Genomic DNA, 109,357 nt, shown 5'->3' on the forward strand with positions numbered 1-109,357 from the left:
ATATATATATATATATATATATATATATATAAATTATACATATATTGTTCACGTACAAACAATATATAAACCTATCATATATCATATTGGAAAATATTCATATTTTATATATTTATAAAATAAAATATAAAATATTGTTTTGGTTGTTGTTCTTATCAAGCATAATCTATAATAAGTTACTGAGTAAACGATTAACCCTTAATTATTATTATTATTATTGTTATTCCGGGCATCAACCGTGACCATGTTTTTCTTTTAGATGCGCGCACTATTTAACTGGTCGTGTTTATTCCGCCCGTGCGGATGAATTCACGTATGTGAGGAGGCTCTACTTGTCAGTCAGACTTTGAACAGGCACTGGCGCTCATCACCGCTAATCTCTGGCTGCAGCTTGTCATCAATGACGCTGCTGCTGACAGTTATCACCGACCAGCTGAGAAATATTTAGATTAGGATGAACAGTTGCTAAAATAGGCAGGAAAGTCGAAGACAACGGAGTAGGGACCGAGCGGAGATTTAACGTTAGCTACGCCTTGAAACGCTCACGTTACTCAGGATTTGCGATGGTCCAGTTAAGGGATATTTTCCTAGCCTCGCTTCTCGTGGGCTGTACAGGTAAGAGTCCTCTTCTTGTGCACTCGCACATGCTTTTTGAACGGCATCCCTTTGTTTTCGCGCTGAGTATTTTATTCCTAACCTTTACTAGTGGTCAGGACCGAAGGCATCCACTCCCCCCTCAGGTCGTCCCTCTCCATCCGCCCGCAGGCGCTCCGTTTCTAGCAGATGCAGCGGTAACAGCGCGGTGACTGCTGCTAATTAGCTTCCTGGCAGCAGGGTGGTGTGTGTTTGAAGTGAAGACGGGTTTTCTGCTCGTTGCGTTGAAGGAACCATTTTCCTCCGGACACACAGACACAGTCAGTGTGGGGGGTGTATGACGATAATAACGGTGGTCTTTGCGTGACCAGCCTGTGCGCTGACAAAGCCTTATTGTGCATTGAGTAAGACGCGATGCTCAACGAGGACAGGTTTTTTTAAAAATTGCTCAGCAATGAGTGGAGATGTTTTATGAGTGGAAATGTGACATATGTATTTATTTATTTATATTCATTTTAGTTGTCTTGTGTACTGGTCTTGTCCTGGATGGGACATGTTTGTTGTTGATGGAGAGTGACGCTGGGTTCCCTGTATTTACACACACACGCACACACGCACGCATCTTTGTGGGTTGAGTCACGTTCTCTCAGTTAAAGATATGTTGTGCAAAATAAAATGTACAAATAAATAAAACATTTTTTTTTCAAATACAGCCGTCAGTGCGTCCAGGTGTGATGGGAATGGAGGACAGGTATTGATAATAGATGTCCCCATGCAGACAGGGCAGCGAGGGTCCTTCAGGGGATGCATTGGTTCATCTGCGCTCTGGCACACTCATGCAGAGCAAGAGCAACTTCTACCCTGAATCATGTGTTATGTAATCTGATGCTACAATAAAAGGCTTTGAAATGAGATCCACTGACTTGGTAAAATGTGTTATGTAAGTCCAATTTTGTGTGAAATGATATGGTTAATAGCCTTTGCATTTTTAAAATTGAATTCAGTAATGTGATGGGTTGCAGTGGTACTTCCAACTCCACTCAGGATCAGTGTTTACGTGGGATCGCCTTTTAATCCTTTATGTGCAATCCAGTGTATGCAGGGGGCGTTCCTCATGGAGTGAATGAAACCACAGAGAGAGTGGAGCCCTTGTTGCATGATTTTTTTCTTTTTTAATTGAAAATTTTAATGTAGAAATTAAAATTTATAATCAAATTCAGTTATTGCTCATGCATGCTGAAATAAATTTCACAAATTTGACACTAGTAAGTTTACAACTGGTGAACCTTTTCACAAAATCCATTTTTGAAAGCAATAAACGAGATCTGAGGGGGAAAAAATTGAGCAGCCATGGCCTGCATCTTAAAGATCCTCTGCTCTGTTGGAGGGACATGTTTTGCATAATTGTAATCTTTTCAGAGCATTCCAAGCTGTAAAAGCAAAGGTGGACCTCAATGATCCTGTTATGACGGTTGTTAACAGGTTCTATTATGGATTATATATCTGCTGGGCTGGATATAGTTGTTAAATATTTCAAAGAAAAGCCTGTTTGTCCCCAACCCCCAATCATCTGCATGACCACATGCAATTAATTTACAGTGTACACAATTACAAGCTCAGACCTCTACAGTGAATGCCCAGCCTAATGAGATCATTGTCTCATTTCATAATAATCATGACTTGCAGGGAGGCTGCTATGGAAATACACAGTTGTTTAGTGCTGGTTGTAAAGTTTGGTGGTTGGTATTTTTGTTTTGTTTTTTTAGCTCCTAAAAAACAAAAACACAATGTCCATTTACACCAGTCAAGTTCTCCGAATAGCTTTTTTCGCAGCTAGCAACCAAACAGCTTTTCAGTGTAAAATTATACAATATTAAACACAGATAAGAAATCTGCACCTTACTTTTTTTGTCATGGAATGAAGGATGTATGTAATTGTCGTATTATTGTCATCAGTTGTATTCTTGTCGTATCATTACTTCACTTCATGCGATCATGGGATGGGATACAAAAGTACTTTGAAATGTCTTGATGTGTTTAAACGCTTTATAAATAAAAGTTGATTGATTGGTGCTCCTAAAGGAGATAATACACAGCAAATAGAATCTGACATTTGATTATAACCATCATATAAGGGAAGGGTTTTGTTGTATCATTAAAGTTAAAGTAGCAGTAGCGGTAAGTCGGCCATGTTCATTTGCAAACTTAAGACTCAGGGGTCAGTAACACAACAACGGTTGTTGCATGTAATTTTCGACATTTTTGTCTTTTTGTTTACGTGACAACAGCATTTTGAGGCCTTGAAAATAAAAACTTTTGGAAACAGGTTCCTTATTACAGTGGGCATCTTTGGATTATGATGATTCTCACTTTGATTCGGGTTCTGCTTTATGGTTCCTGTGTTTTGTAATTCAGTTCTTGTTGTTTGTAGGGAAGAATAAAAGCATAACAAAATCTTATATCACTGGAGAAAAAGATAATACATACTATTCAGTAAATATAATGTACAGTTGTGTTCAAAATAATAGCAGTCCAACATGAATAACCTGTTTTTGGTAGAAATTATATTACTGCATGGCAAATAATTTACCAGGTGCTGTAGTAGGGTCATAGAAAACCAACAGAGCCAATATTCATGATATGTATGCTCCCGAGTCTGTGTAATTAAATAATGAATTGAAGGGGCGTGTTCAAAAAATAGCAGTGTGGAGTTCAGTTAGTGAAGTCATTCAATCTGTGAAAAAACAGGTGTCAATCAGGTGGCCCTTATTTAAGGTTGAAGCCAGCACATGTTGCTCATGCATTTCTCTCAGAAAATCTGAGAAAAATGGATTGTTCAAGACATTGTTCAGAAGAAAAACGTACTTTGACTAAAATGTTGATTAATGAAGGGAAAATGTATAAAGAAGTGCAGAAAATGATGGGCTGCTCGGCTAAAATGATGATCTCCAGTGCTTTAAAATGGAAAGCAAAACCAAAGAGACGTGGAAGAAAATGGAAGACTACCATTCGAATGGATCGAAGAATAGCCAGAATGGTGAAAATTCAGCCAATGATCAGCTCCAGGATGATCAAAGACAGTCTGAAGTTACCTGTGAGTACTGTGACAATTAGAAAATGCCGGTGTGAAGCTAATCTATCAGCAAGAAGCCCCCGCAAAGTCCCACTGTTAAAAAAAGACGTGCTGAAGAGGATACAATTTGCCAAAGAACACATTGGCTGGCCAAAAGGGAAATGGAGAAACATTTTGTGGACAGTTGAGAGTAAGATTGTTCTCTTTGGGTCTAAAGGCCGCAGACAGTTTGTCAGACGAACCCCAAACACTGAATTCAAGCCACAGTACACTCTGAAGACAGTGAAGCATGGTGGTGCAAGCATCATGATATGGGGATGTTTCTCTTACTATGGTGTTGGGCCTATTTATCGCATACCAGGGATCATGGATCAGTTTGGATACATCAAAATACTTGAAGAGGTCATGGTGCCTTATGCTGAAGAGGAAATGCCCTTGAAATGGGTGTTTCAACAAGACAACGACCCCAAACACACCAGTAAGCGAGCAGCTTCTTGGTTCCAGACCAGCAAAATGAAAATCATGGAGTGGCCAGCCAATCCCCGGACCTTAATCCGATAGAAAACTTGTGGGGTGACATTAAAAATGCTGTTTCTGAGGCAAAACCAAGAAATGCAGAGGCAATATGGAACATTGTCAAATCATCCTGGGCTGGAATACCTGTTCACAGATGTCAGAAGTTGGTCGACTCCATGCAACACAGATGTGAAGAGGTTCTCAGAAACAGTGGCTATACAACTAAATATTAGTCTTGTGATTCATAGGAATGCTGAATCCTGGATATTTTTCAGTTTATACAGTAAATATTTGAGTTTGTAAAGTAAATTTCAGACACTGCTATTTTTTTGAGCAGCCCAATGTTCATTTTTCTTCATTTTCTGTAAAGTAATTAAAGAATTTCTCCTTTTTTCTTCATGTTTTGATTTAGAATATAATGTGCAGTGTTCCCAATACATGGAAATAAAAACTATTATAAGGACTTTGGGCTTTACTCAATTTTTTAAACATTTATAATGAACGTCTTAGGTATATGATCTCATCCACTCATGGGGTCACTGCCACTGGGTTAGCAGCAGTAAACTGGGTGCTAGGATTAGAAATCTGCTTTTTAAATCTTGGTTTTAGCTAAACCTGCAAACTAAACAGAGCCTTGGTCTGTCAAGCAGTGCTCTGCCAGTCGGCCTTAAAGCCAGATAGACAAGCGCATGAATCATTTCACATCCATTTCCTGTTTTTTTCCCCCTCATCTACTACAGGCCACTGCACAGCTTTAGAGTATTTTTTTTATACTTTATCAGAATGTGTTTCAGAATGGAGCTGATGATTGAAAATGACAACCGCTGGCTTGCGAGTCAATTTCTGGGAAGTCATAGCCATGCATGTTTGGGTTATTGTATTGATTCAGACCAGTAATTTCAGCAGATTCATGTTATTTTAACCATGAAACTAGCAGTGAAATACTCTTTTGCTATGAATCAGACTGTGGACTTGGTGGAGTTTTAAAGTATATCTTGCACATCATATAACTTAAATCTGACGGATGTCAGAGTTTTTATCCAGTAATGGCAGAAGCAGGGGAGAGGTTGTGATTTGGTTCCAGTTAGGATGTGACTCTTAAGTGATGAGGAGTAGATCCGACAGATCCAGGTCTGGATGAGATGAGAGGATATACGTTGCCTAAGACAAAAAACGATGACATTGCACTTGCATGTGACCCCATGAAATGCTGTGGGAGGAAAGTAAGCATCCTCTCCAAAGGGTTGCTGACAGAGGAGGCACAGATCTGGGTTAGGAGTTTTTTGGTTTTTTTTCAGTGCGTAGCCTCCATGTGGGAGAAATCTTATGTCTTTCCTTTGAGTTTTGAATGTGTGTATTAGGGATTAATATTAATATGGTTTAATTGAAGAGAACCAAAATAGTTAGATGCAGCACTGAACAAAGATGCCTGGGAGACAAGACTAGTTTTGTAACCTGTTTCATGGACATATTTTTATAGCTAAATACTGCAGTCCTGCTGACCTAATACCACAAGGTAAACAGGCTAAGGTCTTAGTGTAATCATGAAATTAAAACAGTGTTGACTTGTCATTCATCAATTTGAATGTACAGGCCCACACTGTGAGGAATTCTGGATTATTTACTATTCATGGTCTCCTATCTGAATCATTTTCTCTATGAGACAAAGTCAATGCCTGACTAGATTTTCTACTATAAATTAAATGCTAGATGTCAGGGAGACTGCTCTACACACTGCTTGTACTTCACACAGGGATAGTTCATCAGGAAATCAAAAATGCACTTTTTTTCCTCTACAGTTGTGGAGATATCAAAGTACTTTCTCTATAATGGAAGAGAACTAGATGCCAAAAGAAAAAAAAAATCAGTGCTATCTCTTTCAGAAATCATGACCCTGTTGCTCAAGATAATCCATAGCTCTTGTCATTGACTTGCATGAACTATTTTTTTGTTTGTTTCAAAGAAAAAAAAGGTTGTCTACTAATGAATGAGATGATTACAGAATGGGTAGATTTAAGTGATGGGGCGTGATGGGTGCAAAAGTACAATCACATTTTAGTCGTCGTTGGGTTTGTTTGACTGGGGAAACAATGAATGTGTTTATTTGTGATAAACTCTATCTTGATGTACATTTTCTACCTTATGAGTTGTCAGTGAAAGGACGTAGGGATCTGAATACCAGGGTTGTGTTTGAAAAGTCTTCAGGGCTGGAAATCATTTGACCAGGACTGGCAGCCCAGATAGGTGTCTTTTTATCATGCCTCTGGGGGTATATAATGTTACCCTTGACAATCTGTTCTTAACAGGGAATTGTCTACTCACATATCCTTCTCCAAAAACTGCTGGACACATTTCAACTGAATGTCATGCTTTGAAGGGGCCTTAAAGGTGTGCATCTCATAATTGCTTTTTAAGCACATTTTCCTTTCAGTTTTCTCACGTACACCTATAAGGCCAGTTTGGTCTATCCATATCAAACATATTTTTTTTCTAGCAGCGGAGTCATCAGTGTCCTTTGTCACTACCTGTAGTGTATAAATGAGGATTAGGCCTCAAACACAATGCTTATTTCATGATTTGATATATAGTAGTCCCAATCTCCAGATGTCTTTTTGATCCATTATCGTTTCCAAACCCAGACAAGGACACTAGTTTCATCCTCACTCTACTGAAATACAATATAATAGCATGCCTGGCAGATGAGATTAACAATCTGTTTTTTTTCTTTTTTTTTTACAGTTAACTGTATTGATCAATTAATTATGTTGAAAGCCTGTTTTAGAATAACAAATGAGGGAAGGGAGAATGCTCTGTTGTGTCATTAATGTGACATCTTCAGGCGTGGAGAGCAGCTTCTCTGCCCCTGTTTGCTCCGGGGAAATTTGTCGTTGTCCAAGGTGCTGAATGGGCACAGACCCAGACTGAACACTGGTGTATTCTCCTCCATAAAGAGTTAGTTTAACTTGTGTATTGGTCAGTCATTCCTGTTTATTGCTGCTCCATTAATGTTATTCTGTGGGGATTGCTGTAGAAGGTTCCCCTACAGTATATTGTTACTTCTTTTGCATCTCTTGAAGCACTTTTAAATATTAATTTTATGATGACATGCTTTGGATTGTTCAGGAGATCCTTTACCTTCATCGAACAACAATCAGTGTCAATTTAATTAACTTTTAGAAAATGTATCTTTCTAGAATGTATGATTCTTAGCCCCAGGGAATGATGGAAGTGAAGTCGCAGCTTGCTTGAGACAGAATGATGACTTGACATGTGTTAATATGTGAAGCAATTTGTAGTAGCACTTCTAGATTTGTAGATATAGGAGGAAATTGAGTACCATCCATTCATAAACCGAAACCAGGCAAACACATTGCTCATGGTATTTGGTTTACTTGGTTTTGAATCGGACTTGAATGAATAGTAGTGTTGAGAGAGTGGAAGTTGCTGCCAAATTACCGAAAGGCAATAGACATACATATAACCAGAACAGAGACTGAAATTCAGAGTTGTCCAATCAGAACAAAGTAAAAGTGGTGGAGCAAATACTTCTGACAAAGGCTAGGATTTTGTCCATTTTTTGTAAATACTATTTCGTACTAACTTAGTTGTTGCGAACATTTCCATGTTGAAATAAAGTTGATTATGACAGGACAGCAAGGCAAACACTAAATAAATTCTAATAGCAGGGCATTATTTCAGAGTTACATCACCATAGTGTACACAACACAAGAACAAATGGACTGATCGATTAATTACAAATGGGAAATGCAAATTCCGGCTCATGGACTAATTCTGTGTATTATTTGTGCCATAATGATCTAAATAGAGTAGTAGATTAATAAATGTTAATTTGAATGTTAATGGATTTGCTCTTGACCTTAGCTTTTGGATGGACATGAAGGTACCCTCCATCTGACATTGTGTAATCATCTGACAAGAAAAATAAGCAATTGACTGTACAGAGGACATCAATACAAAACACAGCAGTGTCCACTGTTCTGCTTTGGGAGGATAGTTACAGGCTGCAGGGAGTATTGCTGGAGGGGAAGGGTGACATGGGCTTTCCATGGGATAATGGGGTCATAGGGAGCATTTGACACTTTCTCTTCATGTTGGAGCAGACTGGGAAAAGTGTGAATCTGTAACCACTAGCTTAGTTAGCGTCTCAAGTGGAGCAAAGTAATTTGAAAGTCGGACAGAGTCGTCATCTCTGTCTAGAGAGAACAGAGAAAGAGAAATTCTTCGGCCTGTCCTCACTCTGGGCTTGCACCAGGAGCTAGCATGACTAAGCCACTGTGGCTCAGTGTAAAAGAATTGAGTAAGCCACAAAAAGCCACATTCTGTGTCCAAGACAGCGGCTTGCTGTAATAGCAAGTAAAACTTACAAGTAAACATTGACTAATACCAAGAATCAAATTTATTATAATCACAGTGTCTAAGTCAAAGTTAAAATGTCTTCTAGTTCAAGTAAAACTTACAGTCATACAAAATATGACTCAATGTTTACTTGTGTCTTCACATATTAATCCCGGAGGAAATTGTATATATCCACTGCTCAGGCATTACATAACGAATAATACTGGATAAACACCAGGAGAAAAAGAAACACTGACATCACAGGACATACCACAAGACATACACTACACTGACAGACACATGCAGCACTAACAGGACTTATATACTAAACTATAACTAAAATATAAACAGTATAAAATTAAAATATAAACAGTATAAAATTTAAAAAATATAACATTATTAAAATATAAACAGTATAAAATTTAAATATAAACAGTATAAAATTTAAATATAAACAGTATAAAATTTAATTAACATATAAAACAGTATTAAAAAAAACAGTATAAAATTAAATTTAAATTAAATTAAATTAAATCCATTCATCCATAAACCCATTAAATCCGTATATACGGTACTTGTATTTGTAATGTATTTATTCTTATTCTTTCTACTGTTACATTATTGCACTGTGAGGAGTTGCCCAAATCTCATTATACCATGTATAGTGACAATAAAGGCTTTGTTTTATCTTCTATATGGGTAAGGTTGGCAGAGGTATGCAAAGAGAAAATAATCAGTAGACAGCCAGTGCAGACTTTTAAGTACGAGCAATGTAATTCTAGCAAGTTCTTATTAACAAGGAACTAACTGGGGCAGAGCAGTCAGTCTCAGTGGACATGGGCACACTTTGATTGAGAATCTGGTCGACTTGACTTGATTTTTTTTTTTGATGGCTTGAAAACCCAGATGACAAACATTCATAGGTATGATCACTTTAAATATGATTGTTTACCTCAGTCTTGGCAGAGCTGGCTGTATGTACTGTAAACAACAGAGTTTGAAATACAGTCATTCATTGTTACTCGCGGTTAATGCGTTCCAGGACCACCCGTGAAAAATGAAATTCAATGATATAGCGACAAACAATTTTTTACTTTATGGTAATTTAGACGTTTTTGAACCCTCCCCACACTAATATTAAACCCCCTTATATCTGTATTACGTTTTCCCACATTCTTATAGACTGTTTAAAGCACTTGTGTGTTTCACGAAAGTGCGCTGAAGTGCGGTCGTGCTGCAGCCCACATGTACCAATTAATAGAAATACTAGCAATTATTCTTGACTCAAACAGTACAGCAGGCTGACAGCAAGGTGACAATAAGTCTGATTTTAGAACATAAGTCCATGTCTCAACTTACTAGGCTAAAGCAATATGCTGCTGGCTGTAATTTAGCTCACCGCTTCTTTCACATGGTGTAAAAAAAAAAGAAGCATTGTGTGTGTTCATCCATGCTCATCATGGTGCATTCATTATTGAAATGCTATAGGATACATCATCACAGAGAAGAAACACTTAAGATTGCTAGGCCATAGGATTTCTTTTAATACATTCACTCTCTTATTATTTCTTGTTCTTCTATATAGAGTGGAAATTTTGACAGCCTATAAAAAGTCAGGACACGTTATTCTAAAAAAGAAAAAGAAAAATCAAAGTAGTCAAGTGACACTTCGTTCTGCAAAAAAGCTTATTTTAATCTCTAATTAGATCACAGTAGGAAGGCACAGCTCCTAGGGAGTGATAGCAGATATAGTCGTTTTAGATCAATCCAATGTACGGGATCTACTTTGAAATGGTGTCAGTGACTCACAATGACAGGATGTACTTTAGCAGCTTACAGGAGCATTTTAACAGCCCCTTAAGTATATTTTAACCCTTTCAACAACCGTACATATATCCGCTTTGTTATATGTTCACCACAGTGAAATCACTCTTTAATATTCAGTGAGGAATCTTTCACAGAAGCTGCAAACTCTTTAGAAGCGACAAAAGCACTCTATCCATAGAAAACTTGCTTGCTCATGAAAATATTTAGTATAATTAAAGCCCTTTAAGGGTGGTACGGTGGCGCAGTGAGTATCGCTGTCGCCTCACAGCTAGAAGGCACTGGGTTTGAGTCCTGGCCTGTGCAGAGTTTCCATGTTCTCACCATGTCCGCCTGAGCTCTCTGCAGGTTCTTCAGCTTCATCTCACCTCCTCCTCTGTGTGTGCATGAGTGATTGTCTTTTATGTGACTCCGCAGTTCACCGGCATTACACTTGAGTGTCCCCCACCTCTCACCCATAAGTCAGCTAGGATGGAATGGAGCAAACCAGTGTGACCTGTCAAAAGTGGAAGAAGCAAATCAGAAGATGGATGGATGGATGGAAAAAACCCTTTAAATTAATTTAGTAGCCTATAGCTCCATGGATCACTCAGAATTTGATTATATTTAATGGATGCATGTTTCAGTATTAGGATTTTTACATACTACAAGGATAAGAACAAGGGAGATGTGCAGAGTTGTGGCAACTACAGAGGAATAAAGCTGATGAGCCATACAATGAAGTTATGGGAGAGAGTAGTGGAAGCTAGACTAAGGGCAGAAGTGAACATTTGTGAGCAGCAGTATGGTTTCATGCCAAAAAAGAGTACTACAGATGCAGTATTTGCTTTGAGGATGTTGATAGAGAAATACAGAGAAGGCCAGAGGGAGCTGCATTGTGTTTTTGTAGATCTGGAGAAAGCTTATGACAGGGTGCCCAGAGAGGAACTGTGGTATTGTATGAGGAAGTCTGGAGTGGCAGAGAAGTATGTTAGAGCAGTGCAGGACATGTATGAGGACTGTAAGACAGTGGTGAGGTGTGCTGTAGGTGTGACAGAGGAGTTCAAGGTGGAGGTGGGACTGCATCAGGGATCAGCTCTGAGCCCCTTCTTGTTTGCTATGGTGATGGACAGGCTGACAGACGAGGTTAGACAGGAATCTCCATGGACTATGATGTTTGCAGATGACATTGTGATCTGTAGTGAGAGCAGGGAACAGGTGGAAGAGAAGCTAGAGAGGTGGAGGTTTGTCCTGGAAAGGAGAGGAATGAAGGTTAGCCGCAGTAAGACAGAGTACATGTGTGTGAATCAGAGGGACCCAAGTGGAAGAGTGAGGTTACAGGGAGAAAAGATCAAGAAGGTGGAGGATTTTAAGTACTTAGGCTCAACAGTCCAGAGCAATGGAGAGTGTGGAAAAGAGGTGAAAAAGCGTGTACAGGCAGGATGGAACGGGTGGAGGAAAGTGTCAGGTGTGATGTGTGATAGAAGAGTTTCAGCTAAAATGAGAGGAAAGGTGTACAAAACTGTGGTGAGACCAGCGATGTTGTTTGGTCTAGAGACAGTGTCACTGAGGAAAAGACAGGAGGCAGAGCTGGAGGTAGCAGAGATGAAGATGCTGAGGTTCTCTCTGGGAGTGACCAGGAAGGATAGGATCAGGAATGAGTACATCAGAGGGACAGCACATGTTAGAGGTTTTGTAGATAAAGTCAGAGATTCCAGACTGAGATGGTTTGGACATGTCCAGAGGAGAGATAGTGAATATATTGGTAGAAGGATGCTGAGTTTTGAACTGCCAGGCAGGAGGCCTAGAGGAAGACCAAAGAGGAGGTTTATGGATGTAATGAGGGAAGACATGAAGGTAGTTGGTGTGAGAGAAGAGGATTCAAAGGGCAGGGCTAGATGGAGGAAATGGATTCGCTGTGGCGACCCCTGAAGAGAAAAGCCGAAAGGAAAAGAAGAAGACATACTACAAGGATAAGGAATACTTAGAAAGTCATAACACTGGGGAAGGGAATGAGACTCATTTCATTTTCAGTCATGCAGTCTAATCTAAAATTATGTAATAGGCATTTCCAAAAATAGAGACCAACATGGCACGTCTTGTAATAATATGGCAGCACTAACTATGTCCATTGAATACAGGGGCTTGGGCCAATGTATGTGTTATGTGAGATGAGTAGAAATAGTTTCAATCAATCAATTAGCTTTTAATTTATAAAGCGCTTACTCAAATCAAGACATTTCAAAGCGCTTTTACAGGCAGACAAACCCAACAGAACCCTTCAGAGCAAGTGATCATTTGTTTTATTGTTGCTAGTTAGTGAGTCAAAATCGACCAGTTGCATTTGATTTTGTCTAAGCTGTGGTTTTTTAAAACTACTGTTGTCAAATTCAAAGAAATGTTCACGAAACTTTGAGAAAGTTTTGTGAACGTTTCATCTCTCATCCAAGAGGCTTTGTCAGCTCTGAAGGTTGCTGATTGTAAATGGGCGAAAGGTGATGTCAAAGACCAATCCCCCTGTTAAGAGATGGCTTCTCCACTTTGACATGCCTAGTTTACCCTGTATTTCAAGCCAGGCAACACCCTCAGACAAAGACTGGTCCACCCGAAAGACCCCACACCACACAGTCAGAAAAGCAATCTGGTATATCAAATTCAGCGAGGAAAGCTCAAATGTCTACATAGGGAAAACCAAATAACCACTACACAAGCACATGGCTCAACACAAAAGAGCCAATTCATCAGGTCCAAACTCGGCAGTCTTCCTTCACCCCCAGGAAGAGAGACACTCATTTCAGGATACTGATGTTCAGATCTTGAACAGGAAGGACAGATTGTTTGAGAGAGGAGTGAAAGAAGCTATCCATGTCAAAGTGGAGAAGCCATCTCTGAAAAGGGGGGGTGGTCTGTGACATCACCTTTCACCCATTTACAATCAGGTCCTTTCAAAACTTCCAAAAAGAATGTCTCAGCAAATTAACCCAGGTGATGTGTCTCATGCTAATGACCCTCATTAGTATATTAAGGTTCGGTGAAACTCGCATTTCAACGACCCCCTTTGACACCCCCTGGCACCACCATCAACCATCATTGAGGAGCCAGACAGGTTTCAACTATACGGTTGTTGAAATGTGAATAGCACTGACCACACCCTACAGGGTTAATAAACTGGGGCTAGACCAGCCACCTTCAGAACTGACGAAGTCTCTTGGATGAGAGGTGAAATGTTTTCAAGAAACTTTCTCAAAGTCCAGTGGATTGATTGAAACAACTTTGGATAACCCTGACCTGGATGACTAAGAACCTACACAGAAATATTGTTGTCAAAACTAGTCAGTTATAATATTGAGGTATTCACTTTCTTTTTCATCAAAATCCATTCAATTTTGAACATCATTCAAAGGTGATCATTGGGGCATGTTGCAATTTGAGAGCTTAACAACTACATTGACCTTTATTTTTATTTATTTTACAGCACATGCAGAGCTGTGGTGATTGATCCCAATCAATAATGAATGAATAACTGAAGGCATTATGCCATATTGTAGCAACTTTGCCTCTTCAGTATGAGAGTAAATACCGCTTTTGTTAATGAATAGATGGCACTGTTAAATTAATTTTTCTGTAATTGTATGTACAAGATCATGAGAATATGTATTTAGTCATGTATTTCCTCGAAAACGTGTTATCTGGGCATTTGTTTCAGTAGAGTAGTTCAAATAAAGTGTCACACATCACACAACCTCCACTGATTGCCACAATCAGCCAGATGTAACTGCCGAAGCCTGGATGTGGAAGATATTTATTGGCGGGCTATGAAAGATAATTTGAAGGTATTTTCATTGAATGGAGCAGATTGTCATCACTAACAGGTAATTTTATCATGAGTTAACCGGAGTGCGTAGCACAATTGCAGAACCCAAGCAGACAGGAGGTGCCTCTGCAGGATTGGAGCGGATTAGAGTCCATCTCTGAGTCAGAGGTCACTTGACTACTGTAGTTATCTCCTCAGTAGAAGAGCGCTGGCGGTAGACAAGATTGGTTCTGAAACGCTCAAGGCTGTTTGAATGTTTTGCTTGTTAACAGACCTTGGAGTGGAACACAACCCCCCCCCCCCTTTTGCTGTGTTTTCTGACCAGCATGTATTTACTAATTTACTGTGAATATGCTTTTGCCTATCTTCGTGCGCCGTATATTTTCTATTTTGGACATAAACCTGTGCTGGTATTGGTTTATCTGGCATGGGCTGACTTGTCACCTTTTCTCTGTGTGATATCGTGAATAAACAGAATGGCTTAGCTTTGAATGACAGATCGTCAAGACTGCCACCCCGCACGGTAAACACATTACACAATTAGCTACAGTAACCAACAGATGTGACCACTGAAAAGCATTCCCGAGGCCAAATTTTGGGCAGTATGTTTTCTGATCAATATGATTTTTTCAAACATTTATCTTGATTGCTATCAATGCACTTCTTTTAAATTTTAATTTGTTAGTTGACCCTGCTTCTCTGAGAATATCTGGATTGGAATGTTTGATCTATTAAAGGTGTCACCAAATTCATCCTGGCTAGAAATGATTCAGGGTGTGTATTGTGGAAATTTTGCCTCTATTTCACACCTATTTTTCATCCCTGTGTTTTTACTCCCGTCATCCATGCCACATTGCATGCATGATTGTTTGATCGCAATCTAAATAGCTTAACAGGTGGAGACCTCACACTGAACATGACTTAGTATTATTTATTTTTAGCTCATGCAGTGGACAAAGTATTAATCAAGTTCTCAAAATAAAATTGACTCTCCATAGTAATTTCAAAAGTCAAATGACATGTGTGATGAATAATATAATGGTTATATTTACTAACGCAGCGTAGAACGTCCTCTATCTTCATCTTCCCAGGGAGTGGATCATTGTCATTTTATTGATGATGGTAAGGACAATGACCTTCTTCTTCCTCTATCTATATGTACATGGACACAATGCAGCCCAAGAGCTTCAACCTGCCATTTACCATTTTAGTCTGGCACCCAATGACCCCCCCCCCCCCCCCCAAAAAAAAAAACTGGTATTAAAGTAATGAATCTTGAGGCGGTTGACTTCAGACTATCTGGATTTTGTTACATTTGATTCCAACAGCAGGCTGAAGCTAGACTAAAAGCCTCATGTCAGACATTATTGTGTTGATTGTGAATACATGACAGGAAGGATGAATGCGTCAGTGTAGAAGAAAGTTAGTATTGTTGTTAACCAAGAGTGGACGTCCAGCTATTAGTCCATAATGTGTGTTGCTAAGATGATGCAATGTGTTTCATCAGTGGCGTATGCAGTGGTGAATCAGACGGCTGGCAAGATGCAGGCTCAATTTAATGGGAATTAAGTGGATTGTGTTACGTAATCAATCATTTCATTACAACCGCAGAGTTGCGATAGTGTGACGCAAAGGGTTAGATGGATGTTAAACAGTAAATGTTTTCATCTGAAAGCAGAAAGTTGTTCTCTGAACCGAGGATCTGAGGATCCTGAAGCTCTGAGCTGGCAGAGTCAGTTAAGAGTTTTTGAGCTTGTCAGGTCATGACTATGAAATTCATTCAATCTTTACCATAATGCATTGCTATGTGTTTGTGTTTTGATGGAGTTGCTAAATTTTAAATAATTTGAAATTTTTTTCATTACTGTAGTGGCAGTATAGCCTAAAACAAATTACTACAGCTTTGCCAGAGAAAAACCGACTCATCTTTAAAATCTAATGTGAAATTCACTAATAGAACTGGCAGGGAAAAGGTTTGTCAGAATTATTTGCATGCTTTTGTGACAATCACTTTAATACAATGAATGTTCATCAAGTACTGTTATTTATAATCATGCTTTTAAGTATTGACCACTAGCCATCCATCGGGAGTTAACATGTTTTGGAGAATGAGATGATAAAAGGGGAGGAAGGACAAGAGAACAACTTAATGGATAATGGTATTTATTCTCGGTTTGTCTTTGCATAAAGTATTGTGCCATCTTTTTGAAACTTGTTTTTGTGTACACTTTTTGTTTGGGATATTTCCTGCCCTTGTCCTTTTTAGCATGTTGCTCACGCTCCTCCCTGGAGCCTCTGCTCCATATAACACACTGACTTCCACCGCCTGAAAGCTCTCTGCCAGCGGAGGCCGGATGTGTCATGAACCCCATTGTACATCTTTTCCATGCGTGTCAGAGTCGAAGCTGGATGACAGCCTCCCTGAAGCAAATGGAAATTACAAATTCATTGCCAGTAATAGTGATAAGAAGGTGCAGAGATGATGGCGTATCTGAGCACCCTGAAAATGTTTGATATGGTAACACAACATCTGGAGGACCTGCCTTTGGGAAAAGCTGCAATTACATTCATTGATACTTCATTATTTAGTCATTACTGTAACGCTTTGTGTTTTCTCAGCCTGTAGTGGTTGTGCCTAAAACCATATATTTTACAGCTTGACTTGACTATGTTTTCTGTTTTGAAACTGCAGAAGTAGGGAGGTGTTGTGAAAGTAAAACATTTTCTAAACTATTATGGGCATTCTGGAAGTCGTGTCAGAAATATTTTTGAGGTATTGTTGACATGTTGATGCTCAAATGTTGCTGTTACACTGTATATTTGTCAATTTATTACATTCATTATTCAGACTGGGAAATCTGTCAAACTGAATGGCCTGTGAGGGAAAGTGAAGTTACGTGAATCCCAAATCCTTCTGATGTGAAAAGAAAAGTGTTGTTTGCTGTTAGTAAACAATAATTATTAGCCTTTCTAACAATGGGATACAGGAGACTTCTTATCGCCCAGAGGCAATGGCTTGACATCGATCACTTTAAGAGAAGGAATAGACTTTGAAAGTCTGTTTTCTGCCTCATGACGGCTCAGTGCTACTTCTTCTGCCTGAATGGTTCGGGTAACATGCGCTTTAAACATAGTCTGAATGAAAAGGTATACCTCGGCTCATGTCGTTAGTTGGTTCCAAGTCAAATTGACTTGTCTCCAGGTTTACCTGAAAATTTCCATTACTGTACTTTACTTTATTGATGAATACGTTTTCAATAATATTTGGTTAATATGAATTGATTTTGAGTTTACAATCAAATCTTATTTCTTAATATAGTACAGAAAAAAGTCGCCATCCCATCTTCAGCTGCTTCTTCCATATTGCGGCTAATGGGTCGCTTCAGGGTAATATATAAAATTATATGTTTATATTGTTATTTATCACAAAGTAACATAAAATTATGTGCTTTTAATAGTTTAATAGGGATTTTACAATTCCAGTGTTTGTGGCGGACAGACATAAAGTACAGAAAAATGTTGCTGGCTCATTTTCAGCCTCTTCTTCCATATTGCAAGTTATGGGGGCTGCTACGTGCTCTAATGATATGATATTCTATGCTGTTATTCTCATTTACTAGTGATTTACAATTCTGAAATTTGTGGCAGACAGATGTAAAGTGGAGTAAAATGATGTGTAAAGTTAATTTTAATTCTTCAGTGTATTTTTATTTTAAAACGATGTACAGTCGAGATTGATGTAACTCGAAATGACGTAAGCTGGAGTATAACTGCACTTGGGTTTGACCGGAGATGGAAGCCGTAACATGTAGTATCCTCCTGTCATCTCTCTGTCTCGGTTTTAGGTGAGAGTGTTTATTCAATTATTAAGTTATCCAGAATTATTTTCATGTAATTTCTGTCTGTGACGCTCTTGGTGATCTCAGTTTTATTGATTATCTGGACACATTTCTGCACGTTCTGACGAAACATATCTTATGATCGATTCATCCGTACTAATTGACAACTCAACATTGAGTGTCATCCAATACTGATTGCTAATGATGTGTTTCTATTGGCCAGTACCAGTAAGACCACCAATAATTCCCAATAAGTAGAGGGGATTTGATGATACAACAATGACAATTTGGATCAAGAAATATCAGACTAACGGCAAATAGCTGGTTGTTCCTATCTGTTGGTTGTGCCATTATTAAAACAGGACCAGGTAGTTTTTCTGCTGTTCTTCTTTTTAAAGGCATTTTTAAGCAGCTGCATCCGCAGTGATGATGCTCTCTGTGATCAAGCCTTGAAGGAGCACCCTCATACTATCAGAGACTTGCCTTTTGGTATTAATTTGTCTTCTTAAACAATAGCACAAGGCCAGATCTAGCAGCTCTATCATGGCACACCTGTTGTACAAAATACACATTTTAATTTCAGCTGGGCTGTTTTATTTTTAGCACATCTAAATCACAGCGTCATGACATGCTGCGTAAAATACACAAGCCTGTTTTCAAGCTGATCTTGCAACAAGAGACATCGTCATTGGAGGGCTTCATCTTGGAGCGGCTGTTTTGTCTCAGTTTATGAACATTTAACCACTATTTGGGTACTTATTTTTCCACCAGTATCAATATGCTGTCATCCAAAACAACCACTGTTTATATGCTAGTATCTAAGAGATATGTGGTTTAAATTACCAGAACAAACTTGCTGTTCTAAACAAGTGACATGAGCATGGAGGTGAGACCCTTGCTGTTTTTACACAACAAATAATTGGGAGTGAAGTGTTTATTTGCACCTCTGACACCTCTATTCAGAAAGATGAAAAAGTCTACAGCCAACAGTGAAAATGTGTCGGCTCTCGGAGTATTAGCGTAGTTTTTGACAACAGTAAAATTTAACGTCAAAACATGAATTAGCCCTGTATTTATCATAAACTACTCGATCAGTTGACTGACACTTTTTTCCTTTTTAAATTTGCTTATTTCCACTACACCAAGCTTCTTTTATAAGAAACAAACATCCTTTCTTTTATTTAGTTGACAGAACTGTAGTGTACAACATTTTATACAGACGGTAATTAGTGTATCCCCTCCAGCATTGATTACGGCAGTAATCCTCCTCCCCAGCCCACTCCTTCGTCAGAGTTGCTCAGAGCTGCAGCTGAGTCGGTGGAGGACGTTGACGCTGATGATGGTCACCCCACAGGGTTCAGTTGGGTTTTGTCTGGAGCTCGATGTCAGTCCAGAGCAGTGATCACGCCATGGTGTTCCAGCACATTTAAGTTTCCTTTAAATCTTCATTCATTTTTTTTTCTCATTTGGAGCTGCTCAACAAGTTTTTTTGGGAAACAAGCCGTTCCACTGCCTATATTTTTCTTTGACATATGAGCAAAATCCGAGATACGACTTTTGCTTCGGACAATGCATTAAGTTGGCGGATGGATACAACATCAGCTGAGACTGGATCTCATTCTAAAGACCTCATGTGTTTTTGTTCATACTTTGATTCTTTACATAGATTATATATAATCAATTATGCACAGGCAATGTATGGATGTCTATTGGTTGATAAATTGTTTTTCTGTTTTTAAGTAACTATATGATTAAAATCATATCTCGAGGTACTAGTGTACTAACATCATAAATGTTAATGCTGGCTTTAGGAAGGTTTTATATCATACACTATTTTGTATGCTCTCCCATCCTTTCACCCCTTGCCTTTTTTTTTCCTGAAGAGGAGGACAGAGGAAATCCACAAATACTTGTACATTACACTTAAATCCAATAACCTGGCAAGAATAGGGAGTTGTATCAATTTAAAACTTTTCTTTTATCACATATTTTATTTCATTTAAAGATTTATTTTTCTATAAACATTAAAGGTTATCTAACGTAAACTATGCTGTGGTTTAAATAAAGAAAGCCTTTATCTACACCGAAATTCCCACTTACATTTGTTACATTTGTTAACATGAGATAAGAGATGATCAATGTAATTGGTGCACCTGAATTGAGCGCACCAGTGGCACCATTGTGCACTGGAGCCTTGTTATGAAAATGCAGCACATGTTGTAGACCTCCTGGTGCTGATAAGGATGTTTTCTTTTAGAGCAACACTGAAAATCTTCATGGGTGTTCATGGGTTTTTAATATCATTTACTATCTACTATTTACTACAATTACTTTCACTAGTACTACATATAATATGTCTGAATATTTGTGTTTTAGTGGTGTACAGTATTTTCAAAATTTCTGATATTTTGGTATCTAGTATTTCTTCTTCTGGTTGTTTTGTTTTAAATAACAATTATTAGACACTATTTTGGGTGGCATGGTGGCACAGTGGGTAGCGCTGTCGCTGCACAACATGGCGGGTCCGGGTTCGAGTCCCTCTCTGTGCGGAGTTTGTCTGTTCTCCCCGTGTCTGCGTAGGTTCCCTCCGGGTTCTCCGGCTTCCTCCCACCTCCAAACATATGCGCTTCAGGTTAATTGGCCGGTCCCAAATTGCCTGTAGGAGTGAGTGTGTGTGCATGGTTGTCTGTCTTTGTGTGTGGCTCCGCGGCGCACTGGCGTCGTGCCCGGAGTGTCCCCCACCTCAAGCCCTATGCCAGCTGAGATAGCTCCCTGTGACCCTCTGCGGCGGATACAGCGGAAATGGATGGAAATGGAGACAGTATTTGACATTTTTCGTACCTTCATATTTTTCAAGTTTATACCAGCTAACTCTTTGTGACTCCTTTGAAATAACAACAGCCCTCACTTTTAACAGGTTGATATGAACTCATGGTGTCTTTATATTGGTGACAGTGCTGCCATTACCGTTCCTTCTATAATTATTGATACTAGCCTGATGGCTACTTACATTACCATTCATCACAGTCACAATATTATTTCATGAGCTCATTGTGCGACACATTTTTCAGCCGTTGGAAAGTTTCAACATATGGTTAGAATTTATCGTCATCATATGCACTGGGCTTACAAAGTTCATTTTCAAAAGGTTCTTGACTTCTCTATGATGGGAGCTCAAACATTGTTTGAACAGTCATTGAGGTATCGTCACAGACACTATGTATCCCAAGCCCTTATTTTCTGTCATCCTCTGCTTCAAACTGTTGTGAAGCAGAAGAAAGTAGTTGTAATGCTACATGCATTGCGACTGGAAACTGGTTTGTCAAAACAGTTTTATTAATATCAACATGCATATAATAAAGTTCACTGTACTGAAACAAGGAGGTTGCTGTTAGGCTGGCAGCCAACTCTTAAGGAAAGCACTTGTTTTACAGTCAGCGTCTCCATAGCAATTAGTAAAGTGAAACCTGTAAACTGTCTGAAACCTTTATATGCAGACTCCGCAAATGGAACATGATGGCTATAAATCAAAGCAATTTAAACATTATAATTGCAGTTGTGTTAATGGATGATAGAAGATAGATGTTGGTCAGTGACGTTCTGTCATGTAAAGGTGAAACAGAGGATTACATCAGACATTTTACTAAGTTGCAATGACTTTTCAGGGCTTCCTTTAGTAGAGGTTCCTGTCACCCTCTGAGAAATTTGAATGTGGTGAAACAAAAGTCCTGAATTTAAATGGAAAATGTCACTTATCGTGCTGCTCACTAAAACGGCAGAAGAAAATCCAGATTGCGAGCGAGAGGTGAGTAGCCAGAAATTCAGGCAGTGTTTTCTGAAAAGATGTTATCGTCCCCATTGCAGACATGCAGTTTACACTACCTGTAACCAGCCTTTACAGAATGTAAATTTATAATTATAGACTGACCTGACCGCTAACTATTACCTGACCTGAGATCAGTCAGATATGAGTATTTGAAAGCCACTAAAACGAAATATAACCTTCCAATCCATGTGAGTCCACATGTAATGAAAGTATCACCAGCCTCTGAGCTGAAAGCGGTATGCCCCATGACATGTATGACAAGCAGCCATAAAATCAGATAAAAAGGCATAATGTCCCTCAAATTCACCTCAACCCTATTTTAAGTGTCTGGTTTAATGTGAGGGGCTCTGCTCACCAGAGATTCTTAATCCTGAGGAATACAGTAGCCAAGTCTTAGCAGGTTGTCCACATCCCACTGTTTATTTTTGTAGTCCAGCCTCTGATTGGCCCACTTTGTGTGTGTGTGTGTGTGTGTGTGTGTGTGTGTGTGTGTGAGTGTGTGTGTGTGTGTGTGTGTGTGTGTGTGTGTGTGTGTGCGTGCACGTGTGTGCGCGCATGTGGAATCTCATTTGGTGTCATGAGGTACCTCTATGCCATCTGTCGCCCTCAGTGGAGCCGTTGTGAAGACAGAACACGCCTCGTTGATCCGTCTCAGAGAATGAAAAACACAACCTTGGGCTTTCCTTGCTCTTTTGTTTTTAACCAGAAGCTTTATGAAGAAAATGAGAGGACTTGTCCTCCCCATTCCTCCAGCTTCAAAATGAGTCCTTTTAATTACCTTGTATGAAGTCTTTCCAAATAAACCAGACCTTTCAGGTTGCTGTTTCAAGGAGATAACTGTCAGTGATATGATCTAGTGCAATGGATTTTAATGACGGATGTGGCCTGAATTTACAATCAATTTGTGGATAAAGAAATATTTGGCATTAAACATGAAAACATTAACATTACCAGGGTTAGAAACAGTTGGTCCATGAGTCAGGGCTTGGCTGCTCACAATATGAACCTGTTATATTACTAAAATTGTGAAAATGATTGAATCACAACATTCAGCTGAATTAAGGATGAAATAGTCCTAGTTTTACCTTAACTGCTTTCCATGTATACCTTCTTAAAGCATCATGTCTGTTGCATTCAATTCTTTAGAGTCAGACATGTAACAACCCACTCACTGAGATTTTGCGGTTTCTTGCTTTACAATTCAGAACCTCTGAATTGGAAATGTGCGTGGTTGAGTACACATCTGACTGTGGTAACTCACTGACAGACTGGAACCAGACCTTTCTTTGCTTTTAATGATGGAAAGACGTAGTGAAGACTGAACAATGCTGGTCATTCTTATGAACGTTGGATAACTCAAGCACTTTATGTCAACAATAATGACTTTTTTGCACACATCACAGGTTTGTGTAGAAGCTATAGTGTTACCACCTTCATTGAGCATGCAAATATATCGCAAGGTGTACAGTGTTGTTAGTGTAACCCTTAAGAACGGCCTGCTGTTATGGATTAGCACAATTAGATCTGGCATGGATTAATGGTGACATTATCGGTGGCCTAGAATAAGAAACATGCTACCTGAGTAAGAATGATGCCTCAACCATTGAATGTTTTTTGAGTCCTCATTTATTAGAAAAAAGAATGTTTTGATCTCAATTTATTTCAGGGCTTTAAACCGGTTCATGGAACGAAAACGAAAACCAGAAACGTTTGGTATTTTGGCAGGAACGAAAACAAAACCGAAAACTTGATATCTTTTAATGTTCCGGAACAGAAAATAATTGTAAACCGGTTAATACCGGGTTTTTTTCGTCCTTGAAAAAAATATTTGACATCATATTTCATCTATAATTATAGTCTATAGTAGATAACCTAATTGTTTTAATTGCCAATTTAAAAGTCCTTAAAGTTACCGTATTTTGCGCACCATTCGGCGTATTGTATAAAGAGGTGCCATCTAAATAACAGAGTTTATTTCTGTACTTTAACTGGACACACGGCGCACCTTATTGTTTGGTGCATGCTTGCTAACGGAAGAAAAAGGTGACTGTGGTTGAACTGTGCTGTACTACATATTTAAAAAATACACCAACATTATTTTTAAATATATTTTTATTTCTTTATTTTTTGATAAATCTGTGCTAAATCCTTCGAATCCTTTACCTTCGATCTGCATTGAATAGCTCGGCAGTTTCACTATCGCTGACTGTCTGGTTTCCGGGTAGCTGTCCGGTAATGATGCTGGCTTTTGCGAAACATCGGACAAAAGTCGAAGCTGATCCGTTAGTCCAGACATCTCATAATCCACCACATATTGTGGTGTAACTCGCTCGGCACTGCCTCCCATTCCTTGTAAACGTGTCTTCACCATCTCTCATCCATCGCTCCTATCACACCAATGTCCAGGGGTTGGAGTTCTTCCGTCAATCCTCCTGGGATGTTGTACGTGTTTCTTCCCTGGCGCCATTGTTGGGCATCTTTAGCCAAACAGATGTGGTTAACAGCGTACTGTGGTACAGTAACGGCATGTACTGTATACCGGTACTTACTGGAGGTGTGCCTGAAGTAGCCTTTCGTCATGTTCTCTAATGGTCCATCGCTGCCGTCCTACGTAGTGACGTATTACGTCCTATGTCAGAAAAGGACCGTTCTGTCGGTACTTACATATTTATATTTACAAGGAATGTTATTAACCGGTTCAGGAACTATATATTTTTTTTCTAACTGGTTCAGGAACGTCAGTTTATAACGTCAGTTTATAAAACCGGAAACGTTACAATTCCGTTTCTGTTCGGAACGAACCGCTTGGCAAAAAATTCCAGTTTAACGCCCTGATTTATTTGTACTATCAATGCTATTTGGTCTTTTCTTTCAGTGGATGTTAGCATTTCTGTGTCAACTCTGCAGAATTTTCATGTTCTCTTTGTGTTTGCATTTGGATCTCCTGAGGCTGCTCTGGGTTTCCAACACCACAGACATGCACATTAGTCATTAAGATTGACCCACTCTTGCACCGCCAGTAGCCTCAGAATTGCAGCTGGTCCCCCGACACCAGAATGTGGCTACCTCTTAAATATATAAAAAGAAAAGATAGGAGGATTGGAGGACTCTAAGATCACATGCAGGCACAGGAGGGCAGCTGAGAGCTGCACAGGGAAGATAATATAGTCTTTTACTGTCCTCGGTGACGACCATACTTGTTATCCATTAATGTAATAAAATGGCGACTGCATGATTGAAGCGCCTTTGAACAAGCCAGAATCACAACTGCAAAGATGCAATCCTTGAGCTGCTCATCCTGCAGTAACTTGCTGCCTGTCTTAATCTAGATCTGGACCAAAATGTTCAAAGTAAACTGGTGTTGTCGTCCAACACTGAGAATACTGTTGACAAAAAGCACGACACAACTTTCGAAGGTAATGAACAAATGTTACCATATGTCTTCTTTTTGCCTTATTTTATCCAAAAGCTGTCGATCCACTGGACGTTAAGAAAGTTTTTGAAAACGTTTCATCTCTCATCCAAGAGACTTCTTCATTTCAGAGAGTGGCTGATAATGTCCCAGTTTATAAACCCTGTGGGGTGTGGTCAGTGCTTTTCACTGACCACACTATCGTTAAACCCGTCTGGCTCCTCAACGATTGTTGGTGGGGGTGTCAAAGGGGGTCGTTGAGATGTGAGTTACACCTTTGTATGCTAATGAGGGTCATTAGCATGAGACACATCACCTGGGTCAATCCGCTGCGACAATCTTTTTGAGAGTTTCGAAAGGACATGATTATAGATGGGAGAAAGGTGTCGCAGACCACCCCCTCTATTCAGAGATGGCTTCTCCACTTTGACATGGATGGCCTCTTTCACTCCTCTCTCAAACCATTTATCTTCCCTGTCCAAGATCTGAACATCTGTGTCCTGAAATGAGTGTCCCTCTTCCTTGAGGAGAAGGAAGACAGCTGAGTCCTGTCCTGATGTTTTGGCTCTTCTGTGTTGAGCCATGCGCCTGTGTAGTGGTTGTTTGGTTTCCCCTATGTAGACATCTGAGCATTCCTCGCTGCATTTAACTGCATACACCAGATTGCTCTTATGACTGTGTGGTGTGGGGTCTTTTGGGTGGACCAGTCTTTGTCGGAGAGTGTTGCCCGGCTTAAAATACACAGGGACCTTGTGTTTGTTAAAGATCCTCCTCAGGTTTTCAGACACTCCAGACACATACGGGATCACTATACCATTGTGCTTGTTCCCTTCCGTCCTCACTGGGTTGTTCTCCTTTCTGGATCTTGTGTGGGCTTTCACGAAGGTCCAGTCAGGATATCCACACATTTTCAGTGCCCCTTTCAGGTGTTGGCGTTCTTTCACCTGGTCTTGGGCATTGGTTGGTAGCTTATCTGCCCTGTCTTGCAGGGTCCTGATGATGCCCAGCTTGTGCTCCAGTGGGTGGTGAGATACGTGCTTTTTGACTCTTGGATAACCATGACCTGGATGACTGAGAACCTACACAGACATCTTGCCTTATTTTAGTAAATATGTGCTGAATTGCACTTAAGAACCTCCATCCGTCCATCCAATTTCTTTTATATGAGACAATTACGATCATCTTGACTTCAGCTGCATGTCCACCTTGCTGGACATGGGTCTGCTGGGTCCTATCCCAGCTGACTAGGGACAAAAGGCAGGGTACACCCTAGATGAAATGCCAGCTCATTGTGTGGTGCTGCTTAAAGACTTGATGAGGTTATTTCTCAAATAGACATAATTATCAAGTTATTTATCATTGCAAACATCACAATTGATCAATTTGGTTATGCAACAATTAAGTACTTGTAAAAACCTTATGTTTGGTGCATTTCCTTGATCAAAAAAGTGTGCGCTCACCTTTACTGCGCTTTAATCATTCAGCAGGTTTTCAAATGTCATTCAAGTTTCATGTTGTATGTCACTGTTGCACTCACTGTTATGGAGAAAAAGACTGAACATGCTGCTTTTATATCTATAATTTCAATCAATAATTGAGTGGATAAGGGTATTGTCCAAGGCCAGAGTTTTCAGCTGTTTTTCATGGTCTGGGCTTGCACTAGGAGCTACTATGACTAAGCCACTGTGGCTCAGTGTAAAAGAATTGAGTAAGCCACAAAAAGTCACACTCTGTGTCCAAGACAGTGGTGCACGCACACAACCTACACTCGTCACGCGCGTGGGGGGGGGGGTCCGGGGGGCCTCCCCCAGGAAATTTTTTAGAAAATGGGGTTGTTTTCCTGCCTTCTGAGGGCAAAATCTTCTGTTCAGTTTACCTACAAAAATACACTAAAGTCAACAGTTCAAGCTGAACTATATTTCTGTCCTACTTTATGCAGGTATAAATATGAGATTCAACAATTGAAAACCATTCACTATGTGAAGATACAGTCATACAAGATATTACTCAATGTTTACGTGTAAGTTTTACTTAGACTAGAAGACATTTTAACTTTGACCACCATCAACACCATTGGTATACTATAGTTTATTTTATTTTATTTTTTTAAATTCAATAACAGGATTTTTCATTTCAATTTAAGATGGCATGAAAAATAGCAAGCGAGGTGAATACACATTTACATGCATCGCTGGTTATTGCTGCTGGTCATAGGGAACAAAAGTCTAAGACTACAAACAAGTATTGATAATGTCTTTCATTTACCTTCTGATCGGTCTGTCACCATTCCTCCCCCCTCTCAGCATTCACCATTTGTTCATTAATGAGGACTTTAACACAAACTCTACTATAAAACACTGGATTCTTTTGATCGATCGTCCTCGCCTTGTCACCAATTTGCGGGTTCAGCTTGTAAAAAAACAATATTTTTGTTTTTCATTGGACGAGATGGGGTCATGACCTGAGTACAAATTTAATGACTGGGAGCGTTCTGGTCACTTCGGCTATTTCCGTCCGCATGCTTCTGCTAAATTCCGTCGGCATGCGGAAATAGTGACGCTATTTTTGCTAGCGCCGTTCGCTAGCAGAAGTAGCGGAGCTAGCGCAGCTCGCTAGCGGAAATAGCCTAGCAGAAATAGCGAGCGCCACTAGCGAGCGAAAAGTTATAAGTTTTAGCCTTTTTTCCATAAAAATAAGAACGCCACTGTGGCTACACAGTCTAAAGACCTTGTAGCCAATCTGGAATTTACTTCGCCTATGTCGAAGTGGCGAATGGTTAGCGCAAGCCCAGATGGTATGCTGTGAGGTTGATATCTTTTGTTTCCATTTCCCATCCAGTCAACAATGAACATGAATTATGATGGACTAATTTATGGGATCATTTATGAGGAAATTATAGAACTTTACGATTATATCACAATAGCATGACATTGCTTGTAATAGCTCTAAACTTGTGCTAATTGAAGGACTGATTGAAGTGATGAGCAGTAGTTGGTTTTGCATACATCAATTTTCACTAACCCAACTAACGTGTTGTCCATACATTCAGCACGCACACACACACACACTAAAACAAATATACACAAACACACACACATCTCTTTTTGTAGAAAGTTTGATGAAAGCTGAAATTGTGACTGCCTACATTTCCCAAGAGGCCATGCTGGATTGAGAATTTTAAATAAGAAAAACAAAACAAAAGCAATACAGTAAGTTTTGCTTTGGTTTGATCGACTTGTGTGTTGTGTGTCTACTCGTCAGCAGGGACATTATCTGTGGGCAGGAAAAGACCAGCTGAGGCATCATCATCATCTCTGCCACTGCGGGCAACCCTCATTTATCTGCTGGCAAAATTTCCCGGTATTTGTTGCTTGACAGTTGGTCATTTCAGACTCTGTCAGCATGGCAGTTTGGGGCATCGGTATGTGATTGACTGCTTGTGGATGATTTCCAAATGCTTTTCTGCACCCAACTGCCTCCGTACCAGTGAGCAAAAGGAAAAGGGATAGCTATGGTGAACACAGTTGAACTTTTTTTCCATGAGATTTTGTTTGTTCACCTGGCGGCCAATTTCCTTACCCGCTATCAGCCTTCGTGCAATTATCCATCAGCTCTCTAGCCCTGAATTAGCGAGGCTCATTTTCCCGTCTTTATTTTCATTAGTACTTCAATCCAATTACTGTGTGGTCTGCAGTAATCTCTAATGGGTCTGTCATCTTCCTCCATTCATAGATGGCTCCAGAAGTGGTTGTGCACACTGTGACATCCCACACAACGTAATGAATACTCCGGTGCTTCTCTGCCCCCTGGCTCTGTCTGGCTGTACCTGAAATGGTGCATTCCCTCTTATTGATCCTCTTCCTGGTGGAGTCACAGGCTTATCCGGCTCCTCCCATCTTGCATGCTGTCTGAATGGACACACAGAGAGCTGTGGACGTGTGCCAGGCTTTGGGGTTCAGTGTGGTCCAAGGCAGATTGTGGCTGAGTGGTCATTGTGGCTCTTTCCCTTCTGCCCTCCCACCCCACAGGGATGAGCAACCAAGCAAAATATTAATAAAATTATAACCCAAGTGCAATATAAAGAGTTCAGAAGCAAAATGAAGGAGTCTGTTGAGGGAGGACAACAGCTTTCCCCCCTTTGGCTGTCACCTTTCTTTACAACTGCAATACATTTGCTCATCATTCTTACTTTCTGTTCTCCCTGCATCCCCCTTTTTTGCCTCTTGGTCATTACAGTAATAATTAGATGAGCATGAAATTCTACACAGCGGAGTATTATATCCTCCTGAACCTTAATGGCTGTCTCAGCGTTGGCGAGGAGGCAGGTGCTTTGTGGACTTTTTCACGGAGTGTGTCGTGACTAGCACTAACAGGGAAGCCACTTGAGAACCACTGTCAGGATTTAATCTGGAAGAAACAGCGTTATTTTGTGACAGTCTGCGGTGATTCATTGTGGTCTCAGTCATTGTTCATGCCACACAGACTTGTTCTTGTACTTAGTTGCCACACAAGATTCAAATAGAAAATCAAAATTGCTGCTTTCTTTCCAGAATTCAGTCGCAGAGAATCTGTCCGTGCACAGGATGCACAGCTCTATTAGATTTCTGAGCTGGAACAATTCCAAACTGGGATTTTCAACATAATTATTATTATTTCACAGTAACAAATATATGTTTCTTGCCTTTGATGAAACATATTTATCTAGGGCTGTGATCATTTTGGCTTGTGTTCAAATAAATTATCATAATTATTAAAAGGGTAAAAAAATTTTTTTTGTTCTATTCAGAAGCTTTTTTTCCTCCCCTGTTTGGAGACATTGCCAGGATATTGTCTTCATTTTCATCCGTCTAAACACTGACTCATTACAGGAGTGCACAGCGTGGCCTGATAGGCCAACACACCCAGCACCCCGCCTCCGCGCCTCCCCAGGCTTCTGGTGTGTGGTGCACAGCTGAGGCAGACGCTGAAGGGGCACTCACACTAAATAGCATGAATGAGGGTGAATTCTGTTGCCCACTGAAGTGGAGTGCACCGTAACTCATTTAGTTCCAGATGATCATCAGTATGGAGGAGGAATGCAGTTCAGAGAAGCGTATCCATCAGGGAGAGTTCACTCTGACTCCTATTTTAGTTTGAGTCATCATGTTGCCGCAAAGGCGATATGGTACAATGGCAGTGTTTTTCAAAGGAGAGGCTCTACCAGAACACTTAATACAGGGCAAATTTTGATTTATTTATATATATTTCCTCTTCAAATCCTCTCTTGCCCTACTCCGACTTGTTAAAGAAAATACAGAACTGTAGAAGTCTCTTTGATGAGAGATGAAATGTCTTTAACCAACCTTAAGCAAGCCCAGTTGATACTTTATTGCTCGTCTTTATGTATTCTCTTAATGCTGATTCACCTAATTATTTTACTGTTAATCAAGCTGTTCCTTAGTCTGCAGAATGGCAGTGAGCAGTAGGAAAACATTCTCAATGATTTTCCACTGGCAATAATCACCTACTGAAAATTCGGTCTGGTATTCAAAAGATAGACGGGATCTATCCTTGGACTGTTGGTTGGTTGGGTCTTAGAGGAAAAAAAAACTGTGCTAACCTTCTGACCTGCCACCAGATGACTGTATGTTCAAAATTAAATGTGCTGCTATTTTTAGCATTTCAGTACTTAGACAGGATCTATCCTTGCTTGCTTGGTTGCTTTATTTTTGTTTTGTTTTGTTTTTGTAACTAACCCAGCCAACCTTCTAACCCTACCACCGTGGCACGCTTTGAGAAGGCTTTCCTTATACATGGTTAACGTACAGCAGGTTTGATGAACAATTGAAAAAAGCCGATATTTTTACATAACGTGGTTAAGCAGCACTTCAAAATGAGGTTATGATTAAGCCAAATGAACATTTCTTAACATAGTATTTAAATCATTATGTTATAAATAATACAGAAAATTATTACACAGGCTGGAATTTGCAGTTATCATTTGTGATTAATCATTCAATTCATTTGTGTTGCTGTTGTGTTGCTATGGTGACGTTGTGAGGACCACCATGTTGGTTGTAATTCTAGCATTTCGTGTAAGCTACTCCTGCAAGAAGTCGCTTCACAGTATGTTCAAAATTAAATGTGCTGCTATTTTTTCTTTATTAACAAGAAAAGCGTCATATCTGACATATGTTTAATTTTCATTTAACGATTCTGAATGTATACGCAGATAGCACTGTTTATTTAGAGTTCTGACTGGCTTGCAGTCCTGGCATAATCAGTATTTTTTGAAAGTGCAACCTGTTCTGAACGTATAAGTTTGTACTGAACATTACTTTCATGACCTGACCGAAATGACAACTTTTTTAGAAGCACTTGTTTTTCTTCTCTGTCTGACAAGGTATTCAATGCGAAATGTTTTATGAAACTTAATATCCAAGCCTGGCCATTCTTCAAAAGCTGATATATGTGTGACTCATCAGCAGCTCAGCTTGTGCTGCCTCGGCCTCTTTTCCTAATGTGCGCTGCCCTGTTATATAACTGATAAATATGGCCATTACGTCAGTATTTCAAGTGATATTTTAGACTCCTGTCTCCTGGGGTTGGGGGATTGGGCGGGATGTGGGTGTGGCGGATGGGGGTGGGGGGTTGGGGGGCCTCCCTGCCCCATCCGGTGTGCCCTGGCGGTGACGGTCGTTGCCTCCTTTGGGTCCCTGGGTCTACGTGGTTTTCGGTGCCCCCGGTGGCTCTTCGGATGATGACTTCTGGATGCTCCTTGCTGCCGGGGTTGGGAGTGCTCGACTGGCATGGCCCTGTTGAGTTCTGGTAGCCTATCTGGGTGTTGGTTTCATCACACATGCATGTTGGGTCAGGGTTTACCAGCTCCTGTCGAGTCCAATTATTGAGAACCATTGGGTCCCGTCAGAATGTGATGAGTCTCACTTCAGTCATCACAATATTATGCCCTCTATCTTCCTCCTACACTGGTTTCCTCTGGTGGCCTATTCTATATTATCAGGACCTCCACTAATCTGATGTTTTGTAACATTGGTGTTGAAATATCAGTTCTTCATCCATCCATCCATCCATCCATCCATCCATCTTCCACCGCTTATCCGTAGTCGGGTCGCAGGGGCAGTAGCTTCAACAGGGAGCCCCAAACTTCCCTTTCCCCTGCCACATCCACCAGCTCTGACTGGGAGATCCCAAGGCGGTCCCAGGCCAGTGTTGAGATATAATCCCTCCACCTGGTCCTGGGTCTGCCCCGAGGTCTCCTCTCAGCTGGACGTGCCAGAAACACCTCCCTAGGGAGGATAAAATATTAATAAAATAAAAATTAATAAAATGAAATATTTTATTTATATTATATTATTATATTTATATTTACATTTATTTTATTTATTTTATTAATGAAATAAAATATTTTATTCTAAGATAAAATAAAACAGCCTAAAACTTTTTCACTCCAACAGCACTGCCTGTCTATCCACTACCTTGTTTGTGTTTTCTCTCCCTGTCTCCTTTTGCTTTCCCCCTTAACTCACAGGGGTGCAGCACTTCCCTCTCTGGCTCACAATAGGACATTCTAATAAAGACTGACAATTTAGTTCCCAGAGAGGAGTGGTGACTGTCACATGCACGCATTAAAATATATAAAAGATTTTGCTGCAAGACTAAAATAAGCATTGATCTCATAAAAGGTTGACCCCCTTTTATGAGGTTAAAATTATGAGGTCTGCATGTATTCCATGAGAATACATGCAGACAAGGGGAAAAATAATTTAGACCCCTGTCTTTGAAATGTACAATTCTGCCGGCACCGATCCAATTCTGCTATCTGTTGACTGTTAATGAAGACTTAATCATTTATGTTTTATAGTAGGACTTTAATTACAGTTATATCATCCAGCTCCTTGTGTGGTATTGATGTAATGAAAAGATTTAAAAATCAAGATTTCAGTTTTCAAGTTTAGTTTGGACTGAGATGGATAAGAGTTACGCTGCATCTCTGCATTAGTTGTTCCCTCCGGGCTGGAACATCACTGTTTCGTTTCTTTTAAATGTAATGCACCAAGATTTACTGTGAATGCCTGACCATCTGTTGTGCAGGTCTACCATGTTTTAAAGGCAATGCACAAATAAAATACCCCAAGAGTTCAGAGCCTGGCACACAATGATGCCTCAGCTCGGGACTATAATAACGGAAGCCCCAACGGAGCATCAAATGAATTGTTAAAATGCGCTCTTTAAACATAACCGGGGCAGACGATCGGAACGTTATACAACTATTGGCCCAAGGGCTGAAGCCAGTCGTTGTGATCAGGTTAAGTTCTACACTGTTCTGAAAACCTCTTTAATGTAAATAGCCCCTCACCAATCACAAAGGAGAGGAAGAGTCAAAAACAGGGAGAGGGAAGAAATGTTTCCATAGCAACTGGTAAAAAATGAGTATGACTCGTTGAGAGGCATGGAGCGGCAAGTGAACACTCACTTGTTCCTTAAAAGTTATGAGTTACAACTATGACCACCTTGGACATAGTCCAATGCCGAATTTGGTTTAAATTTAACATTGTCTGCATTCTTGTAGTTGAACTGAATTCTATTTTCAGTTCAGGCAGTACAACACAGGCAATACAACACAGGCAGTGCAACACAGGCAGTACAACACAGGCAGTACAACACAGGCAGTACAACAGGCAGCACAACATAGGCAGTACAACACAAAGTATAGGAACAAACAAGAACAGAAGGTAAACATCTATACACTCTCTAATCCTGTAGGAGAAGTGACGTGTGCGCAGTCCCTGACTTGACGGGGGGAGAGGGAGAGAAATAATCAGTAATCAGTAATCAGGTGCTGTGGGGGGGTGCAGGGCAGGGTGAAGGTACAGTTCAAGGCTGTGGCAGGGGACAGAGCAGAGAGGGAGTTGAGCCTCCTGAGTGCCTGGTGAAAGAAACTGTCCTTGAACCTGCTGGTTTTGGCCCGCAGACTCTACAGTCTCCTCCCTGATGGCAGCAGGCTGAAAAGGCAGTGGATCTGGATCTCGTCATAGTATTTCTGTGTAGTCAGATAGTCACTAATAAAATACACCACCATATGCGTCTCATGCCTGCCCCTACCATAAAACCACTGCCTCAGTAAATATATACAATATTATTCAGTGTTGACAATCAGTGGCTTATTCCCAGCTGTAATGTCTAGAATTCCATCCATTTGAAGCCCAATTTCTTCCATTTTTTTCCTTTTACTAGTTAAGCATAGGCTTATAATTGTCACTTTGGACAGCTTAAAGTTTAAGAGTCTGCATTTGTAGGTTTTACACAAGCAGGATAGATAATGAGGATAATCTCAAACGGCAAGTGAAGCAAGTCACGGCTCGGGTCGAGGCTTACTACAACACCTAATAACCCAGGCAGTAACACCAGAGGTGTTGTTTTAAGATAACTCTCAAGCTCTGCATAATTTCCGATTTATGTGGTTTCCTTGCTCCTCATATCTTATCAGTTGCTTGCTACATAGCTGTGAAAAGGTTAGCATATTACTGTAGGGAACTTGAAATTAAGGTACAACCCAAGTTTGAGAGGATGGGCTTCGGCTACTTCAGGCTATTCAGCAATCTCTTACTTCAACTGCTGATTGCTGTTGCTCAAGGACATCAATGTACATCATTTCCATTCAGTAACAAACCCCTTCCACCACCATCACTTCACAGTAAGCCAGAAATAGACCGATATACATGTGAGCACGTGTGTTCACTGGTATTGAAGAGCACAATGCCTCATGTCTTTAGTGAAGAAAAACAGCAGCAGAAATAAACATGACCGTGATAGAGAAATATAGTTTGAATGAATGGATTGTGTTCTGCTAACTACAGTTGCATTCATAGAAATAATCTGCATCATGTTGCATCAAGCTATGACCTGCATTTACAAACAGTACTGACAGTAGCTCTTGACAGATACAATAATGGAGTTTTACTACATGTTGCTATAAATTTAATGTAATCATAAGATTGCAGAAGCATTGTTGATGACCTACATAGATGTGAATTATTCATTGTACAATCTGCATCCCATTCTCATGACCAGCCATGGTAAATTTTACATCACATATTAACCGCTGATGTCAGATGATGATAAATTGGGCTTTTCATACAATTCATACAGCAGTTAGATTTAATGAAGATATTTTGCAATATTTATCTTAGTATTGTGATTGGACTTAGACCATGGCTCTCTGTTCATGTGTCGTTTGTCAGTTTGAACACAAAAATCTGTTTTAAATTAAACTTTGTTGGCTGTTGAGAAATTTGGACAGATCTAAGGTCCACTTGTTTGATCTGGTCTTTGTTTTCCAAACATTCAAAATGTAATACATGTAAGTGTCCTCCATGATTTTTGTACATATTTCATATTATTTCAACCATAAGACTAAACTTACTAAATCCAGTTCACTAAATTTTTGAATCTAATGCTTTTCAGAATTAGATTTGAATCCTGTTATGTTCGTGACGTAATATTATCATGGTAATGGGGTGTTCCAGTTGGTCTTTTGATCATGTCTGTCCTGCAAGAAGCCTTTCCATGAAACTTAGTTCAGTGTATCATTTTAGCCATGTTGTCAAAGGCTGAATATAATGATGATGATGATGTTGGATTGAAGCTTTTCACACTAATTCAGTTTTTGCGTAACCAATTTTTGTAAAGACTCAAGATCTTAAGATACATTTCAGTACAAAATGTCAAGTTTTTCTACGGGGTATTTACCCAGAATGAGGTCTCACTTGTCATTTGAAATTGTACATTTCTCAACTTTTTTTCTTAATATATTGTTGAAGGTATGAACAACTGGGAAACACAGTAATTAAGAAGGGTTGAGGGGAGGTTTACTCGTGTTTCTGTAAGTGTGAGGCTGTGCTTGCTGATATTTACAGATAGCATCGCATTATGATGGAACTTTCTACCTTTCATCTCATCTTTATTTCCTTGTTCAAAGTTTAACAAACAGCATTTGAATATTCTTTCATGAAACACGGCCTCAAACTGCAAGTTAAGTTTGGAGTAGCTTCAAGAGCTTGTGCTATTAAATACCAGTTCATGAAGCACCTGACATTTCAATGTAATGACAATTACCAGAAAATACTTTGCATAGAAGTCCATATACATTTATGTGTCAGTACCTTTTATTTTTGAATTGAAAATAGGCACGTTGTTATGCAAAGACATATTTTTGGCTTTCCAAATGCCACTCTGATTTTTTATTATAAACCATAATATGTGAAATATGTCAATTTTATATTTGCATTATATTTAACAATTTATTTTCTTATTTGAAGAAAAAAGCAGGGAGGCCAGAGGACTTGAGACAAAAAGTAAAAGTCCTTTTTTAGATGCTCAAATCAATGAATTATCCTCTTATCTACAGCCTGTGATCCTTTAACCTCCAACTTCGATCCCCATGCTGTCTCAGCACAACTTGGGTTTAAAATGAATTGGTCACCAGGGACTCAAATACAGATTAAATCTGCTTTTTGTAATTTTGCCATCCTCTCTCTGCCCTCTAATGGGGCTTGAGGTACAGTCCCTTGTAAGCCTCTTAAATAATGTGAAGTCAACTGTTGGTGGTTGGTTGGAGAGCAAAACTGTTCTTGTTTCTTTGAGGAGCCATAACTACCTTCAATCTCAGAGAAACCATCAGTTCTTGAGCTACTGAGAGGTTTATTTTGGAAACCTTCCAAACTGTGCAGTTGTTGGTTTTTTGTTGTTGGTTTTTTTTGCTTTTTTGTGCTTTTTTTCCTGTATTATAACATTCTACATATTACAAGAACAAAATAGCACTTATGGAAAGGCATTTAAGATAATAGGCCCTCATCAATATATGATGAAAATTCCTTGTGTGACCATTACATCCCTGAATGTCTTTCTTGGCAGATATTAGGCTGGTTTTGCATTAGATTTAATATAGGAATGGTGGTTGTGAAGTAAACTGACAGCTTTTACAATCTCTGATTTTGTGAAATGAATTGAAGTCACAAACTGATCCAATCAGTTGACAGATTTTGATCATTCACTCTACACAGTTTTCTCCCATTATTTGTTCAGTATCCTTTGTCACGTTTGAGGTACATCCAGTCCAACCTATTGCGGTCTGATAGGTTTCCTGAAGGTTAATGACCAGTTTTGTTGAAACAAACAGGGAATATTTATTCAGAGCCATGGTCTGAAAAACTATTCTAATCATTATTAATGCCATTAGGCTGCTGGTCTACCGCGTGATAAATAATACCTAACAGGTAGGGGAGGACTAAAATGAAGCATTGGGTAAAGTAATGATTCTTGTTGATATGTGATCATTGCCAAACACTTTTATGGACTTAATGAACTGACAAAGTACATAGAGTTGGACAAAAACAAGGCAGTTACCAAATGTGTTTTTTTTAAAAATAAAAGTATTCCAGTGGCTTATCCAGGCTCTTAGTGTCATGATCTGCTTGATATATTGGTAGGTAGTTAAAGGTCCATTATTATCCTATAGTGAATAATTATATACATGGGCTGGAAATTCCCAAAATACATCAAAGCTTCGGGTTTTGAGGACTCTGGTCATTGATTGTCTGTCTGTGCCTTAAAATGCAGTTGAAGCTGGCCTCACCACTTCACATCGGTGGATGTGGGCTGGTCTTGCCGGTGCTTTGATGTGTGTGTGTGTGTGTGTGTGTGTTTACATCCCTGAGGGGGCTGCAAAGGCTATTGTGACTGTGACATCATCAATTGGAACGGTGCTCGACAGGAACTATTTCGTGGTAGGTGGAGCAAGCAAAAGAAAGAGAGGATGGTTTTATCTTGTATCTGGGGCATCTTGAGAGGCAAGGGACAGATGTTTTTGTTGGGAAACCAAGAAGCATAACATGGGACCTTTAAGTTTTTGTAATTGTGCTAAAATTGCGTATGCTTTGCCAAAAATAACAGTTGGTTGCTTTCACACCAGAAATGAGCCACACTGTCTAATCCATCCAGGAAAAGGAACTAGTTTCCCCCTTAAGTAAATCAAACATGTCAGGTGTGAAAGCGCCATCTGCCAATAAGCTCAGCACTGCAACACCATGACTCATCAACTTTTCATTGGCATCTGGGCTAACCTTAACCTTCTCATTCTGTTGGACACATTGGTCCCAGTAGTGTTGAAACTGTCATATGGAAGCTATGGACTTGTTTCATTTTTGTGTCCTTTTGAATCTCTATGATCACACTCTGTGACGTTTTTAAGTTGCTGGCATGTTGCTCAGAATTCTTTGGGTTTTTTTTCTTTGTGTGCTTGGACAGCTAATTGGGAAAGACTCCACATGAGAAGTGTGTTCAGACCTTAAATGTGATAATGAGCTGGATAAACAAGCTTCACGAGACCTGAGTAATTCTCATCATTTTTCTTTTGCAAATGAATTGCTTGACTAAAGCAATACCAGCCATACTTTTTTCCTCAGTGTAATTTAAACACAAATCCTCATCCATAAAATTGTCACAACTCTGTTTTAGTTAGTAGTTGGGATGAAAATAAAATTGGTTTCAGAGGACTGTTTTTCATGTTCCTTCACTGTGAACATCAATCCTTTTTACAGAATTGACTAAATTGGCTAATTTAAAAAGTAAAACATCACAAAGCAGCTGTCATGTTTGTAATCGATTATAGTTAATTGTGCCTTGCACTGATGTAAGTTGACTTAATGACATTCTAAAATGACAGTCTGATGGCAGAAAAAAGTACGAACTGTACCGAGTTGCATTACCTAATCCTGCTGATTAGTGTTAGTGGTCAAACCTACCCATTTAACATCATTCACCACTAGCTATCAATTTAATTTGACTGGTAACTATCCTTGATCATAATGAAGTTTCTTTCCTCTCTATTAGTAAACAGATCCTCAAAAGAGATCCTCCTCACATAGATTAGGTTTGGGGTTTTTTAAATTTGATTGAATTTTAAAATTTGGTAAAATTTGATAAAACGTTAGGTTGATTATTACTGTATTTACTGTACATGGCAGGTTTCTCATGCATGTATTTTATTAAAAGTAAAAATCCATTCCTTGGTTTGTATTTTTTAATCTAGATCAAAAGGTTTAGTTTTTTCCATGATAGTAAACACAATATTACATTTTGGGATGTTGGCTACAGATGAAGACTCCAGCCACCATAATTTTTTTCTTTTGAAATTTTTATTCATTTTTTAAAGATGATATTATAGGATCTGCCAATGTTTTTTTGACCGTTCTAAGGTTAAATTATCTTCAACTTTTCTTATTTGAGGATTTCATTGAAACAGATGTGACAAAAATTAATCAGTCATTATTTAAAAATTTATTGGTATTACACAAATCAGCCTACACACTCTGCATCCCACTGTCAATAGAAATCTGTCTTGTTTTCTGGATTTTGGGCCTATTTAGTCACACTCCTTAGTCAACCACAGGGGCCCTTGACTTCTCCTTTGGGATATTCTTCAAGAAACTAGTGACGTTTTGCTCTAATTAAGCAGTGACGTGTTTCAGGCCAAACTTCTCTCTATAAATAACAGAAGTCTGTCTTTTTCTGCCAGTGTTAATTTTTGATTGGTTCAGCGCAATTTTCCTACCAGACAAACAATACAATTTTGGAATTATACTAATGGATCTTAAATAGAATACCTCTGTCAGTACATTGATAGCACAGCATTGAATGTTAACTGCATGACATAACTACTGACTGGATACTGTATTTCCTCAAAGAACAGGAAGATTGTATGTAATGAAAAACAAGGAATATTCATGTTATGAGGTTTGCCAGAGGTGAACTGCCAATCATTGTTATAATGTGAATGAAAAAGCAAGCCTGATTTAAAAAAAGAAAGAATTTAAGTTCATTGCAAATGTAGCAGATTTAATGTGTGAATTAAATGTGTCTACATCTAATGGTCTTATGTGTGAGTGTTATAATTGTGGTTGTAGTTTCTGCAGACTGTCTGCATCTACCTGCTGTTTCAGTCAAAGCAAAGATAATGTTATACATGCTGCCATGTGAATGTCACAAGAAAACAGCACCTGCAGTAATTTGGACTGCTTGTTTGAAATAAGATTATTTTTAACTTCTCGCAGTCTTTTCTTTGATTATGTGCTCAAAGGGATACACATTTAGCAACAGATAAAGAAAATATGAACAATCAATAGCTTTTGAAAATAGAAAGGTAATTCTTCGTGTGAAATAAACTGGTTATTGTTATTCCTGACAGCCAAAAATTTAAAATGAAACCTTATCACTTACAGTAATGGAAAATAAAATCTGAAGTCATGAAATATAAAACATGAAAAAACAAAACAGATATAGCAGTTATGTCTGTGTTTGATTGTTAGATGGTACGGATTGATGATAAATAATGCTGTGTTGTGACAATGTAGTATTCCCTGAGTATGTGTAAGTATGACAAATGGCTCCGGAAGAAATATCAACATGCAAAAATAGTGGCACAAAAACAACTGTGACATACTAATGTCACAGTTGTTTTTGTAATGTCACATGTTCGCACAGGCATGAGCTGTTCTGCTTCCTTTGTTATGATACAAAGTTTCTGATTTATATTTTGTCTTTATTCTGTTTCAGTCTCACTTGAAGTGCAGATCACCCCAAGTCAGGGAGAGATTAGCCTTGGAGAGTCCAAATTCTTCATGTGTGAAGGTAAGTCTAGCAAAGTGTCTGTCAAACCAAAGTTTCTGCCTGAGTTGTACATTCCTCTAAAGATAAGACCTGAAGTCAGAGTAAAGTGCGGAATGAGAACAAAAAAATAGCAGAGACAGAGGATTGTGTCCATGGTGTCAAAATATTTTTTTTTAATTTTTGCTGAAAAAATGCATACCTCGGCTCACGCCATTTCACGTTACGTCCTTCTTGATTAAATGTTGGTTTAAAAAAATACACAGAAAAATAATAATAAAGTTTATGTCATTTTACTTGACTTTTCATCTGTCTGCTCGTCACAACCCCAGCTATCCACATTGTGGAAGAAGTGGCTGAAGACGAAACAGTGCTGGGGTTTTTTTGTACTATATTAAAAAATAGAATATATTCGTAAGCTTAAACTAGTTTAGTATTAACCCAGTTTTATTGAAAATTGATTCATAAATAAAGTACAGTACAGAACTGGGAATAGTTATTTTTGATTTAGTCTGGAGTCAAGTTAATTCAACTGATGTCGTTTTTCGACTTACATCGCATCTCTGGGTACTAATTAATAACGTGAACCGAGTTATACCTGCACTTATATTATTTTTTACTGTGTTCATAGTCGATGGCGTCGCCAAGCAGATAGACTGGTATGGACCAGGCGGGGTCAGGATAGAACCCAACAGACAAGACATAACAGTAACCCACAATGATGAGTCATCGTCCATCCTCACGCTGTATAGAGCTGGGAATGAAAATGCCGGGACATACAAGTGTATAGCTACCAACGGAGACCAGCAAGCGGAGTCAACCATCAAAGTAAAAATCTTCCGTAAGTGTTTTCCTCACCCACCAAATTATTGAATGGTACGAGCACAGAAGAAACAAATCCTGTTTATTGAACTCAGTATTTTATTGACTGCTCAAGGGCAACACATTACTCTTTTTTCCTTTCAAGTGAGGATGGATTTTTCATCAGTTCAATAAATGGTCGGAAGACCATTAGAGGGCTGCTTAATGATCCTGTCTGTTGTGCAGTTGTTGTGAGTAATGGCTTTTATTTTCCACGAACACCAAGCATCAGCAAATGTCCAAATACAGGTTTCTGTTTTATTTCAGTTAATATTTTAGGTTATTATTGGAAGTGCTCACCCATGTGTACATGACATATTAAAATCAGCATACAGTGCAAAATGGAACATAATGTTGCTGCCTTTTTTTTGGTCTCCGCTGTTTGTTGAGATGAGCACTCGTCTTGACTCAGTTACTGTTGGGAAAATTAGGAGGTTTTAAGATGGAAAGTTAGTATTGATAAGACATAAGTCATCTCATATATAATACAGATGAAGATATTCTGTACTGTATATACTGCACCATCCTGCTTTTGGCAAAGACAATACTCTCGTATTATGTCTTTGTCAACAGTAGGATGGTATTTCGATACTTTGTCTGGACAAGCCTCCTACAAGGGTCCCAAGTTTCCCGTCCTCAGAACAAGAAAAATAACAAGGACTGGGAAATAGAGCTGATGGAATTCATCTTCAACAAGGAGACTGGCATGCAACAAAAAGAGGGTTAGGAGCCAAGATCAGAAAAGGCTGACAGAAAGGCCAATGATGTCAAGATATGAAGTACGTCAAATATGAAAGCAACAGGTTACAGATGGTGATAAGGCAATGAAGAAGATGACGTACTGTGGGAGGCAAAGGCTTTCCTCATACCAAGGAATCGTACCAGGGACTGGCAAAAGCTGAAGAACAGACCCGAACCAGATGTAAGGGCGGATTTATCATAGCGGTGCAGGCTGCACAAAAAGACCTCTGAGACAGTCCGGCTCACAGTAGCAGGGTCTAAGTTGCAAGCTGGGACAGCGTACACGGAGAGAGAATAATCAAGTACCTTGGGTAATACAGAAACATCTGTGTCTTCAAGTCCCGATGGGATGCATTGAGAAAGAGCCAAGATTCTAACTGTGCAACTGCTGGTTTAACAAGCAGGACAATTCCAACAAATCGGGTTTCAAGTTCCACCTGCTGACTAACCAAGCGGACATAGTGGTGGTTGACAAGGAGGAAAAGAGGGCAATTGTGATAGATGTGGCAATCTCACCTGATATTAACATTTAGAGGGAGCATGAGAAGTTGGGTAAGAGGATGAAACAACAGCTGGATCAAATGTTGGAGATTTAAGCCAAAATTGTCCCAGTGGTGACAGGGTGATCATAAACTTGGGATGACGTACAGCACAGCCTGGCACTGTAAGTTAGATAGAAAGCAGGTCTTTGTCATTATCACTTTTATTAGTCGTGGTATAGAATTGTTTTTAATGCAAGACTGTGTGTTGAATTTACCGACCACTATTTTGGTTTAACCATCTATTTTACAGGAAAATTCCAATATTGAAAAGAAATTGCTGTTGCAATTTAGATGTCAGACTTTGCAACAGACAAAGTATAGGAGAATTTTTTTTAAGGTTCATACTTTTATACAATCAATAAAAAACAGATTTTTCTTGTTCTATTGCAGAAAAAATCACATTCACAAATGCACCTTCACCTCAAGAGTTTACTGAAGGAGACAATGCCGACATTATTTGTGATGTCATCAGTTCGCCTCCACCCACCGTCCTGTGGAAATATAAAGGAGTCAAAATACAGATGGAAAAAGATGGTAAGAACTATCATAACATCCTAGGGGTTTCTTAATATGATTTGGAAACTTCCTCATGTTGTACTTTTATTTATGACACATTATTACAAAGTTGTATTCAAATCATATTCATTACTTTTAAAGTTATTTATACATTCCAAAGTTAATAATATCAAATATCAACCCCTCATTCATATTCTACCCAATTTTAGTTGCAGAGTTGATTAATGATTTCTGGGAATCTCAAAATAAAATCATTGCCTAGGAAGCGATATTTCTTTATTTGTCCAGCTTATTATTTACCTATTACTTTTTCACATTTTCAAGCATATATTTCATTAGTTAATATTGGTGGTCATGGCATTCATAATATCATTAAGTATAATAAAATACACCAAAAATGCATTAAACCTAAACCTGTGACTAGTTCTTGTATGCTGCATAAACATACACAGCTACATGCAACTGTGTTACCAGTGTTATAATAAAAACATGTTGATGCTTTATTTTTGGTTTTCCTGCAGGATTCTTTGAAAGGCAAAATTAATTCGGTGTACAATTTAAAAATACAATTTGTTATTCATTCGTGTTATTCACCCCTGACACTAAACAATATCGCAATATGTATTGTTGCTATTGCTCAATGGCAAAACAATAATATGAAGTCTTCTGTGTTTTATACTATTTTGATGAATATTAATGTTTATTTGTTTATTTCATCTCAAACTGGCTGGGCTCTTGTGGGCTGAAGCCATGTTCCTCATTTTCTGGAGCTGCTGAAAGAAGTGTTGGGCATGCTCACTGATATGAACTTGATAAAAAAGAAAATTACACATAATCTGTTGTATTTTTTCATTTGACAGTGTCTCCCAGACAGACATTTCTTTTCATTTTCCTTGGACTAATGGAGCTTGAAGAAAATTCTGAATTTAACATTATGTTTGTAATAACATTGCAGAAATATTAGAGACTGAATCACACAAGTGTGTTAAAGTTTTGATAAGGTGTCATCCGGATATAATGCAGGGAATATTTGCCATGGTTGGCTAATCCATACAACATTTTTCGAAGTGTATTGTTTTTCCTTTTCACCAATATGTACTCCTAGCATGATATAAATGCAGATTATCATTAAAGACTGAGTGACGTATATACTGTATGATTTAAACTTTTCTCATACATGATGCAACTCCAAATGCTTTATCCTGTGCTTCTTTTCAGTTCGATTTAAGGTATTAGGCAACAATCATCTTCAAATTCGTGGCATAAAGAAGACCGACGAGGGCTCATACACTTGTGAGGGTCGCCTCATGGCTCGCGGCGAGATTGATCTTCGGGTCATCAAAGTCGTTGTAAATGGTAAGCAACCTCTTTGTTCCTGTGTACATTATCCTTTACTGCAGGTGTCCCACCATGTTTGAAGAAGCTGTAGCATCCAAGAGGCAACCGGCTTGAGCATCGATATGGAAATGCTTACCCAGAGCAGCCGTGTATTGAGAATCCTCTATGTTAATGAAGCCTTTTTACTGCAACTTGTCAGCCTAGCAAATGAGCGTTCTTAAAATAAGTGTTCTCAATTTGTCATTGCAGCTGTCTGTTTTCCCTTCTGCTCTCTATGTGACTATCTGGCAGTGCACTAATCTGTCATCTCTTTTATTTTTGTTTCTGTTTATTACATATTTTTAATCTAACTACTTTTGTCTCAGTGCTCCCAACCATCAGGGTTTGGCAGTCAGAGGTCAATGCCACAGCAGATGTTGGGCAGCCTGCCATGTTGACTTGTGCTGTTGATGGCTATCCTGAGCCCATGGTGACCTGGACAAGGTAAACCTCTGCTAGAGACTACGGAAAGAAATGCTTTCAATATTTGTAGCACCTTGTAACTTGATTGTTACACTACACTAATAATATAAGCCACACGTCTTTAAATTTTTTAACAGACCCAATAAAAACAAAACAATAAAGACTTTATCTACCATGGAATGAAAACAGTTGTAACATTTTAGGATTTTTGAAATTATTCTTTCAAAAAGGACTACTATTCTTTAGGTACTGTGAAACTGCATTTCAGGTATAATGAATGTTTAATGCCTTTACCCTCTTGTATTAACATGTTAGCATGCTTGAAATTGCTAATAATTACATGTTACTCATGAGTTTGGTTGGATTGCCATTAGCTCAGGTGGTTAATTATAAACCGCATTAATTAATATTGAAAAAATTAAAGTTTTGACCCGGACATGAAATGATTAGGGATCCCCAGAAATGTTACAGTGTATCCATTGGAGACATCAGTGTCTTTATGAAAGTTCATAGACAATTCCTCCAGTAATTGTCAAGACATTTAATTCTGATCCAGAAATGTCAGGTAGCTGGAGGCATTAAACAAAAAGTCAAGGCATTGCCAGAGTCAATGAAATCATCCTCGGCAATATAAGAAGTCTGTGTGAAATTTTATGGCAATCTACCAAATTATTCACATTTACCTCCAACATAGAAATGCTGTTTGTACTGGCACCAGTTGGTTTGTTACTCTACTCAGAAGATTTTCATGAAACTTGGTGGGAGGATTATGAATTTGAAATTTGGAATGGATCTGCATGAACAGGCTGATCCAGTAATTGTTGAACACTTTTTAAATATTTTGTCACTCTTTCCCTTTATTACACATGATTTTAATGAAAGGACATCGAATAAAAGATCTTCAGATCCAAGAATCGTTTTGTCTTCCTTAAACATAGTGAGCTATTATTTTTCCAACGTTTAGAGCAAGTTAACTTAAGTTAACTTGATCAAATTAAATTGTATGTTTCATCTAAGTTTTATGCATTCTGCTGAGGTCTTTGATCAAAATGGTAAACTGACCAATAGACCAAGCAGTCATTCATAGACCCATGTTGCTAACATGACTTGGAAATAGTGTAATTTACCATACTGTAGAAGCACCATCTACACCACCAACAGTGCAAATTTTTCTTGGTGCTTGCAGTCATTGCACAGAGTACATGTTCCAAAACACACTGAAGGAAATGCAGTTATCCAGAGAGATGCTGAGCTTCCTACTGTGCCAGCATTGTATTCTTGGTCATTATGTCAGTATGTTAGTATCAGTAAAAGCTGGAGTCATTGTGTTCCAAGAGTTTTGTATGATTATTTAAACTGTGGAATTGGGCTAAAATCCTGACTGAAAACTTAAAATAATGTGTAGTGACTGGTTTAATTAAAAAAGATTGAAACCTGGTTCAAATGGCGTTCGTATCTGTCCTGTCTTATCAGTCATGACACATTTCAATTGAGTCATAGCAGCAAAGGGGAGAAAAGTACCAAGGACATATCTGAGAAAATCGTGCAGAAGTCATGTGCTACTTTCCGTTTCTGTAAATGCTTTTGTGCTCATAAGATGTGTTACAATTGTATCTAAGGTGCAATGTATTACTAACATTATGTGTTGGCATGATAGATAATTTTTACTTCATAAACCCAATGATTTCTTTTTTTTCGAAAATCACATTGTTGTGGAATTGTAGATAATTAGTAACAGATGTTTTGTTTGTATGTTTGGCACCAAATTGGTGCCATATAATCACACAGTACACAAGATGCTCAAGAACATTAGGAATACATAAACCTGACAATTGGACTCAAATGTCAAATGGCTACACTTAGCAATAAAGAATTAAGCCTTCGTATATCTTTTTAAATTGCTACAGTTTGTCATTGAACATTACAACTTAGATTTAAAAGCCACATCTTAAACTTAAAGACTTCAAGGTCACAACTATTAAACCATGATATTTGTAAGGAATTACTTGTAAGATGTGCTGTTTAAATATTAACTTTGAAATGTGTTTACATGGATGGCTATAAAGTTCAAAATGCACATTTTCTTTAGGAATGAAGTGGTTCTGGAGGGAGGTGAGAAGTACAACTTCAATGAAGATGGCTCAGAAATAACAATAATGGATGTATCAAAGCTTGATGAGGGAGATTACACCTGCATTGCCAAGAACAAGGCTGGAGAAAGTGAGCAGGAGCTCAGCTTGAGAGTGTATGGTAAGTTACAAAAGGCTTTATACATTCATCAACTAATGCAACAATGTGAATTGTTCAGAGTGTGTAGGAATGAGATGTAAGAGTCTGTAGGATGAGGAAGAACAAAAGTATAGTTATGCCTTTTTCCAAGGGAGACGAGATGACTTGTTTCTGTGTGGGTTGTGTTTGTTTCAAGTAAGGCTGGAGCTTAAGGATTTAGAAAATTTGCCAAGTGGAACAAGCTCAGCTGAGCATGGAATGTTTTCCCTTTTATTCACATTTCTGTTTTATTGTCTTTGGTTTTCTTTTTATGTAAAAATGATCACAATTTCAAACAGTTCATGTAGTCCTGTCAAATTTGAATTTACGAGATAGTGCAGTTTACTTTTTGAAACAACATGGGGTAAATGGTGAATGGACTGTATGCGGCGCCTTTAAGGTCTTGGCTGATCGTTCAAACTGTTTTATCACACATACCAGCATTCAACTATACATATAACTAGCAGGAACCCCGTAGAAATTCCATGATAAAACAATAATATCAGACTTCGCTAGTTTTCTTTTTTTTCTTCACCGTCACAAGAAAACAAACAGCTGTGTCCGAAAAGCCATAATGGCTCCGTGTGTGTGGGACGGACGAACGTGAAGATGAAGGCTGCTTCGGCATTACGGTCCGGGTAGACACGGGCTTCATGAGTTTGGTCCTGATTAATAAAGCATCGGGGTTCCTCACACGACAATGTGGGATCCGTCACAATCAAACAATATAAACCGCTATGGTTGACGAAGCCAAAATGGCTCTTAAGTGAGAGACATGGACAAATGTGAAGACTGGCCTTAACTTAGGTAGCGGCCCAAACTTCAGGGTAGACGCCAGCCAAAACTGTACACAAGAAACTTTTGTTTTTTTGTGTATAGTTTGTTTGCATTATATGTAAATAGACATTAAACAGAAAATAGAGTATTTTTGTGGTGACAACTGTTTATTTAATTCCACGATGCTCTCAGGAGCTCTTGTTCACGTGATTCCTTCTAGCAGATGTGCTGTGATTGGTTGGGCGCTTGATTGACAGGTAGTGGGTGGAGTTAAAATGTGACATCGTGAGGTTTTCAAGTGAGTTTATTCAAATATATAGGTGGGGAGATGGTGGCGGAGGCGACCATGCACATCACAAACTGCTCATCTGGTCAATAACCATTCATAAAGCGACTAAACACAACAAAGCAACGACTTCTGGGAGAAAATTGGCTTTCATTGGCTTCTTCAAGTGCAGTTAGATTGGTCCGGGGATCGAACCATCAACCTCTTGATAAGTGGGTGGCTGTAGCTTAGGAGATGGAGTGGTCTGCTTTTTCAAAGCTCAGTGGGTAAACAGTTATCATTATAGTGAAGACAACTTGGAAAGCATGTTGCTAACGAGATCATGGTGCTTTCCTGAATTTGATAGGAGGTTTTGAATTTTAAGTAATAAAGTTTAGGAAGGATACAGGTAGTCTACTTTTAACAAGCAAGTTAAATTTATATTCCATATACTCTTTCTACTCCATTCTACATAGTGTTGTCACAGGCAGCCACTCTGTCCAATGTCTAACAGTTCACGACTCTCCTCTCTCCACTCCTCCATACTGGTTACATTCTTATACTGAATCGCTCCTGTCTCCCATTTTTATTTTGGAAGATAATTCATTTCACATTCAATCACAGTACATACTTACATTATCAGTGCAAATGTATTCACACAGCATTCTGCAAATTTATACAAAAAAAATCAGTCCATTCGATGCTCATTTTACTGTCTGGTTCCTCCAGAGGCCTTCTTTCCTAACACTAGTCTTTTTAACAATTGAACATGGGACATTCTCATCTTAGACGCTATAGAGAGTAAAAGGCAATCAAATTTTTAAAAAAAAGGAAATTGAATGAGCTCACAGCTAGCTGCCATAAAATAATAGAATAGATAGAACTCATTGTATTGTCAAAAAATTGTATAGACCAATAACGTCTGACCTTAAAGTTTCAATGTACCCAATACTACAAGAAAATGTTTCTATAACCTGTATTAATTCTATCCAGCCCTCAGTGTTGGATGGTTTTGATTTTAGTCGGTTCCTCATGGCAGCCTTTTTGCTTGCTTCCACAAGCATTTGTAGCAGTTGCTCAGTAATATTCCATCAATCAAACAATCAAATATGTCATTCATGTACACTAGTGTGATGTGTGAACAGGATGTTGACTCCAAACATTGACTCAGTTTATAAAATATGTTTATGTTTTATGCATTGAGTACAAGTTACTTATTCTACCTAAAAATAAAACTATTTTCTTTACCCCGGTCACACTGATAAATACACAGGATAGTCATAACCAAGATACATGTTACCAATTAAGAGTAAAACTATGCTATCAGCATATAAATATTTCCAAATGACCATGTGTATCTCATTTGAAAATAAACTGTCTATGTTTAAGGGCATTAAAAGCCTGTCGTGGTTGTTGGTTCCTGTGCCATTTTCATCCATTTTCCTCTATCATATAATTCCTCTATCATGTAATGCCCCATTATATCCCCATTCTATTATTTCTATCAAAACAGATTAAAAAAACAAAACAAAGCAAAAACTTTTGACACTTCTCCCATTTCAGGAACAACACTTTCAATCTTTTTAAAAAGTTTTCCCACATTGTCTTGCGGAAAAAAAATGCGAGAATTGTGATTTCTTCATTTGCTTTATTTATTGAGATCAGTCTTTTGATACATAATTGATTTTGTAAGATTTTTAGAATGATCAGTTCAAAAGCTGCGCACAAGTAAATTGCAGACATATTATCTGCCTTACAACTTATCGGAGTGCATTTGTTATATCGTCTGATTGGATAGTAATTTTTGCTTACATATGGCAGGTGCACAGTGCAATAGATAACCAATAAAGATCAGTCCTACAATGATAAGAAAAAAGCACTTAAACTGTATTTAGCCTGGATTTATTTCTCTCACAGAGGTGGGGAGAGGCTAACATCGCCTTTACGTCAATGATGTTAGTCCCATCTGGAGTCCATATGTGGAAAATCTTCTAGCCCCAGTTGAGCCCCAGCAATAATTACAGCCACAGTTAGCTAATGTTTTTCAGGGAGCACATTGGTCCCTGTGTAATTAAAGTTCTGTCCAGAGCAGATCTGTGTTGTTCCATACATTAAGAGCTATTTTTTCCAGCAGTGTGAGATGTGACGATATGGAAATGGAGTCACAGAAACACAACTATATTGGCACATTTTGTAACTAATACAAAAAATAAAGTAAGAATGGTGTTTTGTTGTATTTTAGACTTTAAATGCACCATGAAGTGTATGCATGAGTATGTTAGTGGTTAGCAGTACCATTGATGTACTGATTATAATAATATGTTTTGATATTGAAGAAAACATTAAACTGTGCTGCATGTAGGGTTGTTTTTAGTTGTTTTTAAGTTTTTAGAATATTTACTTGTGACACGTCTGAGATAATGATATCCTCTCAGTCTGTAGGCTACAATGAAAACAAAGGTTTCATGTCTGAGTCAAGAGAACAACTTGACTCATTTGTAATATTTGCCTCAGATTTTCACCTCTGTGCCCCATGTGAGGCTTTAGATATACCCTACAAAATGTCCATATCTGTTACAGACTACCTCCTATAATGTCCAGATGGCTAAAACACCATCTGTGCATCTAAAATTATAGAGCGCTGTACTTGTCAAGCCTTTAACACACATTGTGTGGGAATGTTTCATCAGTTTGATTGACAATGCCAGCGACGTGGTGCTTGGAAGGATGTGACAAGACTTTCCTTCAATTAATCAACAGAACCACTTCAGCTAAAGAAAATACAGATCTCTGCACGAGAACAAAAAGTCTGATTAAGTGTCATTTTTTAGTGGCATTGAGATTTTACTTTAAAATAATCTCAATTCTGATGTTTAAATTCAGATGTTACACAGCAACAGGTTTTTCTGAAACTGCTTGAGATTATTCTTTTGTTTTGTGACCCTATCACTTTCAATGCGATCCTATAAAATAATTGTAAAACATAACTTTGCTCCCAATCTTACTGATCAGTCTATACCACATCAACTGTAGAAGTGTCATTTAAATGGTTTTAATCTAAAAATAATAGAAGGACAGAGGTATTCCGTTGTTATAATGGCTTAAGATAACAGATTTTCCTTCTTATAAACTGAATACTATACTATACTATATTAAGTCGACTTGCACTTTGCAAACACACTGCTTGATACATGTGCTCACTTGTCACGGAATTGAGAAATGCTCATGCTTCTGAGTAGCATTTCAATTTGCTTCGCCCTAGTCATGTCGCATTTGTGCTAGCCCACTGTTGTATTAGGTAACCTTTGGTTTCCCGTCAAATGACTATTCTCTCAAATGTAAACAAAAATTTTAGACTTTCTCTTTTAGAAATACATTATGACATGAATTACATTTCGGTTCACCCAAGGTTATCACAACTTTGCCACAGCCTGAACCGGAAGAGATTGAATACTTTTTTGTTGCCGTAATAAGCCTACTCGCCTGTCAAGACCCTGATCGTCAGCCTCTCTGAGCTCATGCCAACTTCGCAGCGTTGCTCTTTCATGATTAGTTGTGCATTCAAATCATTGACCATTTTGTTATGCTAATGTAGTTTTAGTCACTTTTTGTGATATTTTTTGTGTTTACAGTCAAACCTAGGATCACATACATCGTAAACCAGAGTGCGACAGAGATGGAGGAGCAGGTAACTCTGACTTGTGAAGCATCAGGAGATCCAACTCCCACCATTAGCTGGAGCTATGATGGGCACACCTTCACTGAAGGAGAGCAGGTATGATAGCCCAAGAAATATGGAGGACATTAAAAGCTAAATATATAAGTCCCACATACTCAAAAGCTTGAGTCCTACAGAGGTTGGCCATCCCAGTTGTACTCAGTTGCTAAAAAGATGTTTTTTGTCTATTTTTGTTTCTCTCAAATTGCAGTTACCAGACTGTTATCACTTGATCTCATGCATTACTTCTCTGTGAAATAGTACATCTAAATTTACAGTCTCGTACACTTACCTCATAGTGCTTTTATAAATGTTGTGGAATGGGGACACCTTCAACCTCCAGGGATGAATACCGACCTGCAGGATAAAGTCGGTCTCTAATTCCTTTAACCTATATTGTGTATATTGATCTTGCACAACTTGTGGGATTTCTGCAGAAACACCCTTGATGAATTTCCTGTACAACTGATTATTTCCTCTTAATTAGCAGCTCCTTCAGTGGCCACAGCGGGTCTGATGTAATTAGCTCCAAGAAACTCAGCCAGCGAGCCATTAATGTCGAGCACACTCAGATTTGACTTGAGTTTTCCCAAATGTCAAGAAAATGTGCATCAGAAACCCAATTATAAGATTCCAGAAATAAGCATGTAATTTGAGGAAACCCTTAAACTCTGTCTGCTTCTTATTGTAGAGTGTTTGCTAGAATAAGCACTTGAACAGTCAAGTGTTTGTTTATCATTTTCAATAGCCATCATCATTATTCTTCTCATTCTCATGTGATTGAAATGTTTTACAGTGCAAAGTTGTAATTCACTGTGATTATTATTTATAGATATTCTGCCACCATCTCTTGTAAATTTGCTTTACTCCAGTGGTTCAGAGCGAGCTTTTTACTTACCATTAATTTCTTTATAATTTTGCTCTATTAAATTCTGAGATGTGCAAACCATCAAATGAATGAATACCTGTTTGGTGTTCTTATACATTTACTGCCCACATTGCCTAGGCTTTCAAAGTCTTGGTGTCTCGCTACAGCTGAGAGCTAATGAGGGGGAAAATGCTTCAAAGAGATACTGTAGTTCATGGTGGTATTCTGTACCAAGTCCATTACATGCACTACTTTTTCTCCCTACAGGCACATCTAAACAGGATCTATCAGGTATGAAATCTGTGTGGCACAGAGATTTTCTGGAGTAGAGTAGTAAAGTACTGTATGCCTCCAGATTTTACAAACAACCCCACTGAAATAAAATAATCTCCCTTATTGAATACTTCCCAGCAGTTTGTTGAAAAATCCCCAGAAATGGTCTCATGGGAGTTTTTGAACTTAATTTGACTGTTGCATGCTTCCCTATTATAGCCTGCGAACTTTACTGATCTTATCGTGGAAAGCGTTCAGACTTGAAGATCAGACGAAAATACGATCGGTATTAGAATAAAATGAAAAATTTCATTTGTGTGTCGCTGTTGCCTGATCATTTCAAACTTTCCATCACAGCATGAGGTTGCCTGGATGAAGGCCTTGTCTGTCATCTTCATAGCACTATAGATTATCTAATCTTTATATCAGTGTCACTTGGAACTTGAGGGTAAAAATGCTCCACTTAAAATCGATCTTTTGACTGTCAGGCGCTCCTGAGTCTTGAGGACATACTGTTCGTCAAGGTGGTGATGTGGATGCTGCAAGTGGAGGTTTATTGGACATTTTCTCACCTATGAGAAGTGTTTTTTGTTGAATTTCATTTTATTGTAGCACTTGTTGAAGCAATGTAATACTAAAGATACTGTGCTCCATGAAAATGGAGCAATAAACCTGCCAAGCCTAGAGGGCTGAGCGGTTGATACTCAAAAATAGATTTGAGTGGAGCATCGAAACAAAACACGCTACTGCCACATGATGCACATCACCACATGTTTATACCCACACACCTACATTAAGAGGTTACACCTTATCCTGTTGTCAAGTGTTGAGATCCCATGTGAGCTGCATCACACCTCCCAGCTGACTGTATGTTTCTCTACTTCCTGTCACTGACAAATTGCCTTGTTTAGTTCTTGAAGCTGTCATAATGGATCATGAGAGACTTAGCAGATGGATAAAGTCAAAACACTACATCTCACAATCTAGGGTGGCGCCCACAGTATGATGATAGCAGTGGATGGATGAAAACAGAAAACCGTTTTGAAGCTGAGCAAACACTTTATAAAATAGATAAGACATCTGTATATCCTGTTTGTAATTGAATCAGTTTGACAAAAGAAAGCAAATGTTGTAAGATGTATTAATAATACAGAAAAATAATGTTTATTAATAAATATATCAAGCCTTCCTTACTCTGAACATCATAAAAAGGAGAATAAAAGTCTTTTCAGGCAGGTGTTGATAAAACTGTCATTTAACTATTGTATATAACTGAGCCAATATATAACTGAGAAAAAAAATCACATCTTTAATATGAAAGTGGGATTTAATCTCTGTTAAAGCGCTTCAAAGTGTCTGTCCATGTTGTTAAGCACTTCATAAATCAAAGTTGATTGATTGATAATGTTGTCTGAATGAACAGAAAATGCTTTATTTCAATAACCTTTTTCTGATTGCAATTTCAATAGAAAATCCAGTATTATTTTGAGTGAGCCCTACATTACAAACTTTTTGGACCAAATTACTGTATGAAAAATTTTGCTACTAACAGGCTCATGATGTTATTAAGTGTCTTGACAACATGGAAGGGATCCTACAGATACACATTTGTGCCTGTTTACCTCAATTACTGCAAAAACTGTGGAAAAAGAGTGTTTCTCTGTTGTTCCAGCAGAAAATGAAGGGGGAGATTTTGATTGTTTTAGTCCCTCTAGTCATATGAATGTTCTTTGTTGAACACTCAGTTTTTGTTATGGTTTAAAGTCATTAATGGGACTCGTGCTGTGATCTGGCAGATGGATGATGTCTGTGAGAACAAGTTGGACCTGGTCCCTCCTTCAACAAACATCAGTGCTGATGTTTTTTTAGCAATGCGGCATCCATCCTCGAGGACAAAACCCTCTGGGTTTTTCAGATGCCTAAAGTATCCCCACGATACCGATCTCATGATACTGATTTCCTTTTGGTGGGGGGATCAGTGATATTCTGTCTCGCCTCACTGCACAACCTGACAGACAGTCTAGGAGTAAGAGAGTGATGAACCTTTTTGAAATGAAACTGAAATAAAAGTTTTTGCAAAGAAACAGTGACTGCTGCAAGCCCAATGCAAACACACCATTATTCTTCATAAAATGTATTATCTGGCCAGTATTGACAACCACGATCTGGGAACCTCTCATTTTCTACATTGTGCAGCCATTTTGACATACTGCACTATGTCATGTCACGTGACAAATGTCACGCTACAGGGGTGGTGGCAGCGTGTTTTGGACCTCAGTCAGCAGTTAGCTTCATGATCTTTGGTATTCAAAGAAACAATTAGCAGCCTGAGTGATTGTAGCGGTTAGAAGGAGGAGAGAAACGTTGTAGATATCCCTTTATAGATGTGTTATCACGGTCGGACTCTAATTAATGTGTGAGGAAATGGCTGCTAATTGTTTATTTCTCTGGTCTGTTTGTTTCTCTTCTGTCCATCTGTCATGTGCACTGTAGTCATCATAACAGCTGTATTTCATCCGCACTGGGTGTGACAAATGAAACAGCATTTGTTTGGGTGGGCACCGGGATTTGGAAAAATTAAGGCTTTAATTGACAGTTCATCTTTAACAAACAAAACTATGTCAGAAGCAGGTTTTTTTCTAGTTATTAATTTATTGACGCAGGAGTTCTGTATTAGGGAGCTGGTAGAGATCTACACTGTGCTGCTTTAGTTGTGTTGTTGTGATGAATGCCCATAATTATTATGTATATTTGAATGTCTCATTAAATATATATTACTTCCTAGTTGGTCGATCACTTTCATTATTTCATTAAATAGCACTATGCATTTGATTTTCTTCTACGCTATAAAATTAGTTATATTCACATTCAATAATTTATAACGCATCAATTTTAACTATTGAAGTGTAAATTTAGGGGCAGAAGAAAAAAGTTTTGATCAGCTTTTAACCAAACTAAACGTTCCACTTTATCGATCCCTAGAACTGAACAGGTCTAGAGACAGTTACTGCAGCAAAACTCTGACATTTTTTGAATGAGGAATTCAATTGATTAGTGCACATAACTAAATCTTTTAATTTTTTCAGATTCAGATTCATCTGTATGGTTGTACTGCATGTCAACAGACCGACTGATTGATGAGATATAATAATAATAATAATGTAATATTAGAACAAATGTTAACTTGCTGCTACTGTACTGTTTATTAAATCTGTAAATTAGCAAGCAGTTGGCATTGGCATATTGTATTCATCCGCATTCATTCACAGGCAACATATGGACCCACATTTCTAAAGCGATGTGGGTGTGCAGGGCGTCCTTTGAGAAACATTTCTACCCTCTATAATTATCGAGCTGTCCGTCAGCTGCTGTTTTGTAAATCAATAATCCATTAAATATGGAAGTGGCTTAGAATAAAGGACTTTTCCTTTTTATCAACATTTTCATTTTGTTCATTTTATTCATTTCATTCTGTTAGACTTAAACCACCTGAAGGAGTTTGGTTATAATTAATAGAATGGCTGGCCATGCACTGCATGACCCAAAGTGGGAGGTCGACTCAGGATTTATTTTTGAAAACTCTAAAATACATTTTTTTCTGATCTGTTCATAAATTAAGCTCAAATTAAAAGATTACCATGAAAATTGATGGAGGATGAGGACGGCATTGTGCCATGGAAGGAAATACTGAATCTAGAGTTTAGATCTACTGTATGTGTGGATGCATGATCATTTTGTCTTTACTTTATTATCAATGTTACGTAGAACCCCAATGGAAGCCATTTAAGATTGAAGCTATAGACAGATTTGCATGAAGCTTTAATCAGAGATGGGTATAGGTGAACAGATGTGGGAAGAATCAGCCAAGCAGGAAATGCTGAAAATTCTGAAGGAGGTTGTTTGTTTTTATGTGATAGAATCCAAATCCAGAAATTACAGGAATGTAATTTGAGTGGTGGAATGGATGTTTGGAGAGAAGGCTAAGCTTTCTCGATCAGTTAATGTAAAGATTTGCAGTCTGATTCCCCTTTTCACTGTCACCTGGTGTGTGAAAGGAAAAAGGTAAACATTGGGTGTGAAAAGGTTAACATAGAGAAACAAATACATTGTGACTGAACTGCTGAACTCCTACACACTATCATCAGTGTCAGCAGACAAACGCTGTGATAAAGGTCGAACGAGTGCACAAAGAGAGAAACTGCTGTATCATGCTATACAAAAGCAGTACTCTGTCAAATGTTTTTGAGTGAATAATGTTGAGAACTATGTGTCAGTCTGTCTTTGGGGATAGATTTATTTTCCATTTAAAGTTAAGTATTTAGATATTAAAACTTTCTCCTGATTAAGGTGCCATTATATTTGTGTTCTCTGAAGGCATTCACTCCAGATACACATCTATTTAATAACTGAAAATGTAAATGAATCATTTTCTATGATTAGTACATTATCTACATAATGAATGTTTTGCTTATTTGAATATATATTGAACATTCTGCTTGATCTATTGTGTTTAAGAGTCCTAATTTTCTGCTTTGAACAATGCAGGAGGAATTATATTAAAATATGACTAATTATAAAATGCAAAAGCACATTTGATTAACATTTTCAATTGATTGGTTGATATTTAATGTATACAGTATACCTCAAACACAAAAAGGTTACTGAATTCTACCAGAAAGCCAACTAGCTTTGCTGTGAGGTGTTGTAATGGTTTATTCACTAAAATACTCGAGTGCTCCATGAAGAACCGGCAGGTTCAGGCTCTTCACTTAATGGAAAGTGTGATGACAAAGAGCATTATCATCACTTTCAGCCAAGCGTCTCCCTGTGAATGAAACCCTGCCAGCATTCTGTACATTTATGTGTTTAGAGTATTTGTGCTAGTATGTCGTCTCTCTCTCTTCATTAGCCTCCTTACGTTGACATTACAATTCATGTCCAAATAAATAGGAAAGACGATCCTCTATGGAAGGGAATAACTGGGCTGAAGAAATGATGAGTCCCTAAGGAACCGTCACTACATTGTTCTGTGCATTCACTCCAGGAAGACATTGTGCTTCTGGCATTGTCTGTTTTGCAAGCATCTGCTGTTGTTCATCGTCCTTTTGTCTTAAACATACACCTGTCACAGATATGACTGCAGTACTTGTCAGTTCATTTACTGCTGAAGCAGCTCTGCACAGGAGATTGTGGATGATGTGGCAATGTTCCAGACTATTAGATTGTCTGTTTTAATTGGACTGGGGCTCCTTCTCATGGTCACGTTGATATGCAGATGACTACTGTTGAGCAGCATGTTTTACAGTTAAAGAGGATGGTGAAATTATCGTCATTCAGCTTTGCATTTGATTTGTCAGGTGTCATTTGACCTACTGCCATTGTAAATGTTGAAGCAACTTTCTGTGTGATATAAGAAGACTGACCACCTTAATTTTTGTTGTTATCTATAAACCACCTACAGGTCATTTATTTATTGAGGATTATAAAGGGACAAAGCTGGATATGAATTAGTTGATTGTTTTATTCGGTAATACAATTATACCTGCAGATGGCCTTAATTTGCCTGACATTTTCTCGCTGTTGCACCTGATGAAATAGCTGTTTATCATCATCTTTTCTCTCTGCGCTATCACCTTCCATCATCATTCCTAACATTTTCTCCTCGGCATCATGACAGCTGTAGAGCATGCTTTCCAAAAAACTGTTTTTTTGTCTTGTCCAGCTTCTTAGTGTTGTTGTGATTTTACGTGACAGCTTGTCTGGTCCAGTATTTGTTTATTTATCGGTTTGCTTATTTCTGTCACAATGTTGAATACTTCTGACTTCAGTATTGATGGAGATAAAACAAACATTATCATGATAATCACTCCTTTATCTTGATGCATTACATTTTATTTACTCATGGATTTCAAATGATATAGTAGTGTACTATAATATTTCATTTAATTTGTTGAAGAAATGAAATGAAAACAGAGGGCAGGTCCTAACAGGAGAATTTGTTCACTAAATGAGGACACAGTTAATTAAAACATTCAATGAAAGCTATGATTAATAATTGTAGCTGTTTGCAATTTTGTTTGCAATGCCTCATTATACATTCTTTATTGTATCACAATAGCAACTGGGTAAAAAAAAAAAATTTGAATTTGTGAGTGCAGTATGATCAGGGTCCCATTCAGAGCTGATTACATCAGTGACACTGGCCATCTGAAGGCAATGACTTATCTTCAGTTTGGACACGTAAGAGAAGCAAAATCATCCGTAGATCCCTCAATTCCTGCAGCAGTTTTTCCTCAATAACTTAATGACTTGGCTGTTTACTGTGTTTTTCATCATGTAAGAGACAGAACAGCATAAGTTCAAATTTTCATGTTTTTTATATTCTCATGGCTACTTTAAGCTTGAAATAGTAAATTGTGATTTGATAATTGGGGTGCAATTCCTACCAAACAAGACACAGTACCTATGTTGCAATGTTGCACTAGAATAGAGTCACCTTTCCCTTATGAAACCAATTTCTCTCTTATTTTTGAGCATTAGGCCCATAGTATGATGCATAATGCTAAGCCTAACCTACTTACCTTTTATGCAAAATAAAAAATTAAATCAGCTTTAAAAGAAAAGTGATATTGTCACATGGCTTCTCCAGAATGGAAATCAAAAGTCTAACTATTTGCTGATTTTCAGCAAAACTCCATATATGCGGGTCAGGCACTGGTGAAGCATGTAAATGGACCTTAATTCTTGCATGCAGCGTGAAAAATCCTGGCTTTTCCTGAATGAGGATTACCATCTGAGAATTGCTTTGCTTTTTGTTTGTTGTTGTTTCTCTGTCCTCTACAGGCTTCATGGACTCGGCCTGAGCAGCACAAGGTATTCTAAATGCATGACTTTTTCCTACAACCCATCCATCTTTCATGTCAGGGGAGTCTAATTCAATTCTGGATGGATGCAGATCGGACTTGGTGATCAAATAGGGTCAGGAAGAGTGTAAACTGAGAACGATTCAGGCTAGTGGACGTCTTTCTGTCTCTGTTTCTTGTGCTGTCTCATTGTAAACTTTATATAAAGCAACTCACTCCACTTTAGGCTGCAAGAATGTAAGTCATTGCAAAATATTTGCCTGCTTCATTAATATTTTTATAATTCTTGGTAACAACCAGGATTATTTACGACTTTCACACCATCTGTAATAGTAATTTCTCAACCTGTTCTCTTGTTGAGGTAAAACTCCTATTCATTACGTCTCACTTGGTTTGCTGGCAGTTCTTGATCATAACTTGAAAAGGTATTTGTGGCATGGTGTAGTTATCTATACTCTCAATCTATTGGAAGAGTGTCTGAGCCAGAGAATGTTCCTGAAAGAAGATGAAAATTGGCAGCAAAAAGAACCACACACATAAACTGTTCTGCAGCTTACTGCACTATGAAATATGTGTTTTACTTATAAGGGAAATTTATTGAGAAATATCATTTTTCCTTCTCCGAGATTAGCCTTGAGTGCACCATATTAGATGAGAAAGGTACAGATTTGTCTTTGTGGCTGTCAAATGAACAGAAAGTCATACGCTGCTTCGGGAAGTGTTGTCAACGTTGAGCCAATCAGATTGAAGTTTTGTCCTTGCTGCTTTTATTACTCTGTACTTTAGACTATTTAGTTCCTCAAACAGAGGAAACACTTCACACTGGGATTATTTATTTTTTTACATCTGATTTTTCCAATAGTCAATAAACATCTGACTTATATTCATTGATACCATTCATTAATAAAACTATTCACTGCAGGAGATGAGGAAGATCTTTCCTCATCAGACGCATGCTGACAGTAATTACTAGGGGTGTATAACGCTGATCAACGCATGATGGCACTTTCTACTTAAGACCGGTTAAAGTAGCATTCCCTCACTGACATTTTTTTTGGAGGTGATAGAAAATGATAGAAAAATGAATTATTGTGCTTACTCTGATTAGTTTCCAGCTATATATGTAATGACGAGCCGATGGTGAAAAGGGTTACATTTAAAAAAGGAGCCAACTCCAAACAGTGGAAGATGTATCCTAGTTACTCGAGCTGTGCACTTATTCAGAAAGGATCAAGATAATCCAACGCAAGTGCATCTTTTCTTTAAACAAGAATGCAAACAGCTTAAAAACAGCCATGCCAAACCATATTTTTGTCAGCAGTTATTTCTTAAATTATGTCTCAGCAGCATATTTGCTGTGTTTTTCTGTTTCCAGCATGTGCATACATTCCTTTGTATTAATGGTTTGCTTGGGAACAATTGACACTTTCTGGTATAATGATAGGGCTTTAAAGTCTACCTGCACTCTGATTTAATCAGTTATTCTCTGGGAGATATCCCACAATGAACAGCATAGAGGAAGAATATGAGCATGCTGAGCATTTGTTACAAATGCGTAGGCAGCTGAGTGTTCATTTAAGCAGGCAGCAGAAAGGACGCCACGTTCAGGGGATGACACATTTGTATGCTGGACCAGTTAAGATTTGGTGAGACTTGAGTTTAACATGTCCTTAGTGTATTCTCAATTTTATGCTCTGATGTCTCAGCAGCATCTTTTTCTTCTGCTGGTAAAGCTGTGGAAACTGTTAGAGTTCTCTGCTGTCAGTTTGGTTTGATCTATTAAAGGAGCTTAGTCTTCATTTTCTTCCTTCTTCTGCATGTGTTTCATACTGGGTTTTACAGACATGTAAGGAGGGTTTGTATCTGCTTCTTAATAATGATCAAGGAGGCTTCCAACAGACACTCTGATGCATAATGTATTTATATTGAAAACAGACCACCATAAAAAGATAATGAACCACACTATGAACTTGCAGTGAACACGCATGTTCCTCTGGTACTTATTCATCATATTTTTCATTTAGTTGATTGTAGCCCCCGAGAAATGTTACGAATGTTCCTCTGGCTCCAATGACATTCTGAAGCCAAAGGAACATTCCGATGCTGCGTTCACCCAAAGCAGGAGCATAAAATTAAGAAGAATTTATTAGTGAAGCGTTCTGATAACACGGCTGCATATCATGTGGCGTGTTGCACAGATACAGGAGTATCTGAGGCAGCGCCGCAGGGGTTGAGGCAGAATGCATTCTGCACATGGGTCAGAATAAAAGGGTTGTGTGTTACGTAAGTGTATGACTGGTCCCGCTACCCGTTATGCATAATGAATGCCCCAGACATGCTTTGTCTATTGAATCTGAATACAAACTAACAAGGGTTTCTTTTACATGGCTACCCACACTGGGCTTAATTCAATATGTGTAAAAGCATCCGTGCCATTGTTGTGCCTGCAGCTTGGATCGAAGCCACAAAGGCAACAAATAGGATGGGCTGAGATATTCATTTCTGCAGCACCTTGTGAAAGGCACGATTCACAGAAACACAAGAGTCTGTAGAACAGAGCCCTGTTGAGAGACAACAGCACATCCCAAATTTAAAAAAATGAACCCAGCCTTTTGACTGCATTTGAAGACTAAAGTATTTGAGAGGCAAATTTTGTAAAGCTTCGATCAGGTGCGAAGGTTCATCCAAACCTTCAGTTTGAATTAAGTTGTTTTGTACGATCTGCCTAAGTCATGTTTAAATGGATAGTACCACTGCAAAAGGAGAATGCAGGCACCCACAGTTTAGCGTACATGACATCAGCACCCACATCAACCCAGGAGTAGTTAACTCTGAAGGTCAGTAAGCTTCTTATGGTCGGACGTGGTAACTCCGCATAGCGAGATAATGAAAGCAGGTACCTCCAGTGCAGGAAGGCCATTCAAACATCTCATTAGCCATCTGTTGTTTTTTTTCTGCTGTCAAATGCTACATAACTTCATTCAGTGGAAATTTCACTAGCGCTGAGACTGATCAGACCATCAAATCACTGTTAGAGCATTGTTTTGTTAAAAACTATATGATGGTGTGTTATGACACTGAGCCCCAAGTGTTCTCAAGGTGAAGACGTAAGCATGGCTTTTAATGTAATGCTGCTGTCTGGTGTCATGCGTCAGCTTATTTCATAAGTTGCTAAGCCCCCTGTGTGAAAATCCCTAGATGGCTTCTAGTGCCTTCTGCCATCAATTATTGATAAACTTCCCTTTCCTGTCAGCTGTGTATCTGTTTCCACATCTTCTCAAAGCAGAAAATCCTGCCTTTTTCATTATTGTAATATCAATTTTGTTTTTTAAAAGCAGGCTTTCTTTTCGTGTCTTCAGGTCACACGTCTTTCTGCAAGACTGTTCCCCATAGATGTAAATGTACAAATGTTGCTATGGAGAACAACGTGACTAAACCAAGGTGATTTCCCTTGTCGTTTAGAGTCTGGATGGAAATGTAGTGGTGAGGAGTGATGCTCGTGTGTCCTCTGTCACGCTGAAGTATGTCAGGTATACAGACGCTGGGCGCTACCTCTGCACGGCACGCAGCGCCATTGGAGAGGATGATCAGCCAGCGTATCTGGACGTCCGCTGTGAGTATGACTGAACAACAAAGAGCTTTTGCTCACGACATTTGTACAGTATGCTGTTGTGGATTCCAATGAATGCACAATTTTTGGTCATATGGAGCTACATTCAGATTGCCCCTGTTCAGATCTGGTATTATGCATCCTAAGTGATCCCCTTGCAAATGGTGCAGGTCTGAATGCACACAAGATGCATTGAGGACACATCTGAAATCCGATCATCCAGACCACATGGTGGTCCAGGCTGCATGCACTCATATTCTTTCAGCAGTGTGAGTTCACCCTATTGTGTTCTGGACCATACTGACGGACTGTCTCCTCAAGTGACGTCCTCTGTGGAACAACATGAAGCCATAACAACAGGCATAATGGATTACACACTGACTGATTTCATCGCAGGCTTTATAACGGCACAATTCCCAGTCAACCGTTAAAAATCACAGTTTTAAGAGTTGTCGAGTCAGGAGAAACTTTGTGAAGTTTGCAGCTACAGCAAATTCAAAACCATCAGTGTCTTCTTCTGAGTTCGACAATAAATGCTGCTCATTAAATTGTTTCCTTCTTTTTATTCTGTTTCTTACATTTAGCAGCTGCTGGAACAATGTTTCACTTGATTTTTGCATTTACACAAATTTCATGAATTATTTTGATGGTAACCCGGTGTGGAAAGTACCCAGACTCCCTTCAAAGAAGCACTTAGTTTAGTGAGTTGTTGAATTAGGAGAAACAATGAAACATTGTTCCATACTGACGAATACATCCACAAATATATGGTCCTTCTTGTAAAATTGTTTCTCTCTTCGTTGACCATAAAAAGGTTCTGTTCTTTTGTGGATTATCTGTTCATTTGCATATTGTGTAGGGAAGTACAGTGGTACCTATACTTACGAAATTAATTGGTTCTGGAAGAAATTTCGTAAGTAGAGACACGTTTTCCATGGAAATGCCCTAATCTGTTCCAACCTCCCCAAAATTCAGACATAAATGTTTTATAAAGCATAAAAATGCATCAAAACATGTAACAAATACATGTCACGATTAGATTACTACACAATAAGTGAGAGTTGTGCATAATGTATGAAACAATAGAGTAAAGAATAGAAATGACAGTCATTTACCTTTTAACTGCTGTCCTCATTGTTTTTTGCCCTCTTTGGTTCATGCACTCCTGGCTCACAATGCCGAACAACAGAGTGAATTCCAGTCCTCCTTTTGAACTTTTCAAACCAACCATAAACTCCTTAAACTTTCTTTTATTTTAATAACGTGGCAATTGTAGATGCATTACGGCCATATTCTTTGGCGAGATCAACCAAACGCATCCCTTTTTCATGCTCCTCTATTATCTCTTGCTTTGTTTGTACGGACAAAAAGACTCTTTTCTTCGTCTTTTCTTTTCCTCTTTTCTCCGTCACTTTCTTGGGGTCCATAGCAAATACTCAAAAAGATATATTTGCGTAAAACTCAGAACATGTCATGGGTTGAGGGCCGAATGATGAGGACGCTGCATAGACACCTACCTGGCTATACACAGAGGTCCCTTTTAGCCAATGGGATGCCAGGAAGATGCTAAGTAATAGCCAATGGCAGAGCAGCTATATGAATTTTGCGTTCAGGAAACTTTGGGAGCTGCGAGTAGCAGCCCATACTGTTTTTTTTACTAGTGCTGTCAGGCGATTAAAAAAATTAATCTAATTACAGAATTTTTAATTAATCGCATTTTAATTTCATACCTGCTAAAGGCCCCCAAATAAAGAATTTGAATTCGACATTACAAAATGTAGCGCATGACTAATCACTAGAATACACCAAGAAAAAAAGATTTTTCACGCTCCGATGGATGTCCTGGCGGGAGCGGGACTCGAACCACCGATGGCTGGACGTTCTGTCTTCAAGACGATTGCTCTACGGCTGAGCACTGCCGCCCCAATAGTCCCGTCTTTGTTCTTTTCATAAATAAACTTTTCACCCAAAGGTCCGAGTGGGCTTGCCTCGCACTCCTGTGTCGCATCCATCTCTGTTGTCAGTCACCCTGCTTTTGACTAGTGGCGCACGTACAAAGTGACGTCACTGCAGCCTACGGGTCACTCAATGGACCAAATTTAAAATGCTTGTGTATTAACTTGCCACTCACGATTAATTGCGTTAATTTTTATAGCGCGTTAATTTAATTTACATTAATTAATCTAATTAACGCGTTAAACTGAAGGCCCTAGTTTTTACCTTTCGTAACTCAAAATTTCTTTCGTAACTAGGGGCAGTATTTTCCTGTCGAGGCGTTACGTATGTAGAGACATTCGTAAGTAGAGGTACCACTGTAATATCTGATCACAAGTGGTCACTAGTAGGGTCGGTGGAGGTGCATTTTAATGCCAGATATATTGATAGATGAACATGTGATAAACCAGGTCTGAACGGGGTCTTTTTTTTCTCCAGAGCATTTTTGATGCAGAATCTCCATTTTAAATTTATTTTTCCCACCAGATCCCCCTAAAATCTATGGCTCGGTAGCCGTTTATACCTGGGAGGGAAATGCAGCCAACATCAGCTGTGAGGTCAAGGCTCATCCAAATGATGTTTCTCTTGTGTGGCTGAGAGATGGTCTGCAACTCCCCAACGCAAACACCACCAACATCAAGATCTACAGAAGTCCATTATCCAGCTACCTTCAGGTAACCCCCCTGCCCTCCCACAAACACCCGTCCCCCGACACACTTACACATGTCATACCATGGTGTACAGTCTATATAATAAATACACACAAGCTCCTTATGTCATCAAGATTTCATGAGTACACACTTGAAGTGAAGGGTCCTCTTTCAGCTTCATTGTGGGAAAAATACAATGAATAATTCAGTAGCAGGAACGCTCAGAGCTACAAATAAAAATAGACTACTCTAATGTACAAACAAAAGGTCACCTTCATAGTGTTTGACACACGAGTTTGTTCTGTTTTGTATGCTAACTTTCATATATTTGCCTCCTTTTTTTTTTCTTTTCCCTTTTTCTCCAGATCAATCCCAAATCTGAAAACGACTTTGGGAGCTATAACTGTACCGCGTCAAACGAGATGGGCACCGAGTCCAAGGAGTTCCTCCTCATTCAGGCCGGTCAGTGGTGCTTTGTTATTTGTGTCTGAAATTTCAACATGATCAACATTTGACGGAATATCTGTGATTGGAATGCAGCTCATGCCGGTTGTTCATTTTTATACTCGGGACATTTATTTTTGGGATAGCAAATAAATAATCAGTTGTTGTTATAAATTTCGTTGTAACACATAAATCAAAGTTTGAAGGACATGACTGGCTCCAGGCTTCAGGATCAGAATATTCTATGTTCAAAACACATTAGACCACACCATCTCCCTTGGTGTGTGATTACCCTGCAGTGTGATGGATGGTACATTTATATGAAGGCTGTGTTAACTTCACTTCATTTCCACACCTTTTCTCTGTTTGTTAGAAAATGCAGAAGCACATTAAAAGTTTCTCCTGAAAAGTTAAATACTCTATTATTGTACACATCCTAAGTTGTAGTTTCTGTGCACTATACTGTGAAGGAAAAGATAATTTATCACTTAAAAACCACCACCAACTAATAATACCACATTAGACAAATGGAATAGAGAGCGGTGAGATAATACCACTCTTAACCCACAATCCGAGATAAATGAATAAAAAACAGCTCATTCTCCCCACAGAGCGACCACAGTAATCACAGTTCACTTTTTTGCATCAAAAGATCAAAGTCATTTAAATACACCACCGTGTTTACTATGTGAAATCATAACCGACACCAGTGTATGGCCAATCACAGTTGATAAAGTTGCTGTTGTAAAATAGAGTGGAGAAAAGCCATCATTTAGTTGTTCTGATCCTTAAGTGTCCAGTATTATTATTTTTTATTACTATCAATTTATATGTGGCTTGAAGTCCCCAAAATAAGTTTCTAGCCTAAAGCCGCACTGGGATCACGTGTTATATGATGTCTGGGTATCCCTCTGTTTCAGTGCCTGTGTCTTAAAATGAGTTGGAGATAACCATGCCCCTTTCTGGAAGAGGGTGTGGCTTGGGTCTGACAGTGCTCTGCTCCAGTGTGTGTGTGTGTGTGTGTGTGTGTGTGTGTGTGTGTAGTGTTTCCTCTCTGTAGGAGGTGCAAAGCCAACTATGACATCACATTTGGCCTCAAATCTTAATGGTGCTTCACAGGAAATATTTTCTGATAGCTGAAGCCACCAAAAGAGAGAGGATGAATTTTTACTTACGTCTAGGGTGTATGCAGAGTATTTAGTGTGTATTTTGCATAAAATGGGATCTTTAAATGTGACAAATGTTGATTTAAAAGATTATATATTTATTAATTCAGGGTTAAATATTGATCATAATTTTCAAATGCTTGGTATGGCTGAGTGGATCCAAAATGAACTTACCCAAAGTGAAATAATTATCCCAGTCAAAATGTTTAGTATGGATTTGTACTTGAATTAGAGAAACATTTGGACGCCTTTATTTTTATTTTCCGATGTGTCAAGAGTAGGCAGCATTCAGAGCTTGAGGAGTTATGTTCATATCACGACCAGCTGGGAGTTTGCTTTGCTGGTGTGATGAACACTATAGCTTGACAGCATCAACATGCTGCAGTCTTATGGTTTCTGTTCCCTCCCTTTAACAGAGGTGCCATCAGCTCCCAACATCAGTGACGTGAGACCATTCTCCACAACAGCACACATCCAGTTTGAAGAGCCCGAATCCACCGGAGGGGTTCCTGTCCTGAAATACAGGGCAGAGTGGAGAGCTCGGGGCAGAGGCAGCTGGCGAACGGAGGTCCTCGACCTCATAGACAGTAAGAGCAAGAATAAATTCTTAAAAACATGAAAGCTGATTGTAGTTGAAAGCTTTGTTTTCACTTGTATGATTGACGATGCGATTTCTATTTCCAGGTTTCGTGCTATAAGTTTGTTGTTATTCGGTTCAGTTTCCGTAAATTTTTGGTCTTCGTTTTGTTCAATCATCTTTAAACAGATTTATTTGTTGTTTAAATATTGCCTGAATGAAAAAATAATTAAGCTAATCAGTGTCTACATGTGACAGAATTGATTATACCTGTACTGTTTGAACAGGGCCTCTGTTTGTTTCACCGCTAATCAACATTATTAAGGTGTTCTCAACGGGGGGGTTTCACCTCCTCTGATATATTGAAACAGGCTCCATCAATGAAATGACTATCAGAGGCCTGAAGCCGGAGACCAACTATGAAGTGAAACTGTCAGCCATCAACGGCAAAGGAGAAGGAGAAAGCAGCTCCGCCGAGTCCTTCAAGACGCAACCTGTCCGTGAGTGGCTCTTGTCGTGCAGTTTTCATCAACCCTTTCTTCTCAAAGTCCATTCCTTCACCGAAACACAAAAACTCACTGAGAAGCAGCATTTGGACAGGAATACAAAAGTCAGCAGTGAGTCTGTTTAGACAGCCTCACAAAAGCTTCCTGAAGTGTCTTTTCATTCTCGGTCACCCTCTTTTAAACTTGAGGGAGTAAAACTGAAAACAGGAAGTAACTCATTAACCTCCTTTTTGGACTGTGTGCTTGTTCCATGGAGTGACTCTGAATTCACAATCGAAAAAAAACATGTTTGTCATCTAATCCAAGCACTTGAAACCTTCTTGCTTTGTGACACTTTAAACTGCACTCTGACTTCTTCATATAAGACACACTTGGATCACTTAAATAACCATTTGAAATCTGTAGTTGAACAGAATTTTGTTCTCCGTTTGAGCCTGGAAACCAAGAATCAGAATATTAAACAGAGTTGTTCTTTTAGTGCAGTGTTATTGGCAATCTTAGACACATTGCTTGGTTTCTAGCCCCCTCTGTTGGCTAGGAATGCATGTTTTAGGAAAGAGAAGCAACACATCCTCTTCAGAATCGCTGTGAATGTGTCTTTTGACTCATAATTGTTCTCAGCTTTGACTCAGTCACTCAGTCACATTCGGATCAGCACCTCAAATATTGATTTTAATCTGATTGCAAACACTGTTTTTACATATTTGCTCATCTGTCTGTTGCGTCCCTCAGGTCACACTTACAATACTAAGTGCTGCATCTTTACCTTTTTATTTTAAGATGCACCTTCTGAGTCTTGGGTGTTTTTTTTTCCTGTTACTAATTTGTATCCAATCCAATAAACACATTAAGATAGATCTTTAAAATATTATGAATACCTTTCCTGCTGAAGCCCTGCATTAAACTTCCTTTATCTTCATTCGTTGTCAATAGAAAACTCAATCAATTAGTGTTTGTTTTTGTTTTTGTCATACTGTTTGTATTTTTGATTAAAGGATGAAGACAGCAGGACACATCAAAATGTTTTCTTACATTTTCACACAACCATTTTTCGGTCTTATTAAAATCACCAGAGGACGATTCCTGGAATATAACCACGAAATTCACTTTAAAAAAATTTTTTCAGATCATGCCCCCTTTTTGGCAGCATCTCATACAAACCTTTCAGTTTCACATGTGCTGCCGTTATTTTCTAGCAGTCATTAAAGAAACGCTTCTTCTTCCTTTCCTGGTGTGAGATGAGTCTGCGCTTTTCAGTGAAGTGTTATTAGAGAAATCCAGGCAGTCATTGAGCAGACAGCTTATTCTGATTACCTGATATCTCCCCTCTATTATGTCTCTAGATGGCATTTTTCATTTTTTCTCTGAAGACACAGGTTTGTTCTGTAGTGAGGATAATAGATGATTAGTTGAGATTGCTCTAGCTCTTCCCATCCCTACATGATAACCTGACATCCCTGCTGATTAGCAGCATTTGTGATAACTTTAAAGAGTGCTTAAACCTGTACATTTCTCTAGGAACTGTGACCTCATCTGGCTTAATCTTCTATGCAATTCATTCTTTGAGTTAGCATCCAAGGTATCCAAAAATGAATGTTAATGTCTCTTGTCATGCAGTTTTCATCAACCCTGATTTGTTTGGCCTACTGACAGTATTATGAATTATATTCAGATCTTTTTATTCCTAAAGCATTAACTATGGTTCCAGGTATTGATGTAATTTTGGAATGTTTGCATTTGGATTAGGCCCATCAGCACTGATTAATTAGGTGCTTTTCAGATTTTAATTATCTAAACTCAACAGAATGAAGCTTTAATTTCTACTCCTTTTAACATTTAGACCCCAATGAGAAGAATTGCTTTATTGTGTCTCCATGTCATTGTTACTGTCCTCTGGATATGTCTGTTTTTGTGTGTGTGTGTGTGTGTGTGTGTGTGTGTGTGTGTGTGTGTGTGTGTGTGTGCGCGCGTGCGTGTGTGTGTGTGTGTGTGTGTGTGTGTTTTCACATTGTGTGTGTTTTTTTCCCCCCTTATGTGTCATTTCACATGACTGAAATTGTAAATTGGCTTTGGTTCTGATGATCCTGCTCCGCTTTGCAGAAGGTAACTCCCTGTCTGGAAAAAGATCCCTAACTGCAACAGGACAGTGTCCCAGTAAACAATAAGCTTTTATGCAGCCATGTAACGTCTGTCTGCCTCAGTCCTGTTAATCAGTCATGTAGACGTGTCTCAGCAGGATAAACGAGAGAGTCAGAGCTGTCGTCACGGTAATAGAACAGTAGTATATAACAGTCTGGAGTGTTTAATATCAGCAACACTCGGATAGTATTGATAGCCCACTACCTGAAGGGATGTTACCGCTCCTCCTCTGAGGACGGGTTACCGTAAATCAAGCGTGTAATAAATAGTTTCCTCTAATCACCGGAGAAATATAATCAATGTCCTCCCGACCTACCTGCACACAAATGGCTTATTCTGTGTTTACTCTGGGGCCTCATTTATAAAAATGCTCTTAGATTAATACTCGTGTCAAAGCTCATGTTCCATTTAAAAGGTGGTCAACATGAAAAACCTCCCTGAGGCAGGTATCAAGAATCCCATCTGTAACATCTGTAACGGACAGACTTTGATTTATAAATCCCTTATCAATAAGAGTTTCCTGCAGTTCCCAGTTCAGTATATACAGCACTGTAAAAAAGTATTTGTCCCATGAAGGTGAATATAATCAAGTATATTCTCAAGTTTTGTATTCACGTTACATTTCACTTAATAATGTATAGCCAAATATATTGTGTAATGGGCGTCCACCCACAACAGACTTCTTCTCTTTTTACTTGTTTCTCACATTTAAACATTTCAGATGATTAAAACTTTAATTTGGGAAAAAGACAATACAAGTCAACACATGGAGTTTTCAAATGATAATTCCATTGAAAAAAGTTGAGAATTAATTCAAAACCTCAACCCTCAATTGAAAAAGTAATTGCTCCCTATCAAATGACTGCTTTTGCCTGCCTTGGCAATAATAGCTGGAATCAGATGTTTTTCATAACTGGCAGTGATTCATCGCTATGGAAAAACGTCAGCCCACTCCTCTTTGCAGGATTGTTTTTAATAAACCACAGTGGAGGGTTTTCCTGCATGATTTACCTGTTTAAGCTCATAACACAGCATCTCAGTCAAATACAAGTCCGGACTCCAGGTGGGGTTTTTTTTTAATTTTTAATTTTGAGCCATTCAGAGGTCGACTTGCTGGTTTGTTTCAGATCGTCCTTCCGCATAACCCAAGTGTGCTTTAGCCTGAGGTCACAAACTGATTGGTCTATATTCTCCTTCAGGTTTTTCTGGTAGAGAACAGAGTTCATGTTCCCATCATTGACAGCAACTAGTCCAATCATTCATGATCACACTACAAGCGATGTTTAAATGTTAGCATGATGATGTTGAAGAATGCCGTTTGTACGGCAGATGGAACAAGGTGTACACCTTCCCAAAAATCTCAATAATCCACAGAATTTTAACCATAAATCTCAGGGATTATTAAGATTTTTTGTAGCTAATGTTACACAAGCTTTTGGGTTCCTTTTTGTGCAGTCGTGGTTTTCATCTTGGAACTCTCTCATGAATGCCATTTTTGTCTTATAATAGTCATTGACACTGACCTGAACTAAGGCGAGTGAATTCTTCAGATGTTTTTTCAGGTTCTTTCATTGGCCTTAGGATAAGTCATAGATGTACTCTTTGAGTAATTCTTGTAGCCCAGACACTCCTGGGATGGTTCTCTACTGTTCCAAGTTCTCTCACATTGTGGCTAATGGCTCTCACCGGGAGTCTCACAGCCTTGGAAAAGGCTGACACGTGTCAAAGAGATTTTTTTAGATCGTGGGCTGATGTGTAGCATTTTGAAATCCTTTAGCCTACTTCACTTTGTCAGACAAGATTACTTTAAGTCATTTTTTGATTCACCAGCTCTGGCAGTAATCTGGGCTGGGTGTTACTTCATGATTTACAGGAGGGGACAATTACTTTTTCTCATGGGGTCAGGAAGGTTTTGATTACTTTTTCCCTTTGTAAATGAAATCATCCTTTGAAGATATTTTTACAGTACTGTAAGAGCACATATGAGGGTTCAGCCAGGATTAGACCAAACGAGGAGATCAGACTTCAGATGGCAAGAGACCAAGGCCAGGGAAAACTTCACTGTGACATTATTGATTGGAATAAACAGTGGGTTGGCCCAAATATTTACTGTACTTTGCTGCTTCAGTGAAAAAAGATGGATTGTAAACACAAATCTTTGGCTGAGATCAAAAATAAGTTCCTACGACATTTTAATAAACCTGATAGACGTGTTCCCTTAAAACCAAGAGAAAAAAGTCTAGAATTTGCATAGATATGAGATCATTACCATGGAAGGATTTAGAAATTTAGATATGCTTGGTTCTCAGAAGGAATGGTAAGTCTTTATAAATGAGGCCCTGATTCTGAGCAGCTTTTAGTAATCATGCTAGGAGCAATAGATAATAACCCTTGCATCATGTCCTCAATGTCATCATGTTTATCATTAGCTTAAGTTTAAAGTTGAAATCAACTAACAGATGTAACCAAGTAAAGGAAAGCAATATCAATAAGAAAACTAACAATCTTTCTTGTTGTCTGCCAGAAATGCAGTACTGTGTGCTTTACAGCTGCAAAGAAGCACTTTGCACATTTTTTGTAAAAGAAAACCAAAAATTGTCAGAGTGATAGCAAATCTTTAGGAGACCAATTTGGTCTTGATATAATATTTAAAAGTGTTTACTTGTCTGGCCTAGAGACTGATTTCTTTCGGAATCAGAGCAGCGACTGCTTGATCACCTTCAACTTTGAACGTGAAACAACCTGCACCTTCAGTGGATCAGTTACTCATTATGTGGTGGAGCCAAATCGCGAAACACCCTCTGTGTATTTGGCAGGAGTTTGATTTTGATTGTAATTTGACAGGAAGCCAGGACCTGTTTTAATTACAGTCATGAGCAGAATGTTAAGCTAGTTATAAATGTGTGGCTTCTTTGTTCATATTTAAGACTCAAGGAGATGACACAGTTCAAGCAGAACATTTCTGCTGTTGTTGTTTTTTCTCTTATTATATCAGAACATCAACTTTAAGTTGGAAGTATAAAGTAAGTACTTTGAGTTTTTGGAAAAGTCTGACTTACAGAAAAGACCAGAACTTCAGTTTCATTATAACTAGGGAGTCAAATGTAAAAATTCCCTTGGTTTTATGGATACAGACAGCTGGGCAACACTGATGGAGCAGAGTGAAATATGATATGTCTCAAGAAAAGTTATCATGGTGTCCTGGATTAATAGACAACACAGATTACAACAACAGAACAGTGATGAATGCAAAGGGCAAAAAATAGCTTAATAAATCTGTCTGATGTAGTTCTGTTTTTCATCCATTTTTTTCGTGCTTAAGATTTATCATAGAAACTTATCTATAATGCATTTGAAAAATGGAAAATATATTTAAGAATGTGTTTTACTTCACTGGCAAATCTATAAATAAATCTGTTGAAGAATCTTACACAAAGTGATAAGTAACACATCTCCTGAAGCCTGTCTGGCTCTGGTGAAATGTCAGTCAGAATTTTGATGCGTTTCATTGAATGTCAAGAACTCTGCCTGAATCAGATGAATATGTGATTTGACATTTGGTGATTAGTCTGACTTGAGACGTGATTAAGGAATAGAAAGGGATTTAAAAAGACAACAACAAAGATGTTAGTTTCAAACTTAAAATATTTGTTTCTAATCAAAGTTTAATATTCTTTGCTCAATAACCGTAAAGACATTAGCGGATCAATAGCAATATGACCTTGTAGTTCTCTGCACCCTCAAAATGAGATCTTGAACAACTTCCTGCTCTTGTACTGCAGGGAATCCGAATCCTCCCAAACTGGAAGGGGCATTTCATCCCAAAGGCAACTCCCTCAAAGTCAGCTGGATCAAGCAGGACGACGGCGGCTTACCCATCCTGCATTACCTCGTCCACTATAAACCTGTAAGTACGGCTCACACATCTGAAATGATTAGTGTCTGTCACCTGAAGATGTGATAAATGATAGATCATTTAAGTGTTTTTTATGAACCATGCCAAGAATTTGCAGCTTCTTTTTTCCCACTAACGAATATTTCTTGATTTTTTTTTAATCTTTATGACAGTAAAGTGAATAGATATTTCTGTATTTCAGGGAAAATTGAGCTATTCTTCAAGTTTTCTCTGACATTTTATCTACCAAAGGATTAATTAATCAGTCGATCAAGATCATAACTGGCAGATTAATCACCGATGAATATCATGAAAGTTGCAGACTTAATGACAATTCTAATGAAGCTCCATAATTCTGACTGGTCTTCAGAATGACGGCTCAAGCTGCTCAAATGGGAGAATTTCCTGCTTTTTCCTGACTGTCAGAAAACCATTTTCTGACAGTATGAGAAACCTGAGAAGGACATTTGAAGATGGCATCTCGAGGAATAACCGTTTCATTTCCATCATTTTCCTATTTCCTATCAAACGTTCAAGCCGTTTACCGAGAAAGCAAACTGTATTTCATCTGGTAATGAAAGTAATCAGCAGTAATAATGGTTACAGTGCATCTCTCCATGTGTCTGCAGTTAGGGGCATCAGATTGGAAACCAGAGATCCGGCTTCCCAGCGACAGCGACTACGCAGTCCTGAATGGGTTGGAGTGGGACACGGAGTACAAGGTCACCGTGGTGGCAGAGAATCAGAAGGGCAAGTCCCCACCAGCAAGCATGTCCTTCAGGACATCCGTCCGGCCGGATGCCATCCCAGGTACCCTTCCTCAGCAACGAAAAGAGTCAGAGCCAAACTCGATGCTCTATTTTTAACCCTAGTTCTGGAAGCTGAATGACAACTAAATAAATTGACACAAAAAAAGAAAGTTTCCTGGGTGGCGCCGAGACAGAAATGATTTTCCAGCTGAATTTTTTCCACTCTAATGCTGTGGCAGCCCTTGCTGAAAGAGATGAGTTTGTGCTCCAAGAACTGGGACAGGCTCTATTCACAGTGGATCAAAATAATTTCCTCTTAATGTAGTTTTTCTATAGCTTTGTTAAAACAGAAGCTAGACTTGTTTGTCCCTGTATGGAAACAACCTTTAACTTGACCCCTAATAACCACTGATTGGCTCTTCAAAGCAGCTAGAGGCTTTTTTTTTTTTACCAGCTGTACCAAAACTAAACAGGTTTTCGGATTCCTGCGAACTAAACAGTGCTTCGCTGAATCATCTCAGCAAACCATCTTCATATCACTTCCTTTCTAATTCATTTGCCAATCTTAAGCATTTCCTCACCCACCGCTGCGCCGCCATCCAGCCACCTCGCTCTAGCTTTCTTCTTTGTGCTGTGCTTTTTGTTTTTTATGTGCTGGTGTATTTTTTTTCCTCTGTCAATACGAGAAAGTAGCATCATTTATTTATTCTGTTTTTTTTTCTTTTTTTTCCACTTTTTTGGTTTTCAAACCTGACACATTTTCACTTTCTCTTCCTCTGTTTTCCCACCCTTCTCTTTTTCCCTGTTGGTTACCCTTCATTTCTCCCTTCATCTTTCTTTACCCTCTTCTTTTCTGTCTGTTTCCCTTCTCTCTGTTGTCCTGCTCTCATGCCTGGTCCTGGACATTGGTGCGGTGGATCACATGAACATTTCCGTCCCGACCTGTGTGCATTTTGGTGTGTTCGGGGTTGTTCTGCCCCGTCCGTCAGCCACTCAGGGCTGTTCATCCGTCTCATGCACTCTGGCATCAGTCATCTTGTCCCTCATCGTCGTGTTCCAGCTCTCATAGTTTCTGTGGTGAATTCACACCATAACTGTGGAGGAGAGCTTGCCTTTCTCTGGCCTGGCTGTCTCTCTAGACACTCGTAAAATAAAACAGACTTCCTCCGTGACAGACACATTTCCGTTACAAGTCAGACAATAACACCGTGTAGCTCCAGAACACGCCGGACAGACGTGTTGAACCAAAGGTGGTAGAAATCCTCCTGCTACTACAGACTCTGCTCAGCATTAGCACAGCTAGCCATTAGCACCAGCGAACAGAAAGGAGTGGCAGGTCATAACGTAAGGTTAGAATTAAAAAATAGGGTTTGAAATAGAATGAAGGCTGTTTACACAAACAGTGTATTCTTTAATCACTCACAAAATGATACGTATGTACTGTAAAGGTTTATAACATTCATGTTTACATTACTGAACAAAAACACAACTGGAAAATCTTTTGTAATGCTAATATTGACAAGATGCGTAAAGAATTATAAGAAAATGGTTTTTTTTTTGTGTTGATTCCTAGGACAAGCCGTTCTTTGTATCAAATATTCCAACATATCTGTTTTTATACGCTCCTTTTAATCTGTGCTGAGTCAACCATGTATAATTCTCAAGCAGATCTCCATTACTTGCTAATTTTTGGTACCAAGAGCTAAATGAATGAAGAGAAAGGCTCTTTTCCCGCAACTATATTTGAAATGGACTTCACACAAACAGTGTAAAATATATCATCAGCCTTTTGTAAAAAGCCTCGATCACTTTACGTAACTTGCAACGCAGTGTAAGCTTTGTTTTGCTATTCTTTCTAATACCAAATAAACAGATTGATAAATGCTTGCCTATAAATTCCTCAATATCCATGATATTTGGGTGTAAACAACTGAATGCAAGACTCTACATAATTGCATAACTTTGCAGCTAAATTCCTGCTGAGACAACTCGAATGTATTGCAGCTCGGAGCAGGTGAGTCGTTTTTTGTTTTGTGTGATTATTTGTGGTCACAGTAGAATAACCACATTTTATCTAGCTCTTAGCGACTGCTGCTATAAAACTGTCAGGCTGCAGCGGATCACAAGTCTCCCTCTCCTGTGTGGCAGATCTGAGTGAAGAGGCAGCGCTCTCCATGGGCATCATGCTGTGGGCTGGGATCCTGGTGTTGGTGTTCATACTCCTGCTGCTGGCCGTGGATGTCACCTGTTACTTTGTCAACAAATGTGGCCTCATCATGTGCCTCTGTGGTAAATCTGGCTCCGGGACTAAAGGACACAACCTGGAGGAAGGAAAAGCAGCTTTCATGTGAGTGTCAGTGACGAATCTGACAGCTGTTCCACAGACTTTCATGCTGGGAAACTGAAATTCGAGCTTTAAGAATTACCTCTTCAAATGCTTGAATGTAAACTTTTACCCAAAGATAAACTGATCAGATATGACCTCAAACAAGAGGGGGATTTCATAAAGACTGGACACAAATGTATTCATGAAATCCAGGGCCTTACCTTACAAAACATCAATTTGGTCATAAAATTAGAATTTCTACACTAATTTTTTTTAAAAATTGCCAGATAAGAACAAAAAAATAACATTATGAATCCCATCTGTACCGTTGCATCAAGATGTTTTTTAAAAAAATCATTATCTCACTGGCTGCAAATTACGTCTGTGGACGTCGATTACGCTTTTCAACAGGGAGGGCTGGGGGACAGTCTGGCAGAGCTTGTCAGTGAAAATCAGGCTTCTGATCATGGAATTTAATGTAATGACAACTGATCAAGTGACAGAATAGAGGGTGGTTAATCAGAGGAAGTCAGAGAAGTTAGGACAGCTTACGATGCAACAAAGTTTGTGTAACGGAGAACTTACCTGCAAGCAAACACGATGTCGCTCTGAGTGAAGCATTGGTCAAGAACAGAAGGAAAATACCAATAAATGTCCAGCGTGTCGGAGAAAGTCCACCGAAGGAGATAAATTCCTACAAAACACTGGGAGCCAGTGAGTTAACAGAAGAGATTTTAACCTAGGGTGACCTGCGTTCAGATACCAGAAAGGTAAATCAGAATCAGCTTAAATGGTTATATGTAAAGACACGACAGGAAGTGACAACACAGGCTCATTTGCTTGATGATGCTGATCTTGAGGTGATTTTTGTTGCCGTATGATGAAGATGTGAATGAGGTTGTACTCAGTTCATTTTCATCTGTGAGCTTTTATGTCCGTTTTTGCAAGTTAAATATTTGCAGCTCTAAAGGTGAATGACTAAAACTAGATTCATTTTGTAAGAACATAATTTAAAGTTAAAAGAAAACAGTAATCCTGTTATGGGAAAACAATTTTTGATTTCTCGTTCTTCCTTTTTTTTTTAATCCTGGTTGCAGATGATCCAATTTATATTTGTGTTGTTTACATTTTGCCTCCATTTACCCTGCTTGTGCTTAAATGAACGCCTTACTACATCCCCCATAAGGCTCTCAAGGATTGACACAAAGGACAATCAACAATTTTATCTTCCAGTTTTAAGTTTAAGCGAACGAAGGAAGAGACAACAGGGGACAACTTTTCCATTAAGAGAAGCACAGTACTGCCTCTTGAGAAAATCAACATATCTGGTGACAACAGCGCATTATGGTCCGTTCAGCCACTATCTGCAGGAAGAGGAAAAACACACAAATCAATAAAGCAGGTCCATAAATGAGATGACGTTTTTAGAGCGGCTTTATCCTTCAGAGAAAATATGAAGGATGCTGGAGTTAAGTGGAACATTGTACAACAAACACTCTAATGTGTACAGTCAGGCAGTTTTAAATCAATTTGAGTGGGAGGTTGCATCACACATTGATTCGTGCCACTTTTCATTCTTCTGTTTTCGCTAAAAGACAGCCGCGCACACGTCTTCACGTTGGTTTGCCAACTCCAATATTGAGGCTATGATTGAGTTAAGAAGCAAATTCATTCTCATCTGTGTTTTCTCTTTACGTGTCGCCTTGTGCTGCTGTTTTGGCAAAACATTTGTGACTCCATGTCTCCAGGAAGGACGAGTCGAAAGAGCCCATAGTTGAGGTCAGAACCGAGGACGAGTGCACAGCCAATCATAACGCAGCAGGCCCGACGGAACCCAACGAAACCACGCCCCTCACGGAGCCAGAGTGAGTAGAAAACGACTTTCTAACCGATGTACACTGCACTCCACTACAAAGAATATGTCTCCTTCAACGGGACAAAATTTGACACTTGAAATTATGCAGACGTCTGGGTCATTCTTGAGTGGAGTCCACTGAACTTCGTTGCTTTTCTGTTTTTTTACTCTATTTGAGAGGCAGCACTGCACTTTGTCTCTCCTCTCCAGCCTTTTGGAGATTTTTTTCTGTGTCGTTGTGTCAAGGCTGAAGCAATACCAGTTTAAGACACAGACGTGTGGTCAACTCGTATGACGCCATTGGACAACCTCAAGCGAGCCCATCTCATAACAGAAGACTGGAAAAATTAGATTACACAGTTTGAGATTGTCACTGGTACTGTTTAACCCTTCTAGGTGGTTTCTTTGTGGTGCTGTAGTTTCCTGCAGGAAGACCGGTGCTTGTTTAAATGAGTGCATTAGATCTGCTAGTCAGTGTACTCCATGTTGGTGTTTGCATTGGACAGTCCTTTAATGTCCACTCACAGCATGACGCCCTCTTTTTCTTTTCCTCACTAGGCTTACTAGCTGTTTTTTTTTTTATTATTTCAGTTGCTTTGTCTATGTTTGTGTCGGTTTTCTGAAGCCAACTAACCCCTGCATGCCTTCGTCCGGACCACCCTCCCTCTGTCACAGTCACCCTGGTGTCTAGTCTGTGTGTCTCTGTTCTCTCCCTGCTCTCAGGCTGGCGGCTTACACTGCTGCTCTGGCACTGGACACCCTCTCCTCCGTAGCCACCAACTCTGACACAGCCACTGCAACTATTGACCCCGCTCAGGACAGCCCCTCTAGCGAGACCACCACCCTCACTTGTAGCCTGTCCACCCCTGCCAACGACCCCTCAGACCCCTCACCCACCCCAGTCCCGGCCCCTGCCCCGACTCCGGAGTCGAACACCGCCCCGCCGACTCCCACAATCTCCACGTCTGCTGTCGAAGCTAAAATGGCCCCGTTAGTAGAACAAAGAGCAGGTAACGCCCCGGAGAAGAAGGAGAAAATGCCCGCTCCTTCTCTTCCTGACCCTGAACAGACTAAATCTCAGAAATCGGGGGTGCCAATCCCTCCAAAGCGTAGACACTCTCCTAAGCTGGCCGCTTTGAATGCTAAGCGTAGCCCTCCTGTTTCTCCCCTGGCGACATCTTCCTCACCATCCTCTCCCTCCGTCGACACCAAGAAACCTGCTCCAAGCCCGCCAGTCGCCAAGTTTTCCACCCAGCCACACGCTGAGATGCCAGCACAAACTGCCTCCGCTCTCGCCACCCCTGCCTCTTCAAAAGCAGACCCCGACCCGAACCCAGCCGACGACCAATCGCTTGATAACAAAGGTGCTGCAGCTAACGCTCCCTCCGTGATCCATAGCGCTCCTAAAGTCCTGGATGCTGAAGAACCCGCTCCTCTAGTCACAGACGTCCCCTCTCCTTTACCCATCACTGCTCTTACTTCTGCTCCGGCCCCCGCCGGTCAGGAGGCACCCACCTCAAACGACCTCCTCTCTTCGCTGTCAGACACCTATGACTTACTAACACCTGACGCGGGACCCGAGGGTGCGGATTTAGATTTGGAGCTGACAAATGGGACAGAAAGACCCTCCGTGGCCCCTTCAGACCTCATTAGCTTAGACAGCCCGCCTTCCGCCCCCTCTCTGCCCAATGGAGACGGAGCAGACCGCCCCCCCTCAGGCCCAGTCCTGGAGGCATCAGAGACTCTGGCCAAGACGGCTCCTCCTGTCAACGATGAGTACGGCTCCCTCTAGAGGTTTATCTGTGTGTTAGTGTGTGTGTGTGAGTGTGTAACTTGTATGCCCATTCATTCACCACCACATCTTACCATTGACCACACAATATGAAATATTGTAATGGTAAATTGGTAATGGCTCTGAGTAATTAGTAGTGAGATGTTCGTGACAGTGGAGTATGATGGTTCTGTTTTTTGAAGCTTGTGTGTAACCATTGTGGGGTTTTGCAGTGTTGACCATGAGAGTAGCTGAGCCCCTTTCAGACACACACCCCGTGAGGGTATTTCAACATGGCAGCCATGTGTATAAATTAAAATAGAAGTCATAATGATAATATTATTCCAGCAGACCCAGAAATATTTCTGTGAGAAGTGAGACGACACGGGACCTATGAGAAATCATTTCATTATATTCATTATTAATCATTGTTTCAATATTATTATTTATCATTTCCTGAGAAGAGTTTATTGATGTTTAGGTAACACCCCACACACATGCACTGGGCTCTGATTGGTGCAGAGGTGAGATCCTCAAGCTTCATTCAAAACTTTTTGTGTTTACAAATCTTCACATTAATATAAACACCTTCCAGAGGAAGCCGCCACCCCCCCCCCCCCCCCCCCACACACACACACACACACACACTTGCACACACACCCCACCCATCTATAATCAGCACTCCATCCCACTTTTGGGTCTTGTGTTTCACATCAGCAATTAACTAATGAATTAACCAATGTTGCCAGGCAACAGCTCATGATGGAAGTATTGTTTTGTGAGCTGTTCCCCAGAGAACAAACCTGTTCTGAGTTGTTGAAACTTGTTTTTCCCCATTAAGACCTTGCATCTAAAAGCATCAGTCCCAGGATAGTCTGATAATCCTCATAACACAACTCTTAACCTCTAAAAACTGCCATTAGAATCTGGAATCCATTGTTTTCAATATTAGTTGTTTGGTTATTCAGGATAAATGACATTTTGCTTTGAATAAATCAGCACAGTTTCAGCTGCAACATAAATCTGCAGCATTGTTATTATTTACATCTCAATCATGAATTTTCCATTAAAATAAAAGCCAAACATTCTGGGTCTAGAAAATAACTCGTATCCAGATCACACACTGATGTGTGTGATGACAATTCTGGGTTCAGATAAAGATCCGCCAGCATCAGATGGATCGCTCCTCAGGTCAGAACCTACCTCTCCAAAAAAACGTCATCAAAATCCGTTGATAAGTTTTTTATCCGTTGTAATCCTGCCAACAGACAAATGCCGGTAAAAGCATCACTGGCTCAGTGGAGGTGGAAACCCTCCTGCCACAGTAAAAAGCAGACCTGTAGTCACTTTGATTTTCATTCACACCACAGAAAACACTAAACCCCAACAAATAACCCTTTAACAAGAGCCCCACATTTATATATTGACTATAATTCTGTAATAAATGGTGACACGAAGAGCATTTATTGACTAACTCCGTTGCTCACAATGGCAGCACTGTCTCTCCTTTCTCTGCATGATCCATGTCTCACGAGAAGGAGGTCTTGTCCTCAACAAGCCTGTCGTGTCTGAATAAAGCCACAAGGAACACCTGACAAACCGCTATCATCCTAGCAGATAGCGCAGCGATGCTACGTGTTTGTCTGAAAGGGGCTGTATGTGAATCACGTAACGTGTCGTCTCAGGCATTAAATGTGTGCATCTGAATGTTGCCTGAATCCTCACCGACTCTGCAGCTCTGCTAAGGAGAACTGAGGCCAGGCAGCGGCGTGAGGAGCAGCGGGAAAGGAGCTGTAGGCAGGATGTAGATACCGGGATTCGTTCCTTTAGGATGAACATGGGTGTCATAGTCCCAGGGATGATTTACTGTGCATTCATATTCTCTCTGAAGAAGAGCTAATTCTCCTGAAACAGTTTGCAGGATGGATTATATGACTATCATTATACGTTTGTTTTATTAAGTGTTGTTAAGGTGGTGAAGAATTATGTAAAAAGACCAAATAGAACGTCTTCTTACATATGGGGTGAAGGTGTCTTTGAGAATAAATGGTTAAATTTCTGTTCGACTTGGGTGTTTGTTTGCTAAGAAATGTTCCTTTGTCTCGTCGGGAGATCTCCAGATTTCTAATTTTGGGCTTTATTCTTTTTTTTTTTTTTCCCATTGCAGGAAGATTTTTTCTGAGGACAAAGGCAAACCGGAGGAGGAAGACGTATCAAACGCCCTGACAGAGATCGCTGCAGAACACAACAGAATCATACAGACAAATACCACTGAGAGCAAAGCATGATGGGAAATGGGAAACTCCCCCAGCCCAGCCCGAAACATTTCTTGCAGCATCAAATGAGAAATACCACAGAGGTTTTTTTTATTTCCAGTGCCCTTAAGTCCTACACGCATGTGTCGATCAGTTAGAGCGCACTTTGTGCTTCATTCATCAAACGTCTACCGCCTCACCCAGGAGATTATCTATAGGTCCAGAGATTTATTTTATTTTTTTATTGTTACTTTATTGAACCAGTCAGGAATGATTCAGAGGAATATCTTCTCATCATGATGTCTGGATAACTTTTATGAAATCAGACTCGACTTTCTTTTGTGCGTCTAGTTCTAGTTAGAATCACACACAAGTACATAATCAACTGAACTGTAAAAAAAACCCAAAAAAACACACACACACACAAAAGAAACCGGACTATATATAGAAATTATTTTTTTTATTTTCATGTTCAACGGTTCAAATGTGAAATTGCTTGCATTTGTTTTTATTTATGGGCTACTCATTAAATAGCTTGTTCTGCATGTCTGACCAGAAAGTGGTTGTGAAGTTTTGTTTCCGAGGTTTATGATTTCACTCTGTCCGTTACAGGCATGATTCATCTCTCACAGAAACGCTCGCATTGATTAAACATAGACCTGAGTTCAATCCTTCGAATAAGAACCGTACTTTTTGCTATGGTGATAAAAGTAGAGGATTAACCCACAGCCAGTTGCAGGACAAAAGATACTGAATCAAACCACAGATCATATCTGACCTGTTTTCAGATCAGATGTATGCAGTGTGTGACCACAGCCATCGATAGAAGTACTCATTAATAAAACGTGTCTGATTAGGAAAAAGAACACAAAAGCAGAAAAAAATGCAACCGATCTCATTTCCAGCCAAGGATTGAACTTCAAATCAAACGAATATAATTCTTCTCTAAATATGCACAACATATTTGTTTTTGAGGAACAGCTACAATAGCTGTCGTTTCTTCCTCACATTAAAGCGGGTCTGTCTTCACAATGATTTTGAAGTCAGCAAGAAAAAAAAAAGAAGTTTTTGTGCTATTTCAAAACTAAAAAAAAAAATTGTTTCTTCCATTTCCTGCCTGCAAGCTTGTGCACTGTGCCTACGTGTCAGTAGATTGTCTCGTCATCAGTTTCTATGATAATCTGCATAGCTTTGTCGTGAGAGATTTAGCCTCTTCTTTTTCTTTAATATATTGTATTATTAGAAGAAAAGTGTGATAAATGGACTAATGTGGTCATTATAACACGTGTAGTGTATGAAACTGTCCGTCTGGTCACAGCACCATATATTGCGAGCTATAGTGAAGGGAGGTGTTTTGAACCTTGGCATGAATTCAGTCTGTAATTTATAACGTATAACTAAAAGGCAGATAGATGTGCCCATATATGTTTGGGGGGAAATACCATACTGTTGATTTAATGAGTGTTACCTTTGGAGCTTGTTCTGGTATTACTACACATTGTTTTTATTTCCCTTCCCTGCTTGTTTTTAAAAGTGTTCTGTAATGTGGTCTTTGAATTTATTTTTCAGTTTTTGTCTTTTTGTACAAAAATCACCAAGAGCGACTGTTTAGGAAGCCGCTGGCAGGAAGCAGGGTGGTCCGACTGAAACAGGAAATCATGTTTTTTTTTTAAGGTTTTAGATAATAGATCTAATGTTAAATGAACTGAATGCTGATTTAATTATATATGGAAATCAAGATGAGCTTTACTGACCTTGCACTTCACTGCTGTTACCAGACCACCTTGCTCCCTCATCTGTGGGTGCTCCTTCTTTGGTTTTAATTGGGTACAGCTCAGAAAATATCTGTTGTGTACAGTCTGGGTGCTAACCCATTTACATAATAAAAATGGTTTCCAAATCTAATTTTGTCTTGGCCCATTTTGTCATTCGTTTTCCTTTTTTTTGAAGAGACTGTCCTGTATTAAAATTTACCGCCTGCAGTGACGCGATCTGGACGCTAGGTGTCAGTAAACGCACGTCAGACTTCCTTTCGCCGTGTCACGGACGCGGCTTACAGAAAGGTTACAGTGCAACCAGGTCATGTTGGGGCTGGAAATAAATCGCGCTGCTTGTCCAGAAACACGAGGGAGCAAATAAACATCAATTACATAATGCATGTTTGTGCAGGAGTGCCGCGGATTCCCCGAGGCTATAGGATGTCAAAATACAGAGTATCGGTGAGGGTCTGATATTTTCAGCTGTGGTTCCTCTAATGCAGTGCTTCTCAGTTACGTTCTGTTACGCACCACCCCTAAGCAAGAAGAAAACAATTTGTGACCCCCCACACTCTGCCGCGAGTATAACTAATATCAATTGTCTATAAAATTGTTATAAGTACACCTCTGCATAACATTGTAACCTTACTTAAAGAAAACCAAAAAGAAATATTGTTCAGTTTCTAACAAAATAATTTATTGACATTATTTAGTCTATAACACAAACGTTTTCAGTGCATCAATTTGCCTGAAATTAAAAAAAAGACCTTGTTTCAAATGTAAAAATTTTGACCAACATATTGCATCATTTGATACTAAAAAATAAAATTAAATAGAATAAATAATAAAAATTAAAATTCAGTTCAGCAACATTAAATGAGGAGCGCAATACATAAAACAGTTTAACCTAAAAAAAAAAAAAATGAGTAAAACAATTTCTGTTCATTTTTTTATTTTATTTTTTTTTAACCAAAACGAAGTCAGGATTAATGTTTACAATGAGCTCGTTTAGGCTGTCACAGCTTTACTACGTTGAAGTTTCAGCTCCTCTGCTTTGTTGATGCCCCTGGGGGGGGGGGGGGGCACTATCTGAGAAGCGCTGCTCTAATGTGACATGAGCCTTCAAACCAGCGCGTTGTCAACAACCACGACGGATCGCAGTGACCCCGCAGGGCATCCTGTTTCACTTTCTCCCTCTTCATTTATTCTATTTTTTGTGTGTGACCTTAAAGTTCTAATTAGTTTGATTGACGTTTCCACGAAATCCCGTTTCTGTTTCTAACTAGTCGCAAACTGCGAGTTATCCCGGTGGCCTGTAGATGTCTCTGAAGCGGCCCTTGTGGTGCGACGCTGGAGCAAAGGCCGACGGTTTCCAGCCGTGACGTCAGCTCGGAGAGGCTTCGCAGCCTGTAAAGTTAGCAGCAGGACACAGGAAGTAAGATGATGTGGCATTCCAAATTAAGAGTAAAGGGTAACTGAGTATGGTTTCATTATGTAGAAATTACAGAAAATTATTAATTTGTTTTTTTCGTCCAGAGCTGTATTCACACAAAAAAATATTTTAAAACATACCCTTGTGTTTTTTGTGCCCCATAAAATGTCTATGTTGTTCTGTATTAATGTTGAATGATTATATTAAGTTAATAAAAAGCAAATACAAACAAAACCAAGACATCACAAAAAACATAAACCCTGTAGTCTTGTCAGGTGACACATGGAGCATACAACATTTTACATCATCAGTGATCAGAACAGAGGAATGAGATCAGATCCCACTGGACCGTCAGAGGTGCCTGTGGACTCTGCTGTGGTTGCAGTCGTTGATCCTGGTTCTGGGTTAGTATGTGTGGTTTAACAGGATGTAGAAGTCTGTCACGCTCCTCTGGTGATCAAACACTGGTTGAGATCCCCTAATAGTGAGATGGTGAGCATTCATTATGACAACTTGTCTGGCAGACTGCCCTGCCTCCAGTAGGTCAGTAGCTGATCCCTGTCGGGATGCCCCAGCGGTGGTATCTTGTGGATGTAATTTTCTCCAAAATCCCCATCCTTCACACACAAGTTCACTGGTTTCACAAAGGAGCCATCATTTTAGACTGTAATTAGTGAAGTAATTGCAGTCATTTTTTCTAAAAACTGTTTTCTGAGTAATATTTCTTACAAAAATTAATCACAAGTGACCAAACCCTGCATGGATAAAACCTGCCCTACAAACAAACAGTTGCGCAGCTAATTTTTTATTTTTTAAAGGGAAAAGGATTTTTCATTTTGGGCTAAATAATGTAGTGCATTTTTTAAAACCCTTGAGTTTACTATTGAGGTCATTTCAAATATATTGTAATTTCAAGGAGTTAATTCATTTTTGGCTGTAGAAGTATTCAGGTCACTCACTCAAGTAAAAATAGAAATACCACTAGTCATAAAATGTCCGACACTTATGTGTAATTTTGGGATATTTTTCTCGAATTTTTCTATTTTCTGTTACTTCTTATTCATACACTACCAAAGAACTAAATTACTATCATCTGCATACACTTGACTGGTAAGTCATCTAATAAATGTGCATATGGAGTAGTTATTACATGTACGTAATAGCTAAATTATTGTGTTATTATGCTGCAGTAACATGTCAAGCATGCTGATCCATGTGAAACTATCTTCTGAAGTTGAATCTGTATACATGTAATTATTGTATGTTTGATAACAACATCATATTTTATGTATATGAGATAAAAATAAAATAAAATAAAATAAAAATAACTACAAGTATTGCTGTGAAACAAATTGTACACAGAAATACAGTTTCATCCATGTAAGAGGCAATTAACAAACAGTATTACAACATCCAAAGAGAGGACTTGATTAAATCGATGAGGAGTCAGTCAAATGAATGATGACAGTTTTCAGACATCTATGTGTCACCAGGATCCTCTTAATTTCTAAAATTATGTCTAAATGCCACACTATTGGTTGACAAATATTTGTTTTATTTTTATTCCATTTTGTACAGTGACTGTCACAGAGTAATTACATGAATGTCATTAAAACAAAATGTTAAAACACTTATTTCTGACTTCAGTGAGTGTGTAACCCAGTTGTGGGCTGTACATTAAAATACAATTAACTTTTATCATAAATATTATCATTTCTGGTCATGCTAGGCCAGCAGAGAAGATATTGCTGACGCTGCCTGCCCACCAAAGGTGTAATCCATTCTCTATAAAGGTAATGAGTACTGTATTTCACTTAAATCTTTGTCACTTCTTTGACCCAGAGTACAATGTCAAAATAAATGGAAACTTGAAAGTCTGGTTGTAGCATTATTATCTACCATTAGGGCGTCCATCTTCTCCAGCTGATCCTTTAACACCACAGTTATTCTGGCTTCTCACCTTCCGACACATTTCAACTAGTGGTTCCGACTACCGCTCTTATTTTGAAAGGCATACTGGGAAGTGTGGAGTTTCCGCTGCTGGCTTGACTGTCGCGGCTGGCTGATGGTTTGCTTACTAGGAGCAGGACTGAGTTTGGAGCGGGTACTGTGAAATGTGTAAGCATGATGTTGCCTGGATAATCAGCGGCGGACGTTAGGAGACGGAGGTAAGAACAACTGTGGCTCCACACACTTTTTTTTATTTATTCCTGCTGCTCATCTTCGATCAATCACTCCTCAGTCTGGACTCATTTTAACAATTCATATTGTCAAATAATTTCAGTTTTGTATGGAGTTCTTGTCATTTCTTTTGTTTGTTTGTTTTTTTACCGCACACATATGAAAATAGAGCCAAGTTTTGCCCCAGTCGGATTGTGTGGGTTCCTAAACTTAAATAACCCCCGATAGCAGTCAGACATTATTCTGGATAATTACATTATTTACACCTCAAGCGCTCCTTTAAACACAGCGCACACCGTAAATAAACGTGGAAAGAAGCTGCGATGCCGCGATGTGTGAACGACAGAGGTGCGTTTTGCACCTGATGCGCTCTGATGTTGCGGTTACTTGAGGATGCGTCCATCCGACGCGCTGCTGTGGTCCGCAGGTGTCAGACCAGTCCACACGCAGCTCCATCATCATCATCATCATCATCATCATCATCGTCATCATCATCATCGTCATCATCATCATCATCATCATCCGTGACAATGTCATGTAGGTGTTTGGACGTGACGGCCGTGGATCCGACCCAGAGTCGTTTTCAAGTGTCGTTTTTTTCCCCCACGCTTTTAATCAGTTTGATAACTTATTTATGGATTTTTTTTTTTTTTTTTTTGCAGACCGCTTTAATTGTCTTTAACCCCCCCCACCCCACCCCCCACCCCACCCCCCACCCCACCCCCCACCCCCATCTAATGAAGCACGTGAGCTGCGTAAATGAAGTAATCATCACTCCGGTGCGTTTTAATGGCCTACCTGTTGAGTGTGTGTGTGTGTGTGTGTGTGTGTGTGTGTGTGTGTGTGTGTGTGTGTGTGTGTGTGTGTGTGTGTGTGTGTGTGTGTGTGTGTGTGTGTGTGTGAGCTTGATAGATTTAGCCGTCACCTCTCAGTATGCAGACGCCACCACCGCGACGTGAGCGCTCCCCCCGGGACCTCAGACTAATCACCTGTGCTGCTGTCAACTTGTTGTCTGTCTGTGGGTCTTAATAAAAACAAATGAACACGTTTGATGTTAGAAATTAAAGCCCGGGTGAGGTGGTAAAAATTTTACATAATTTTCAGGTTAATAATTTTATATTTAATATATTCCCACAGACTGGGTGGACATCAGAGTCTAATTGATCGTCTCTCTCTCTCTCTCTCTCCCCCCTGCAGGCCTACAAACAGCTGAGGGGGGAAGTGCATCAGGTGGGACAGCCACACCTCATGCGTGGGCTCAGTGAATACGGGTCTGACAAACATGGGTGTGCTCCAGCTCTACAATCCCACTCACCCCAGCACGCTCCTGCAGCGGGCCAATCAGATGCGTCTGACCGGCACCTTGTGTGATGTCATCATCACGGTGGACGGCCAGGAGTTCCCGGCGCACCGCACTGTCCTGGCCTGCACCAGTAAGATGTTTGAGATTCTGTTCCACCGCAGTAGCTTGCGCTACGCTCTGGACTTCCTGTCCCCCAAAACCTTCCAGCAGATCCTGGAGTACGCGTACACCGCCTCGCTCCAGGCCACGGCCGAGGACCTGGACGACCTGCTGTACGCCGCCGAGATCCTGGAGATCGAGTACCTGGAGGAGCAGTGCCTGAAGGTGCTGGAGACCATCCAGGCGGAGCAGAGCGAGGAGGTGGCGGTGAGGAATCACAGCTCTGGAGACGATGACCACAGCCGGGTCCGGCACTGGAGACACATGTTGATGTCCAAGAAGCATTCCATACAGGATGGACCCAACCGCACAACTCCTACTGCTTTACACCACCTGGCTCTGTACCACGTGACGGACAGGAGCCCCCCCGGTCCGGAGGCTGACGCTCCTCCTAAATTAAGTCCCAATCTGAGCTCGGAGGTCGACATGGAAAGTTCCCAGCAGCCTCAGCACCACAGCGAGTTATCCCAGTCTCCCTCCGTGGATCCCGCCATCAAATCGGAGAACATGCAGGTGGACGATGCCGATGGCTGCGAGGGTCGGTCCTCCAGCACTGGGGAGGGCAGCTGTACGTCAGACCAACCCAGAGACGAGGGTCCAGGGACGCCCCTGAGAGGCAGTGTGATCACCAGCGCTCGAGAGCTGCACTCGGGGCCAGAAGACGGAGGAGGACAAGTGGTCGGGAGCGCTCTTGATTGTTTCCCAGGAATGTCTGAGAAGCATCTTGCCTCCATATACTCCGTGGCCCCCAACCACACAGGGGACGGGACGCTGCCGGTGTCCGTTTCAGTCGCCCCGTCCCTGGGCGTGCCATTGGACCCGCGGGCCTACGGCGGCCTGCTGCACCAAGGCCTGCTGCACCGGGAGCTCTTCAGCAGGTTGGGCCAGTTCGCAGCAGGGATGAGACACGAGGGTCACGTTCAGGCCCTGCAGTGCTGCGGCGAGTGTGGGCTGCAGCTGCACAGCCGCCAGGCCATGGAGCAGCACAGGTAACGTTCACAACCTATCAATCAACACGTTTTTTGATCCATCCTACAGCATCGTGGTATGTTTTAAATCTATTTTACTATCTCAAAGAGAGAAAAAGCATCCCAGCTATAGAATCTAAAATGTATGTATCACCTTAAAACAAACTAAAGAATGTAGTTTTTGCATCGGTGACACTAAAAAACAATTTCTCTCAATGCGCAGCGTTTACTGACAGACCTTTCAAGTCTAGTTAAAGAAGTGAGGGCTATGCATGTGTGCTGGTGCAGTTTGATGGATTTAAGCATTCATTCATCCCATTAAGGAAAAAAAAGTGAGTGCGTTTTTGTATTGAACTGGAGGTTTTCAGGGTTCCCCATCATGGTGAGAGATAAAAGCTGGAAGGAGCGATAAGAAACGTGTTAATTTATTCTCAGGGACACCTGCTCTTGTGTCTTAACAGTGAGATGTCTTGAAAAGTTTTGAATTGGGTCTTTGTTGGGTGTTTGATATAAAGAGGCCTTGGTGTTGCACAGGGCTGTTACTAAGCTTGATGTTCTAAATTCTGTTTGATTATTTGTGCAGGAGCGTGCCTCACACAACAGGCTGTCTCTTAAACTGTTTGATATGCATTCCTTTGCACCGGCAGAGAGGAGCCTCTCAGCAGGGATCAGGGTGGACTCCTCAGCTAAATGACGGACAGCTTCTGCCTCGACACTCACTGTTTAATGCACAAGCCTGTCCGTCTACATTATGTCAGTGCACAAAAAAGTTGCTTTTCAGCTCAATGACAAATCTCGGCAGCTCGATTGCACATTTTAATAATTTTTGTGTGCTTGGCTCAACACTAATCATCGGATATGAAGCGATCTGTGATCCAAAAATCTTTCTGTGTCTTTAGCCCCCCCTCCCCATCCCCCCGCCTGACATTTCAGCCTCGTGCCACACCAGAGTGCCTCGGTAGGGAACAGAGCTTCCTGTGGGATATTTAGTGATGCGTGTTCCTCACACATGGAGACAGGCGGATGTCTGCAGGTCGGAGGAGTTTGCATTGGTGCTACTGCTTGAGGATGTAATGAAGTTGCTGTGGGTCTGCAGCCAGGTCACTGAGCATACACCTGGTCTGCAGGTTGACATTCTCTGTGTCTTCATTAAATCCTGAGTCGGTTTCACCATGAAAAAAAACAAAAACAAAACAGAAAACTTTAACAGCTTTGGTTTGGTCACAGCTGACTGAATGAACAGAAAGACAGTGATTTCAAAATAAAATGTCAATAATTCCAATTGACATCCAGTGTGTGAGTGACATCACAGAAGTGTGATCCACGGTGATTCAGAGTTGTGTTAAAGGTAACTCAAGCATCAACAAAGTTATCACAACTCCAGTCATGGCTTTCAGCAAATCCTGATTTTAAAATCTGTAACTGTCCATGATAGGCTGCTATTATATTATATTATATTATATTATATTATATTATATTATATTATATTATATTATATTATATTATATTATATTATATTATATTATATTCTTTAGATTTTGCTCAAATCTTGCTTTACAACTCAGTACTATGCTAAAAAAAAAACTGAAATAAAAGCAGTGCTTCTGATCTCCAAAGTAATCACCTTGCCTTAATACCTTAATGTTGATTTCACTTGTTCAGAATATCATCATCTTGGGGTTTTTTTTAACCGCGGTTTATCTTCTCAGACTCCTGTGAGGCCATTTCCTCTGCTCTTAGTGGGGTGATGTGAGGAGAACAGTACAGATGCCTTGTATGCTCAGATGTATGTGATATGATATGATTTAGCTGCTGGAGGGAGCGTCGGCGAATCATCTTCTTTTCTCCTTTTCATTGCAGTTACAGGACAAGTGTGTGTGTGCGCGTGTGTGCGTGTGTGTGTGTGTGTGTGTGTGTGTGTGTGTGTGCTGGGATGTGATTGTTGTGTGCTTGTGTTTGTGCGTACCCGATGTCTTGCAGTGCTGGCGGGTGCAGGCACGCGTATGTCTGCACTCTGAAATTAGCCAGATATCCCATTGTCTGTGTTCTTTTAGCATTCATGCGTTGTGATTCACAACTCCGAGGGCCTCTTTCACTAATGATGTTGCATTCAGTGAGGGATTCGTGCCGGCATTAAAACATGCTCCTCTTCTTGTTACAGGGACAATCCTGCTTCTGGGTTTGGGAGACCTTTTAAAAAAAAAATAAAAGGAGCAAAAATCAGACAGATTTATTATCACAAGAATGTTTTTCCCTCTCTGTTTTTTTCCCTCTTCGAGAATGATCTCACTTAAGTGTTTCGTCGTTCCACAGGAGGCTCCACACCGAGGAAAAGGGCCACGGCTGTGAATACTGTGGCAAACACTTCCAGGACAGCATGCGACTACGGATGCACATGCTGTCTCACACAGGTACTACTTAAATTTTAAATTCCTTTCTCAGACTACTCAGTTCTCGTGAAGCCTCTTGATCACGCGGCCTTTGGGTGCACCTGTTCATACTACTAGACCCCCCCCCTTCAACCCCCACCCCCCGTACGAAGTTAGTGCTGCTCTGAATATTTGGATCACGCTTTCTTTTCCATGCTCAGGTCTGCGCACCTCTCCCTCCCCTATCTGTCTCTTCCTCTCTCCATTTGAATCATTTCTGTGTTTTTTTGGAGACTCTGGCAGCGCGCCAGCTCTGCCCCTTCTGAGTGATGACATCATGAGCTGCCGGCAGGCCTGGGTGTTCTGCCAGTGTTCCGAAGCGTGTGTGATGGCTCGCTCGCAGATGTGTGTCCAGGAACACACTGTACCCAAACGCAGACTTAATCAGACCTGACTGCTCTCCCAGCTACTTTATCCAAAATAGAGAAAGAGGTGGTGGTGGGGGGGGTTGTGTGTGTGTTTGGGGTGGGGGTGGAGTAAGATCAGGGACTAAAAAATGAAACTAAAACAGAAGCCTCAGTTGGTATTTGGTATTTGAACATAGATGTGGCAAGGGTTCCTGTCCTCGCTGCCTCTTCTTTGAGGATTGTTCAGAAATGACAGACTGCTGAGAGATGACGGGAAATGTGCCTCTTTAAACTTCACCTGACTCATCTTTTCTTTTCTTTTTTTTTTTCCTTCCTCCATTCACTCTGCATAACCCCAAACACACACACACACTGTCCCGCGTTTCCCTCAGACTTCAACGACGTTCTTTTGATTTTCAATTCGCTGCGACATCCATGACAGCGGCATCTTCAACCTAATTTGAATTTATGCACCAAGCCATCCCCATTCTAATGTTTCAAACCATAATACTACAAAAAGGAGATGTAGATCTCATTTCTTTGTCGCTGTGTATTTCGGTATAGCACCCTTAGATCCCGCTGGTTGCTAAGGAGCGAGAGCTCCACCGCTCTAATGGGCTGATTTGGTATTCAGCTCGATGCTGGCTCTTATTTTGGTATGCCAGACAAAGTGTTTTGATGGAGGACGATTGCAGCCGCGTCTGGAGACAGTTTGATGGTTTATGGATGAGAGCACACTCCGTGCCTTTGACTGCACAAGACAATGCACTATGTTCTCTTCTTCCCTTATCACACAATCTCACAGAACACAACACACCACACTGGACAGTGTCACACAACATCAGGATCTACAACATTTCTCCAGTGTTGCCCGCTAAATAACACTACTCACTACCAAGCTTTATTCTTGCTCTGTGTGACAAAATCCACAGTTTCCACACAGGAAACGTTTGTTTCTGAAAATTGTTCTTTTGACAAATGAACAGATTGCATCTTTTTTGTTATTTATGTGCAGCGATTGGAGCAGTGGCACAGCGTCTGTGTATAGAGGCATCATAGGAGTTGAAAGAGGACCACATTTAGGCTGTAGTGTTCAGAGTTCCCAAAGCTTGTGGGTGTTTTAATGAGTCATTTTAACTTCATTTAAAGCCAGCTGAGCAGAAAATAGATCAGTGAATGAGCCTTGGGCCAGTATGGATCTGCAACCGATTTACATCTCCACTAGAGCCAACCCACATCCAAACAGCTGTGTGTGTGTGTGTGTGTGTGTGTGTGTGTGTGTGTGTGTGTGTGTGTGTGTGTGTGTGTGTGTGTGTGTGTGTGTGTGTGTGTGTGTGTGTGTGTGTGTGTGTGTGTACATATCTGTGCTACGTGTCTGTCTGTGCAGGTGAGCTCAGAACAAGGAGCCAACATTTCTGCAAGCAGCATGCATATTTATCTCTTTCATGTTTTCATCGCAGCAGACAAGGGCATTCCAAAGGTGAACTGGGAACTGTAGTTACTGTCTGTGCGATGGGATTCGGGGTGTTGACTCTGAACTGTTTCTTTTTTTTTTTTTTTTTTTTTTTTTTTTTGATAAAGGGATGTGCCGTAGGCGGGAAGCGTCTGCTGTAGAGAGAACACCCAGTCCTTCTGTGGCCTCTCAGGCAGACAGTCTGCTCACTGTTCAGAGACTGATAACAGGGCATGGTAAATAAAACTCTTCAGTTCGGCTCTTTTTTGTCAAAAAGAGGGGCCGCTGCACCCTGTCTGGTGCTTTTGTTTGTCCCGTGTTGTGTTTTTTTTATGCTGCTTTCCCCTGCTCCATTGTGCTCTTCCTTGTGTTAACACCTGAGAAGCACAAGCACGTGTGACAAGCGAGGCTCTTCAGCGACTCCTGAAACGGGGCTTGTTTCTTTCTGGTTGCTTTCGCCGCCCTTCTCTCTAAATGCCAAATTAACTGACAAATTCTGCAATAAAAAAAGCAACAAAAAAACATGTTTTTAAATGTCTAATCAAGATATCCTCTTATAAATCTTCATCTACAGCTCCTGCAGAGGCGCTGGTGTGCGATCAGTGCGGAGCGACATTCTCCTCAGAGGATGCTCTGGAAGCTCACAGACAAACACACACAGGTATTTTACAGACATGTGCATGTGCTAATACTTCCTCTACAAACACACACACACCCACACACACTGTATGTTTGTTTAACCTGGACAGAATGCATTGAGCTGTCAAGTGAGCTGTGACTGCAGGACTTGTGATTGTTAGGTCTAAACTTGCTTGTCATGCTGGCTGGGTGAAACTGCTCCTGTCATGATGTTCCATAATTTATCAACGGGGTGGTGGGAGGCCTGCTCACATATCACCCACTAATATCTCCTGGCATCCAGGCCCACTGCATGCCACATTTCCAGAACCATAGCTCTACAGCGCCAACACCACAGCTTCAGGAACACACTATCCTACATCCTGTCTGAGAACGGATTTATTTACATGTGCTCACACACACTGAACAACAAGACAAACACTCTTGGTTTTTCAGTTATTTCTGATTAAGAGGATTTTAATACACTCTTATCGTGTCCAGTGAATGTCCAGTATTAAGACTTGGCACCAGGATTAATCCAATGCTTTTAGCTCATGCCATGTTTTTTTGGCCAAGTGGCAGCACAAACATGAGACTCATAAATTTTAATTCTTATAATTCAGAAAAAAACAGCCAGAGGAAATGCAGCTGCTTCAGTCGTTTTTATAAAGAGAAGTCATTTCTCAATATGTGTTTACCGCCCACGTTCCCAGATGTTAGTATTATTAGAAAATAAGAAGAATTTACTCCTAACTGTTTTCAAAACAATAATCTATGTGTTTATGGGTTAAACAAAGAAAAAGGATCATTTATAAAACAATGGAAATTAAGTGTGAGATTCCAACAAATGAGTTCCATAATTAGTATGTTTGTTATAATTGTTTTAAAAATAGTATTATTGTTGTCACTTGCCACTTTATTGTTAAACTACAGTTGCTAAGGGTTTATAAATCATCAAATTATTGATCTAATTCACAAACCACGTAATCGATATGAGATTTATCAGGTCAGCTGGAAAAAAACCATTGAGATAAATATTAAAGGTAATGGTGTATTGTTGAAGAAGAACAAGAAGAAATAATCAACTTTATTGTCACACACGTATAAATACTGTACAGTATATGTAGAACACACACACACACACACACACACACACACACACACACACACACACACACACACACACACACACACACACACACATACACACACAAGGAGCCTGTAAGCATGCAGATGATGAGAGGTAGAACAGTGGGCAGCTCCTTCATGATTTGCCCCTATGAGCATCTGTAAGGGGACGATGTCTTGCTCAAGGACACCTCGGTAGGGCTCAGGAGGTGACCTGACACCTCTCCACTGCCAGTTCACACTCTGAACTTTTTGGTCCATATGAGCCTCGAACCAGCCACGCTCTGGTCCCCAGCTCATGACCCAGTGGATTGAGCTGCTGCTGCCCCAATTGTAACCCCAAAACATTTATAACCCCAAATCAAGAATATGTGAAAGATCTCAGTACCAAGTATGGACATATAAATATCAGTTAATACATGTCAGGGAATAGTATACACCGTTGATCAGGATGGAGCATTCACACAAATCGACACCTGACACATTCTGAAATAAAGATGTAAAAGTGAATGATTGAGAGAAATTAAAAACTTTAATGAGTTGAATTTATTATAAACTGGTTATTTAATCCACGGAATTTTAAATGACAACCTTTTGTACTTGAATTTATGAACAGATTTACTGCCCCCCCCCCCCAGCAGTCAAATAAGCATCTTCTGGTTTTTATACTGGTGGACAAAACAATCAATTTGAAGACCTCACTTTGGGCTTTGGGACAGAATGATATTTGTTTTTTCACGTTTGGATTGGCTGAACAGATAAGTGATTAAAAAAACACTCTCCAGATACTAGGATGATGAAAACAAGGTTTAGTTGTGCACCTTTTTTAAAACGGACAAATCTTTAAAGTTGTTTTCATGATCAGTCCGTTATATATCTGAACACACAACTCGACAGGCTCTTTGTTATAACACTTGTCTTAAAATCATTGATATTTTGCTTGTTGCCATTGCTCAAAAAAACAAAATCACTAATTGTGATCACCAAACCCCTCAGAACCACACACCTCTACCTTTTAGGGAAGCAACACTTTACCCCCCCCACCCCCCCCACCCCATTAGCTTGAAGTGAGAAAGATGTGACTCAAAACTCAACAACCGTGAAAAAAAAAAAGGTACATCATTGTCAGATGATTCCTGAATGTGTGAATCCACACCTTTTCTGCTACTTTCAGAAAGGTGATAACCCCTCTCAGGAGCACTGGCATGTAACTGTAACTGCAGGTGGCACACACACACACACACACACACACGTATGAATACTTAATGTCTGCGGACATGCAGGGGTGTTAACGATGCCCAAAAGTTTCTGCCCATGCTGTAAACATCCAGAGCTCGGTTTCAGCTTGGCGCTGTATCCGGAGCAGGGTGCAAAAGGACGGCACTGTCTCGTTTGGCTGTGATCTCAGCTCAGTCTGCTGTGACGCACGACCCTTTTAGAGACACTTCCGTCGTCCCCGCCTCCGACGCTGACGTTAGCGACAGGTAATATAATCAGTCATGTTGAGGTTATGAGAGAACCTTCTGCATGTTTGTGCAATAATGTTTAACCTAGATTTCATTTCTCAAATTAAAAAAAAAAAAAAAAAAAAAAAGAATCAATGAAACGAACAAACAGGATCTTTCACTGCTTCGGCCCTCACCGTCCTGCCGGGGCTTTAATTTGCTGCGTGTTGAAGCCAGTGAGCCAAATGAGTTTCCTCTTAGCAGATTAACACTTGTCAGATCTCAGCAGCTGCAGCATGATGGTCCACCTCTTCTGAGGGGTAACTAATACTTCTTTTTTTTTTGGGAGGGGGGTGCTTACTCTGAAGCAATTTGGAAACGTTAACTGGAGTGAAAGTATCTTTGACCATTTTGATATATCAGAGGTGAATGGCCTAGGGTTGCTGCAGTTGGAGATCAAAAAAGTGGGGGCGGGTAGAGGAGGGAGGCAGGAGTGGAGAGGACTGTGGGAAGGGATGGGGTGGGGGGGTGGGGGTGTAGGGGGTATGTAAGGGCTTCCTGAGGACGAGAGGGGGAATGTTGCTGGTGTTGAATGCCAGGACCGAAAGGAAAACATCGTCATGTGCTGCTGTTTACTTCTCACCACAGCACTGTCATAGTCTCCTCTGACCTACTTGTCAGTGCCCAAAATAAAAGAATGGATCTGTCTCCAATTTGCTCTCACAAAACAAAGGGGTTTGTTTTGTAAGAGCCTCAGAGCAGCAAGCTTTCAAATTTTGTGGAACCCGACTCCTTGGCTTATCTACGACATGCACAGATATGTACTGTTATTAGCTTCAAACAATGTTGGCTGACCATAAGGTCATAAGAGTGGTGCTTTTGTGTACTCAAGCAGCTGCACTGCTGCTGTTTCTACACATTACAGGCTGCTACATGGAGTGAATAATATTACCTTCTGTCGGTGCCCTAATTAAACAGTCCTGTAGTCCATTCACATTCAGCTCAGTCATTATAATGCAGCCCTCTTAACGCAGACCTTTTAGCTCGCCTAATTGTGTGTCCATCATCAAGCTGTGCCCTCATGTCATAATACCCAGTTGTAATTCATCCAGACCATAAGCTGAGCTGAACCGTACTCTGTGTGTACGCCCAATATTTATTTAAACTAACAGGCTACAAAGCTACAGGATGTCTGCCATGTTAAATATAGACAAATAGATACTAAAAATATTCTAGGAATCCAGGTAAATCAGACAACATGTGACCTCAGCGAACTGATCCATGGAATGGTGGTTAAACATGAGCAATGTATCTGTTGTTGCATTAATTATTAAGTCCGATGTTCCTCACTCGGCTAGATTAGCAGTCTACTGATGAGGGAGGGCCTGGGGTTGTTTAAGGTACTGTTGTGTGTGTGTGTGTGTGTGTGTGTGTGTGTGTGTGTGTGTGTGTGTGTGTGTGTGTGTGTGTGTGTGTGCGCCCCTGGAGCTGCCACATCAACAGGGAGCTGTCTGTGTGAACACTTACAGTAGGATGAATGCACAGGGTCATGTGAGGTCTAGCACATTATGTTGCTTTCCCGGCTGTATGTTCAGCTGAGGCGTGTTAGTGAGCAGGCAAACAGGGAGAAGGCTGCGTTTAGACCAAACAGGACCTGAGGACATGATCTATAGTGGCTTCACGTTGCACAATATTGCTGGTGGACACAATCAGTCATGATGTGTAAGATTAAGTTGTGGAATCCGTTTAGATATCTTTAGCCTTTTGGCAGCTGGAGATTTGTTTTCGCTTTTCTATCAATTCTTGCCGTCACTTGTAATTAATTTTTCTGGGGGGTTTTTTCTTTTCTTTCCTTTACTTTTTTTTTTTTTTTTACAAAATATTAAAGATAAATCATTCACAAGACAGTGAGTTAAATCATTCATCTCCGCTCACTAAAATTCAGATTAAACTTAAAGTTAAACATTTGTGGTCATCCTTGAAGATGACCTTTTGTCCAGTTTGCAGTAGGTTTAGTCCCAGATTCTCAGGGTGGGAAAACTTTTGTGTGCTGCTTGAAAAGAAACAGGCTGCGCTTATTTGTGAATGAAGGGATTAGCTCAAACACTTCACCCCAACAAGGACCATGATCCTATCTGGTTGCCTAGACACACGATTGTTTGTTAGGCAGCATGAGAGTGTGGCTGGCTCCCACCTCGCGCGGACTGAAATGGCAGCAGCATGGAGGAAAACTATGTTAAATCACAAGGACACAAACATGTTAGTGGAGAAATGCTGAAGAAGCAGGACCTCAGACTGCCCTGAGTCACTAATCTAATTGTGCGTTGCACAAGCAGTTCAGTGATAAAACACACAGTAAATGTTTATATTTTCTCCCTCACAGAGGAATTGTTTATAAGTGAATGATTACTCTCACTGTTAAAGTTCCCTCCCTCTGAACACAATGTTCAGTCAGCTCTCCAGCCTTCGAGGAATACCATTGATTACATGGTATTTACCCCATTGAGGACCAAAGGTCAAGGGTCAGCCTGTGTGTTGAAACCCAAATCCCATACCCATTGTCTGGTTTGGGGTGAGAAAGCAGGGGGCAGCGCAGCCAACTTTAAGGCTTACTCTCTTATAAAGAAACTCCTCCGCACTTATTACCAAAGCTGACTGGAAAACTCTCCAACTGCAAATCCTTTTTGTTTGAAAAGTTAACAGAGCACACCAAGCCCGAAATGCCACCACTAACACATACAAACATTTCCGTTCCTCCGAAGATTTTGTTTACACTTCAAGATATTATTTGTTATTTTTATATTCAGCGTCGAAAGCAAGAATGAAACCGGAGAGGGGAGGGGGGGGAAAAAACCACGACTGCCAAGCTGCTGTCTCTTGTGCGTCAGTCTGAGATCAAGAGTGACATTCTTGTGACAGAATATTTGTCACATTTCTCAACTCAGGTTTCAGTATTGTTGGTGACAGAAGGATCAGGATGTACATCTGTAAGCGTCTCCAGGTGTGCCAAGGAGTAACGCGTAACCTCCACCAAGAAAAGGAATTATTCAAACTTTCAGCGAAGACAAAACAAAGTGTGTGAGCTGCATTTAAACCAACACTTGCAACACAATAGTCAATATAGAGATAGAGAGGTGACAGGTTTCATTAGAGTTCTTTGAAATATCTACAGGGCTTGATAGTACGTTATTCATTTGTTGAGGGCTCTGCCTGCAGCTAAAATAACCTGGAAGGATTTGAATTTAAAGTACTCCCCCTGCTGGCAAAACTGAATACTACAAATCTTTTAATTGGATCAAGAATCTTCTCAACAGGTCATAGAAAGAATGAATTTGATACTTCTTCAGCCGTTGTTTGATTGTTATCCAGACTCCATGTGTAGTGAACTGGTTTCAGTTAGGAGTGATTCAGACAGAAAGAGAGGCTGGTTAAAGAGCAGAAGGATTTCCTGTTTGGTCAGCGGATGAGGGGAGCAGGGAGGGTGCAGAGGCGTTGAGTATGGCGGGTCTTTTGTCTTCAACTAAATTATTGTGATCCGTGGGTGAGAAAGGGCCGTGGTCATTAGGCGACGCATAAAGACAGGGATTGTAGGAGTTACGTGAGTAACCTATGACTAATGGGCTTGGTCAATGAGGGCCTGAACCTCATTGTGTGCCTTTTGTGCAAAAGTCCACAGGCTAAAGCCTCTGAACAGGTGCAGTTCAGTTCAATCCTGCCTCGCTGTAGGATTGTTAAGATCAGGGAATTTCTTTCATCCTGTGTTCGCTCTGTTAATAATTACAAATGATCAGTTCTGTTACTGTTGGAGACTAGGTTCAAAAAGAAGCATTAACCAAAAGAAGAGACTTTTGTGTTTCCATCCCACATGGTATCAGTGAAATGTAACGTCTAAAAATGTCTCTTTCTTTGTTTGAGCCAATTGTGAAACATGGATTAGGAACAATACACAGTGAACGTTTCTTATTTATCCCGGAAAATGTGAACGTACACGATTTGTCTCTTTTTCACTCTGCTTTGAAAAGCCTTGTCTGTTAACTTGACAGAACCTAAAGCAAGTGTCTGACACTCTTCCCTCTTAGTATGTGTGCTGTATCCCTTTCCCTACGTTAATTCCAATTTAATTGCCAGTTGCCTCAAGGCACTTCAATAACAGTAACAAATGATTTGATTTAGTGGACCTCATCAGACTGCATTTTAAATGCGACACAGCAACCCCACTTGAATTCCAATGAAGTGCTGGCACAGTCCTCTGTTTACTAATGATCCTCCGCTGGAGATGTCTGATTGAATCCGAGTCAGGAGCAATGGGACCTGCTAGCATTGTAAATGATCTGCAACCTGAGCAGACAGAGAAATAAGGACCTCATAATCTCACATTAAAGCCTCACTCACCAGGACATGCACATTATATCCAATGCCACTGATTAACCAGTCCCTCAGTCCTATCACACATATGAATTTGCATCCGTCTGAATGCCAGAAAGGATTTGAGGGCTGGCGTGTGCAGCCTGTAGATCAACTGTTGACTGTATGACAGCCAATGGATCTTCTTCACATAGCCATTTTGACTTGAGTTTCCCTGCCAGTGTCTCCTTATCTGTATTCCTCTCCACGCCATGTGCAACAGGAAATCAGCCCCAAAGAGATGCCAGGTCACACACAGGATTAAACTGGATTGTGTTTTTTCCTGCCGTCCTGCCTTTAATGGCTTGATATCACTACTTAACATTCTGCACAGTGCGCATAGTGTAGGCATCATTTAGGGTGGAGCCACCATCAGCCGCTCTTTGAGCACAGAGACAGAGGACTTCACAGGCTAGAGCTGACTCCTGATGGGGAACGAAGAGAATAATTACACATCTAACGCCTCAGGAAGGAGCCATTGATTATGTGATTGGCATGCTCTTCGTTGTGTGGGAAATTCGTAAAGAAAACAATGACTTTCATGCTTTAAAATAGAATGTCTGAAGACTCACATTTGAAAGTGCCTGTGGGCTTTTAGGGGAGTTAGTTTAGGTAGAGGCACTTGCTCTTTGAAAGAAGCTTTTCCCTCAGAGGACTCACACAAAGTTGAAGTGACCCAGTTTTCCCACTTAAGGCCCTGTCTGTGTATGGTACTGAAATAACCGTGTCTGTGTCTTGTGCGTTCTCCAGGGACTGACATGGCGGTGTTCTGTCTGCTGTGTGCAAAGCGCTTCCAGACCCAGAAGGCCCTGCAGCAACACATGGAGGTCCATGCAGGCATGCACAGCTACATCTGTAGCCACTGTGAACGCCCCTTCCCGAGCCACACTACCCTTAAAAGACACTTGCGCTCGCACACGGGTAAGGGTCAAACAGTTGGAATCATCTGTAACATTATGTCCTGATGTAAAACACAAGCGTGGTGCCAAACACATGCATGTCATAAAAGACACATTTATTTCTGCATGTGAGTTAATTTTTTAGGTTACTGGCTTGAAGCTTTTTACATGCATCCTCTCCCTTCTCTATAAGATGACTCACCTCCCTGATGACAGCACTGTACCGTTACGGCCGGTGCATATTTTTGGGCATTTTCATCCTGTTTATATTTTGGGTTCTTAGACAGCCTTTGGGCTTCTGCAATTCACGGCTGTCAGTTCTAGTGTGGTTCACCCAAAATGATAGAGGAAACCCAAATAAATATTGAAGGAAAAGCAAATGGAAATGACTTGTCTGTGTGTTCTACCGAGGGTGAGTCTTATTGCCGCGGGAGACGGAGAAGATATTTACTGAAAAGATGTCCCCCTTTCTACTTTTACCTTAAATAACACTCCCAGCTGTCACAGCAGCTTGATGTCGAGACAGGAGACATACATAATTGATGTGAAGAGACAGAAGTGAATGGAGTTTTGGCCATGGCAGCGCATCTTGTTTGTGTACCATTCTACTTGAAAGTAACATTTTGTAAATGTCATCTCCTCCACAGTAGGGTGGGCGATTGGGGAGAATCGGCCTGTAATGAGCTGAGCCATGTATCCTCTGACTTGGCTGTTGCTGTGGACACTGAGATAATGAGGCACATAGGTCATTGAAGATGAGTCAAATTCTCAGCCTAGGGAGAGAAATAGATTAACTACAGTATAGAAAACAGAGCAGCACATGCCCGGAGGACTTTTATTAACTATTAGCAGACAGCTAAGAGGGGTGTCCTAATGCCATAACATTAGCGACGCCTGAAAGGACTTTAGTTCCCCTCACTTGATGTGCATGTGCACAAAAGACTCTGTGACTGTTTGACCTGTGCATCTCTATATGCATTTTCACCATGTCATGCTATGGGAACACTTAACCTTTCAAACCACAATAGTGGTCTGTGTTGGTGTTACGGCTGCTGCTGCTGCTTCTTTCTTGACATGACTATGTTTTCAGGTGATCATCCGTTTGAGTGTGAATTCTGCGGAAGCTGTTTCAGAGATGACGGAACATTGAGGGGCCACAAACGCATCCACACAGGAGAAAAGCCTTACGAGTGCAACGGCTGTGGGAAGAGGTTCAGCCTCAAGCACCAGCTAGAAACACACTACCGTGTACATACAGGTGAGAGTCGTCAAACTGTCCACCCACACTTTTTTTTCACTCATTTTTTTTCACCCATTGGAATTGGAAACACAGCACTCTCTTAATCTCAATGGATGATGCCAACTGGACATTCTCTTATATCACTCTAAGGGCAAACTGATCTAATAGATCAAATCGTAACGCACAAACAACACACAACACCACGACTTGCAGTACAGTCGTCTGAAATAGCGATGGCTCCTGTTTCGCCTAGCAGACTCAAGGTCTTCAAGGTTAATGCTCTGTTGTTGAATTTTTCAGGTGAGAAGCCATTTGAGTGTAAGCTGTGTCATCAACGGTCCAGAGACTACTCGGCTATGATCAAACACCTGCGCACTCACAACGGCGCGTCTCCGTACCAGTGCACCATCTGCCAGGACTTCTGCCCCAGCCTGGCCGCCATGCAGAAGCACATGAAAGGCCACAAACCTGAGGACGTGCCGGCCGACTGGAGGATAGAAAAGACTTACCTGTATGTCTGTTACGTCTGAGCAGGACTTGGACCCCATGCACAGTTTGAGACACACACACACACACACACACGAACATACATGCACACACACAAAGTAGTGTTACAGATTTCTTGTGCTGAAAGATGCCCTTCTTCTCTTCGGGTTAAAGTCAGTCAGACACTTTTTGGATCAACTGAAAAATGAATTGTAGAAAGGTACGAGGTTTGACCTGACAACAGAGACATGCAGCACCAGTGTGCATACACACTACACTAGGGCTGTTAATAATGACAAGTTACGTTATCATTTAGATTAAGTTTGCGCAGTGAATTCACTGTGAATGGTTGAATCTGGTGACAATTGGCATCTTTAAATAACTAGTTTGTCCCAAATTGATTCATTACGAAATTACATGAAATCCAAAAGCAAAAAGTCTACTTTGAAGTAGCAGAAATTATTTACAATGTCCTTCCAAAAAGGACTTCACAAATCTATTAGTTATCAAAAGTTGTTTCCGGAATGACCGTTGCAGCCCTGGTGCACACAAGCATACACTGACACACAGTTTTTAATAGTAACTATATCACAAATGGATTCACTGTGGGTAAAATTGGTGCAACTGATGACCTGTGTGAGTAGCAGGGTCTCTTTTTTTTGTGATTTATTGGTTAACATCAGACAAACCTGATTTTCGTTATTTGATCTTGAAAATTCCACAATGATCCGATTGGCAGAACTTTGCAAAAATCTAAATTCCTGTAACTTCTGTTTTATTTTGTTTTTCTGCTGTTGTGTTCAGTTTTTTTCTGCATGCTTTACTTGAATGGCTGCCACGTTTTGACCTCATAAGCTTGATCTCTTTAATTGCCTTGTCGTTTTTTGCAGTGAGTGTTATTATTTTACGGTAGCTGAGTCACAATTTGAGTTACGCTTGCAATGTAATCGTTTTTTTGCTATTTATATGTTGTTGTTTTTCTTACCAAATATGTGTTGGTTTTCATTCATCAGTCAGTGTCTCAGTATGGGATGAATTTTATTACATCTCCATCCATCTTCTTCTAGACGAGATGACCCTAATCGTCTCGTCTTCAGCCGTTTGTCTGCCTTGAGGGTCACGGTGTTGCTAGAGCCTATCCCAACTTACTACGGGCGAGAGGCAGGGTACACCCTGGGCTCTTCGCCAATGGGTCGTGGGACCCTCTACGTCTCATTTTTCACAAATCATTCACCAATTGATGGTTTTAATTTTGCAACAAATGCATCACAATCCCAACAGTCTAACGATCTGTAAAAAAAAAAAAAAGAGTCTCAACATTGCTTTTATGTGTGTTTTTTTTAAAATAAACTATATATGGATGTCTTATAAAATCACAATTTTCTAGGAGAAAACATAAAAAGAAGTTTTTTTTTATAATACCTGAAAAGAGAATTCTGACTTTGAATCATTATGAGAAGGTTATTGTTCGTTAAAGTGTAGCTGTAATGTACAAACTGTTAAAGTATGTTATTCCTTTATGTGAGCCTAACACAGGCCTTATAGATATAAACATGTTGTATTTTTGTATTACACTAATTTGCTATCTGTTTACATTTGGTATGATTTGAGTAACGGCTTCATGTGTGTGTTTTATAAGTCTCTGATTTGATTACGATCCCTCCCTTGTGCCTCTTTTATAAGTAGAGCATTGATGTGCTTGACTACTTGGGTCTGTGCTATTAGTAGTTGTTTCTGGGTGTTTGTTTACTGTTAGTTAAAGATAGACTGCCATGTAGATCCACTTTGTCTGTCATTGCAACTGGAGGCAACATACTGTGATAGTGGGTGATGCTCTGAGACAAGCGTGTATTTTTTACATCAAAAATTGCTTTCAAAATGGACTGAGATCTTTGGATGAAAACAGTGTGTATAGCAAATCTTGGCATCCTTGGGCGTAAACAATGCCTTCTTAAGTAGCCAAGAACACTCAGTGCCATGAAAATACACATTCACTGTATCTATTTACATGAACATGCACTAAAACTGGATTTCTTTGGTGGACCAAAAGAAATTGAGCACTTTTGTTTGAAAAGGGTTTTTTATCTTTATGTTGTGATAATGCAGATGTCCTTTTATTTGATGTGTCCTAGGAGGATGTGATTAGCATTGTTTAGATTATGTCAATGTCTGTCTACCTCAGGGCCAGATCAAAGCTCGACCTGGTGTCCAATCAGGGTTGTTCTTCTTGCCATCCATGTGTGCAGTAAAATCCCTCTTCATTACAGCTTTGTAACACAGTGTGTGAAAGTGTTTCCTCAGTGTGGATTCAGGCACAACTCCGTATGTGTCAGTGTTCGGTGGCATGGTTAAAAAAAGAATAAAACAAGTGATTATTTTACGTATCTGGTCTCATTTGTCTGTTGTTTTTATCTGTCATTTAGTATAATCAACTATATTAAAGTTAAAGTAACTTTTTTAAACAGCTGAACTATCTGTGTTGGATTGTTCTGTTTTGATAACCGGAGGTTTCAACCCTATGTCCAATGCCTTTCAACATTCTGACCATTTACCTACTACTTTCACTGTTTTTAGTTACAACCTTAAACAGTGACCTGCTTCTATTGTGGTTTTTAACTTTTAACCATTCCAACCATTTATCCATAACTTTTAACCAAGTATTCAACATTGTGTGTGTTCAGGCCTCTCTGCTTTCTTTCCACCTACTCTTATTTCAGTCTCAATCAGAGCGTGGTGATCAGGGGTTACGCCTATCGTGTCATATGGGTATCAACAAGTTCTA

At 39.9% G+C, this 109,357-nt stretch overlaps 2 protein-coding genes across 12 annotated transcripts; both read left to right on the forward strand.

Annotated features, from left to right (window-relative positions):
- Positions 1-356: 356 nt before the first annotated feature.
- ncam1b (neural cell adhesion molecule 1b) lies at positions 357-86,217 on the forward strand. Of its 10 annotated transcripts, none has more exons than XM_068316766.1 (22): positions 357-615; positions 40,846-40,920; positions 41,528-41,737; positions 43,431-43,574; positions 44,775-44,912; positions 45,260-45,377; positions 47,446-47,606; positions 52,299-52,441; positions 53,520-53,543; positions 60,369-60,398; positions 63,851-64,001; positions 66,480-66,667; positions 67,009-67,105; positions 68,670-68,840; positions 69,202-69,330; positions 70,680-70,712; positions 75,258-75,382; positions 76,000-76,180; positions 78,268-78,466; positions 80,194-80,310; positions 81,024-82,076; positions 84,239-86,217. In XM_068316766.1, the coding sequence occupies exons 1-22, from the start codon at positions 564-566 to the stop codon at positions 84,357-84,359; spliced, it is 3,660 nt and encodes a 1,219-aa protein (XP_068172867.1). In that variant the 5' UTR covers positions 357-563; the 3' UTR covers positions 84,360-86,217. The 10 variants fall into 10 exon arrangements, with proteins under 10 accessions (XP_068172867.1, XP_068172875.1, XP_068172876.1 ...); XM_068316774.1 differs by having other exon boundaries at positions 81,024-82,094; positions 84,239-84,370; XM_068316775.1 differs by lacking the exon at positions 81,024-82,076.
- A 3,301-nt stretch (positions 86,218-89,518) lies between these two features.
- LOC137596840 (zinc finger and BTB domain-containing protein 16-A-like) lies at positions 89,519-108,955 on the forward strand. 2 transcript variants are annotated; one of them, XM_068317604.1, is made up of 8 exons: positions 89,519-89,683; positions 90,894-92,147; positions 94,440-94,537; positions 96,484-96,591; positions 96,930-97,016; positions 104,701-104,871; positions 105,940-106,107; positions 106,390-108,955. In XM_068317604.1, exons 2-8 carry the CDS (start codon positions 90,979-90,981, stop codon positions 106,617-106,619), a joined length of 2,031 nt encoding a protein of 676 aa, XP_068173705.1. In that variant the 5' UTR covers positions 89,519-89,683; positions 90,894-90,978; the 3' UTR covers positions 106,620-108,955. The 2 variants fall into 2 exon arrangements, with proteins under 2 accessions (XP_068173705.1, XP_068173706.1); XM_068317605.1 differs by lacking the exon at positions 96,484-96,591 and having other exon boundaries at positions 89,524-89,683.
- The last annotated feature ends 402 nt before the right edge of the window (positions 108,956-109,357 follow it).

Source organism: Antennarius striatus, chromosome 6, assembly GCF_040054535.1.
Source record: "Antennarius striatus isolate MH-2024 chromosome 6, ASM4005453v1, whole genome shotgun sequence".
Lineage (NCBI taxonomy): Eukaryota > Metazoa > Chordata > Actinopteri > Lophiiformes > Antennariidae > Antennarius > Antennarius striatus.

Coding starts and splice junctions, on each gene's coding strand:
- ncam1b (XM_068316766.1), top strand. CDS start 564: ATGGTCCAGTTAAGGGATATTTTCCTAGCCTCGCTTCTCGTGGGCTGT. Junction 47,607..52,298: donor GCTCAGCTTGAGAGTGTATG/GTAAGTTACAAA, acceptor TTGTGTTTACAG/TCAAACCTAGGATCACATAC. Junction 52,442..53,519: donor CCTTCACTGAAGGAGAGCAG/GTATGATAGCCC, acceptor TTCTCCCTACAG/GCACATCTAAACAGGATCTA.
- LOC137596840 (XM_068317604.1), top strand. CDS start 90,979: ATGGGTGTGCTCCAGCTCTACAATCCCACTCACCCCAGCACGCTCCTG. Junction 94,538..96,483: donor GCACATGCTGTCTCACACAG/GTACTACTTAAA, acceptor TTTTTGATAAAG/GGATGTGCCGTAGGCGGGAA. Junction 96,592..96,929: donor GAGACTGATAACAGGGCATG/GTAAATAAAACT, acceptor CTTCATCTACAG/CTCCTGCAGAGGCGCTGGTG.